Here is a 143,881-nt window from a genome sequence, read left to right on the forward strand (position 1 = left end):
CTGCATTGTGTTTTTCTGTCAACTCCTGTAAAAAACTGTATCCCACCATTTCTCGTTCCTGAATTCATCACTTCTTTTAACAAGCATTGACATTTATGAATGTTGATACTAACAGTCAAAAAGAAAAGAAAAAAATCTATCAAAGAAACTAAAACCATTACTGATGAAAGTGGATATTTTCAGTAGCATTCAGCCCTATGCTGCGGCGGGGGCAGTGCGATGGAAGCGGGGGGCTTAGAGGGCGGGTGGGGGGTTTTCCCCATGTTGCGCTCAGAGCAACATGACAGAATGACGTGATAGGTTCAGTGAAGCAGGAGAGGACCTGAGGACCTGAGGTCCTCCTCACCAGCTATCACATCGCAATCGCTTGTACCAAAAGCCAAGCAGGACTGAGACATCACTAGTCCCATAGTTCCACACCGATTAGGGCTCACCACAAAACTGCAGATTCCCTGGTTTTGCTACTGGAACTGAGTGATCAATGAACAAACTGTACTTCTCCTGCTGGCACAAGTCTCCTGATAAATAACCACAGTGATTCCGATCACCTCAGATTTTGAAACATCTTTACTGCAGTAGAAAACCAGAACAGAATCAGATGCAGTGCTCTCAAATGAAAGAACCTCCACAGGTATGTGCTTTCGTTATCTAGGTGGAGCTTTAGACAACACAAACCAATACAGAACAAGGTGGCACAAAGCCAGTCAGTGGAGCGTCACCAGTGATATAATATATTCTAAAAGCCAAACAGAAAAAAGGCAGACGTACTGTGCGGTCAGTTACGGTATCTGTAGTTATATACCGTCTTGGATATTTGGGTTTGATCGTCATCTACAGCGGAAACTCCAGTCCTAGCGGCTAAAGGCTACTGATTGTGTACGGAGGGGAGAAGTCAGTGTCTTTTATGGAGAAAATGGCTGTTTACAGTAACACATGACTACTGCTAGTGCGCTGCTGAGGGCAATGGTGTCTACCCAGGCCTCAGCGTAACTGCGGGGGGGAGAGACTTTTGCTCTGAGCGCTGAGTCCACGGGCTATGAGTCTGTACGAATGGGACGGAGGAAGTGGTTTCTGCAGTGTGGGGTGGGTGATGGTGGCAGCAGAGGGGCAAGGGTGCCCCCCATGTCCCAGGGACAGGGCGAGGAGGGGACTCTAAACCTGGCCCGTGAAGGCGTCCAGGTTGAAGGCAGTGTCCAGGAAGCGCTTCAGCTCGAGCAGGTGAGTATTTTTGTTCCCGGTGGCCGGAGCAGCAGCGGGATCACGGCCCGCATACCTGTAGACGGGGAGGGGGAGACACTGGTGAGAGAGCGCAGTGACAGGGACCTGAGCCACATGCACAGCACACAGCGCACAACACAGAGAAGGACAAAAGACAAAAGTAACCCCCACAATGAAGGAGAAATTAGGGGGGAGACGACACAGGTTACCGTCGATAGGCTTTCCATTTACGGGCCCATGCCCTCATTAGCTGAAGGTGGAGAGAGAAATTAAGGGGGAAGGAGACGAAAGGGCTGCTGAGTTTACCAGACGGGGCGTGTGCGGTCAATGGTGGTACGCATACGGGGCTTGACGTAGTCGTAGTAACCCTGGTTTTTGTGCTCCTCCTGGCACCACACCAGATCTGCCTCAGGGTACTTCTCTGTCTCGGCCTTCACCAGGTCGAAGGGGAAAGGGGACAGCTGGGGGACGCAAGTGACCGAACAGTCAGAGACGAGCATTCAGCATTTCTGAATTTCACCACTTCAGTCTGATGTTGCGTGTGTGTGTGTGTGTGTGTGTGTGTGTGTGTGTGTGTGAGCGAGCGACCGCACGCCTCCGTGTTTGGGTGTACCTGCTCGACGCGAGCGATGGCGACCGAGTCCTCCATGCCCCGGGCCTTGCGCTCGCGGGTGAGCTCGTAGTAGACCTTCCCTGTGCAGAAGATGATGCGCTTCACTCCCGCAGGGTTCTGCACAGCGGCGCCTTCGTCCGGGATCATGCGTTGGAAGTGAGTGCCTGGGTGGACGGACGGAACACATACGCGCACACACATCAGGGGCTCAGCGAACACGCACGAACCCAGCAAACAGGACAAAACCATGGGCTGTGCAGAGCGCACAACCTCACGCTCGTAAGGTAACACTCAGCCCTCTCGCCCACCGCACAGACACGCACACACACACACTCTCCTTCTCACCTGGCAGCATGTCATCAAAATTAGACTTGGCCTCAGGGTGACGCAGCAAGGACTTGGGGGTGAAAACGATGAGCTGTGGATAGAAAAGACAAGGGAGTGAAGAGACAGCAGTCAGGGAGCGAAGAGGCAACAGTCACGGGGGTGAAGAGACAACTGTCAGGGGGGTAAAGAGACAACTGTCAGGGGGGTAAAGAGACAGGCATGTTAAAAGGCCTGTGGCCCCCCTGCATGTAGGCCAGACTCACAGGCTTCCTGAAGGGCTGCAGGATTTGCCTCCTCAGCACGTGGAAGTAGTTGGCAGGCGTGGAGCAGTTCACCACGATCCAGTTGCAGTCGTAGAGCTGACGCACAGCAAAGTCATCAGTGATTTTCTACAGTGGGGGCGGGGTGGGGCAGGAGGAAGGAGAAGAGAAAGTCAATGGCAAAGGTCCTCGTTACAGAAGACTTCCACAGTTTAACTGGATGATTATCTGAATGTGAAAACCACAAGGCAAGAAAATGAAAGAAAGAAAGCAACAGATGTCTTGTTGGTAAAGCTCACACGAAGTGATGCTTAGAATGAGGGCGTGACCTACTGGGAACACATCTGGGTCATCGTTGCACATCTGCAGGAACCTCTCGGGGCGAGCGGAGGAGTGCTCTGGGCCCTGGAGCAGAGAGAGAGAAGGCTCAGCTCTTACATGTAAACACCCTTAACCTGACAGCAGGGATACCTGCCTCAGGCAAACTATTAACCCCAACTAATGACTACCTCTGTCAGTCTTTTGTGTTCAAACAAACCACAGCAATAACAACAGACAGGGAGAGAGAGGGGGGAGAAAAAGAGAGAGGGGTACCAAAGAAGAAACTGAGGCAGGATAGAGATAACAAAGAGAGTGAGATAGAGAGAGAGGGAGAGAGAATGCTCACCATGCCCTCCATGCCGTGGGGGAGCAGCAGCACGATGCCGTTCTGACGGACCCACTTGGCCTGGCCGGGACAGATGAACTGGTCGATGATGCACTGGGCCGTGTTGTGGAAGTCGCCGAATTGGGCCTCCCACAGCACCAGGGCGTTGGGGCTGGCCATGGCGAAGCCCAGCTCGAATCCTGACCACGGAGGTGGAGAGAGAACAAGACAAATAGAGACAAAGGGAAAGACCTAGCCGTGTCCAAAAAACAGGTTATAAACCCAAGGGAAAAGACTGGAGAGGAGGGATGGTGGGGGGAGGCTCTCCAGTGGAGGCCCAGGGGGAGTGGAGAGACTGACCCAGCACGCCGTACTCAGACAGGGAGCTGTTGCACACGGTGTAGGGGGCCTGGTTGGGGCCGATGTGGTTCATGGGGATGCAGATCCTCTTGTCAACGTTTTGGTCGTGCAGCACATGGTGACGATGGCTGCAGAGAGGGAGAGAGACAGAGAGAGAGGGGGGGAGAGAGAGGGAGAGAGACAGAGAGAGGGGGGGGAGAGAAAGAGAGAATCATAAAGAGATGGGAAAACAGTCATCAACAAAATAAGCCAGGGAAGAGAAATGGCTTCGCTTAAAAATTTACAGAACCATAGTGCTGTGGGAGAGGGAGTACATTTGACATAATGCACAGAATAAGTGGTAGAGAATAAAGGGGGATTCACTGAGGAATAGGATAAGGAATAGCTGAGCATAATATCAAAACATTTACATAAGATTGCAAAGGGCAGGCACATACCTAGGCAGAGTAGTATACTCTTGCTCCTCAGGGACAGGGTCAGACTTTGTTACAATTGATGCAGGCCTCACACAAACTCGGACTGTACCTGAAGGTGCCTCTCTCCACGTCCTGACCACTCAGCCGGACATGGATTCCCTCCTTCAGCAGCGAGCCGAAGGCCATGTACTCTCCCAGCGCCCAGTCCACCGTGCGGTTCTTAATCATCTCACCACGGCCCTTCAGGATACGGCTCAGACCTGAGCATGCAAACACACACACACACGGCTGCTGACTGAATTTCAGTTCACCCACACCTTGTTTCCATACTTAATAATCACAAGCGTAGTGTGTAGCAGAGGGTGGTAGCTATTGTTATGCACACAGCACACTGATATTTTGGATGATTGGTGATAATGGTGTTATCTTCAGTGCTGTTTGTTCCTGGTAAGAACCAAGTTTAACAGTGTAAAGTCCATATAGTTTGGCTTTGGTTAACTGGATAAATAAAAGCTTGAGCTGACAACTACTGTTTCAGATGGATGGTTGTTTCAACCCCCTCTAGCATTTGACCAAACACTCAGAATGATGACTTTAGAGACATTTAGCAATAAAGTGGGTTGCGTAAGTGGGCTTTATAATATCAAAAAGTACATGAGATCATCTGAATTTGACCAAGTGATAAACCTTTAATACCTTTCTCAAAGCCTATTAAATGGTCTGAGTTGTATCCTGCACGATAGCACAATATAGCAATTTTCAGTGTCTCTGAGAAACACATTAAATGTCTTTCAGCTGGTAGCATTTGGCTGCTCTCATTCGAGCAATTTGTGTGGGTGACTGCACACAGAGACGTGAGTGCGGGCGATCACGCACACGCACCTCCGTGTATGGTGAAGTCCTCGACGGGCACAGAGGAGGCCACCTGCCCAATGTGGGTCAGGTCCTCCTCATTCAGTCCGGTGGAGGGGCAGCTCATGCTCTTTGGCTGGCCGTCCAGGGTGAAGAAGCCTGAAACGCACAAGGTCATCTGTCAGTCCCCGTCAGGCGCCATCACACATTCACCCCTTTAAGCCCCTCCTTCTCAGGACGGGGCAGACACTCACCAGGCCAGGGGGAGTCCAGCCAGTGCTTGATGTGCAGGATCTTCTCGTCCTTGGAGCGCGCGTGCGCCTCCTCACAGATCTTGTCGTATTTGGCGATCTCCTCCTGAAGAGAGAGGGGGCGACAGCATTGACGGTGAGCAGCAGCAGCAGCAGCAGCAGCGACTGACTCTAGATCAGTGCGACCGCTCCCTCACCTCGTACTCCTGCCGCGTGACGGCGCCCTCGGCGATCAGCTTCTCGGCGTACTTCTGCAGCACGCCCTTCTGCTTCTTGATCTGCTTGTACATGAGCGGCTGCGTGAACATGGGCTCGTCCATCTCGTTGTGGCCGTTCCGCCGGTAGCACACCTGAAGCAGGTGCGCACGCACAGCCGCAAACAGGGGAGAGTGCAGTCAACAAAGGCCGTCTTTCCGCTTACTTTTCACCATCCTTTCTGCGCCATTTAATAAGGACAGGGCAGATTCTGCTCTCAACCGCTCTGACAAATACGTTTTAGAGGAAACTGCCTGCTTGGTGCATTGGATCATATCACTAATCTGTATTTAATCTGCGTAAGCCTGCAGACGCAATCAAGTCTTTGCTTAACCGAATCCTAGAGTAAAGAGATGACATTTCCCTTCTTTCTTATACACAGGCGCTAAGCTGCTTGATGGTAATCGCTATGCGTTTGTGCGCCCTGCATCCGGCACGCGAAGCCTACCAGGTCCACCACCACGTCCTTGTGAAAGGTGGCCCTCCACTCGGCTGCCACGTTGCACACGTACATCACGGCTTCGGGGTCGTCCGCGTTGACGTGGAAGATGGGTGCGTTAACCACCCGGGCCACGTCGGTGGGGTAAGGCGAGGAGCGGGCCACGCGGGGGTCGGTGGTGAAGCCGATCTGCGGGGAAGAAGGGAAGACGGCACGTCAGCGCGGCCGTCCGGCGACACTGTCCGGCGATGGCGTGGGCAACGTGCGGGCGGTGTGAGGTTGGCTGAGGCCGGGGCAGACCTGGTTGTTGACGACCACGTGCACGGTGCCGTGGGTGGTGTAGGAGGGCAGGTCGCTCAGGTGGAAGGTCTCGTACACGATGCCCTGGCCAGCGAACGCAGCGTCACCGTGCAGCAGGATGGACATGACCTGGAAAATGCGTGTTCAGTACATCAGACAAGACCCCTCCGCTGTAAAAGGATGACATGGGTTCAATTAATATGCATTCCTCTGACAGACAGACGGACACATATCCAGGCGGACAGAGAGGCCTCCACAGACAGACAGAAAGACTAGCAGAGGCAGGCATTCGGTCCCAGACTGGCGGACAGACAGACACACAGGCAGTCCGGCCGCACCCTGTTGCCGTCGGTGTCGCCACAGTAGAACTGCTCGGCCTTGGTCTTGCCCTGCACCACGGGGTCCACAGCCTCCAGGTGAGAGGGGTTGGCCACCAGGGACAACGTGATGTTGCGGTCAGTCACACGGTTGATCCTCCTGTGATACATCCCCAAGTGGTACTTCACATCCCCAGACCCCTGGCAAAAGAAGGGAGACAGGGAGGGATGCAGAAAGATGAGTGCCCCTCACCCATCAACATCATTCAGAAGTACTTTTGTTTCTGCAGCAAATTGCTCTTTGTTAAATTTTGTTCACTTGTCTGCGGAACAAGCATCCATTACCGAAAGCAGACGTTCATGGCCATTACTGTCCGCCCTTTAGCAAAATTGTATTTAAATGTAAAAATAAAGCCCAGCATTCAAATGAAAAACAAGAATTAATCTGAATCAGTGCAGTTCATCTCAGCAAGGGCTGTCATCTGTAATAGTCAGAGCCTTCATGAGCGTCAGAGACAACCATCATTACATGAGGAAACATGAATACATGGGAAAAACAAAGAAGCACCAATTAAACAGAGATATGGACAGACCTCATCAGCTGCCTCCAGCTTGGAGTCAAACTGGCAGAAGATCTGCTCCAACTCCTTACGGATGACATTGGCCAGGACATTCAGACGACCCCTGAGAAAGAAGGCGAGCCCTCAGATAAATGTGCGCCAAATGAAAATGTCTGTGCTTTCAGTCGGACAACTCCATCAAGAGAACCGCCCAGGTATGATAACCTGCCACTACAGCTCAGTGGAGAGAAAAAACAGCCTGCTTGCCCTGACAATTGAAGACTTAAGCTCTTGATGTCAAGGCCATATAAAAACACTCCACTACAGCCAAAAAGGTGGACCATACCATCTTTTTGTGTCAGGGGGTGCTTTCCACTCCATTTCAGCCAAGAGGTGGACCATGCCATCCGTATGTGTCAGGGGGTAGTTTCCCTTCACACTCATACGTATTTCAAACAGTTCAGAACTCTTCAACAGCAGCTGCTAGTGGTAAAACACTGTAACTGCAGAATCCAACTCAGGGGAGAGATGAGGAACAAGAGTTTTGAGGGCTCCATCCAATGCACGTGTAGCAATTGTTCCTGACGGAGTCACTAACCTGTGTGGCATGCCCATGATGACATTCTCCACGCCGTTCTCACTTGACTTGTCAATGATGGTCTTGAGGGCGGGGATCAATGATTCACAGCCCTCCAGCCCAAAGCGCTTCTCCGAGGACCACTTCCTCTGGAGGAACTCCTCAAACCTGTGGCACAAATACAAATACTACCAGTGAAGAGATATATTATATTATAAAGCTCCTCAATATGGAGACAGCCTCTCAACTCAGAATTAAGAGAGTTGGACAGGAGAGCAGTACAAAAATGCTTTCACAAAAACTGGTGAGCAATGCACTATGAATTCAGTAGGATTACATCCAATCATATCACACATTTTGTGATCCTATGCCCATCACAGTGAGCTGAATTGTACAACAAACCAGAGAGATCAATCTATTCATTCATTGTTTTAAAAGGGATAATCACATATAGTTATATGAGTTTTTTTTTTTTAAACCTCTAAAGTGAGTGAGTGTTGAGGTTAGACTTTCACCAGGACTGATCAGCGCAGCACGGGGAGCCTGACCTGGTGGAACGGACCATCCGGGCCAGCAGAGTTCTCTTCTCCTCCAGTGTGAACTGCATCACCCCGGGCTTCTCAAACTTCTGCCGTATCCACTGGCATTGATCCAGGTCATTGATGAACATGAACTCCACTCCAATATGCTGGCAGTACGCCATCTACAGAAACAGCGAGCAGGTAGGGTGAGGGTATACATAAGGTCAGACCTAAAGGCTGAAAAGAACAAGGCTGTCATGATGACATCCGAAAGGCAGCACATGTATTTATGGATACTTCCACAGGCCAATGGAAGGGTCTGAACGGAGGTTAAATCAATGACACAGGTCCACTCTGTTGGAACAGGGTTTTGTGAGAGAGAAGGGGGTGGCAGTGTAGAATGGTGGTAAGGAGCAGGACTCATAACCAAAAGGTCGCCAGTTTCATTCCTGTTGTACCCTTGGGCAAGGTACTTAACCCACAACTGCCTCAGTAAATATCCAGCTGCATAAATGGCTAACACGTAACAACAGCAACCTATGTAAGCTGCTGTGGATAAGAGCCAACAAAATGCCAATAATGTAACGTAACGAATACATATAGATTTGTGAGAGTGGAGCTTCATACAGCCGGGTGCACCCACCTCCAGACGGCGGATGATCTCCCTCAGGGGCAGGGCACTCTCGTTACCCCCGATGAAGGTGGTGGTGGGCAGGCGGAACACCTTGTCCAGGTCAGACTCATCCAGCCCGTAGAAGCCTGGTCAGCGAGGGGCGGGAGCGGTGGGGACCGCCGCCAGAGAAAGGAGGAGGGAGGAGAGGGCGGGAGGATGCGGGTGATGGGGTTGATGTGAGCGGTTGTAGGGAAAGCCAACCCAGCACAGAGAACAGAGTGTGCCAATAACCGGAGTGGGGGAGGAGGAGGAGGAGGAGGAGGAGCAAGAACACAAGCGACAAAGACAATAAGAGTGAACAGAAAAAAAGTTAGATTGACAGGAGGGACAGCAGGGGGGTTGTGATACCAAAACACAGTAAGACAAAATTACCACAAGGTTGCAGAGTATTGGTAAACAGTGTCAACACGGCAGCAGCACCGTCGTTGCCATCATGGAGGCAATGCAGTACAGCAGAACAAAACGGCACAGAGTGACAAATCAAATTGACAAGACGCAGCAGAGAATTATTGGTAAGAGATGGATAGGACAGCGCAGATGAACATGTTAGACATTGGTGGAGGGGAAAGGGGGTTATACAGCAAACAAAACAGTATGAGCATTATTTGTGGCATTAAAAAAAAAAAGTGTTAATATTTTTATGACTCGGAATTAACACGGTAATACATGTCAAATAAAAATAAAATGATTGATTTCCTTCTAACAGTCCTGTGTAAGCATTGTGAAGGTGTGTAAAGTCTAAACTTGTACAGATATATTTTGTTTTTATTATTGTATTTTTGATAAAAAAGGGAATACTGGCTCATCATCCTTCATGCTTAATGTGCCATTTTGTTGTTACAATGTGTTTTAGTAAGGAGGATAAAATAATAAATTGATGAGGTCAGACTTAAACCTAGAGATCCAAGTTTTCCTCAGCCTGACAGCACCGGTGAGCTCTGCTTTAGCTCCATAAGCCCCTTCACCTGGCACGGCTCCCTGCCTTACGGTGGAATAAGGAATCTCCTTTCACGTCACACTTCCTCCATTAATTTGAGTGAGCTAAAAAGAGTTGTCCCATCAGACTCTTGCTTATCCCCAAGGTTTCAGCTGTGTGACCCCGTGATCCACACCCTTCTTCTAGCACCCTCAGTTGACCTGGAAATCTGACACTCTTCTGGCCTGCCACCCCTCTGCACCCTGCTTTACCAGTGGCCCTCCACAAGGCATGGACCCCCCCCCCCCCCACTTCCTTCACCAATCTTCCCATGTTACCCAACACCCACACCCCCATTCCAGGCCCTAATTTCTTCCTCTCCTTCCTGCTGCTGTTTGAGACACAGTCTCATGACAGTGACATTCCGTTCCCTCAACTATCCACAGTTTTCCGGTGTAGCGTCCTGATGTGAATAATAAGTGGATAGAGGGAGGGTGCGTTCACTTTTGAGCTCATTGGAGGTCTGCCAAGGTTCAGGGCATGTGGGCCAAAGCAGAGGTGGAGGTAGTGTGGACACAGAATTGATGGTCTTCACTTAAGCTGAAGCAGATGAGTATAACAGGCTCATTAGCTTCTTAACCACATTATATAAATCAATATTGGCCTTTACACCTACTTTAATGTAACTTCTTTGGATGCCACTAGCAACGGCAGCCCTAGAAAAACTCACTCACTGAGTGAGTATTGCAGTAACAATGTTTTACCACTAGAGGGTGAAACAGCAAGCAATGTAGCTATGGAACAGCTCCCTCTTGGTTCTGGCTTCCAGTTAGCCTTTAAGATAACGACCACATTAACCTTCTGCACCACATTATACAGCTGATACACTGTTCACATCATAGTACCCATCCTCTTTGTATACTGTACAATTATACACTTCATCCCTATGTATGTTTATTACATCTGCTTTAAAGCTCCTTATATTCTTTTTGACTCAGAATTGTTGTTATGCACACTGTTAAAATCACTGTGCACATGGCACACATAAGTGTCAAAACATACCACTTAAGTGGAACAATCTTCAAGGTCACTCAGATTTGACAGATCAGGATTGTTTGTGCCAGACTTAAACACAGCCCATATCCATCTCTTGTGATAATCTTGCCGTCAGTTCGCAAAACAGAACCGATGAGAACATTTCACTGCCATTTCCAAAAAATCTCAAGCTGCAATCATAAACGCACACAACTACCAGGCAAGTGCTGAACACACTGCACATCAAACACGTGTAACGACACGCAGTAAAGCAGATGTGGAGAATGCAGCTGGTTTGTTACACAGTTACATCTGTAGGCGCTTGCTTAAGTACAAACACTGCTTTCGCAAGTGGAGAGCAAGGCAGCGTAAGTAAGATTAAAGTTATCAAAGAAAGCCACTTCTTCTCAAAAGTAACAAAAAAAATTCCCAGTGATTACACTGCTGCAAACAGCCAAACACCAACATTTCAAATTCCAATTTTTTTTTTTCCATATCCCACTTTCAAGGAATTGAGTTACTCTCCTGGCTTAGTACTGGGTTGAAGACAACGCCTCAGCAATTCAAAGTGTTTCTCTGGGAAGTTGACACATAGGCCTTCAGCACTAAAACAGCACTTTAACAGTCAATAACTGCAGGCCTATATGTGAATATGTCTCACAAGAAAAGAGTGCATGTAACTTAGAAATCTGCAAAACCTCACCATTTTCAATGCAATAATCTATATACATCCAAACATGGAAATTGATATGTAGGTGGTAGTATTTTTAGCTTTCGCTTAAGGCAGAAATTCACTCATTGAAGAAGAAGAAGAAAAAACAAAAAAAAAACACTGCAGCTGCTTAATGCGAGATCCCAGCCAGGAATTAAGACCTGAAGCTTGATCAGCCAAACTGCCAAACTCAGAGCCACACAAAGATCAGCAGGGTCAGGGAAATGGGGGACAGACAGAGAGAAAAAGGAAGATTGAGAGTGTGTGTAGGAAATGGGAACAGGGAACAGGGGGCAGGGGGGGCAGGGGAGACAGGGTCAACAGGGTCAAACGCTGAATAAGAAGAGAACAGCCACGCCCAAGTGGCCAACAAGCAGGGTTTTCTACCGAGTTTTTCAAAGATTAACAGGCACAAAACCTGCGTGTATCTTCTTCAAATGTAACTGGAAGTGCCCAACATCTGCGCGAGTTAAGCGAGCGTGCTGAAGCAGAAGAGAAGGTCTCAAGTTCCAGTTTCTTCTCCTGGGGCTAGCAGACACCTAAAGCTGGGGGGGGGCTGAAAGCTGAGCACAGCGGCCCCCCGCACCGGCACTGCAGTGACTCACTCACACTGAGCCAGCTAGCAGGGAGCGGTGTGGGGGAAGACAGGCCTGCGCCGGGAACCTATCAGTCGCTAAACTCGTTCCAAAGACGGCCCTCAACACCGGGCCTGCTTCCCATCAATACCCACTGCCTGGTTTAAGGATCACGGGGTGGATATTGCCTCAAACTGGATTAGGTTTAAAAGCGTAGTGCATTAAGGACGCTGCTTTCGGCAGTTACATAAGTGCCTGTACCGCGAGCGTCCCCGAGGTCTGCGAGGACCCTGTGATATCATTTCCGGCGCAGCTAGCAACTGGCGGGGTGAAGCCGAGTCAGCTGTCTGGGTTACGTAAAGCCGACAAACGGCGGCCGCACATCGGCACACGTGCTCACTTCATTAGCACACGCCCTAAGCAAAGACATGGGCCTTCATGTTCCCAGCAGTGCTGGCTGAGGTATGGTGCCTCAAGCCTTGCTCTCTCCACAATGCATTCGACACAGTGCCCAGGTGCATTTGCAGTACACAAGTCGATCTGCAAGCAAGTGCTGCACATGATTTTTAAAAAATTTTTTTTTTTTGGGAAGAATAAAATTCACTTATTACCACTGTCCCAGTGTTTCGCACATGTTTTAAAACATGACTTGTACTCTGACTCTGTAAAAGAAGGTGACACAAAAAGGTAAGGTTCAAATGGAGAAAAAAAAGCATGGCAGAACATGAATTCCTAGCAACCACCATCACTGGTGCTGCACGCTTCAATGGAGTTCCCAATAACTTCTCTACTATTGTGTTTCAAAGGGCACTGCTAAAGAATCCAGGTACTGCAGAGATACACCCATGTCTCCACACATTTTGACACAAATGGAACGAGTGGGATAAACCATGGAATAGCCATCCCTGTTTCCAGAGGTTAACACATGACCATATAAACAAGCTGAAAAAAGTAACACGATTACTGCCAAAAGCCACAAAGGACTGTAGCACAGATCTACTCATCTAACATTACCACAGACAAGCATCTATTCTAGTGAACAAACGACCTGGACAGAGAGACGATGGAGAGGCTCGGGGTGAAAGCTGAGTGAGACTCTAACGTACAAAGCCCCTGTATTGATGACTCAAGGACCCGCACACCCAAACTGAGGCTATCTACAGGAAACGACCCCTTGGGTTTTTAATTATCTTTCACATGGTCTCTTTGTTTCAAGGCAGCTGGCAGGCCTAGGAACGGACAAATAAATAAATAAATGGATAAATGAATAAATGGATAAACAAACAAATTTATGGGAAAATAAATAAATAAATACATCTTTGGATCCGCACTGTTTTTTGGCTTGCATTCCGCATGCTGTCAAGCAGCAGGTCCGCATAGACACACCAGCACAAATGTAGCTTTCTCAGCCACAGTGCCCCCTCTTACACAAGTGTGTTGCACAAATCAGGCTAGGTGCAGTTATGGTACACGCGTCACTGAGAGTGAAAGCATACACCTGTAACACGACGCCTGCTGTACAAGTACAACTCTGCTCATCCAGACGGCACGCCGGGGGGCTAGAACTCCAGTCTAGCTACTAGATGCGAGAAGATTAACCTCAGTTAAAATTAACTCAGTTCCTTCCAAATGGAAAAGAGCACTGTAATGTCACTTGTGCTTCAGCCTAGCCTCAACAGAGGACCTTACTACTCATATCTGTGACTTTATTTATTTATTGTTGTCCGTTCTAAGCGAGAGAAAGCGAGAGCGAATTAGACAGAGACTGAGAAGTGTGAAAGAAGAAAGAGACAGACCAAAGAGGAAAGAGGAAAGAAAGACAGGTAGAATGACAGACTGACAGGGAAATGTGCATGTCCATACCTCCGACCGTTAGAATACTGAGACGATCCTTGAAAACCGCGAGGTCTGAGGAGGCAGCAAGGGAGAGAGACCCGAAACGGTTAGTAACCCAGAGGCCCTGAAGGGCCTTAGCTACCACTACCTGAATCCATCAAGGACACAGGGACAAATGCTAACACTAGTGTTCACCAAACGCGCAAGCCCACACAAGAGCTCCTGCGTCACACACACACACGCAGCCCGCGACTACAGCCTCGCATTTTCTCCACTGAAGCCAAAAGGCCTACTTTGCAGCATCACACATTAGCTCGGCTCGCGAAAGTCTAGCCGCAGCGTCACGCTACCTGCCGTGCAGACGGCAGATAAAGCTCAATGCCTGGTACGCATCAACAAAGGCAACAGCGGGCAGCTAGCGGAACTGAGTATGGCAGGCACTACAGGCATTGTCTCAGACTCCAAGCTCACCACCTCTACACAGTGGTACCCTTTAAGCAACTGAGAATCCCACCTCCTCCTTCCTGAATTACAAAAGCCTAATCAACTTTCTCAGAGGAAAAAAATGGATTCAGCAACCACCAAGAAGCGACTGACTTGTCTGGAAAAAAATTCAAGGCGAAGGGGTCTGAAGGAATATGAAGGTGTATGTTGGGACAGAATTTCTACAATCTCCTTTTAGGCTAAATACTATCCCAACATATACATTTGCAGTGTGTAACAATCAGGGTTTTTCCGATCACTTGACGTCCTCCCTGGCACACATTGTGCAATCTGAGGAAAATGGTCTTAATTAAAAGCCCAGCTCTGTGCAGCCTGATATGCCTACAGTGAAAAGTGGAGGACAGTCAGTGGAGTGGTCTCCCACCTCTCCATAGACACATTAATGGATACTCCTTTGCACTCTGTGGAGGACACAGGGTCTTCACTCTTCTTTCATATCTACTCTAAGTGAAAACACAAGTGCAGGGAGACTAGAACAAGCCACTCGTACAGCAAGCGGAGTAGAGCTTGGGTAGCAAAATGTGTTCTTAACACATATAAGACCCTTTACAGAAGAACTGATGGAGAGCAGTGTGGCGACAGAATAAGAGCTTCACTTGCAGACAGTGTGACATTAGGAAAGTGACTGCTGCATATATATGGCCATGACAGTGTACCTAAGAGACCCTGCAGATGCACAGATGTGTTGAGAGGACTTCTCCTCATATGTAAAAATTCTGAGAGCACAAATGCACAGTTTGAGTTGATCAGGAATAGTCTAAATTTCAGACGGTACATACTGTTCTGGAAAACAGTATGTACCACCTTTTTCACCTCCTCTGAATGGTAAATGCACCTGTTATACAATAAACATGTAATCAACAAAAAGAATATGACCAGAGGTCTCCTATTAAAATATATGATCATTCCAGAACAGCAGAAAGGCAAAGTGTCATGCTGATCTCTGCTCTGTATACACATAAATGTCAAGATTAATAAAATGTTACTTTATATTTGCCCTTAAAACAGAAAAAAAACATGTAGTGAAGGCTTATGAAGTTCAAAATCTGTTAAAAGACCCATCTATATCCCTTGAAACCACCGACCTATCAAGTGCAGACGTGGCAGACTAGACTTGTCTACAGTCAAAACACAAACATCAAAGGAGTACTAGGGCAGGTCACAGCAACCTCCCTATAAACACATCAGGTAAGGCATGGTAGTTTACAGTGTGGAAACAACACCACGACATGAAGCTGGAATCACCAGACACTGCTGTCATCAATGCCTTTTCGAAAATTTTTCTCAAGGAGCTGGAACGTGGATGAACTTCTGAACTTGGATGCTTAAATGTTTTTTGGAGGGGAAGTGTTGAGGTACACCATAGCATACAATTTCAACAGCACACAACATCTGGAAAAAAAAAAACGTTGAAAAAGTACAGAATTTCTACTGCATTGAAAAATCCTGAAAAGAACAGTCTTGAGAAGGCCAGTCTCAAGCCCTGTTTAATGTAGTGGAACAGAAGGCAGCACTCTGGGAATGAACTCTGTCCACACATAGAGGAAAATGCAGACCTCTGGGCTCTGTGGAAATCATACCCCCCCCCCCCCCTAACGGCTGGGTCCACCAATGAAATTACCAATAGGCATATACAGCAATGTCAGCAGGATACTGTGGGGACTAATGTGGCCTCCGCTGCTCTTGCCCCCCAAAACATCCCATATTCCCACGCTCCTCTCAATGTGAGAATTCACTGCATTTGTTACTGGCCTGTGTTAGCTGTGAACCCCCTCGCCTGCAGTTAACGATGTGACCAACCGCAATGTAAGGGCATAGGTCTGACTGTTGCCCTCCCTGACTTCCACTAACTGCACACTACAAAACCAGCGCTAATAGAAAGAAAGACCGGAAAGCAATATTAATTTTATTACATTGTCTTAGGGTATTAAAGGCAGCAGTTAACTTGTTTTAGTAGTTGTAAACTGTCATGGCATGTGCCATACTTGCCCTAGGCGAAAACTTTGATCATAATTTCCTTTTGTACTTTGCTCTGAACTCTTGTATCTATAAAAGCAGTATAGCTTCATTTAAAGTGTTACAGGAAGTGAACTGCAGGTAGTATTATTTGCGGATTAGAATACAACTTGGCACTGTACTACAGTTTTACCTACTAATCCTACATAGGTATGTTACCCTAATGGTGAAAATAACAGTGGGTCAAGCTTTTTACAGAAACCAATCCGTTTGAAGACTTGCCAATCAGTGGCAGCAGAGAACACCTATTATCTAATCAACCACTACAAAAAGGCTCTCATACAGCCAAGAAGTTTTAGAGAGTAATGTGTGTATTTTGTGTATGTGTGCATGTTAGAGAGTGAAAGCCAAGTATTGTATTAGTCAGCAATAGTTTTAGGCGTTAGAGTAGCTCAAGGCCCAAGCCAAATAAGCTAAAGAAAAGTGTCCTAAACTGACTTCCAGAGTCAAGATTAAGGCTGGGAGTATAAGACATCAGATGGAATGTAGAGAGCAGGACACCGAGACTAAACCATGAAAGGAGGCTACATTCGGAGGATAGAGGATATTTCCAATGGGTAAATCTATGTGAAACGAACAGAGAAGTTTAGGCTGTTATCTGGGCCATCAGTTGAGATGGCATGAGCTAGCTGCACGCTATGATCCGATGCCAAGATCAGCTTTCTGTAGCGCGTGTGACCCATCCCGGACTCCCACGCATTAACAGCGCAGCCCAAAGAGGGAGGAATTTGAGTTAGCGGGAACGCCATTATCCTGGATGCCATGTAAGGAGGTGACCCATCCTTGGACTGAACTTTTTTTTTTTTTCGATGTCATTATTATTTGTACATCAGAGCCCAGTGTCAAAAGGGACACGTCGCAGTTCTTCAGCAGACTTTCCACAACTGAACCAGACTTGCAGTTTGGCTTAACAGTGAAGTCTGGCACGGTCCTTTGTACCTATGCTGTTTACCCATTGCAAAATTCCACACAAGAGGCACTGGAAGAGAACTATGCATGCGAGGGAGATGCTATGAAAGGCGTGAGAGCAGGGTGCGAGTTTTCAGCCACCAGGAGGTGGAGCTCTGACAGTCACAGTAAGAGAGAGGGAAAGAGCGAGGTGGGGGGTGGGGGCGGGGGGCGGGGGATGACCGTCACTTCGAGCGTCGGTGTCCATTCTCTCCCCCGTCCCCCTTCCCTTCCCTGGTCACCTGTCAGGCCGTCAGCAGGACTGTCCCCTCACCGAGTTTATCCGAAGACGTGATAATGTCGGTCGGGACACAAGAGTCCAGATCGGCGTCCATGATCCCCAGAGGGTCGAGCTGAGCAACATGGTGCCCGCGGATCTACAGGAACACGGGTCCAGGAGAAAGCCAACACACACGGGAAGGGGGGGGGGGTGTTGGGGTGGGGAGGGATTGTGATTGAACAAAAGCACAGACATTTTGTGCGGGAAATTGAGATAAATAACAGAAGAAGCAAAGAGAAAGAGAGAAAGAAAAAAAGAAAGAAGGAGAGGAGAGGGAGGGAAGGGGAAAAGCAACATTAACACAAACAGGTTCGTTATCAGTCTGCACAGAACAGCTAGGGAAGAACATTTCTCACCAACGTGTTGAAACGCAACAGCCACTGGGGCATCGTCAAAATTTACACAACTGATGCCCAGTGGATCGAGTTTGGCATTGTGATGCCCCATCACCTGCAAACAAGGCAACAGCAGTCACATGCTAACAGAAATGTTCAAGAAAAACTGGGAAAAAACGATTCTGAAGAGTTAAAATTATTCAAAATGTTTTATTTCATGATTACACTATAAGGAACTAAAAGGGATGCATTGTCATTCATAACTTGATCTGGAATATTTGTCATGGAAATAAAATACAAAATGTCAATGTGACTTGTGTTAAACTTACCATGAATGAAGGTCTGCACTTTATTAAAGCATAAAATGTTTACACGTATGAGACAAGACTACAAATTCGACAATGGTGTCATCTGCATTCATGATGGTAGAATGGCATGATGCTATAATCCATTACGTCAACATTTTTCAAAAACATTTTAACGTCAAAACAAAAATCAATTGTCTCATGATAAAAAAATCTACTTTTTCTTCTAAAAAGTGTCACCTAATTTAGATACTCAATTGGTTAATGTAATGCAATTTTGAATTAAATCAATAAGCATGAGTAGACACTTTACACTTAACACAGACTAACAAAATACACTATTCTACATTTACATACACTTAATGCAACTCAAAAAATTAAAGTTCAGACAAAATGAAATCAAACTTCACATAGTAAGGACAGTCAGTAAACAGAGTACCTGACCATTTCTTTAGATACCCAACCCCAGTCTGAAACATTAATGCCAGACTGTATAAATAATTCATATATGAGGGACACTTCACCCTTTGGATGTTCAGCTAGATAATCCTTTTTCTCAGCATTAAAAAACATGCAACATGAGCTACATTCTGCATGGTGCCCATCGCCCTCCTGACTGAGTGTGACGGAACCCTGGTCTAACCTGGTATGCGCGGATGAGGGACTGCACAGCCAAGTGGTCCTCCACCAGCTTCTCCACATTGGGCTGAGCTCCTACCAGGGACTGCGCCTGCGTCAGTCCGGACAGGCTCACACCCAGCGGGGGAGGGCTTTGGTAGGCTGTGCCCGGGGGGGCGCCAGCATTGGCGTTTCGGAAAAAAATGTCCCAAGACTGAAAAGAGAGGGAGGGAGGAAGGGGGGGGGGGGTTAGTTCACACTTGCACAAGACTGACTAATACCAACCTTAGCAAGACTGAAATGAAAGAATGATACAAGGGACATCACAGCTTACACTGAGGCACACAGTATAAAGGGAGACGGAGGGTTATTCACAAAAAAATAATACTGGGTGGGGCCCCCCCCTGGTGGGAAGGAAGGACTAGTTTTCATAATCTCCAATGTATCCAGTACTGGAGGAAACAACTTTTCAGAGAGGGACAGGTATCAGACCTTCAGAGGATCAAATTCTCCACAACATTCAGTCCACATCCATACATTTTACTTATAGTTTACTTTTATATGGTGTGCACACCCCCCTAACATTTCACAACTACAGCTATATGAAACAGCTAACCTCCTATTATTCCACATTTATTTTGTCCTCACAAGTGAAATCTCAATAAAGCTGCTGAGGCAAGCATAACTTACACAAACAAAAACATAAAAGGACCCGCGGGTGGGGAGGCAGAGATCGAAAAGGAAGGGAGCCACACCCCTCCGTCCAAGCAAATCTCCGTGCAACCCCCACCTCGTTCGCGCACATTCAGTTCAGGTCCTCACCGGGAGAGGGAGCCTGGGTCTCGAGGCGAGGCAAGAGAACAGACTGTCCGCAAGAACAGAGAGTACAGCTAAATGATATGCTGCTTTGGCTAAGCAGAGCCTTGCAGACAGACACTGCAATAGGTGGGTCCTCTCAAAGGAAAAAAAAAGAGGAAAACAAGGGCGGGGAGCGTGTGACGTGTGCGAGACTGAACACAATGCTTTCACCAACGACCTCGCGCGTTCACATTCTTCCCGGACCATGCGCATTTTTCTGGCACTGATCGTCAGAAGCTTGAAGAAATAAAACCTCGAAGTGTCACTTTAAACGCCGTTCTGAAAAAGCAAGCTCCGGTTATGCTCAACGCAATGAAATGGGGCGGGGCTGTGGCCTGAAACGCAGCCCAAACTGCACCACACCAGAAACGTACAATTAAAGCAAATACTGCTCTGAGCATTCCAGAACCATGAGACGATTGGAAATAATGAACCGCAAAGCGCAAACAAACAGAGGCGCTGATGGCTGTACGACAGATCTGATGGCATATCAATGACTAACCGGCACCTGCCATTTAGGATGTGGTTACTCATTCCCTTCTAAGTGTCTGCATTCAGAAGATGAATCACAAACTGCAAAAAAAATTGCTGATAATTAAAGATAAAAGATGCTTGGGCATAAGGGATGAGAAATCGGTTTCCCATCTGCTACGCACGTCGAATGATGACATTCAGCTGAATTCAAATTAGATGGCATTTTTACTACAACACTGCTGAGCCACAGCTATTTTAGGGTGGAGAGAACACTGAACAATGAGGTGAGAAATGCTTAAGAAACAGGTTTGGAATCAGTCAAGCCCTCTGACCTAACACACGGGGTTTCATAATCTGAAGTGTTCAGTTACATAACCAAGAACAAAATGGTATGACAGAGTGAGAACCTGCAGACACTGCTCAACACCTGATGCCTTCTCCCTCTCTGCACTTGGTTCTTGTTCTCTGGGATAGCTTCAAACTCCTGGCTTGCAAAGCCATGGTTAGGTCACCTCCCTGGGTCTAGCTAAGCCTCAGTCGATACCCAATGTACTGTCCCGACCTGAGAATCTTGAGCAATGAATGTTTTAAACTGCAGCAGATGGGGACGCCTTTGGCTGTCCCACTTCCATCTCCAGGGATGAGTCCAACAGCGGAGAGCATACTGTCTGTGCACACACGGCTGCATCCCATTCCACTCCCCCCCTCCACTGCACACTGTTCTTCAAAAAAGGGAGTCAGGAGCGTATTGACCTGCCATCTATACAGGATCCTCAACTTGGGAGAGCAAGTGAAAGCAGTGTTATCTGTCCTCCATGGCTTTCTACAACACAGTGCAGATACACATACACTTTTCAGAGGCTTTACAGATCCTATGGCTTTTTATGTTGTGCTAATCAGTCAGATCCAACGTGGTACAAAGATACTAACAACCTGTATTAGTAGTGTAACCACTTTTACATGATGCACTGTACCGAATGATTTAGCACAAGTACAACACAATATAAGCAACAGAAGGACAGTGCCGTTCATCACAATACCAAGACACTCCCTGAAGTAGACTCCATATACAATGGATGGGATCAGAGGCACACAACTAATTAACAATCAGAGTTTGGGACAGTGATGTGACACTATGGATGGTCTCCCACAGATTGATTGTTTTTGTTCAAAGGGGCTGAGAGACAAGGCTATGCAGGCAGACAGATAAATATCCTGCTCAGTTAACAAATGGATGACCAGCCAGTTGAGAGGGGTAAGTCTGAACGACTGACTAGACTAGCGAAACTAACGAATGCAAAAAAAAAAAGAAAAAACATTTACATTCACATGATTGCTATACTGTACAATACCTCTGCAGCGGTACAGAAATTTCCTTACATGGTATTCGAAGAATGCCACCTTGCGGTTTGCAGTAATACCGCAACCAAACCGCTGTGTTTAATTATTCATTCATTTAACGTTACTTGTCCCTTAATATGCGATATAGTGGTATTATCGCTACTATCGCTACCACTATAGGCCTAAAAGCATTGAAAAAAGAACCAACAAAGACAGGACAAACTGTTGATTGGCTTTGTTGTTTCTTGTTTTTTTAAAGCCTACAATTATTTTTGTGTTATTGTAAATAGGCTAATTCAGGCTTGAATTTTATCAAAAAAAAAAAAAAAACTAGGCTACCACCTACTTTGACTAATGAACTGTTTCACCAAATAGCTACCCATCGCAGACTTGTTCATGCCTCATTCACAATAACCAGCAAGGGATTTAATTTACCAGAATTGGGGGCACTAGGTCTATTTTAAAGTAGGCTATATAAATTACTCAGTTTTTAATTCCTTAAACTCCTTATGCTCAGCAGCTGCTGGCAATTTCAAATGTAGCCATGTAACAGAAGCAGAAAGTACCTGTATTAAACAACAAATACGCCTAACCTAAACAGTCATACAATCATTTGGTGCACAAACATCGTTTCTACTGTTTTATCGCTTTCAAAAGACAAAAATCCATCGATTCAGTTCTATACCATCGTCTAGGTTAATTGTACTAGTTTATTCATGGCATGCATTTCAAACACCATATAAAACTCTAAATATTTGGTTGATTAACGTAAAACTAAAGAAATTATTACATTTACATTTATTCATTTGGCAGACGCTTTTATCCAAAGCATTACATAGGTTACAGTTCTTTACAATGTTATCCATTCATACAGCTGGATATTTACTGAGGCAACTGTGGGTTAAGTACCTTGCCCAAGGGTACAGCAACAGTGTCCCAGAGGGGATTGAACTGGCAACCGTTCGGTTATGAGTCCTGCTCCTTAACCACTTAACCACTATGCTACACTGCCGCCCACACATTTAAAAGCATTTTATATGAGCTTTGTTACGCATTATAATTAATAAACATGGGTACAGACAGGGGTTATCATACACTATATGGCCAAAAGTATGTGGACACCTGACCATCACACCTAGCTTACTGGACATCCCATTCCAAAACCATGGGCATTAATATGGAGTTGCCCCCCCCCCTCTTGCAGCTATAACAGCCTCCACCCTTCTGGGAAGGCTTTTCACAACATTTTGGAGTGTGTCTGTGGGAATTTGTGCCCATTCAGCCAAAAGAGCACTTGTGAGGTCAGGCACTGATGTTGGACGAGAAGGCCTGGCTCGCAATCGACGTTCTAATTCATCCCAAAGGTGTTCAATGGGGTTGAGGTCAGGGCTCTGTGCAGGCCACTGGAGTTCCTCCACACCAAACTTGTCAAACCATGTCTTTATGGACGTTGCTTTGTGCACAGGGGCACAGTCATGCTGGAACAGGAAAGGGCCTTCCCCAAACTGTTGCCACAAAGTTGGAAGCATACAATTGTCTAAAATGTCTTTGTATGCTGTAGCATTAATGTTACCCTTCACTAGAACTAAGGGGCCCAGATCTAGCAGGGCAGAAATTTCACGAACTGACTTGTGGCAAAGATGGCATCCTATGACAGTGCCACGTTTAAAGTCACTGAGCTCTCTAGTACAACCCATTCTACTTCCAAGGTTTGTCTATGGAGATTGCATGGCTATGTACTTGATTTTATGCAGCTGTTAACAATCCATTTTACTCCAGAACATTATTTGTTGACAGTTGCCGTTGCTCACTAGTTTAACACCAGACTCGCAAATCTTGAATATGAACAAATGAAACTACTAATTTTTACATCAGACACAGTGGCCCTTTCAGTAATTCTTTATAATCCAGGGTATGCCAGTTTTTGGCATGTGTGAAACTAATGAACTCAATGGGAATTCTCTGTACACTTCAAGATGATGAGTTAGGAGCTTCACGCTGAAAGCTGCAGAATAAACTCTCTTCAAAGACAGATGCATGTAAACACCATTATTGATGTCAACCACTCAAAAAATGCATGAACGTATTCTGTGCAAATGAAAAACAAGTGTCATATTTTTAATAAAGTATTAACAGTAGTTTCACTTTTCTAGGACAATTTTAAATGCATTTTTGAAATTTACTTTCTCAAATCATATGCCAGGATATTTGTACAACTGAGCTCACTTGATATTCTGAGACTTCATGGCAGTAATTTGGCTGATTATGCAAATGGTATTAAATGCTAACTGTACTATAAAAGCCTCAATCAAAGTATGGGCACTAAATACAGTGGTAATTTAGCATTCCTATAATTTATAGCAGTATCACTTAAGTACACTGTGAACAGCAAACAGTACTGGACCATAAATGGACCTCTGGGGCACTTCTGAACATAAAATTTGCTAAATTTAAGGCTCTGTGATTCATTACCTCCAGTCCTCTTAAGCCTAAAGCACAGGGTTGAATTTTTTTTTAATTGTTAATAAATGTATCTGTTTTTCTGCACGCATTAAGAACAGTGCAGTCATTTTTGTTAGGGCCGATATTCCACACAACTTCTGAAACCAGTGAGCTGTAATAAAGTTCCCACTTCAAGAAACACCTACATTACTACCATGTGTATTGAAAATGATCCTACATGCCATTTTCTTGCTAGCCTATTCAGAAATTCTCTTTCCTCCTAATATACCTAATTTTCTGGTAATCACCAGTTCTACATCATGCTTATCTCACCAACAACCTCTGCATTCCTGTGGGAACACAGGGTGAGTCAAAGGCAATGTGACTTCTTCTCACGCTAAAAGTCCCACAGCATGCCAAGAAAGAGGCACTCGCTTTAGGATAGGTGCGTCCCCCTGACATCAAAGCAACTCACTGGTGCCTGAATGAGTCCCTGGGTGCTGAGACCCTTGTGATGAGTGGACCTTGGCCAACACAGCCACCCCTACCCACCAGTGGAAAGAAGCCATTTTGTTCCAATTTGGTCAGATGACATGCCTGGATTGAACCTGGGCTGTACACTGAACCTGCACTCATGCAGGAGCACCCAAGCAAGATGAATATAATCTTCTCATACACTCATACACATGGAGCCAACAGCTATTTTTCACAAGTCCCGCAGCACAATACAGGTGGACAAATGCCATTAACACAAAATCATTCCCCACTGATGTCATCTGAGGAACGTGTAGGTGCCTGATGAATCAATAGAAGATGCTAATGAAGTTGTGTGACAAGGGGAAAAGGTGGTCAATGTAACCCACACAAGCCTGGTGGAACAGGACGAATTATGCTCCGCTGCTGTGGATTCCCATAGTCAGCCAGTGCCTCAGACAAACCCAGGTTACAGGTCTCAGTATGACACTCAATCTCAAAATGGGCAAATTAACGAAATGATCCACTCAGGAGCCCCTGTATCTTAGAAATATTCTGCAAACTTTCTATAATCCATCTTTTTCTGCTCCAGCAGATCTCATAATCATAAAATATTCTACCAAATTTCTATTTAGTCACAGTTATTCCTGTTGTTTCAGGCCATGAAAAAACAAGACCTGACGTGACTTTGCATGATCTGCAATCAACAGCTGATTTGGTCATCTGAAGGTAGACGATTCCAAAAAACCCTGCAGGTCTAAAATGCTCGACTCACACAATCCGATGCGATAGCTGAGATTGCTGCATTGGATTTCCCCCCATCAGAGTTGCAAAGCTGATGCAATTCTGGGGCGAATCTGTGGGTAGGCCTGCAAAGCCACTTGGCCATCTGCTTTGGAATAGCAGACATCAGTGAATGACAAGACAGAAAATGCATAAAGGCAACAGAGGTAACAAACATGTTTACACAATTACACACAGTTACCCAGTTGCATCAACATGATTACACAGCGGTCTGGCAGTATTACAGTATTTCACATAATATGGTGACAGAACTTTATCTGACAAAAGTACTCAATTTTTTTTCCCCACTACAGTTGTAACCAGCTTGCATCCGTTACTGCCAAACCTAAACTGGAAGCGCCAGACTCGACTCAAGATCCGACTGACTTTCATCCATTTTCTTTTGTAGGTGTGTTCTCCTGTCTGATCATGAAGATCTGCCACGGACCGAAATCTCTGACAAGCCAGAAATCATCCCGATTGTCCTTTACATATTTTTCTAATGAGGTAACGAGGGACCCTGCTTGTACACCAATGCCACTCCATGCTCCCACTGTAGCATTACATCAGCCTCGTGACCGTGGTGCAGAGGCCGGGCAGGTGCAGGCATCCTGGAGGGGGAAGCTGCAGCCCTCTCTGCGCATGTGCGCCTCAGCGCTGGCGCTCTGGTAGCCGGCGCGCCACACTGACGTCAAACCCAGTCGCACATGTGACCGAGGACGCTACGCCCTTGCTTCTCCTTGATGCGTCTTTAAAGGTCGGCAACACAAGCTCTTGACTCAGGTTCCCCTTTCTTTCCTTGTCACTTTTTGACTAGTGTTTTATTGGACGTCACAAGTACTCAAGTCCAGCATTCTCGACGCCATGTTTGAAATAACACTGAAGCCGCTCTCAAACAGGGTGGTGCTTTGGTTCTCCTTTCAGAATGTGTTCAGCACCGTTTCACTTCACTCCCACCTCAGATGTCTTCGCTTACCCTGAATTAAACAAAGCCCTGGATCTTTCCAGGCAACTTTCTTCGTAATGAGCACAGTTCTTCCGATGGAAACTGGGCAAACGTGCAGTGTGTATTTTCAGTGATATGACAATAAATTAGGACTGATGTTTTGTAAATGACAGACAGACCAGCCAGAATCTTTAACGGTTCTTCCACTATTGCATCAGGTCAAATTTCCCACAAATAGGCTAGTTGCTCTTCAAATTACTCATCTACTTTGTATACTTTTGTGATCCTAGCCCTGCAACAATTTGTTTTCGTGCCGAAGGCTACAATGTGCCCGATTCTCATGCTAAAATGAGTGAATAATGAGCACACAGAAAACAAATTCACATAAAACAAGATCTTAATAGAGATAAATGTCACAACAGCTGTAAGCACTGCATGCAAGATGATAAACAGTCCCTCCAATCGGCGGAGCCCTGTTGCATTCATAAGCGGGCAAGCAGAAAAACCAAAACCGGGAGACAAACTAAACATGCTCACACTGTCTTGCCATGAAAACATGTAAACATTTTCAGTCACTTACAAAACAGAATTTCTAATAAAACAAGAGCACAGAGATAGCAAATGCTTAAGCTTGTCCTGAAAGCCGAGGTCATTAGCGACGGTCGCAGCCAAATCCTATAAGCTGAACCCCCTAATATCTCCTTTGCAGGAGCACTGTCAACTGTGCGTATTGACATAACGTCACATGACACAGCACTAATTCTCCTGCGGTCTGCCCTTGATCTTACCACCTGACTCTGCAATCTTGTTTGCGCATGCACACCTACGTCCACGCACACACACACACAGACACACAGCTCCTGCATCATCGGGTAGTTAAGGGCAGGCCTGCTGGTGGGAGTGGCAGTCATGCTCACTCACTGCAAAGTGGCCTCTGCGTTCGGCCAGACACTGGGCAATGCGCCAGCCCACCCTCTCACATCGAGACAAATGGCGGAGGGGAAAATCTTACCCTCGTTATGCTTATTTCATCCTACAAGCAGTAAAACCTCGAGGACCAAATAGCTAAAATATGACTTACAGTATAAGGTCTTACATAAGGATGTGGTAGGGACACAAACCATAATTGCACGAGGGCTTTTTAATGCGTCCACTTTGTTTCTCCTGTAGCGTGCTTTACGGTAGTACATGAGCGCTGGAGGTGCAGAAACCTAGATGGACAGATCCCTCAGCCACTGCTTGCGACTGCAGAAACTACACGCTTTAAAACATGGCATCATTCCAAAAACAATTCCCCCGCACACAGGGTTGTACAAACTCCTTTATGAACTCCCTGCAGTCCATTTACAAGGAGCAGGACCTTCGGAAAGCCCTTACGAAGTATCCAGAAGCAAGCGTTCGCACAGCCACTGCCAAATCAGGTGGTGCACGCCCACAGCCCCGGGTGGTTTCCTTCTTGCCTTGGTGCTAACATCAGCCCAGGGCATTAGCGAACACGTGAGACTAGAGATGGCCAGGCAGAGCAGCAATGTGTCTGAGCCCACCTCCAACACGCTGGCGCTTCCCCAGCTGGCAAAGCCCTTGTCAAAAGGCACTGTGGATAAATCCGTTTGCCCAGGGTAAGCCGCAAAACATTCGCTTTTCGCTTCAGCAAACCTAGGTCTCTGAACGTAACTGTGCAGCGACGCTACGTAGGAACTTTGTCGGCTGGCTTCTGCCACACTTCTGCCTCTGCCACGGCCAAATATCCATGTTGCGGTTTTAAAAATCTGGTTCTGACTTGTGCTGCAGCAGACATGGTGGCATTCCAGGGCTTTCTGCAGTCAACAGAGTGAATAAGGGTGCTGCTGGCCTCCTTTCCTCGTCGTCTCCAAGGCAGACATAGACAAGATGTTCTCTCTTCAGCACACTGGGGACACCGGGGATGCAGCAGCTCATCTATTAATTGCTCTCCTCTTCATTTCCCATGCGCTTGTAATGAAACCCTTGCCAGCCTCACCCTGCATTTTGAACCACCCTCTCTTAAGTGTAAACAGGTAGCGCCAAAAACCTAGTTGGCTCCAAACCACCTTTTCAAGCCAGCTTTGGTAACACCTTGGAGGTGGTGACGCACTGCTTGCAGAGAGAACGAATCAGGCAGAATGCTGAAGTTGTATGTGATGTGTGCACTTGGTTTCAGGCTTTAAGTATGTTTAGCCAACCACAGATCTAAACAAAACGTTCACTATCCTCCGTTTCTCTGATAACCTGTTCTGAGATCAGGTAGTTCAAAATATGTTTAGAAGCTCAATGTCAAAATAGAGAACAATTTATTTCATTATTAAAATAAGCATCATATGGATATTTCTACAATTACAAAACTTATTAGGAATACTGGTTTGAAAAATGTGCTCAATATACATGACGTGTCATATCCTGTTCAAGATATGGACAAAGTCTGCTTTGCACAATCCAATATAAAAGGCACCACCACAGTGTGGGGCTGTCTTAGTAAGTCCCTAGTATAAACGGTGACTTGAAGGTCACTTCAGCATATCTGAGCTGTCTTTAAGACAGCCTCCTACATGTGTAAGGGGAATATATATAATTTACAACATTATTATATATAAAATATGACTGTCAAATTCAATGGGATTTTACAAATATATTTTAAGATCCTTAAAATTTCGAAAATCTTCTTCAGAATGTACAATGGCAGTGTCTTTGAGTTATCACTTTATGATGACATCCATTATTTTTAATTAAAACCGTCAAACTGACTTCTTCCTCAGACTGATGATTCGGCCAAAAATGTGTGAAAAATTCTTAACCAGAGCACCAAATTTTACAATTTTAAGTACCTTTCCTAATTTTCTACCACCACTGGACCAGTTAGATACTAACAATTGGAGCAGGTATAGAATGGTAAATTACTTAATTTAAGGACACAATAAATGCAAAATAATAATTAAAAAAAAAAAAACTTTATAGCTTAAAGGAAAAAAGTACTTGATTTCAAATGCAAATTGTGAGCATACAGCATAATTACAGTTTCAATAAAACTACAAACCCGTCCATATGAAAAATACCTAGTATAAACAGGAAACAAGAAAAAGAGCTTTATACAAGCAGGCCAGCCTACAGGAGCTTTCCAGACTGGGTGTATTTGGGACAGGGGAGAGAGCCTCCATGTTATGAAACGACCCCCTTACAGCTTAGCTGGGCTCCTTCTGCTGACCTTGCCTTTCTGAGCTGGGCCCGCATTGCATGTCATCCCACCGGAGCGCACCAGGCTGGGTGCCAGCTCAGTCATGGCCCTTTGCTATAGGCCTTGCCCTGTACTGACGATCTGCACATAGGCTAAAGGCTAATAATAGAGGAAGGGCTGGGGCTTTGTGTGACCACAGATCAGGCCAGTCGTGTGACAGTCCTCGGGGCTATTAATACCCACTGGGATTCCAGCAATGTGACCTTTGCCAAGGGATCCTTCTGCAACGTTACACTGCTCCTCTCCCTTATCTTACCCTCCGTCATGTGCGTATTGCAAATACGTAGCACTCTCAAGTGACGCTGCTATAATGCATTGGGCAGCATTCTGAAGTTATTTGCAGGGGCATGATTTTTTTTTCATTAGACCAAAGGCACCGGGTGTTTGGATGATACTTATGACCCCCAGTGTTGTGAAACACTATTCCTCCATCAGAATTCACATTACATATTAGAGTGTGATGTTGTACAACAACAACACTGACTTCACGGTTACAGTGCTGATTATATTTCTAGTGTAAGATTTGCTCTTTGACTCCTGTAAAAATGGACACGAGTTATACAGTAAAATGTAAATGACTATGTTTTAGATGTAACGTTAAGTGAAGCATTAACTATTTATCAGTGTTTTCATGCCTGTTATTTGATGGCTTAGTAGGATCACATTATGCTTTTTTTTCCTGCGTTACAGATTGTAGAAAAGAAGCACTGTCCAATTAAATTGTGCAATTATTGTTACTGAAGAGATACGACTTGTGGAACACCCAGCTGGAAAGAAAAACCGCTGGCAAGCTCATAAATGTCCAGGTATGCACACTGACAATAATGACACAGTGAGTGCTGACTGTATTTGTTTGCAGAGGTAATTAACACAGGCGAATACATCACACTCTGTAAACAGTTCTGAGAGCAAGCTGCTGTAGAGGCTTCATCAACGGTATCGAATGTGGGCTGCACGCTTCTCACACAATAGCCTCAAAAAACACTGTTCCAAGTCTTAAGCTTTGTGTCGCACATGTTGGCTAGCAGGCAGTCAAGACAGACAGTTAATAGGCGTACAAAAGAAGTGCTCCGAGTTGAATACTGTGTCTTAAGGCTTAGTGACCCGTTAGTAGATCTGTGGACGTTGATGAGAGGCTTGCGGTATGCTGATTGGGCAGTAGAACTACCCAAGGCTACTCTACTGTTGTGCATGCATGATCTCGGTTTGGAGCATGGCTGTCACAAGACATGTTGTCAGGACCTACAGGACTGGTGAGCGAGGCTAGCTGGACTTACATTACACTTAATATTGCCTTTCTTTACTAGGTTTTTAGCTAATTAAAGAAAATTTAGCTGCAGCGCCCAGTACTTAGCTAAAATTCACAACAGCAAAGTTGGCTGCTATAATACCAGCACAAGCAGCACTTCACAAGGATGTACACTGTTGGCAGTGAAATGACTGACTACTGGTCAGCACCAGAGGGCAGATTTTGATGTAATCAGAACTGGAATAAAAACTCCCCATTCTAATATCAGCATACTTTTATAGATTTCGCATACACTGTTACAAATCTGGAAAATGACTTTATAAGGTTTTACTGCAGAGTTGGACCTCCAGAGGCCTTGTTATTGTATCATGGTGTGTCCCTTCTCTTCAGTTTTCCCATGTTTGTCTTACCTGATACCCATTATGGGTGAGACACGTCTACAAAGAGGGCTATACTTTAAAAAAAATAAATAAATAAACCCTTAGGAGGAGGCTGTCTCTGCAGAAGGTGCTTCCTTGGCCCACTCCTGGGCTCGGACCCTTACCTTATGAACACTCTTGGGGTTTTCCAGCCACGCGTAATACATCTCCTCCACATAATTGGAGCTTGTCCCATTGAGGAATGGCTCGGCAGCCACTGGCGCAGTGTAGCACCTCATTGGCTGAAACGTCCTTGGGGCCGCCCCCTGCCTCTGCTGTGAAAAGTTCTGAGCAGTCTGAGAGGCTGTGAGCGGCCGCAGCCGTGAAGCACAAGTCCTTAAGCGGTGCATCGCAGTCCTTTAGCACACACCTCCCACCTCAACAATTCCACAACTCGGAAGTGAAAACTCCTTTAATTTCGCAAACTTCTTTGGTCGGATTTTCCACCGGAAACTTCCTCGAACCTTCCTTTTCTGTCTTGTCCACGTTCCTAGTTTCCCTCTACCTGAAAAAGACGTTGAATTCATAAGGCATCACAGATAGTCTTACGGAGAATCAGGGCACCCAATTAAAATATTCTTCCACCCCAAACAAGCTGCAATAAAGCTGCAGAAAATTCACTGAGGAGAAAGAAAAGGAGGAAGAGCAGTGATTTTCTATGCCCTGTTGCTTAATCCATGGTAAACATGGACACTAACCGCAATGACGCATACATGAAGTGAGTAAACATGCAGTGGGATTATGCTGCACTTTCCAGCACTGCAGTACTTTACAACGTCTGTCAAATACAGTTCTACTACACACGTTTCAGTGCTTCTATGTTTCACTTCAAAGGTCTTCTTGTAACAGGAAGAGTATTTTTCTGTCAAAAGGAAGCAGACTTCAGCCGTTCCACTGTTAAGATGACTCAGTAAGAGGAGCTTCCTCCATGACGAGGGACTTGCTGACATACCCCAGGAACTGGTCCACAGCTTGAACAGGGGCCAGGGGCAAAAAAAGACAGCACAAGGCCTACATGCTGCCAACACCTTTTTATTGCTAAACCAACAAATTCAATGACAATTTAATAAACAAAAGCCTTTGTGCTGTTTAACCTACTAAATGGGCCTTGTGGGATTTGATTGTTATCAGTATTTGTCAATAAACATCAATTTCACTAAACTCCAGCAGATTAAGCTTCCCATTACATACAACAGCAAGCAAACAATGCAACAAATTTTCAGGAGATCAGCACATGGTTCCATCAGGGAGGGAATCCACACCCTAACTGATTTAAATACATATTGTGCAAGCAAACTTGTGGCAATACTTGTATAATCAAGTACTGTATCATAAAACGACAAATGTTTATTTTTGTAAATGCTGGCAATGTCTCCTGATAAACTGTTGCTTGGGAATGCCCTAACAGAGAACCCCATTAGAAACTGCAGCCTGTTGGCAGATTTATAGGCTTTTGAAGCAAACCTGGTGGCTCAGTTAGGTGGCTGGGTCACATGCATATTAACTCAAACTTTCAGCCAATAAAAGCTCGGTCATGATAAGCAGGTACTCATCCAACTGAGTAAAAAAAAAAAAAGCTATTGCATTACATTGTCTGCTAGGCAGATGCTCTTATCCAGAGCGAATTAAATAGCTTACATATGAATTTTATACAGATGGATATTTACTGAAGACATTTTTGGACTGAGGACCTTGTTCAAGGGTACAACAGCAGAGCATCTGTCTTTTGGTTACAAGCACTGCTCCTTACCAACGTGGTGTGTTTTGTACATTAGAAAAACAAATCTTTGACTTTTAGACAGACAGCCGTCACCGCCATATGGATGAGCTATGCGATGGTTGAAACATTTCTTGCATGCTTTGGGAGATGATCGCCAAGTACGCTGTAGTGTTTTGATATGACAAGTAAATGAAATGCCTTCAAAGGCACTGTCTGTGGGACATTTAGTGATTTCACTTCGCTGGAGAAGGACTTGACATAACATGTTGACAGGCACTGAACCAATGCCAAATCCATCTTTCTAATCTAATCAGCAAGGAAGAGGGTAAGCTTTGACCACTTGTTTATCTGCTGATTCGGTGGTCATTCATGTTCAAAATTTTACAGTACCCGCCTTTGTACTTAAAACACGTGTGAACGTTTTCTTATAAAAAGGGGAGGGGTTCGCTGTTGACTTGGATCAACACGGGCCAGAGGAAACGGAGGTTACAAACCAATGGAGTGCTTTTCGTAAACTTAAGTCTCTTCAGACAACATACGCAACATGCCTGAAACTTGCACAACTGACCGCCTACGTCGAAAACTGGGGAACTCTGATTCTCCGCATTAAAAAAATCTTCACTGTGATTCACGACAGAAGTGGGCTTGAATTCAACACACTGGTATCGCCTCGCGCATTGTGTCTTGCTAGCCATAAGCGCGGGTATGTGGCCGGCTAGCTAACAAGCTAGCAAACAGGTCAACGCCGAAAACGGAGCCTGTAAATAAAATATTCTGCGGCTAAATTAAAGGTTCTCTTGATTGAAAATCCCCTGTTTACTACACCGCCTTATGGCGCACAGTGAGAAACAGCTAACCTAGGAGCCTGTTTTTCGCAGTACGGCGGTGTTTTGACCTTGTGTCCTCACTATATTCTCCATTCTCCTTCAAGCCTGCCAGCCAAGCCCTAACCCGCCTATGCATACCACCATTTTGAGCTGATTGGTCACATGCAGTGGTCCCGCCTTAACGACTGTTGGGACACGGCGCCTAGTGGACCTTCGAGTCGGCAATCACAATGTCCTTTTCCAGCGCATCGGGTTTGGGGAAAATATTTTCTAGCTAGCTAGTTAGCTAGTATATTTCAAGCGCGCTAACCATGTTGCTTGCTAAACACAAATTGCTCTTCCTTCTGCCAAGAACACACTAATTACCAAGCTACCTAGCTAGATGCCCGTAATGAGATGAATATGGCCAGTCAAACGCATAGCAGCTAGCTAAGCAACTACAATGCAAGCTTGCTAACTGACGTTAGCTACGTAGATAACGTTCCCTATCGAAGTTAGGGTACACAGCATGCTAGCTAGATAACATTACGATATGTTTCTCCAGTTAATTAGCCAGGTAGCTAAATACCGTTGGCAAACCAGCTTAACTGTAGTGTACAGCTCGAGCTGGATAGGTCCTAACGGTACCTAACTTGCAATCTTGAAATTCGTAAAAATCGTTAATGTCAACAACAAACTGAGAGTACTTACTTTTAGTCTCTTTCCAGTCGTCTGGGAGGTGAAAGTATGCAGATGTTTCTATTAAACAAATTTTGCAGGTTAACAAAAAAAAAGGTTACGGCGGCTCGCACTACAGCCGCACTGCCTTCCAACTCTCCTGACTGGAAATGACAGAAAGGGCAGCAACAACTCCAAGCTGAGGCCTACTGCGTCACGACGTCCTGACGTCACTATATAGCAACAACTTGCACGCCTCAACCCCGACCTCGTGCATGGAGTGATTTATCTGTGGTGGAGGATTCTTGGATATGTCCGAGTAGAGCATTAAACAACATAGGAGTTTGCATAGGGCTATGGGTGAATGGGAAAGCAAGAAATGAAATACATACACAGAATAAAAACACAACATAGGTACCAATAGACAAGTTTAATAGAGACATAAACAGATAAATTTAAAATTGTGAATTTCTGGGAATCTGACCTCTTAACGCTATGTGGCATTTGTTAAGTGTAACTGAACTACTGGGATTGGAGACCTTCTGGGACGACCAGACAGGCTAGGGGCAATTTGCCTTTAGCTCAGCTGGCAACAACACTGGCCATAAGGGGTTGGCAGTGAGCAGTGAGAACCCAGGTTCGAAACTTGCTCGTTCGCTGACCCTACACCTATTACACTAGGTGTGGTGTTTAGGGCCCAGTAGGGGTTAGTCTCTGCTCCAGACCAAAAATAAAAAATATGGCATTTCAATGACAAGTGATATTGTGCTGCAAGAAATGCTGTCTTTCAGACAAGACACTAAACCAAGACCCTTAGTCACCACAATAATTTAAGATCTCATGGCACTTATCACAAAGGACAGGGGGTTGTCTGCTATATTGGACAAACTTTTGGTTCTTTAATTGTGGCCCTTGTATCATTCCCCAGCTTTACTCGATAAAGCTATCCCTGCACGTCCTTTTCAAATGATATGTGGTGAGTGTTATGGCACAAAATTGCTGGCTGCATGTCCCAGGTGATGACCTTGGTGACGGCTGAGATGACTCACATTGTTAACCACTTTAGGATCTGTGAAAATGAATAAAAAGTATGATATAACTGCAATCTATTATAATTTTTATTACCCTTTTACACAGCCTCAAGCTGTATTCTCCAACCACCATAAGTACCACTGTGCTGCCAAACATCTGAACATCACCTCAAAATGAAAAATGTACATAATTTATGATAGAAATTAAGCAAAATGCTTATAGTAACATTTTTACCCTTCAGTACACCCACATCTCTTGGTGTACAGAAGCTGTTATGTACCATCCTGCTTAAAAAGTAGTCCAACCAACACTTAATTTCCCTTTTTTAAGGTATCAGGTCCTAACCTTTTTCTTTGATTTGAGTGTGTTGACTGTAAAGAAGCCAGGTCAAAATGTTAATTGTAGAATTTTATACATTAGTTACTTTCCTTTAAAATTACTTGCTAATATATATATATATTATATATTATCAAGTAAATGTTAATTGTACAATTTTATACATTAGTTACTTTCCTTTAAAATTACTTGATAATATATATATATATTATATATTATCAAGTAATCATGATATAATATATCATGATATATAATTTCATAATTTGATACTCACATGCTTTCTTCAGTGATAAAATTCAAAATTTTCCCAACAAATATGGATAGAGGTAATCTGAGTACACATTGTTTGTTAAACAAAACATCATCATCCAAATATAGATAATTAGAGTGAATAATTCATAAAACATTGTTAAAGTTTATTGGCGACAGCAGGTAGTCATCAAGCTTTGTGTCGACTGGGTAAAAAAAAGACGCACGTGCTGCGCAAGGTGCTTATCTCATCCACAGTGTCATCTATCAGCCAGTGGTGCCTGTACTGATTTTGACGTGTCAGCAATTACCCACAGTGTAGGCATAACAGGTGTCATCTGAGCAAGGATAGAACCTACAAACTACATAATAAAACCTCAAACAAAAATCATGATTAGTCCATGGGGCATAAGACCCAGGTCCATTGAACAGAGACTTATCAAACTGTACAACCTCAGGGGAGGAAAGTAGAAACCTGCATAAGCTGTGCTCCTATGTGGGCAGTGTCTTCCACTTTGAATGAATTGCACTGGGAACATTGCTAGAGAGAGACGATACAAAGTAACTGCAATACAAAATAAATGGATTACAAAGGTCTGGGCAAAGATGTCAGCTCAAGCAGGTGAGAGCTTGGGGCTTTGACTTGCATTGAGTCTGAGAGAAAAGGAATAGGGTATGGTTGCTGTATTTCAGTTGTCATTTTATTGATAACATCTTAACACATTTCTTTAAGTTATAGAACACATAGCACGTTGGAGAACAGAGCAATAATCAGAAGAATTAGAGAATTATATGATGATACCTTAAATAGAAACTCCAACTGACAAAAGAAAATGAAAAGAAAAATGTGAAGGCTCAGCTTCAGGTAAATTATATATTAAGATTTTAACAAAAGGAGAGAGGGGAATAAGGAACAGAGCACACTACAAAGAGTTGTTAGCTCGGTGTTGTCAGAGCAGCAGGGAGTCACTGGACAGAAGGACACAGCAGTTTTTATGATGGAAAATATCCCTTCCACTGTTACTGACCATGTTTCATGACACATGTTTTTGGATATCCTCCTTCATTAATCAATACTGGAAAGACAATCTGACAAAATCACCTCAAGGAGGCAAAGTTCACTTAAGTAATGTCACCTTTCTTCCACTGTGTGCGTGTGTGTGTGTGCGTGTGCTGCACATTAAATAACCTGCATGCATCAGACACTTATTATACAAAGCTTAGATTCATAATGTAAATGTAGCCTCCCACACAGTCAAACTTGAAAGGAAGTCAGACTGGGTGAAAGGAAGACTGTTTAAACTCTGACTCACTCTACAGGAATTCCAGATCCAGTGTTTTAAATTTTAGGATGAGGAAAATGTCCTCTTCTGAATGCACACATCCTATTTTTAGAGCATGTTTTTAGACTCTAGTCAAGAATGCAATGAGTAATGGCCTTGTATAATGATAGTGGTGGTTGTACTACAGTGGTATTTGACCAAACAATAAAACATGTCTACAACAGTGCAACATATCAAATACTGTATTCCTATTGAATTGGTTAAAGGCAGGAATACGTAAATACAGCCGTGAAGATCTATTGAGCATGAGGTAAGATTTTTGAACTATTTTAGTTTTTACATATTAAAATGATTGATGCACTTTTTAACATCTCAGATATACTGACTTACTTGTGAATCATTTTATGCCCCCAGAAACCTCAAAAGAAATTCAATCATGATTGAAAACAGACAGATCTTCGTTTTACGTTTTTGTGCTTTTCGTGTACGATTGTGCCACCTAGTGGATTGTTCGAGGAGATGCAGATAATCTTTACGAACCTTTCCCTTTTTCCCCAAAGCGTATAGGACACAGATTAGTACAGTTGCACCTCAACTGTATTTTGAAAGTGTCTCTCTTCAGTTCAAACTTTCACCTGCATTACCCATGTTTTACATGTGCACTACCAACACTCAAGTGATTCACTCTGCTTTGACAACATTGAGCCCTATACAAAAGCATGCCATACAATCCTCATTACACAGTTATCATCTTCACCATCATCCTCATCATCAGCATCTTGAGACAAAAATAGTTTTATGCACTTACAAAGCTCAGAAAATAGATAGAGAAAGGTTTAGATTACCAGCATTCAGTAAAAAATGAACAGAAAAAAACATCAAACCTAGTGTCCCGTTGAATGTCATGCAAAGAAATGCCAACTACAATGTTACTATTTAACTGTAGTTTTGCAATACTGTATTTCTTCTTTTAAAAGTTGTTTTTTATTTTTGTAATGATTATTTCAAATGCTAAACACACCGAGAAGAACAAGAACACTGTCAACATGCTGCTTTTTCTCCTGTTACAGAAGGGGAGAGGTGTAACATGTTTTACTTGTTTGATATGCTAGTTATGAACTTATTCTTTGCTTTTCTTTTGCTGGGTGAACACATCCACATCAGGCACGGGAGGGTCCAACAAAAAATTCAAAAACATATTATTCATTTTACCCCAAAAGAAGAAAAACAGACAAAACAACAACAAAAAGAAAAAAAAGAAACACATGATTCTGTTGTGTTAAAAAGGAGTATGGTTTTGTTGCTTCATTCTCCTTTCTGTGTGCTTCCTCAGTCTTTACATTAACAGTTCAGACAGTGAGGCCCTCCATCAAACTCACGAGTCCTCATGTGCTCCTTTGACTTTTCGTCCTTACACAGAGGAGATCCCACTCAGCAGTTTTACATAAAAAAAAGAACACAGATGAGAAGCACACGATCTGTTAGATTAAAAGGATACAACTCGAGGACTAACCAATGAACCATTCACTGTAATGGCTTTAGCACCCTTTCCATTCCAGCACCTCCTGGAATACAGCTGACCCCAGAGGAACCTGCAGCACCAGAGTGTACCCGAAATCAGTCTTTTGTTCTCAGTTTACGTTCTCCTTCTATTGTTTGCCTACTTGCTGCATTGCTCTGAAAATGCACTACCAAATACTGTCTGAAAGTACAAAGGCAACCAAGTGCACCTATATGGGTATGTATATAGACATAGTACAGTAGTTATGAACATGTTTAGACCCTTTGTCCTTACACTAATCAAAAGAGACAGACATGGACTGGGTACATTTGCCTTCCAAGTACTGAGTATTTCTACATGCTTTATGCTCCTTCATTTCAACAATGGCAGGTTGTGGGGGGGGGGGGGGGGGGGGGGTCCACTTTCATAGCGTCACACTGTCAGGACCCTCCGGCACAAAAAAGACCTGGAGCCTCCGGTGCTGCTGCTGTCACACTGCTCAGCAACCCTCTACTCCCTGCCGACTGTCGATCCCAGCCCATCACAGTCACTGCATCCACCAGTGAGCCTGTCATCACCCCAGATAGCAGTACTGCAATAAAACAACATTCAGAGACGCCAACAAATCTTTCTTTTTTTTCATAAAGTTTGAAATGCTGAGCTGGAAAAAATGAGTGAGAGCTCATGTAATTTTTTTCCTCCATAAAATATATACAGTCAACCACTTGCTAAAATCCAAACCTACACTTACATAATAAATAATAGTAATAATAAGAACAACAAACTCATAATAATAATAAAAACAACTCCCTGACTGAAGGCAGAGGACTGGTTCTCTTCAAATAAAGCTGTCCTTCTGAAAACCCTTCCAAAAGCCACTGTATTTCAACAGTACACTGCTGATGTACACTGCTGTTACCACTCTGTCATCCACACCACTCTCTCTCCCTCCACCACACCCCAGATTTCCCAATACACTGACATGGAGACTGCGAGACTCCACCCCACAGCAGAGGGGATTGTGCACATACCTTACTAACACCATCACGACCACGTGGTTTGCTCCAAAATCGAACACCAGTTGTACCTGAACCAGACTGGACCTATCCAGACCATGTAACCAAAATCCCAAACCTTCGTCAGACCAAAACTACCATGTCTTCTGTCCCCTTCCACTCTTTTCACTCCCTTTCACACTCGGGGTGCACTCTCTTCCCTTCTCCTTTCACAGTAATAGGACCACACGGTCCACTTGGCTGGCGCTGCAGAGACCCGTGAGTTGAGCCACCCCGCTGTTCCGAGTGTGTGGCAGGAAGCAGGAAGTGGGAGACGTGGGTGTGGAGAGCATGTCTGCGGCGTGTCTATGGCAGAGTGGAGTGGCACGCGTGGCGGTGGAGCACCCCGCAGCGTACAGCAGGATAGCTTGTGAGAGGATAAGGCCACACGCCTGGCTAAGCTGTAGCTCTGGTGCCTGTTAGAAAGCCAGATGCAGTGAGCCCTCCTGAAGAGGCGTGCTTATCCCTGGAGGGCAAGGTAAGTGTAGGTGCTGCTGTGGACATATTACCTGAGGAGCTGGAGTGTGACTTGGAGGATGGATACGGATAGGTAATGATATGTTACACTGTAGCGCCGGGCTGCGGCGTGGTGAGAGTGTCTGCTGCAGTGCGTTCTGTGCACATGGGTGCTAACGCATTAGCAGCGGGCACAGTAGACAGCAGTGTGAGAGAGTGTGGATGACAGCAGCTTAGGCCCTCGCTGTTGGGACTGCAGGCCTTCAGCTAGCTACTAAAACAGTGGGCTCCTACAGCTGGCACATACCTACAGAAAAAAAGCAATCCTTCCCCAGAGACACATGACATGAAAAAAATAAAAAACACCAGAGACATCCAAAGAAAGAAAAACCCCCATTCCCTGATGTTCACTCCCGTCACACAATGGGGCCCTAAAAAGGATGTGATTTGAGACCGGAAGACCCAAGCGAACATATACAATCCCAGCCAATTGTGTCACAATGCTGAAATTCAGGCCAGCTGCCAAAACCTGCACTCCCTCCCCCCATCCCCTATATCCTATCTGACACACCCCTCCCAAAAATGACTCCCCTCACTTGAACACCAGGCTGCTTAGCATTATCGATAACAGACGGAAGCTTATACAAAACTGCCAAAGTAGTTTTCCTTTTTACTTAAGCACAATAAAAAACAGCCACTGTGAATACTGAAAAAAAGTCATGCTTTCTTAAAAAGAGAAAGAAAAAAGGATTTTCTGAAACTCTAGAAACCACTGGCATCAAGAATATGAATTATACAAATTACATATACAATTGCCATAGTGTAATAACATAATAATGATAACAATAGTAACAATAATAATAGTAATAATAATAATATATTTCGTTTGAAACTTTACATACTTATTTCAGAGTGCTTGTGCACTTTGACACAAAGCCAGCTGAGACTGGAGTGGGGATGGCAAGATAAAAAGCAGCAGAGGAAACCAACATTTTGAGGATTTAATACTGGAGTATTAACACCTTTTTCCCCTGATAAGATGCTAGTCACTGATGCTACTGCTGCTGTGAGTCCTGACGCAGGGGTAGGGCAACGCGTAAGAGCTGGTGAGGGCGGGGCTGGGTTGAGAAAACTCGATTTGTTGAATGCAGTAGCGAGGGCAGCCTGACAGGTGGCGGTAGTGGTACAGAGACGTGCATGCGGGTGAGGAAAGGTGCCCTGAGCGGGAGGGCCGGGTGCTGCTGGCTCAAAGCTATCCAACCCTGGACTTCTCCTCCCCTCCCTCCCTCTCTTCAGCTGGGCACTCTTGTCGGAAGTGTCCACTGCGGTTTCTCCTGGAACACAGGCATACCCAGGTGGAACATCAGAGACAGTCACACAGAAAGAGAGAGAGACACACACACACACACACACACACATAAACATGCAACTCAACACATCTGATAAATGCACTATGTTCTTGCTACAATCCTGTTCTGGGCTTCAAATAGGTCTATATATTTGCAGTTTTAAGATTACAAAATAGAGCTGCTCAAAGTTCTGTTACAAAAGATGCAGAACGAACTGCGGAAAACTGGTGTCATTTCACATGCATTTTACTGCGCAAACCTTCATTGTTACTGAGGGTAATGGCCATGTTTAGAGAGCTGTGTGCAGAGAGCATACTGTTTCAGTCCGTATGGTGGACTCAGTGGCCCGTACCCTCACTGGAGTGGCGCGGCCGGGGCGCCTGAGCAGTGGAAGTGGACGTTCTGCCACTTGGAGTCGCGGCGGTGCCACACGCGGGTCTCCTCCGATTGGCTGCTGCGTGGTCGGCCCTGCCCGTCCACGAACTGCGTGAGGCGGATGTAGGCGATGCAGGCGGCGTCCTCCCCGATCAGGTGCACGTGGGGGTTCAGGATGGTGGTGTGGATGGGCTTGCTGTTCTTGGACAGCACTGAGGAAAGGAAGAGAAGAAGGCAGGAAAGGAAAAGAGACTTGTATTACAGCAGTGAGGTAGAAGTACATGAATGTGCCATGAGTTTCACCCATCTCTACTGAACACAACTGCACCCCACCCTGTTGTCCTCTCTCAACGGTCTTACAATTCTCAAAGTAGAATCTGTGGAAGTCCATCCCCTCCACCAGGTTGCCCAAGGCCTCTGGTTCAAAGGAAGTCAGACCGGGATCACAGATCTTCCTGTTGAGAGAGACCACAGTCACCGCACTTCATGACATAACATAATGCTGCACAATGAGAGTCACATCAGGTGACACATAAAGGAGATGCGTATTATCACATAAAGGTGGCACTTGGGAACCGGGACCTCTCGGGCAAGGAGACAAAGGTTAAAAGTTGTCCTACTTGGTCCACTCCCACTCACACTATCTCTCAATCCCCCAACACTGACCCGCTATCCTGAATACTCAGTGACTCACGCGTAGGCTTCAAAGTCCCCATTGTTGACGGCTTCGATCAGCTGTTCTGTGATTTTGATGATCTCCTGTTTGCGTGCTGCCGAGGAAAAACCAAGGACAGAATCAACTCGGGCTGCCAGAGGTCAGCACACCAGAGAGGGCCACCAGCAAACACACTCACACACACACACACACACACACACACATACACACGCATGCAAACATTGTCACATATGCGCAAAACATTGTCCACATATATGTCATTGGATTAAGTGAGTGATAGGACACAAAGTCACACAGAAGGATTACACAAGTCAGACAGTGTCAGACAGACCGCAGACCGTGTGTACAAACAGTTCCTTGCAAATACTGGGACTGCAAGCAAAACATCTGGAAAAGCAATCGTGAGAAATGTGAGAAATTACATTACATTTCGTGAGAAATATAATGTCACTTTCCAATGCTCAGTGCACTGTTTTGCTCAGTTTTGTACCAGCTGTCAAACAGTGGTCGTTACAGCACCAGCGTGGTTACCTATCCTTTTATTCATACAGTACACAATGAAGCCATGGTCATCAGCCTACTGTGAAACAAATCCCATTTTGCATAAAACTCAGCATGAACCATATCCCCTGCCTTGGATTCTGCAATAGCTCAAAGGTTGAAGGTGCTTCTGCTTTTTTGTTCCACACTCTAATTAGCATAACTGGATCACCTTTTAGGCTGTGATTAATCCAGGTGAGCATATGCTCACGCTAATCAGTCACGGCCGATCCAGAGAGCCGAAAAATCTGCAGACACGCAATAACCGCGACAAATTCTCTTTGCCGTCAAAACATGTGCTTTACCCAAATAATTATGATCAAATTTTGAAATTGAAAAGAGTTATGAATGCATCCCTGTAGTATGCGCGATAACAGATATAAGCAGGCTGTTGGTGTGTTACCATGTTGCAACAATGACAATTCAAAAACCATTCCAAGAGGGCTGCCATCAATGGGCAGTGCAGCTCTGCGGATTCTAAACCAAAGTCATTAGCCGAGTGGATGGTCACCTCAAGGTCTTAAGGAGCTACTTACCTACTAACTCTACTTGCAGTCACTTTCTTTTGCATTTAACTTCTAGCATTTTTTCACTGAGCACTGACAGTGCAAGTAAGACTCCTGGGGCTATTTTGCGAGTACACATAAAATCAGCCAAAATAACACAAAAGTATAAAGACAAAGTCTGTGATTAGGTTTTACTTAAGCATATGTATACATAGCAGATAGTGGAGTTGTCTGCTGGGGTTAGAATCTAGATGGGGGGGAGTGAGACAAGAGAAGTGTGAGTTATGTTACTGTACTGTACTACTTTTCAAGAATGTGACCCTGCCCTGTTTAGCTGTCTGTAACATTCAGCGTATGTGCATAAAACAGTTCCACACAGACATTTCATCATGCACGTCTGAAACCCAGAAGAGGGTCCATTATTAGACTAGACCTTCTAATTAGCTCAATGACTACCTTTAACTGCTGCCCACACTGTAACACACCAGGGGGGAAAGTACACTGCAACACAGTGAGAAGAGACTTCTTTAGGCTTACCTGACAGCTTGTCATTCATGGTGATCAATCAAACCCTTCATTCATCCTATTTCCTATTTCTGTCAGTCTCCAGCCCTAACTTACATTCTCTTCTCGCTCTCTCCCTCCGCTCCAAACAAGCCCCACCAACCTCTGCCTGATGATCTGTCTGAGTAGGGGAGGGGTTACGAGTATGACATACCTGAAGTAAATGTCGCACAGTTTATATCTCAACTGGCATTAGAGGAGAGAAATCTACCCATGATTTCTCATGTCTTTCTCTTTCCTGTGACCCTGTTCCTAAGGGGTAACTCGCCTACCCCTGTTCATCTCTACCTTTTCCTTTCCTCTCCCATATAAACCATGTGCGGCTCGCTGACCTCAATGTTCTATTCCTGTCCCTCAGCTCAGATCAGATTTACCCCCCCCCCCCCCCCTTCCTGCTCCTCCCTCTCGCTACCGTCAAGGGCTTGGTTACTGTGAGAACTGAAGTCTCCACACCCTAATCTCTTTGCATCCTAGTCACTGTCGGGTCATCACACGCCACACTGCAGAGACACACACACATATACACACACACACACACATGCGCACATGACATCACTCTGCAGGGACACACACCACACTGAATCAGCAAATACAGAAACCACATTTGTAAGGACACACAAACAAGCCCACACTGTAGGGTCATGCATGCCCTCTGCTGACAAATCTCCCTGGCACAGTGCCTCATGCCAAGAAACTCATCCATCACTGTACATCTAGTAGGTCCTATTAATCAGCTTCCCTTCGTCTGAGCCACTGGGTCTCTGTCCATCTCCACGGCTACTGTGCCCTTCCAGCTGACCCAGTCTCACTTTAAGGAGTCTACTTTATGAGCACAACATTCTATCACCTACTAACCCTGTGCTAACCCACAGTAGCCCACACACTCTTCAGCTGTCATTCACACACCAGCTCTAGTCTTTCTGTCCTCCCAGTCCAGACCTCTTTCCTCATCCCTTTCAATGAAAAATCAACGCTAAATCCAATGCCTCAGATCAGTGAGAAAAATATCCGACAACATCAGCTGGTTTCCTTGCTAAATACTAACCACTGAAGCGCAAGACAACTGAACTTCGCACAATAACTCCACGCCAGGAGTCTTGTACACCTCACTTGACTGAAGTTTCAAATTCTGTGAGTGGCAACCTCCGGGCTATGCCTGCCCCTGTATGTGAAGCCATCTCAGCAAGCAAACACACTTTCACAGCAACTCTTTACTAATCTCACTGAGCTGAACTCTTCTGAGTATCCTGACTATATGGTATATTACAGAGGCTAGTGATTTAAGCATCCTTTAGAGTTGTGAAGTTAGTTTATCGGCTGAGTGACAGAGGTAAGCGCTGGAACACTGCTGGGAGGACACGGGGGCGGAGAGCTGGTGCTATGTGGGACACTCTTCATGTACACCCTTTATGACACTCTGCACCCCCTCCCAGTGGAGAACAGGTGGCCCCAGCCCTCACTCAGTACTCACTCTGCAGGGACAGAGAGGGGCTGGAGGGGGCCTGTGAAGGAGGGGGGGAGGAGTGGGGTGGGGGGGCAGCCGGCCGGGCAGGGGCGGGCACTGCCTCAGAGTCGGGCTGGGGGCCGGACCCCCGGCGAACACTGCTCACAATGTCAGTCAGGCGGGACACTGGATGGGGGGGGGAGGAAGCGGTGGGGGGGGGGGGGGGGGGGGGGGGCAGAAAAGGGAAAACAGAGAGATGAGAAATAAAGAAGCAAGTGACAAAAAAAAACGAAATAAGGATGTAGAGATGAAACCGAGGCAAACTCGACAGAGACACAGGCAACTGTGTGCACCTGACGCACACCCACAGGGGTAAGCCACAGCCATGTGTATGTCTACAGAAACTCCAACATCTTTTAAAATGTAGGAGGGACTATAGGTATTTCTGATGATCAATCCTACAGCCATGGATAACGACAGATCAGTTACCAGGCTTGCGGCTGCAGGGATCAAAAGCCTGCTGATATGAATGTAAGTGGGAGGAGTCAGGTGGCCTCTATCTCTCTCTGCTCTCTCTCAGTGAGTGCTGCAGTGTGGCACAGTGGGTCAAATAATGGATGGAGCAGTGTCACTGTACCCTTGAGCAAAGCATTTAACCTGAAATGATTCAGTTAATATCTAGCTCTATAATCACAGAATAAGTTAAACATAAGCTACTCAAGGGTGGATATGGCAGTCTGCAATGCAAGTCAATTATAAATAATAATAAGTATGAATTATGTTTTGTCTCTCCTTAGTGAGAGAATAGTGGATTTCTGAGCTGCGTCTTTACTCTCGTGAAGGAGAGGGCTGTTCTGGGCTGTACTTACTCTGCATTGGAACGACAGGGGTTTGGGGGGGAGAGGGGGAAGACAAGGCGGCTGGGGGGTTGCTTGCTCCCCCCTCACTGTCTGAAACGGGTCCTGAGCCCCTGCGCACACAGCCCAGGAGGTCTGTCAGCTTGGAGGCTGGGGTATGAGGGTGGGGGGATACAGGCCAATGAGGACACAGAGATCATCAGGATGGGGGTGGGAAAACCAGAGAAAGCACAACAGCACCAAGATACAAATCGGAGAGAAATTTAAAGCCCTTTGTGGAGTGTCTGAGCAAAGACTAGGGCACGGATTCATATCCAGTGGAAAATTTGGTCAAGCAAAGTTCTGTTCAATGAAATATTTTCCTCATGTTCCTTGTAGGCCTGTGTCTTGTATAGCATCTCTATCTGAGTGTAATCGCCCCTGTGTTTTGAGTTCATTCACAAATTAACAAATCTGTAATTTGCAGTTTAGACACAGTTTGATTCGTTAAAAGAAAAATAATTTTTTAAAATGAGATATGAATTATCAATAATATCTAAACCTGCACCATGTTCCCTCCTAGAGCTCAATGTTACTAGTTCTAAAGCAGAGGTATCCTGCCGCAGCCAAATTTTGTCCTACCATTTCACATATAGCCATAGGGTGGCAGAAGGGAGCTAACACAGAAACAGCATGATTAGTACTGAGATTATGCCAGCACCGTAGGTGAGTTTATGTAGAATTCACATCTGGAGAACAGTCTACGGAACCATCCAAGAGATGCAAATTTGTCACCAGGGCCTCTGACAGCTACGGCAGTCTTCTCCCTGCTGTTTGAAATGCCAACAGGTGATGTGTAGTGATCTGCTTATATGTATCCTCAACACTTCCTGCATTTATTTGAGGATCGACTATGCGGAAAATTTGTATGGTGTTTGTTTAACTGTACATTTTCTTCCATATTCTTCAAGTGTCAAGCGGGAATCAACAAACAAAATGATGCCAATTGTACTGGAATAACAGTTTTCTCTCTCTAAACTATTTTCTCAGTTGGTTTAAACACAACACCAAAGGGTTAAAGGCTGTTGCTTTGATTATTATTGAAATAAGTTAATAGAGGGAGCAACACTATTTTCAGGATTGAGTGAGAGTGGTTTATGCATGCGTATATACCCACAGAACATACAGTAATACCTTCCAGCAGTGGCCGGATTTAAGGGCGTGCACACACACTGTTGAGTGGGCGTGCCAGGGGCGTGTGAGTATGGCAGTACGGTTAGGCAGTACTGAGCATGTGCAAACACGCTCACTTACAGTAGACGGCCGGGGGCGGGGCTTGTGGTGATTGGACGGCCTCTGGCTGAGAGCTGGTGCTGGACTGGGTCTTAACTGAGCTGCTATCTAGGCTTTTCCCTGCGCAACCCCGCAGCAGGGAGAGGCCGAAGGGAGAAATGAGGGGAAAGGAAGCACAGCGTGAAAAAAAGGAAGATAAGAGAACGACGCAAAGAATGGACGGTCTGAGGAGAGGTGTGAACGGAGAGAGGGCTGGGGTGAGTGGGCGTGGTCAGGCTGGGACCGCAGCGGGGAGAGGACGGCTCTCTCTCCCTTGGGTTCATCTTACATCCTCCTTCTGCATCAAGACCAGTGCACTGTAAATATCTCCTCAATATAAATATCTTCCTGTGCAACTTTAGGAGCTGCCATGTTTGAATTTAGATATTATATTTATGTCTCAGTTACATTTTAAAACATGACCACGTATGTGTAACATTATATCCAACTGACCATTTCACAGATTGTGAGACTAAAATATGCACAAATATACATAAATATTGATGAAATTTGCTTCCGGGGTCAAAATATTTTTCATCTGGCTGTGTATCTAGGTTTGTAGTACTTTTTAATCACAGAAGTTAAGAAAATCAGACATTCATAACTGAAATAACATTATACTGAATCTTGATTTGTTGGTTTAATAATACGCTAACTATACATTATGTAAATGTCACCGAGAATTATGACCTCACCACTATTAACTGTGATGATAACTGCAGTGGGGTCAGGAAGATATTTACACATCGTTGGCACAAAAACAGCACCTTTAATTTAATTTTTCACAGGATGAAATAGCACGCGCAGAGCAGTGCCCTTACAGAACACATTTTAGCCCCAAATACACCATCCCTAAAGATGTCAACAGCGCCGCTCTAGTGAGACACAAAATTCCAGTCAAGATCATAATGAAAACCCCTGAGCACCAAACAGTACGTCATGACAGAAGAGTAAATACCAGCGTGACTGCAGAAATGACTCCACTGAGGAACAATTCATTCCCTCAGCCCAATAAACCGACACACAGCACATAAACACACACACACAGCAACACACCCGCACACACTTTCAAACAGCAGGCTGGCCCCTCACCTGTTCCTTAGCCCCTTTGCTGCATTGCACCACCAAGTTTTTTCCCACCTTTCAAAACGGTGTTATAAATATGGTTTTAACTGACTCTCGCGGTCTTGTTTCCTCACATCGCTAAAAATACACCCAAGGTGCCCTTCCAGTAATCCTGAGTCCATCTCCGTGGGGAGAGAGCCGTGTGCTCGTGTTCAGCTCTCTCAGAGTTCAGGAAATGTACAGATTCTACCAGGAATCCAGCCTGCGGACTCTCAGTACTCCAGAGAAACACTACACTTGCTTGGAAAGGTTTAACTGGAAAGAAACAGTGCAAATCAAGTAGAGTTATTAGGTGTTGGGTGTGTTGGCCCTGACCAGTGCCACCATGTGTGTGATGGAAAATCAGATCTCATATGCGTGAATGCACAGTATGTACAGTATGCATGAGTGTTACACTACATACTGCTGATGGTGCACAAAGCAGTATGTTACAGACCACACGCCAGTTTGTTGTATTTCCAAGTGATGGATGGGTTTTGCCTGGCACCTGTGCAGTGCCCTTGTTCGTGCAGGGACCAGGGAGGGCTCACCTCTCACGTCCTCATCCTCGATAGTGGTGTTGCTACTGTCTGAGGACTCCTGTCGACAGAGAAAACAAACCTGTCAGTGACAGTTAACGATGGCGCACAGCACACACACATATGCACAAACAGACATACACACTGCTGCGCAATACATAATGTGTGCACACCGGCAAAGCCCTATAGATGCCTAAACACCAAAACACACAGGGCCTTACAAAATTACCAGCTAAATGATATACAAAGAAAACAAACCACCATTGCCACCATCGGGGAGAGTGAAAGTTTATACGCTGACAGTATTCTCTCCTCTACCAGTATTTTAAGCGACAGACACACTTCACAAGGACTGGTACTAGGCTGGGCGATGGAAGCACTCATGAGCTCGAGGGGGAAGCTGGGGTGATATTAGGGTTACCACCACAACCAACCAATCAGCACAGAGATACACAGGGATTTCACGTCAGCTGGGCTACTGGAGATGCCTTTATGCAAGCACTATCCAGCCAGCAGTTCCAGCACAGTATCACACAGTGTCGTCACATTGTTTGCAGCAGTACTGCCCTGCAATGGCCCCCTCCCGTTTCTGTTTTCTCCCATATCCATTATTTCTTTCATGACTCATACAATCAGTCTATGGGAGTAATATAGCTACATTCTGCCGGAAACATTACTATTTGAAAAACTAATTTAAAATCATGTTTCCACTTCCTTATTTCAACTGTTTGTTGACGTACCCTTGCTTAAATAAATAGATATCAATATTAAATTAAGCAGAAGGAGATCAGATTTTTTTCAAACAACCATCTATTATCTTTTCAGCTGAATTCACTGGAAAGGAGTATCCTTTTCATTTAACAGCTATGTGGGCATTTTAACAATTTAACCATAAAATACCCCATTCTAAACAATAGGGGGAAAATGACAGCCATCTGTATGACCTCACTTGGACCCTGTGCAATGATAAAGCCACAGAGACGGCTACCTGTGCACTGGAGAGAACATAATGCTGCATAAAGGTCAGGTCAGCGTGTAGCAGCAAGCTTGCCCTACCAAAAATGTTTGATAGGGCAGGTTGATGCTCTATTTGGATGCTGCGGTACAATGGAGAAATCATTAGACACAACGTCCTGCCTCGTTTTTTGAAGGAGCGTACCACCCCCACACACTTTACACCATTTATCTCCCAGGCTTGGAGGTGGTCTGGCTGTCGGCACAGCTGCACCTCTGCCTTGACTGCAGCCCCTCTGTCTGGATGTTACTTTCAACAGGGAGCGAGCGGTGGGGGGTGGGGGGGGGCAGACAAAACAGAGAGAACAGCAAGCAGACAAATATCCACTCCAGTACGAGGCTGGGGGCCTCTGTGCTTGGAGCATGTGGAGATAAACAGGGATTTGGGTGGAGTTGTAAGAGAGGAAACAGAGATTGGGGGAGGGGGGGGGGTGGTCAGTGAGGAAATGATGGGGTGAATGTGTTGGGAGAGAGAGAAGAGAGATGGAGGAGAGTGGCAGAGCGGCAGACAGAGGGAGAGGTGCCCCCCACATCATTCGAGCAATCGTTTTTTGAAGGAATGAATCCTTTGAAGTAACTGCCCCACACTTCAAATCAGCAGAAACTGATGGATAGAGATATGCACACACACACACACACACTCAAACACACCAATTCACATGCATGCTGTGTAGCTCAAGGGCGTGACTGCATTTTGCCAGGAGCTGAATTACCACAGCTTTGAGCAGCTGCACATTTCCATCTGACCACATGGTGACACTGTTTTACACTGATGATCCATTGGCAGACATATCCTATCATCAAAACAAGACCCTTGAAGTTCAGCGACTGAAAAAACACTGTTCTCACTATCACTAATATTAACTGATTTCAGCTTTAAAGAGCTGGTCATAAACACAATGAACAGACGTTGTATAGGCTTCAAATGAGCAATTATCAAACCTAGTTATTGCCAAATTACTAATTTATTAAAGAACAGCAGAGGACCATAATCAGTTATGGGTGACTTGTTCAACTGAAAACAAAACAAGTCATGACTGAATCTGTGCTGAAAAGACATTCTGAACCAGAAATAGGCCTGGAGTCTTTGCAGTCATTTACACTGGTAAGCTTCAGACTAATACAACTTAAATAAAAATTTGAAAAGGTAGTTTGACTTCACACCATTTCATGTATTCCGCTAACCGGAGTTCTTATATGGCCAGTGTGGTACGTGCTTTATCAGGAACATTGAAAATCTCTTTACATCGCAGTGCCAGGAGACTGTTGAGGAGACTTCCACAAAACACTGGACTTTATTGAAAACACAAGTCTTTTCCTGACTGCAACTATATTGATACATAATAGCATAATACTAAATTGAACATCATCATTCACAGACACACACACGTGTACACGAGTGCTAACAAGCTCACACACACAGACTCATGTGCACACACACACACACACACACAATCACTGTCTGCCATGAGCTGATGGATAAACTTGGAGCAGTGCAGACAAAAGTGTGTACCTGCTAATAGACACACACATACACACACAGGCCCGTTTGATGACCCAGGCCACTGGCAGCCTCACTGAGGTGCGGGGGTGGGAGGGTAGGGGTGGTGAGCGCAGAGGGTGAGAGAGGGAGGGAAGGGAGCAGGATGTACCTTGATCCCATCCACTGGGTTATGGATAACAGTGGTCTGAGGTTCCTAGAGAGAGAGAGAGAGGAGAGAGAGAGAGAGAGAGAGAGAGAGAGAGAGAGAGAGAGAGCAAGAAAAGTGTGTGTGTGGGGTGGGGATGAGAGATGGCAAGAATGGCAGATATAAGAAAATAGATCACAGGAGAGGATCGCAGAGAGAGATGGAGAAAGAGCAAGAAGAGAGAGAGGAACAGTTACATTTGAAGGAATAGGAATAAAGATTTTCTCCAGCGGTAAGTTTAGGGAGTTGGGGTGGGGTGATTATAATATCGTGTGGACGCCTGAAAAAAAAAAAAAAAAAAACACAAGTCTGATCAGTGAAACACGGCTAAAAGGTAGTAAACCGCCGATGTGAGCCATTGTTAATAGTGCTGCCTCTTACCGCAGGAACACACACTCTATGACACACACAGCAGCAAACTACCAACACAGTCCCGCAGACCTGCGCAGAGGTTTGCATAGCATAGCGAGGTTCCACCCTGCAAAAGCTCAGGACCTCCCTGGATCCACGTGAAAGCTTCACATCACAGCACACCTCTGTTAGCATATGAAGTGAGGAAAGCTGCATACGCCCTAACAGTTTGTGCACGGAGAGACAGGCCTCCCTCACTTGGTGGGGCTCCTGGGTTTGGGTTTGCCTAAAGCGGCGACGCTAAAGATGACTACGGCTTGTTTTTCAAGGGGCAGCCCTTCTTACTCCCATGAGAGCCATCTCCAGGACTTGATGATGCGAATAAATTACAGCAGAACTTCCAGAGACACTAAGAGTTGCTTACCCCAAACAGGATCACTATCACCACACTTTGTGCTCAGTGCGGAACCCTTAGTCAGCAGAATGTCAGAGAGCATTACTCACGTGATGAGTGTGTGTGTGTGTGTGTGTGTGTGCGAGAGAGAGTGAAGTGCAATATTTATGTCTGAAACAAGCGCACCAATTATTAAGGACCCTCCCTCCAGGCTCCTGTCACTGGAACTGTTCTGCAGGCTATAAAGTGACAATAAATCTGATTCATGCAGTTTTAATGAGAACCAAGTCACTGGTGCGCTGTGTATTAATAATAGATATGTGAGGCCCTCTTCGACTGCAGGCAGCGCAGTGCTGGATATAGCCAGAGAATTGATGCTCCGGGGCCTGCTCACAGAGTGTGGAGCTACAGAGCCGGCTGCGCACGTCACAGAGCGCTGATTCACCTGGCACCTGTCCTGTAGACACACCTGAATCTCAGGCTCTAAGCTCACTCTCAATCACTGCTCTCTATTGCCTGCATGGCTTCATTCGCGAAACACCCAGCCAAGGTTCACCTCGGGGGCAGGTAAACCTGGGGCTGAATTCGAATGTGAGGGACATTCGAGAGACCTGCTCATGTTACCGGCAGGGGGGTTGGTCTCCTGTGCCTGTGGTGTGCTGACCCTACTCCCACCCCCTGTCCCAGGGTTATCTACAGAATAACGGAAAGCTGCTCCAGTGATCCCGCTATTCAGGGCACTGCCTGCACCCAGGGCCCTCAGTCTCATTACACACTAATTACTGTGACTCGGAGGATGAGACGGGGGCCGCCCACAGTTACTCATCGCTCCCCATCTTCAGAGTCAGTGAGCCGCTCAGTAATGCAGCGCTGGCTGTGAAGCCTTCTCTGATTGGTTGCCTGAGAGCCAGCGGAGGCCACAGTGGCGCTGGATCAATGCGCATCGCCAGGAACCCCACCGCCTCCCCACGCGATGATCTCACCTGCACTGCAGGAGCTATACGGCATTTCTGTGTGGTATCCTTTATTGCGTGGGTATGCTTAATCCTGCCGTTTCCTGAAAGCAACACACGCACCACCAGACCACCTCAAATGAGCCAATAACATTTTCCATCAAACCAAAGTTTCCATTTTCTTTTCAGTTTGTTTTCTCTTTTCCAGCCAATGAAGCTAACCAGACCCCCAGACAGAGTGCCATTTCTTGCATCATTTCCTGATTTTATTGGGACCCAAAGTTAATGATTTAAAAGCACCACCATGTATCTAATGCATTCTGCCAATGGCTCCGTCAGAAATGTCACTCGATACATTTCACAGCACTCCCCTGCGGTTTCACTGATCTCCCAGGAAGTAACATGCTCCAATCACCAATCGCCAGCCAGCTGTCTTTTGCATAACAGTGATATCATCACCATGACAACTATTGCCCAGGGCAACAACTACGGCTACTGACAGCAACAGTTTTCTGATGCGAGACACACCTGGGGTCTGAGGATCCAGGGAAGGATGGCAACGACAAATCTGTTCTGCATAAATGATTAAAACGTCATCTGGTAACAGCCTTCATCGATGACCCACTCCTCCACAAAGGACGTCAATTCTTCATTAGTTCATAAAGCATACTAACTGAGAGGCTTTTGTCATTGATTTTGCAAATCGTTCTCTCATTTCAGTGTGACTGGTTCTGTGACTCTTTTCCACTGGGCTGTAGGATCCTGCTGCATTCTGCAGGAAAGACAGGCCCTGGCACTGCAGTAATGCACCTGTAGGAGCCCCCCCCCGATCCCCCCGCCCCCTCCCCACCCTCTGAATCTTTCCAGCTACCTCCTGACTGAACCTATCTCACAACCCCTACCAGCACAGACAGAAGTACTGCGGAATCCACCATGCAGTCAGGGAGTGGGAAACACAGTCCACAGAACTGAATACATTACAACCACGTCATGTCTAAGCCCAGGCCAAATGACGCACCCGACTGCTTCCAGCAAATAATTACCCAGGACTCATCTGTGTTAATCTGTGTGCACTGTCGGTCTGCTGTCTGCAATTAGAGAGCAGTTGGTGGTTATCTTTAAGCCAGGCCATTCGGTACTTGCATGGTGATCTTTCTTTGGCTATGTGTATCACTCCCATGCACAGAGCAACATGGCCACCGTGATATAAATCCAGCTCAGGAGTGCTACAGCGGGGCACTCACTCACAAAGCCCCTCTGAGGCACAGATGACTAACTGACTCTAGTTAGAAGTGTTAGGCAGCAGAGTATCAGCAGGGAAACAACAGCAGATTATATTTGCACCAACCGGACGTGTTTGTCAAATGATGTCTGCCTTTGAAAGGAGACACATATAGAAGTATACACACACACGCACGCACAGACCCATACATATATCTCCACAGAGGCACACTGCAGAGTGACACAGGAGTATGAGTGTGTGTAGAGGAGTGGAGTGGGGAGGGGGGGGGGGGGGGGTTATGGGTCATATGAAAACACAGAGCACGGCCTCTTTAAATTTCCTCCTTATTCCCCCTTCAGGGGTGTGGAACTCGATCTGCTCCGCTGTGACCGGCGCGGACGCATGCACTCACGCATAGCACTGAAGGGCAACTGTGAGGGGCCCTAAAAATACGGTGATATACGGCTCCACGTGTTGCTGTGACTGTCCGTGTCCAAGTGCCTGTCATTTTTTCCTTTTCCCTGCTAACTTCCTGAAAGCTCCAAGCCCTTAACAACACCTTCACTTAAGCAAACAGAACATTTGCGCTATAGAGTAACAACCGCTGGAAGGCATTTATCACCCGAGCAACAAAAATAAAAGCAATAAACATAAAAGTAAATGCTCTAAATTCTAATACAGCTATGCATTGAAGTTCAAGAGTAAACCTTTTTATAACCTTGTGATCTAGTTGCTTGTCTACCATAATGTGTGAAAATGGAAACAATAACATCTCTTGGATGAAGACATCAAGTTAACTCCCCAGAGAGATGGTATGCTGCACACCCCTGGCAAGATGTGCACTCTTTTTGCTTTATAGCGTGTGCCTACATGTGCATAGAATTAAAAAAAAAACACAGGGATAGGAAAATTATGATGGCCTGTCACACGGAGAGCAGATGGAGCTGGCCTGACTGTGCTGACTGTACGGTGGGCTATGCTGTTAGCCAGCAGCTGTTCGGATGATTGAGTGACGCAGACAGGCAGTCTAATGACAAGTGCTCTACAAGGGAAGACACACAGACAGAGACACACAGAGAAAAAAAGAGAGAGGAGGAAAGAGAAGGAGAGAGAGAAAGAGAAAAAGAGGAACATACCAGAGGAGAATGACAGAACAAGAGAGAGATAAAGAGGTAAATACAGAGTATGAGAAGGACAGAAAGAAAGAGAGATAAAGAGGTAAATACCAGAGCAGGAGAGGGGATGTTTCCTTTGGGACTGGTGACTATGCTGTTTTTCGTGCTGTTTGACTGCGGCTGTGCAGGAAACACAACACAGTGTTAGAGTGAGTCAACTCGTACGATGGAGGGAAAGAACAGGACACATTTGGCTACGACACTTTGTGAGGAAAGGTTACATCTCTATGACTCAATCAAGGTCTGGCCAATCAGAGTCCGGGAAAAGGCTGCCAAAGTTTTAGGTGTTTAACCTCTGAAAAGAGTGATTCTTTTCTACACTTAGCAGATGTTCATATTCTGAACATGCCCCAATTTACCAATATAATTCTTTTGACAAGAAAACAAAAAAAATCACTCAATATGAAACTAGTCAGTTTAGATGCATTTATTCAACAACACAGTCCTTGATATATCAGTCAGAATAAGTAGTGACATTGCACTACTTTGTTAATTGATCAGAGCCTGTCCTATAATATTTCCAATAGCTCCCATTGACCTGATCAAGGCTATACACTTGATTGGCCTGACCAATAAGAAAAGGACCACGTCTGTGACAGTAACGGGGGTAGACAGTGCATCAGTGACATCAGACAAGGTATACAGAGGAAACCATGTAAAGGACAGGCAGAGAGAAGTCTTGGCCTAGGAAAAATAGCACTGAGGCACCTATTGCCCCCCCCCCCCCCCCCAGGACAAAATAAAACCAAAAGTTTACAGTATATAAATTACATAGTAAGAAAGAGCGAGATCAACACTAAACCAGCGATGACACATGCACAAACAGGCACAACCACATCTGCGAAGCAACGCATCACATCATCACATCTAAGAAGCCGTCACACACATACGGCACACACACACCTGCACACACACACAGAGGTCAGTTTTGTGTTTCCTCAATGATTTAGGAGAGGGGGTGATGTCCACCGTTACTGGTCCCGACTCATTTCATTCACTCTGGTACAGACAGACCTCACAAAATCTTACAGAATTAGGTAATCCAGTCTGAAGTGGAGCACACCTACACAATGACGGTTGCCTATGTAAGGACAGAGGGCAGCAAAGTGAGGTATCAGCTGCCTGAGGGTTCAAAAGGAAGCTCTGAATAACACAGATTTGTCGAATTACCTAACAGGAAATGTCTCTCTCCCTGACTCATCAGATGAGTCCATCCAGAGCAAGTACGGAGACGGCCAACGCATTAAACCTTCAGAATAAAAATCACCACACTTCCCAGTCTGACAGGACACCTCATTGGTGAGCCCAACACAGAGCCTGTTCTAATTTCATTTACTGTTCATTGGCAGTATCTGTAGCCTAGATGAATGGTTGATACATTTCACAGCAATATACAAAGACAAAATCAAATTCTGAAAGTAAACAACTGCCATTGATTGAACACTGCTCGGGCATGAATGAGTATTGAGGCATACAGGAGACTGCAATCCCATATGACTGCAACTATAAAACTGCCAATTAGAAGTGAGAATAGAATACACAGTTCAAACCACCAATGTCATCATGTTTCACCAAGGTGTAAATGTCTGCAGGGGTGATAATATTTCAGGTTTAAATTTCAAGCAGGAAATGAAGTCATATTTCTCACACATTTAAAGAGTGCCAGTACTACAATATCCTTATATCAGGAATATAAAAGCCAGTATGTGGATTGGCACATCTATTTTTCTTTTATGCTACATCACAACCAAAGAATACATTTGTGATTAATTATGATTAAGTTTAATTAAGATTAAGTATGATTAATTACTTTAACCAATTATGCAAACTGTACTGATGAAAAACAGCATAACCAGCACACAAATGTCCCTCCAGGAGATGAGTTGGACTGCCATGGCTCACATGGTTAAGATGTGATTAACCATATGGACATGTCTAGAAAGCTCCCAATGTATTCAGCTTGTAAGTGCAGCAGGCGGATCTCCCAGGTCATACAGGAAGATCAAAGTAGGCAGCTCACAGTTGGGCTGAATATAACATACTTCACTTTCACCAGAAAAATCACTACATCAAGACACTAGGTAGATCTTGGTCATCCATGATGCTTAACTCTATACATTGTCCTTCAAAGCAGAGGTCTTCAAAGCACTTGATCCCCAGGGGCCGGTGGATTGGGACTGGAAGATCTTGTATATACAGTTGGTATAAAAATGTCCAACACTGTAAAACTACCTAAACTACAAAATGGTCGCTGTTGGTTGTCTGACATCCTCATTTCAAATGGAAAGTTTTATTGATGAGGGAATGGGGTGAAGACACCAGGACACAAGGATGACTACTTAGCTTAGCTTTGCATAAAATGCACACCAGACCTTATACCCTCATAACAGACCAAGACTAATCCATTTTGTGGTAGGCCCAGCCTCAGTGGACACTTCAGACAGGCTTAAATTTGGACTTATGACTACTGACATTTGGGTGGGTTGCCAGATTTGTTTGATAAAAAACCCTGAATTCCACATTTTGATTGATTTCACTGCACAGTACAGACAAAAGTGGGGACCTGTAGAATCTCAACTGGAGAAATGCAAGGAAAAAAGAAATTTCATTTTGACAGCTCCTGTCAACACTACCAATATACTTACCCATTTCTTCCAAAGTAAAAACACCAAGACAAGTGGGGAAAAAAGAAAAGCCTAGGAAATATCAAGGCAAACCGAGGGCAGACAGAGATAAAGAGGAGAATGGCGTTCTGCATGAGTGAAACCCACAGAGGAAATGAAGAGGAGGCTGGGATTAAAATGACATGCTCACCATGTACTGAACGGTAGAGCTTGATTTCCGTTTCTGGCCCAGGCCATGGGGGATGGAGAGGGAGAGAGAATGAGACAGGTGAATGGCATGTAGAAATGTTGAAATACAAGCCTGGACTTCAGTACTTTTCCAAGTTGTGGGTAATTGGCAATACAGAGTTTTATGCTTTCTTTCTTGTGTCATAATGGGAGTCCAGGAGGACAGACACAAGCAGAGGTCTGGACAGGATGTGTTTTGGGGCTAGTATGAATGACACAGGGGTTATAAAGATGTAACAATAAACAAATTAATTTTGAAAATTTAAAAATTTAAACAGTAATAAGTGCCACTTCCCCTTGTTCAATCTGTGACCAGATTGATAACTCTAAAGTCTGGGGACTGTAGAGTGCTGGGGACTTTACTTGACAGGGATGACTAGAAAGACGCTGTGGGGATATCAGAGTGCTGATGTTGATGACAGGGATAATGATGATGATGGTATCAAAGTTTTGAGGCTGGTGATGTCAGAACGAGAACCAATCAGTCTTTATCTGATTACATCACATGATCACACACGCACACACACCAGTTTCAGTTCTATCCTTAAACAGCCTCTCCCCAAAGCAGCACACGAGGTCAAATATCTCAGCAAGGATGACGGGGCTGGCAATAATATTGATCACCTTATACTTTAAAATACTTTTCCAATTAGTACGCCAGGGCTTTCAACAAGCCTTTAGAGAGACTAATGTTAACGTCATCGCTTTTTTTTTGGCCTGGTATACACAGATGAACCGTAGTAGCACAAGAAAATGCAAAGATCACTATGTGTAAACAACCACCTGCACCTTAAAATTATATATGCGCAAGTAACTGACAAAATGGAAAACAATCAAACAGTGAGCGTAACAGTGCTGGCGTGTGTATAATGCTCAGGCATATGTACAAGTGAAGTGATCTGCAGCATAAGCCTGTGAGCTTGTGCATTATAGACATGGAAGGACAGAGAGAGAGAGAGAGAAAGAGAGCGAGATAGAGGGAGAGAGTGGAAAATAAATACAATTTTTAAAATGTCAGAATGCGGGTACGCAGGGAGCCTGTTGCTAGGCGATGAGCGAGGTGCAGTGGAAGTGTCTATTTCTGTCTCAGAGTTTCCAGGGTTCAGACTCACAGCTATTCCTGGAACTGGAGTCACATTCCCAGCTGAACTGGTACACACACACACACACACACACACACACTCACACACACACTCACAGAGTTAGGTAAGAGTTGTGTGTGTGCGCTGAAGACAGGGATGGACAGAGATACCAAAAGATTACTCTTGTGCAGATACGCAGAGGTGAAGTGGCACGGAGACAGAGAGGAAAGGGAGAGAAGAGAGTGGCAGAAAATGAGGGATGAGCAGTTGCAATGACAAAAGACAGATAGTGAAGACGTGAAACTGACAGGAAACGAGAGGAAATGAGAAGAGCGGCAAATTCACTCGAGAACAGAATATTGAAAACGTGAAAAGGAGAGCAGCTGGAATACAGTGAAGTGCCTCGTCCGGCGATGCCACTCCATGTCAATACCGTCTTCAGCCTTTGCAAGAGCTCAGATACACAGCACAGCAATTGTGCCACCTCATAAGAACAATGGATTACACCTTATATAACAACAACCTTAAAATGCATGTAATAATTATAAGCACAGATCTAAGACAATTCAGTCTTCAGGGTTTTCCGTACACTATTTACTGTACAACAAGATGTCTTCATATAATACTTATATTGTACTAATATGAGTCATTACACCGGTACATGGTTGGAAACAAGAATCCCTCTGCACAGTAGTCTGGTGCTGGCGCATGATTCAGCACCATCTCCTAATAAGACAACGCACTAATGCAGTTTGCCCGGGAGCAGTAGGATCCCAGGGCTCTGCGCTGAGACTGAACGCCCGCATCTCAATCCAGGTCAGCCTCTTCACTATGGCCCCTGCGTCTCCTACACTCAGCAGGCTCACAAAAATAAAACGCCCACATTTATTTCCGCCGCGAAAAAGACACCAGAATGTGTCGTTCTCACCGCGGAACGGTGTGGGGGCTGGTTTCAACAGACGGATCTCAGCAATATCCTCTCCTCCCTGGAAAATTTGATTGAACACTCCGTGGGGGGACGGTGGTGGTGGTGGTGGTGGTGGTGGGGGGGGGGGGTGACACAAAGGCTTGACTACACCAGCAAAAGCGACCAAGTTAAAAATACCCAAACTTTACAAACGGTCAAGGGTTTTCAACTGTGCAGCGTAATGCTGCTTCTGCTTCGCGTTCTGAAGTACTGCGTGGTGAACGATTACGCAAGGTGTGATGAATCATTTCAATGTGCAAGGCTGGAGAGGATTAATTCTCATATCATGCCATGTGATGACGAACCTGCTATAAAACAGAGCTCAGGCAACCAGCACCCTCTGATTGGGGCAATCTACACCTTCAATGAAATCTAAACCTTCAATTTAGAGCAGTCCCTGCTCTAAATTCTCCTTGAGAGACGTTATTAAATACTGCTAGTTTTCTTAGGGCTGTGCAGGCTCTCTCATTTGCCCATAACACATGCTAATAAAATGAAAAACATCAGAATATGTCCTTGATGATCTCGAGCATCTGGCTGATGTCTTTTACACTACAGGTTTTGCATGAATCTTGTAACACTCGTTAAAGTTCCTTTCGCAGCAAAATTGCCAGCACTGACATACTGCTACTGACAAACGGCTCACAGTTTTATGTAAAATAGATCTGATGCTTCAGACGTGGTGACTTTTAAACTCTTTGACATTAATGGGCATAGTGTGTACAGAAAAGCACATCTAGTTTGGAGTGGTTTGGAGATAAAGCTGAGTTAGTCAGGCAACTTTGTACAAGGTGTAATATAATCACTTATAAATGCTGGAATATCTCCACTTTCATTATCAGGACAGATACCAAGAAGCTGCCATAAAATTAGTTGAAATAAATCAATAAAAAAGCTGCTACTCCTTTAAAGTGACATAAAGATCAATGCAGTGTCTGGGAAGTGGAAAAATGAGGAAAAATACTGGAGGCAGGTGCAGTAAGAAAATCAGCTACAGTCACTGCGGGAAGCAATGTGTTTCCCCATTACTGTGGGATTTGAGATCCATATGCCATGAAGGCTCCAGATCTCCCTCCGCAGAGCCTGTACCCAGGATGCCTGCTGGCACATACGCGGCCTGAAATGCAGTTTTGCGAAAGGGAGACGTACAGAATAGTGACCAGTGCCATTCAATTAATGAGAGTCCCCAGAGCTAGAGACCAAGTTTGGAGGGTTAACAGACTCTCTGGCAATTCAGACTTCCACCTCAGCGTCCAGAATATAGCGGTGAACACACAAGTGGCCACCCCAGCCCCAGGGGGGAGGAGGCGGCAGGTGCTGTCTTGCTTTTTTGTGAACACGCAAAAGTTAGCATGCTGACTGGGGGGAGCGCATGTGCGGGCCTCTGATATCAAACGGCCTGTGAAGCCAATGTGCAGCGCAGGTCCTGCACCCCGACCATGAGAGAAGACGAGAGGACTGGCACGCACCTGCTGAAGGAGTTAATTACTAGGCCCCGGGTAGACCTCGCTCACAGTTTGCCCACATGTTGTCTTCATATCCCAATATGGCCTCCTGGTCTAAGCCTCACCGTGGATCGGCGGTGAGCGCCGTCGCACACTCACTGGCAGACGCACACATCCCATCTCACACGCACGCAGATACACAGGCACAGCAGAGCAGTAACCGGCATCAGAAAACCAGAAGCGGGTCAATCACAAGCAGACGCACAGACAGCAGACATGCACGAGAGCCAAGAGAGGAGAGGCACGGTCGCCACGGCACCGACGGCAAGAGCGTTGGCAGCTGCACACGCTAAGCCAGAAGGAGAGAGAGAGAAAGAGAGAGGGAGAGAGGGAGAGAGCGAGAGAGAGAGAGAGAGAGAGAGAGAGGGAGAAAGAGAGAGGGGGGAGGGAGAGAGAGAGAGATAACGACGAGGCAAAGAGGGCGGCTTCAGGGACGGAGAACATCAGCTCAGGTGGCCTTACCTTGACATCGGCCTTCTTGTTCAGCAAACTCTTGGCTGCTGCAAAGAGGGAGGACAGAGACACAGACTCAATGGAGAGAACAAACACTAACATTCTGACAGACACAGAAGAGAGGCCATCAGCCTGCTGTTTTAATATTGCGTTACTGAAAGCGGCGACTGAGAGTTAATGCAACTATCCCCCCGGAGACCAGCAGATAGCGGCATCGCTGCAATGAGCAGAACAGCCGACGAAAAAAGTCAGTCAGGGGAAATTTTCAACAGCAAGAGGATTACACACTTTGAAATGCATTCATTGGAACAATAAATAATGGCTGAGATTGAAAAGGAGAAGTATGTTGCATGATATGGTGTACAATAGAGAAATTGCCATTGTGCCCAATGACAAGAGGAATTAAACATTGATTACATCTGGATTCTGAGATTCCCCTACCACTATGCCTCAGAGACATGTATGCCTCAGTATGGCTAATAAATACAGGAAAACACTCAGTAAAGAGCATATACACTACACACACCCAAACACAGTATAGACTCCAATCACTGTAAACACACACACACTCCCACACCAACACATTCACTTCCATTGCTACACACACACACACACACACACACACACACACAGGCCAAGGGTGAGCGATTCCCGTGTGTGAGCTTTCTCCTGTTCATCACAGCGGCGAGGCAGCGAGGCGAGATCAGAGCTGCTTCCGGCTGCGGGACCTCGTTAACAGCGGCAGCTTAATTAGTTAATGAAGCAGAGGAGCAGCGAGCGGCGGCCGTGACCGTAGCGGGAGCCCGGGCTGTCTCCAAGCTCTGCTCACAAACCCCCGGCCCCATCGCCTCGCACACAGCCGCACTGCCGAGCCGCACATGCAGGCCGACGCGGCCTCACGTGTCAGAGCGGGCCTCATGCGAGCTCTGCTGCGCCATCAGTTCTTAGCGAACGCTGCAAGCAGCAGGAGATGCATATCCCTGGTGGGATATGTGGGATGTTCAGTTATGGAGAGGATTAATGTTGAGTCGTTACATTATTTTAAATTTTTTTTGGGATATTATGGCTAATCCCCACATTTGTGCATGGCAGTGAGTCTTGTGTTGGACACACTGGAGGGTCCCATTTACAACATGGATAGAGGCCCAGAGTAGTTACGAGCAGCAGATAAGACAAACATTTTTGAATGTTTTTTTTTTTGTTTAACAGGAATAATGTTATTATTTTCCACTCCCTGCTTTCACGTTTGCAATGACTCTGGGAGTATCAGCAATGCTGTCTTTGTCTCAGTGTCGAGCTCCATGCTCTTCAATTTCCTTCTCTACATTAGCAAAGTGTAGCTGACAAATTTCTCTCTTACAACCAATACCCTTAAAGGAAGCACCACAGCAAAATGCCCCAGAGCAGGTTTGTTTTTTGGGAGTAGGGCCCCTGCCTCTACAGCTTTCCAATCCCATCTTTAAAGCCAAAAAAGGACATGGACCAATAATACTGATATAGATCAGCGTTCTTTTTTATTCCTTCCGTCAACCAAGGTTCTACAAGGCTTGTAGAAGGCCTACTCCTCCAGCAGTGGGGTGTCAGTTTGCTGTCCTCTGGTACTTGCACCCATGAATCCACGACTGTGCATTTAATATGTGAGGAGGTGTGCCCTGCATGAACAATCCTGCATCTCTCAGCCGTCACAAGGTGATGGCAGTCGAGTTTCCCGGGGAAAGAAAACTCTGGCAGTGCGATGACCTGTCAGCTCAGAGGAGGGCGCTGTTTCCCTTTAGCACACACCCAGAGAGAGGGGCTCCTTACCTTGCCACAAATTACAGAAGCAACAGGAAAGACACAGGGGAGAACGGGAAAAAAGGAGAGATTAAGAGAAAAGGACAAACTAATTTACCTGTAAAATCTAAAAAAAAAAAAAAACCTGTAAAGAATATGATATGAGGGAGGATATGGCAAGGATAGGGGGTTCAAAGCCTGGTGAATTTAGCGTGATAAATCAGCTGCCATCAACAAATGTGTTCCCCTCCACCTGGAGAGAGATGTTACAGGTCACATAGCTGGTGGCTGCATGTTTGACAGGCCCAGACCAACATTACAGCTGGACCAGAAACCAACTCCTACAGCACCCATTAGTTGGGCTGAACTGTGAAAGGGGTCTCAACAACCAAATCTTCCACACCCCCTGCCAACCCCCCCCCCCCCCCCCCCCAACAAAATCTAGAAAAAATAGTTGTCTCAAATATTTGAGGCAGTTATATATAACTAATGACATGTTGCTGATTTTGCTTTTTTCCAAAACAAAAAGGGATCAGGTCACATGTTCTGTCCATCCTGAGTCTGGTCTATTGACCAATTTTAACTCCCAACAGATAGGAAACAATTTACCTTAGCTATCAGCTACGTAGATGAACAAAGATTTGACTATGGACCATTTAAAAACGTGCTGTAATTCTAACCTGTAGAGGACCGTGTTTAGAGAGTGTTTAGACCGTGTTTAGAGAGGGAACAGGGATTCAGGAATCATGCAACATGAACAACTGCCTGACTGAGAGCTTCCTGGCTACCACAGACTCCACTGAAGCGCAAGGAATGCTGTGTGGCAGCTCACTATAAATATTTTAATTAGGGAAATATTAAGCTTGTGAGAGCTTAGAGGGAGAACCACCACTTAAGTGTCCCATGGCTCCAGAGCACCACTGGTGGTATCAGCTTTAAGTACATCTCTAGACTCTTTAGCTTATTACGGCTATTAAATTAGTCACATTGGCTTGCTGTGGTCACGGCTACACCGCATCTGCTACTCTGCGATGGACAAAACCACAAATTAAAGGCATGACAGCTTAATCTCTCATTACAAATACTGCTTCCTAATACTGTATTTGCAGGTGATACTCACACAGAACCCCCTAACCTTACAAACAGACTTGAAACAAAGCTTCTGACATGCACCACATCCTGAACCCCCCCCCCCCAACCCCCAAACCCCAACCCCCCCACTCCCTTACAGCACATGCACCAGGCCAGTGCCCCATGCAGCATTCAGCAGACCAGCAGTAAGGATATCATCCTTGAAACAATACAGGTGGGTAGGGCAACCCCACACTCAAAAGAGGCAGAGACTAAGAGGAGCACAGAGGAGATCTGAGGAAAGGGAGGGGAAACAGGGAAGAAAATGAGAGGGAACAACAGAAATATGTAGAGACGCAGGAAGATGGTTTAAGGAGGAAGAACACAACCGCGGAGGACTGGAGAGAGAGAGAGAGATGCAGTGAGAGACAGAGCGGTAGGACAGACAGAAAGAAGAAGGAATAGAGAGGGACAGAGATGACAGAGGGGATGGGTCATGCGTGGTCCCACGGGCACTGCCTTGAGAGAATGGGGGAGATGGAAGCAGTCAGTGATGGAGGCAGTCAATGATGGAGGGCACGGAGCACATTCATGAAGAACACTGGGCACTGCAGGTGCCCGTCAGGAGAGGTTTGACCAGCGCCACCCGGGCCTGCCCCGGTGAAACGTTCGGTCTGCCGCTTGATGGAGTCAGGCCGGTTCACCATCAAGCTGCAAGGAAGCGGACATGGCGGTGAGGGTGAATCCGTGATGAGAGCCGCATGCTTTGAGCTCCATGCTGAATGGAGGCGTAGGGGAGATGGGGACTAGGGGTGGACCGAGATCACAGGAAGGTGAGAGAGGGGGGGGGGGGCGGGTGTGGAACAGGAACAGAGGAAGGGGAGGGTGCCCTCTGACGCACGCAGCTACCTTGTTCCACCAGCCCTGCTGTCGTGCCGGCCGCAGCGGCGGCGGCGGCAGCGGCGGCAGTGACAGTAGCCGGAGCCGTAGTCTGCCGACCCACTATCAGTGTCCAACGCAATAACAACAACAACCCACACAGAGGGAGGGAGAGAGAGAGGGGGAGCGGAGGGGGGAGGAGAGAAGAACAATCCGTTAGTCTGGAAAAAAAGGGGGAGTAAAAAAAAAAGAAAGAAAACAGGCAGAAAAATCACCCAATGAAAATGAGGAGAAATTTTATTTGGTGGGGACAGCACAGTTGTGAGGAGGAGTCCTAGCGAACCTCCCATTCCCGAGGCCTGGAAGAGCCTCTCCGCCGCCCTGCAGTACCATTCCCAGCTTACTGAAACAGAAGCAGCTTATTTAGCCACGCGGCTTCCATGCGAAAGCTGATGCTGCTATCAGAGTGGAACATATGGTTACATCAACCCACGGCCCTTTCTCGTCGACACGCAAAGAGGCTTCGCTCGGCGAGGGCTGCGGCATTAGGAGCTGTGAGTCTGTCCCACGTCCCGCTGAAATAAAGCCTGTGATTTCCAGGAGATCAGACCCTCAGGTGCAGAGCGGAGCGATATCAGAGGGGCTGAAGCTTTCCTGCAGGCCCCTTCCCTCTGACTCTGACTCATCCGTGGAGATGTGATCAGTGGAATGCTGGGAGCCCAGGCGGGAGAGGGAGTGGTGGGGCAGCAGGTGCAGGAGACAAGAAAACCCAGCGCACTCACACACACTGCCGCCCACTCACCTGCAGTGTGAGAGTGTGTGTGTGTGTGCGTGAGAGTGTGTGTGTATGTGAGTGAAAGTCAGGGAGTAGATCAGGTGCTCTGTCAGAGCATAACTCCACCATATACCCCACCTATCATTATTCTGGACACCTGTGGGACAGCCAGTACACCCAAGTTCATTTCCGTAGCATGCCATGTAATTTACGCAATCTGCCGCTAAAACTCTTCTTGTAAACACTGAACATGTCTGGCCAACGTATGTTGCAGTGGAAAAGGAGGAAGAATTGTTTTCATTTGATTTACAGTAGCATTGTTTATGCATGCTTGCATGCTAGCTCAAGCTCAACAAATTGACAAAACACAAGAAAAGACAAATACAGACTATCTAACATAGCCAACTAACGTAACAGACAAACCAAACAGTCTTGTAAAGATGGACTAACTAGCCAGCTAGTAAGTGACCAAGTGCTAGTTTTTTTTAGCTAGCAAGCACTGGACTGACAACTACTTTTTTACCATGGTGACAGACCTGGAGTGCAAAAGGGGGTAGTGAGACACCCAACATCCTTCCGTAGCTAACTACACTCCAAGATAATGTAAAGTCAACGTGACTGACAGAAGCAAGCCGACACGTACACTGAGTCATCTGCCTGACAAAGGACCACCAAGCATGCCAACAGTTCGCTGAGCTCCAGCTGTGACCTTATCTTCCCCACACAACAACATTCCACTGAGAGACATGCTGCCACTCTTTCAGCACAAGCATTTTGTCCCTCTGGCTTGCTGTTTTCAGTAACAAAGCCAAAAATTTATTTCATTGCAAAAATGATTACTCTTCTGAATAACCTCAGACAGTTGATTGCGTGCATAGGATATAAATTAGAGGCCAAAAATGTTCACTAATGATGACTGAGAGAGGGGAGTAAATTGCGCAAGATAATTACAAATCTTCTAAAATGCAACTGCCTCATTCCGGCGAATTATGTTGCGAACAATACTAACAAATGCACTGTAATTAGATGGCTCAGTTGCAGCCAGACAACTCTCCAGTTTCAGAACAATAGCAAACCTCTTCCTTTCTATTCCATTCAGAGCTCAGTCAGCACACACCCTGAATTAAAAAGGAAAAAAGAGCTGATTCTTGTTGCAGTGAAGGGGGTCGGGTCTCCCACTTACCAGAGAAGTTCCGTGACACCAGCATGGTGGTGAGAATGGCCCCCTGTAAGAAAGGAACACAGGTCACCCTCAGACCACAGCATCAGAGGAGTAGGGCCCCTGTCTCTACAGCTTCCCAATTCAGTCATTAAGTCATTACCATTTCACACCCGTTAACAACAAGTATGACCATCACACTGTCCAGAATCAGTTGTCATCGCTGTACGCAAACAATGTGTGTTTGATTAAGGTAATGACACACGGCCATTACTGGTACCATCCTTTACCCAGTCTTCAGAACTCTTTATGTTTTTGATACATTTGTTTACTTGGGCTGCTGGCATCATTCACGCCCTGAACTGGAACAAATCCAGCCCAACATGGACCGGAGGGCGTCAGCAGTGCACGAGCATGACTGTAACAGCTCGCAGACCTTCAGTTTCCTTCTGGCGTTGAACTTCTTCAGGCACTCCACGGTCTCCTGTCTGTGCATCATAGAGGCCACTGTAGAGCGTTGCTGTGATGGAGAGAGAGCCACAAGAAAGTGACGTGAGGCATCTGTGGCATGTGCAAGTGTGTGTGTGTGTGTGTGTGTGTGTATATGTGTGAGCGTATACATGTGCGTGCGTGCGTGTGTGTGCAGCTCCCGGAAAGGATACTCACGCAGACCCATGGGTGCTTGAGGGCCTCTTGGGCAGTGATTCTCTTGGCTGGGTTGATGGTGAGCATCTGGTTGATGAGGTTCTTGGCTTCAGGGGTGACAGTGTCCCACTCAGGGGAGGGGAACTGCAGAAGTGTGAGACATTTTGGGGTGGGGGGTTGGGGGGATGGGGGGTTAGTCAGTCACAGGTGAGGTATGGCTCACAGGTGATATATCCTGTTCCTAAAACTTATTTGTGACTATACTGAACGTTTTAGCCAAACTGAAAAGGATTTGGAGTGGGTTCATGAACTTACAGTGAATGCACACACAAGGTCAGTTTTCATTCTAGTCATTGCATAGAATCATAGGTCACACGGAAATACACCAATCACGTACTTTCTGCACAGGTAAAATATGAGAGGTTATTTGGTTACATAAGCCATGTCTAAAATAAGAAAAAGCACTACCAAAGTCATGAGAGACAGCAGCAGCGTGAGAGATGTGAGAGCCTGACAATTACACAGAGCTCAAGAGAGAGAGAGAGAGCGTGAGAGAGAGAGAGAGCGAGCGAGCGAGAGAGAGAGAGAGAGCAAGCGAGCGAGAGAGAGAGCAAGCAAGCGAGCGAGAGAGGGAGAGCGAGCGAGCGAGAGAGAGAGAGAGAGAGAGAGAGAGCGAGTGAGAGAGGGAGAGCGATTGCCCTGGCGACAGCACTCACATCATAAGCTCCTGCTTTAATTTGCTGGTACAGTTTGTGCTGGTCCTCGTCCCAGAAGGGCGGGTACCCCACCAGCAGGATGTACAGGATCACACCTGGGCCGGGGACAGATGGGGTGAAACACTGTCACCCACACAAGCTCGTATCTGTCACATTTTCACATTTTCCCCAGAACCGATTCTCAGAACTGGAGTCTAAGGGACAAACAGACAGCTGCTAGCCAGTAAAGACAACATGTGCCTGTAGTGAGCTAACAGATAATAAGCAACTTCAACAGAATGTCAACAGTATTTGAAACTAGAAGGATATTATGTACGTACAAGATGATGGGGATTACACATGCAGTATGTGTTAATGGTTGGTATGGCTGGCTGTGTGGGTGCATGTGAGTGTGTGTGTGTGTGTGTGTGTGTGTGTGTGTGTGGGGGGGGGGGGGGGGGGGGGGGGGGGGGGGTGGTGCGTATGTGTGGAGAGGTGTGCTTTCTCTCAGCTGGTGCTCACCGCAGGCCCAGATGTCCACAGGCTTGCCGTAGGCCTCCTTCCGCAGCACTTCAGGGGACAGGTACCCTGGCGTCCCTGCAAACCCTGCCACATGGTGACACACACACAAACCCCCATCACACACTGCCGTCGGCCTGCCATGCCGTCCGGCTCCTCAGCAAGCTCACACTGAATATAAATAAACAGTTCATACATTCGAGTGTTGTGACGATTACGTCGTCTTTGAGTTCATCAAGATGGTGGTGCTAAGGGTGATGCCATCAGAATCAGAGTTATATCATGATGAATAAGGACACTTTATTAACTATTTGCGTAGCAGACCCCTTATCTGGGGCAAACTGCACATGTTACTTTTCAAAAATATATTTTACATTCATACAACTGGATATTTTACTTTAGAAATTTAAGTGAAGTACAGGTACTAAGACTCAACCACACGACTTTTTCTGGTTGCAAGTCTAGTTTCGCAACTACTCCGCCAGACTGCGATCAAACAGTGTTTCTTCGTCTTCCAAGTGTGTGTGCCCTCTGTACTCTGTCAGCATTGTAGCTCAAGTTAAATAAGATGCCGCCGGTGAGTCAGTTTGTTCCTGTTGATTCTGATGCTAATTCCCATCTGCATCACCCCTGGCTGGCAGTAAAGCTGATTAAGTGAACGGTCCGCTTTGGCGGGAGTGGGGTCAGGGCCAGGGATGTGCTGGCAGCTGGCCTGCAGACAGTCTTTGATCCTGTGTTGATGGGGGAGGGGGGGGGGTGCTGTCATGGCAATTAGCATCACTGCCGCACGGTGATTACATACCAAACCAGGCTTGCTGATCCCCCTGTACCTCGATGGCCAGCCCAAAATCCGCCAGCTTGACAGCAGCATTCTTACACTTACTGGCCAGGAGCAGGTTCTCTGGCTGGGGAGGTGGGGAGAGAGGGTCACTCAGATTACCACTGTCCCACTGTACAACACACACACACACACACACACACACACACACACACACACACACACACACACGTATACACACACATATCATCCTTTTGTAGGCACACCATACATGCAGGCCCACGCACATGATAACCGACCAACCAATGCGCACATACTCACACACACGCGTACATTCACATCACAAACTAAACTGGATGTGCAGAGAATCTTCAGTATTAGCTCAGACCAGCACACAGACACACACACACACACACCCACACACACATACACTGTAATAAAGAACTAGATGGAAGCCATGGCACAATAATAGCATATTACCACAAAACGCCATTGTAAAATAAGATTATTGATGCGGTGCAACCTACACAATTATTTCGCATTCCAGCTGTTGCGGTAACTGCGCGGTTGAAGCCTTTGTTACAACTATGCCTTGCCACTCAGGTTGGGACCTGGTTCACAGCTCCCTGTGTTGCTTTGCGTCTTAGTCTGGCGTGGGTGTCAGGCTCTTCCTTGGCGTCCCAGATTAGGGGACTCTCATTAATCTCTGTCAGCAGCAGCCTCTAATTGTGCTATCCCCACTGGCGCCTACCTCACTGCAGCTTTCCTGCTGTCTCCAGCAGTCTGTTTTTTTCCTCTGCAAAGATCACGCTGGCCATTCATTTCTATCCCTGGCAATGGAGGCCGCACACGCACACACACACACACACACACACACACACGCGTGCGCACCACACCTTCTGAAAGGAAACGGGTACAATAGAGAAGCTGCATGGGGGTGTCACTAGTCTCCCTGCATTGCAGCATCTCCCATCACTGCGGTCTGTCTCCCGCTCTTCTTTCTCTCTCCTTCTCCGAGGACTCCGAATGCAGTCGCCTGCTCTTTGTAGCGCAGAGCCTGATGCCGGGACTCAAATAACAACAGCTCATATCCACCCCTTTGTCGTTCAACAGAATACCTGGGCCCTCGAAGACCGACGACCTCCGTTAGCAATTAAAGATCTAAAGAGCTGCTCAAATCACTACCGCAGGAACGTTCTTCATTCCGGGCCATCAGATATTTCATTAGCTATAGTTATTTACAACCACTCAATAATGCATGTAACAAGCCTGAGTGTTCATTATAGGCTCTCCAGAGGAGAACCATTCTCTAAAAGCTCTGTTTTGTCATGTGCACGGCTTTGGGAATAGGCAGATATGCCTGCACTTTAAGAGTAACAGCCATACTCAAAAATCTTGCAGAGCTCAGAATATGATTCCCCAAGAGTGCATTAGTGACGGTTGTTTTTCATCGTTAGGCTTCTCCTGCTTTGAGAAGATGTGGTTCCTGTTGGTCATAAACCTTTCTGAGGAAGTTCATTTAACAGGCATTTTTTCCTCTCCTTTATGCATTAGCTGATTGTTAACTGAAATCTATAAAACCTGAATCTGGACCTATCAAGCCTGTGAAGTGGCAGTGAAGGACACAATGGACCCATCCCTGTTTAAGTCACACTTTAAGTCACACAAAACTCAGAAGCTCACATGGAGCAAACACAAACGAACATCACATACAACCCATGCGCATGCGCGCACACACACACACACACACACACGCACACACACACACACATACACACACACACATATACACATCCACGTACACACACTGAAAAACACTTGGCTATGAGGTCACACTTGTAGATCTCTACTCCGTTAGCCTTCGTCCGCATTGGGCTTCACCAGGCCAGGCCCAGCCTGGTGAGTAGAGCTGCCCTCCATACATTCAGCACACACATATACACATGCTCATCCACTGCATACACAATCTCCAGGAGCCCAGCACACGCAGCACGCGGGCTTGTGCGCCACGGCGGCCATAAAGTAGGTTAGGTTCATTCCGCTCCGGCGGAAGGCAGGCTGGGTGAGAAAGTGGGTTAGAGAGGAGACGGGATCGACCCAAGCTCCCTCGCTGTTCTTCTACTTCCGAGCCCTTTCCAGAAGAACAGAGCGGGAGCTACTGTGTCCGGCCCTGCTTCGGTTCATAGTCCTCCCTGGGAAAGCCACTACGGCGCAGTCTACCGACATGCAGGCCTCCGTCGTATCAGAGCATCAGAGGTCTGATACGACTCTGTTTGAAACCGGACTTAGCTTTCGTGAGGAAAGTCAAGAATCTAAGATTAGACACCTGCGTGTTTAAGGTAGATCATTCTACGGAATTCCAGTTATTGGTGCCCAAATTTTCATAATAAATTCTCCATGGGGTCCCCAAAGCGTGAACAGCATGTTTCTTTACTTAAAAGCTACTACTGTAAGTGACTAATGTGCAGTGTCATACGTTTAGAAGATGTTAGAGAAATGAGAGATTTACGTGTGATTCAAGTGGAAGATTCATGCTGTTTTTAAGTTAACAGTTAAAAATGAAGCATTGCGTGTGCCACCACCTCTTTGTGGAACAAAAGCTGCTTGGCTTCATTTCAAGTTTTATCTCAAGTGCCACTTGATGGAAATATTTTGAGCAATACAATATAATTGTATAAGAACTGAAAAAAGCAAGTGGTAGAAGTCCGTTTAATTTCTGCACATATAGCTACTTCACCTTGTTAAAATGTCAAGGTTTACATGAAAAAAGGCATAATTCTTCTCTCACTGGAATGCATCAAAATGATTTTTTACTGAATGGATACAGGCTTCACAGAGTATCATCATGCAGAAAACAGACATTACATGCAAAATGTAAGACAGAACAGCCAGCAAGCCAATCACAGCATACTCTGCTAGTGGTTTCAGACAACAAGGTTGCTGGGCTGTAAACACTACTCTGTACAGAAATAAACTTAATCTGAGCTATAAACTTCACAAACCTCCCAAATTTCCCATATGAAAAACCAGCTGGAACATCTCCATTATTTTGTAACCCCAAAAATGTAGGGACCAATTACATCAACTCTTACCTATGAAAGCTGTTTGTCTGAAAAGCAAAATTGCTTTCAATGGCATACCAAGAGGGATAAAATCCTTCAGACATTAGTCAGTTCGAACATGCATATTCAACAAATGTACTTCACCAACAGCTTGTAAAGATTAATAAACACATAAGTTTCAGAAGCATACTATAGAGAAGTCACAGATCAAAATGTGCAGTACGATGCAATCACAGTGCACTCAAACCTGGGTTGAAGACTCGTCTGCATCAATGGACCTGCTGTCTATACTGATTCCCAATCACTCGGCATGTTCACTACATTCAGGGGGGATTTATGGGTAGCATCAGTTAGATCAGAAGGCAAAAACGGGTGTCCAGGTAATCTCTTCAGCTAAACATAGCTATGATTTTTGAAGTGACTCTTTTATCAAATGCGCTCCAGAGCATATTGCAACTAACTTTCATCTGTTTGGTTATTTCTGCACTGAAATGTGAAGACAAGGCCTTTCTGATGCCCAATTCTATACTATGCTCTGTCACCGGTCGATGACACAATCCATATAGTGAGAGTCATGTACAGACATACTCACACTCTAACATACTTTCTCTCTCTCTCACACACACACACACACACACACATACTCATACAAACACAAACAGACAAAAGCATTCGAAAAGACAACAGTATTACAACGCCTGCCACTCACCTTCAGGTCTCGGTGCACCACGCCCATTTGATGGCAGTGAAGCACCGCCTCCAGGATCTGCTGGATGCAATGACTGCATGCAAACACCAGGGGGCGTATGTTAGTCTGAGCAGCATTACAATCCCGTGCACAGGCCAAGGTGGGGAGGAGAAGGGGCGTTGGGGGCTCTCTGCAGACACACACTCCTGCTTCTCCCCAGCCCAATCCACCCCACTGCCAAACACACACACTGTTGCTCCCCTACCGATCACATATGCAAAACAGAGTCACCTCTGGGTTCACAACCCACAGAACCAAAGCTCCCCAAATCTAAACTCCTAAACTCTTATTTAACAACTATGACTGCATATTGAGGTTTTAAAACTTTTTAAAGCATCTATTTTGTGCCTGTAAGTGAGATACTTAGGACGTGGTCAGGGCCAATGAGAACATTTTTGTCTTGTTTGCTGAGTGATACTACAGATGCAGGTGTCTTCGCTGGTAGGAGTGAATTTGGCCGAATGAGAGACAGCCGTATTAATGCATTCGCGTTGTAGTTCACAAGTGTGTGCCGTCGCTAACCTCCCATTAGAAGCTCAGTGTGCAACCGCTAAGGACGCCAATCAGAGAGGCAGATTGGTGAGTGTCCTTGAAAGGGAACAGAGCATTCTACTGAATCACAGAATGGTGGAACATTCATGCGGCTACATGTTAACCAAGACCGAGAAGACTGGCCCTCTGGGCTGAGCTTGGTGCTGGAGCAGGCTGGGCTACACTGGTTCAGAGAGGCAGGGCTGTGAGCCTGATTGGTCATGGCTTAGGGGTGGGGGCAGGGCTTATTTTAAACCAATCGTTACTATTGACAACATGATTTTTCACTCTTCTCAACTGCATTATTTTGCCACAGTTACATTTACGAATAGCATGGTAAACACCTTATGGTACTCCTTAGTTGAAGCTCTCGGGTTACATTAACACACGTACGTATAAAGTGCTCGCTAGTAGGAAGGGAGAAGTAGGGGTTGATGGGAAAAGGGTTGAGAGGGTGATTTCTTGTACAGTAAAATTACAGCAGTAAAAAGTTTACCCTCTTAATAGTGTCACTACTGAATGCCCCTCCAATGTGTACATATACTGTCAGTTTACAAGCCCTGTGATCATGATGTCCAGATCAGTAAACCAGTGGGAGCTGGATAACATTGAACAGAACTGTGTTGCAAAATCTGAGTTATGCACAGCCTTGCATATATCTATGTGAGTATAGATATATAGTGAAATAACATACATGTACATATGTATGGAGGTGCATACATGTACATGATCAAGATAAAAGCGCTGTTACATGCACACATGTTGTGCCGTGTGGAGTGCGTGTCCGCATGCATGTGCGCCGCCTGTACACGGAAGCTCCCAGGTGGAGAAAAGGGCCGGTGCTGTCCGTGTCAATGGGATTTGTCAATGGGAGCCCCCCACATATGTTCACACAAACGCTTCGATACTGTCATTACGTCAAAGCAATCAAGTCATTTATACGCCATGACACCTAGCACTGAAGCTTATTTACTTATACTGTACATCATAAACGCTTGTGAGAGAGGTCGAGGGATAGAGAGAGGGCGAGGGAGAGGGAGAGAGAGAGCAGCTGTGAGATAAGGTGTCCTCACTGAGTACGCTGATTTACCCTGGCTCTGACTGGCATGGCAGTAAAGTTCAGGGCTGTAAATTAGAACCCCACGTCCTGCTTTAAAAGGTCTCCCAATGAATAAATACTGAGCGGGTCACATCCGCAGGCCGGCTGCCAACTGTGTGTGCGCGCACTTGAGTGTGTGCATGTGAGTAAGGGAGAAATAGAGAGAGAGCAACCAATGCGTAGAGGGACAAGACATATGCAAATGTACTGTCACTGGGTGTTAGCGACCTGTGTGTAAGTGTGTGCACACCCTCATTCGAAAGAGTATATAATTAGTGCAGTAAAATATGTGCTTGTATTGCACTGTGAGTGAGCGCCTGAAGGAGAGTCTCCCTCTGGAATTGTTTGGTTATTCTAGTTCATTTAAATTTGTTTTTGTTGGTTTTTTGGGCAGTGAGCCCAACAGTAGGGGCTGCGGTTTCATGGTTGTTGCTTCACATGTACCAGATTACTGTGATATGTGAATCTTCACACAAACTCCAGACAAATGCGGTAGTGCCACCAATTTTCAAATGGTATGCACACAAGCAATTTAGATCATTTCATAAATGAAGACTAATTATTATGTAAAGGGCATATTCGCTCTTGTTATCTTTAGCTCTGACCCCCAGCAACACCGTTAATGCTGCTAAAGTAAGTCAGTGAGTCTGAATGAAGAAGTGTTTAATGGAGGGGCTTTAGGGAGTCAGACTGAGTAAGCACGTGTGACTGAGACTACGCCTATGAGACTGAGGCTACTACGCGTGCCTGTGTGTGTATGACACAATGGCAGGGGGTGTGCTGAGTAAAAGTTTGTAAATTACAGCTTACGACAGTCGATGGCACTTGTAAGGCTAGAGGATCATATCTGCGTGTGCATGCGCGCGGGTGTGTCTGTGTGTGTGTGTTAATGCATGTGTCCTAAACTACTGAAATATTTGAAACGATTAACAAGTTCAGTGCTACTGTGGCCACAGTGCACTGTCCCTCCCCTCCGTCCTGTCAGCTGTTAAGCTCTCTGACCTGCAGGGTGAAAAGTCTGCCTTTGACAGGGGGTGGGGCCGAGGGGAGGGGCCAGATTGCCTGAAATGTAACTACCAGAACAGCGCTGAGTATTTCAGCAACCAGAAAGGAGAAACAATACCTCTTTGTGTTCTCTTGCTGAAGGTTCTGCAGCAAAACCCACCACAAGCGCGCTGCGTGTCAAACATCCAGGCAGGGCAGGCGAAGACACCAGCTTTGTTTGGCCCGATAGCTTTGACAGTACAGTGTGTATTAGCCCGTATGTGGCTTTGCTTGTAATCTGTCACTGAACATATGCAGTCTAATTGCCATTTGGGAAGCAGCGTTCAGGAAGAGTAATTCCAACAGCTTTCTTGAAATTATTTTCTTTTTATGACCCATAATTTTTAAATGTTCATAAATATGTATATACTGTATTAACATATCTATACACACCTATCAGTCAGTAATTACAGCCCCGTTGGTTAGGTTTTTGTTGTGATTAACTGGCACAGAGAATACAAGGTGGATGCTGACATTTTTTCCAGTGTATCCTCAGTGGAAAGAATTTGGATCATAGTAAGTTCTACACATTTCGCTTATTTTCTAATAATACAAAAAACACCAATTCTTCCAGCACCAGTCACTAGCTGATTTTGTGTCATCATAATTTCATTCTTCATAATTTTAAGGATTAAGGGCGACAGAGAGGTGTGGAGTGGCAGGGTGAGGTTTAGATAATTCCCCTGTGGGGAATTCTCAACACACCCCTCATGAAGGGAAGTGAAATCATTCTCCCAGCAGCAGTGTGCAAATACATTTCTGCATATGTATTAAACACGCTTTTTCAGAAATAAAAAAAATAAATAAATGAATAAAAGATCAAATCAAAACTGCTAAAGTCAAAGCAGAAATAAGAACGGTATTCGTGGAAACAGTGACTGTAACAGTGGGAAGGACAGTAGTGGTCAGAGGAGCAGTGTGCTTGGGGGGAGGTGGGGGGGCAGGGAGGGATTCGGGGGGGGGGGAGCCAGTGCATCAGGAGCAGCTCAGGATGCTAGAACCACAGACAAACAAACAGACAGACGGACGGACGGACAGACAGACAAAAGCAGACACAGGCAGTGGCCAGGGGCCAGGTAGCACGCTGCAGTTCTACACATACTGACCTTCAGGTCCCTGTGAACTATGTCATGTTGGTGAATGTGATTGACACTGTCTAGAATCTGATGGATACAGTGACTGTGAAGACAAAATGAAAAAAGGGGGGAAGAGGGAAAGAAAAGGGGGGTGGGAAATGAAAAGGAGGGCAGATGAGGGAGGAGTGGAGTGAAAAGCGGGGGGGGGAGTGGGCATAATTAGAGGTCATGGGGGGTGAAGGAGTACAGAAAATGGTTTAAGGGTGAAAACGAAGTTTGATGCACTCGTCAGGGAGGAGGGTGAGGGAATGTTGATTGAGGGAAGGAAAGAGCGGAAACATGGAGGGGAAGGGGAGAACAGAGGAGGAAGAGAATGAAAGATCGTTTGGGAGGGAGGAGGTATGGGTAAGAGCATGAGAGAGCAAGAGAGAGAAAGGTGGGGGGGAAGGGTATGCAGTGAGGAGTGAGGAGACAAAACCATATAAACATGATGAGACCCTGACACAATACTACCCACGACAGAACAGCCAAACAGGCTCACAACAGAGAGAGAGACATAGAGAGAGAGAGAAAGGAAAAGAGAGGGAGAGGGAGAGAGGGAGAGGGAGGGAGATGAGGTCAGAGAGAGAAGCGAACAGAATTGGGGTAAGATGGGGCGACAAAGAGAAAGAGACACTGGAGAGGGGTAGGGGAGGGGGACAGAGAGAAGCGTACGCACAGAGCAATAGGAGATAATGTGTCGGCATTGCTCTGTACTCCTTAATGGCAGCACAGTCTTTAAACGAGAATCTGCACTGCACTGCAGCAGTGAGGCACTGTGTGAGCAGTGAGCGACTCTAACAGCGAAAGCTCTCGCTGACGCCTGTGGAGGAGGCAGAGAGAGCGGCTGCTGTGTAAACGGGCCCAGTCCCCGTGCGTGCCGTGCTGAGAGGTGCAGCCACGCATGTGTGAGATGTGTGCAACGCCTGTGCCCTGAAAGGGTTAAATGTGCTGGAAATGTGACTAATAGCTGAAGCAGGGAGACAGCTTGCAGGATCCTCACCCACACACTGTCTACTGTGTGGGCAGACTGAGAGAGAGAGAGATACCGCATATGCCAACATGCACACACACATGCACGCGCACACACACACACACGCACACACACACACACATGCACGCACACACACACACACACACACGCACATGCGCACACACACACACACACGCACACACACACGCACACACACACGCACACACCCACATACACACACACACGCGCGCACGCACACACACACACACATGCACCGATGCACATGCACACACGCACACACACACGCACACACACATATACGCAAGGCTGTGTGAGGCCACTGCCGAGTTTAAACACCATGTCTAATTCACAGAGCACACCTGTATTATAAAAACAGAAAATCCTAATTAAACTCGATGAAATCTGATTAGATTGGCCCGTATTCGGGGATGATTCATCCTATGAGGTGGCTCAGCCGAAAAAGAACAAGCAGAGGCACGCACACACATACACACACACATACTGAACCACTGCAGATAAATTTCTTTCGTTGATCTAAATAAACAATAACTATGAATTAGTTTTAAATATCAAAACAACTGAGCTTCATAACTGTAGGATCAACAATTTTTCTGTACTACTTTAATAGAGCTGTTCTTTCTGGTGAAATACCACCGCAGTTTATACAAAAATACATGTAATTCACCAAATATTTTAGCCATTTTAGTGTTGACGTCTGTTCTAACTTGGCAGCACTTGCTGCTGGGTCGACAGCTGTCCATACTAAGAAGTCCATTCAAAGCCAGGCCAGCTCTAGACAAGGCAACACTGAAGAGCGCAACGTTTGGCACAACCGTTTTGAACCAGAGTGATGATCGATTTAACATCACACATGGCAGACACCCCCTTAATCCCTCACACCGTGTGTGAAGTCTGCTCTTCAGACTGTGCGGGAGGTTTTCCATCCGGCCAGCGTGTGAGGGTTTTTTTTTTTTCCGGGGCGTCACACGCACGCCGTCGGCAGAGTTGGCTGAGAGTGAAAGGAGTGAGGACATGTGTGCGGGACCCTCCACCGCAATGGCACAGTTAAGAGTCCGATTGAGTCCGTAGATAGAGAGACAATCGCAGGCACTAATTATCTGCGCTAATTAGAGCCCCACTTTGCACGGGTCTCCCAGGGAGCACGGGGCCGGCCTGGATGCGGCTAAATGAGGAGGGATGGCTGGGGCGGCCCGTGGGGCGCTAGAGACAAGCTGGTTAATGGGAGAAATATCCCCTAAATACGCGACTGCAGCACAGGAGCAGAGACTCAAACACACGATGGCCCATTAAACAACCATACGTGCACACACGCATGCACACGCACACACACACATGCAGATACACTCACACATGCGCGCACACACACACACACACACAGATACAGACACACACACACACAAAATACACACAAACACACACACACAGTCACATGGGTGTAGTAATCAACAGCCACTGCTCAACTGACATTCCATAAAGTGCACGGCAGTAGTATTATAAGGACTTCACTGTGTCCACTGTGTGTAGGGAGGGGTGGGAGGTACGACTCTGAGTTGAAGGAGGCCACTCAGTGCTATGTGCAGGAGGATGTACAAGTCTGTCAGCACTGGGAGAGTGAGGTTGGCTCTAGCCAATAGGTGATGGCAGGTTCTGGCAGTGGAGTGTGAGAGGTGTGTGTGTGCAGAGGGAACATGGGGCGGGGGGGGGGTGCAGAGACAGAGGGGGAGAGAGAGGGTGAGAGACAGAAAAGTAAAGAAAGACATGATAGCAGAACCCAGAGCATGCCACGACAGACAGGCCTGTTATGCCCTCTGTTCTCACACCTGTCGCCAGATACATGTAAGAATAATGAGGAGAGTTGATTCTAAAGCCAGCAGTCAGAGACATAAAGCATTCAGGCACCTTTACTTTGTCCTGGCTTTATCTCCCAAACCGCATGCAACATAGGAGAGCCAGAGACATATTTCCTATAGCTTTCGGAAAAGAGCCATGGACCCACTTCACCCTTTCAGCATGTCTGCTTGACACTGCAGGGTTACTCAGTCTCAACTGAAACGGTATTTAGCAACATCGCTGACACTATTTAAAATTTCAAAATGCGAAACGGCTACTGACACAAAAAGGGTCCACGTGTGAGGAAGTGAGGATCGAGGAAAAAGCCAAGGATGACGGGGTAGACAAAGGGAGCAGGAAGGGAATGAGGGAGAGAGGGACAGAGAGAGTGGGAGGAGAGGAACGGGAGAGTGGGAAGAGGGTTTACCTGGCATCGGCCTCACTGTAATACTCTCTGGCTACAATGTCTTCAAATAGCTCTCCCCCAGTCACCCTGAAAAATAGGAATACACAGGTTAAGCTTTCCGCCCATTGCAGCTACCACCCTGATACAGGCTGATACCCGCCTTCATACACACCGCGAAACGAAGGAATGTCCTGGGTGACCTGCACGAGTGCCTGAGGGTCGGTAACTTGACATTGGCTATGATCAGGAGAACGAACACATGTGTGCATATTTATATCTGTGGAGGACTGTGTGCATCACCGTGCGTGAGATTTTAAGTACAAGTGAGTGGGTAGTGTCTGTGTGTGCATGTATGATGGTGTGAGAGTACGCACTCATGCATGTCAATGTGTGTGAGGTTGGACAGGGGAGCGGGGGGAGTCATCTTAAACAGAGATCTGCCGTTTAGGTGGGGATGCCCTTACTGCAGGATTCCCGGTTGCTCAACATCCTATGATTGTTGCCATGGAAACAAGAGCATGCTCTGGAAAGTTGTCGAGAATAAAGAGGAAGTACAAAGAAGGGGAAAGAGAACGGGGACACTACAGAGCAGCAGGATACAGAGGGTGCAGGAATGAAAAGATCACGGATGTTAAAACCGCAGGGGAAGAGGAAAAAGATGGGCAAATTGGAGGGAAAACAGCTGTCGTGAGCTGTTTCAGGCAAATCAGGGAAAAACAGGCACTTACAAGTCAAAGAGGAGGTAGTGGAAGCCTTCTTCTGATATACTGTCATGGAGGCGAACTGGAAAAGAGGAGAGGAGCAGGTCACACACACAAGCTCGCTCTGAAATAAGCAGCTAGACGCTGGCAGACAGATAGACACGCTCATACAGAGGGGCACATGGCTGCCATATCGAAGCATTGTGGGTACAAAGCCAGTGTTTCCATGGTACACAGATAAGCTTCAACACACAGAGATAACAGCATCATTCAGTGATTCATTAAGTAATAATTAACACTGAATATTCATGTGTCTGTCTTTTCAACATTTACTGAACACTCTTTCAGTCTGATAAAAATAAGTCAGGTTACAAGATGATGTGTGTGTCTTTGTATGTCATAGAAACATGACATTCCCTCTCTGCTAGGATGAATATTTGATCAACTTTCTTATTATTCTTATTCAGAGCTGTAATGAGCCCACTGTGGTAACAACCTTTTGCAAAGTACACTAAGGTGTATACAGGAAGGTAAAGCTTTTATGGTACTGCAACTGTGATGAATACAATTTCAGGGTGCAAATTAACACTTAATAATAGCTTTTCTTACGCCTTAATATGTCTGCTTTAAAAAAATTAATCTCAGTAGGAGCTGACACTTCAAGCTCTGTCCCTTCACACTGTACGTTTTTTGGTGTAAAACAGTGAAACTGTGAAACGACACACCTCAAACTACTGCACAAGATCTGTTTGAATAGTTCTATAAATGTCAACAGAATTGGATAAGCACATAATGCATGGCAAACCTGTACACTAATCAACCAAACCTTTAAACGCCCCAAAAAACTTCACACGCAAACACATCTCCCTTCCACTCTCTGGCTTTTGGCACAGTTAGGAGGTTAAACAAGGCCACGAAAACTGGCTTGAGAAAAATGGCTTTGGACAAAGGCTCGGAGCAAGCGGAGCCCCTCCCTAACACTGGCACGGCTCACAGACTGGTGGATCACAAAGGTTTCAGCCCTTCTGAGCTCACGATGGACAGGATGATAACCCTCCCTGAACACCTTTTTGGGCGGAATGCCCGCACCCGTTTGCGTGGAGCGGGTAAGACGGTTAACGGATAAGGCGGAGCAGCTCTGGAAGGTACAGATCCCGAACTCGCTGTCTGAAATGCTTCAGACTCCACCTGCTAGAATAGGATGCCTACAACAGTACAGCAAGCACTTACTGAGAAAGCCCAGAGACAAGAGTATTTAGGGATCAAACAACAGTCCAAATCAACCACACCGCCTCTTGCGATTTTCCTGAGCCGTGAGGTTGGTAGAGAAAACGCGACTGGGAGAAGCTGACAGCTTCTGATAAATCCTCCCAGAATTGGCCCCGTTTACAACTGTCGTTAGCTGTGCAGATGTCCTAGCCCCGGTCCCTGCTCCTGATCCTCGAGCCCGTCTCGTACACTGTGACGAAGGTCGCACCGCCAGATGGTAACCTCACACACTGTTGTGGTAACATCACTTCCCACACATCTTCCCTGCTATTGGCTCCCTCATGGATGACGACAGTGGCATAGGAACATGCCGGGGCCTAATGCACCAACTGGGATGAGAATGTAAGTCTGGGCTGGTGCACGGGGGCTTGGCAAGACCCCGTGTCAGCTGTGCCATGTGAGCCCCCCTCAGGCCACCCAATTCCAAAAGTTCCACCACATGGGGTAATGCTGGAGCCCTCTCCAGTGACTCTGCTTCAGAATATCTATTACATCCATATACCTGTCAAGTTTTATCCATGTGTAGTGTGTAGTTACGACCGTTTATGTTTCGTTGGATACGCTTGCATATATTTAAATGACAACCACTGTGTAGCCGATCAAGGATGTTCACAGGTTATCACTGCATAATTATTTTGCAAGAACAACCACAGTCAGACACAGAAGTCATGGGTTCTTTGATGCACTGGCAAGCACACACGTAGTCACACAGTCAAGTATAGCCAGCAGTTAGCATCAATATTAGCAGGTGAGAAAAATGAACTGCCTAATATGGTTAGAGCTATGACGGACAACACACAAGTCGCTCTGGATAAGAGAGTCTGCTAAATGAATGTAATGTAACGTAATGTGTTAGATACCCGCTGAAACACTAGAAGAGGTGTATTTTACAGTTGTGGCCTCAGCCGTCATTCAGGAAGCCAGAGGGTCATCAGAGCCTATTTGCTTGACCTGGCAAGTGTATAGAACTGTGTGTGAATGTGTGTGTGTCATTAAGAAAGAAATATTTCTCCCAGAAAATTGCTTTGTAACTGTGTTCTTTGTGAGCAAGTGTGGATCTTGTGATATCTTCCTGAGAACAGATGGTGTCTGAGTGAATCCTTTACTTTCCAACCTCATGAGCTGACCTACACTTGCATTGTTTTCTTCTGTTATTTTTTACTTTTACTATTTCCCTTCATTCATTTCTCATTTTTCTACTCTCCCAAATCAGGTTTAACTTATTCAGGGTTAGACAAGCTGTCCAGCTCACACCCTAGCAATGTCTAGGAAGTTTTTAACAGTGTTCTCACTGATAGCTATAATTATGGCTTTGTTAACTTTAAGAGTTTTGTTTACCTTTAACAACCCACTGACACCAGCTGAAAACATCAGTGAAAAGCAAGATTTTCAACAAAATATTAGAAGGTGCCCTTCATAAAGACCAATAACATTTGTGTCCAGAACATTGTGATTATGATGTATATGTGAAGTAATTGATGATTATCTCTTTTCAATGGGCTCATGCTGTGTCACTTTTGGGGAGAGAGATGTTATTATGGATTCTTTACCGATTTCTCTCTCTGGACTACTTGCTCAACCAATACCTACTTGTTTCCTTGAAGTGTCCTTGAATCAACTTGCAATCAACTGCTTCTGAATAAACACTATTTCACAGTTGAACTGTCTATTGTCCTGTGTGCCTCTGTGGATCAGATGGCTTAAAACATCCACACAAAGACTTACCAATATTAGGGTGCTTGAGGAGGCGACAGATACGAGCTTCACGTTCCAGCTTCTGATGATCTGAGAAAAGACACAGAAAGAGAGAGGTATAATGACTGAACACTGGGACATAAGGAGGAAGGCAGAGAACTGAGAAGAGATACTTATAACCAGGCAGTCACCTCATAGGGATGGAGGATTCATTTTCAGACTTCAAGCATTCTTTCCTGTGTGTCTATATTCTGTAATATTTCAAGTCTTTACTTAGGACTTACTCAGTGCTGGTCACTCAATCCTAAAGCATATTTAGATCCATAAATGAGGTAAAAATATGATTGCTGGGAATACAAATTTCTTTATGCTGACTCACATGGCATATGAAAGTGTGCTGGTGGGGTATTTTTGTTGCTGAATATGCAGTAAAACAAACAAACAAACCCCTCATACACACAGCCACAGTCTCCCTAGAATCCAGGTCCTTGGGGGTGGGGTATACATAAAATCATTCATTAAATATATGAACTGGAGTATTTAAAAAAAAGAAAGTGAAGAAAATAGCATTGCTGATAAAAAACTATAGTCCTCTTTTGTGCTTGTTCAGTGTTCTATTTGTCTTTTATTTATTTTTATTGGTTTATTTGTCTTCAGGAGGTGGTCTCAATCTGCTGTCATATTTGCATTACAGATTTAAGACAGACTAATTAAAAGGTACAGTGTCTTGTCTGATGGCCCCAATCCAGAATTCAGCTACCTCTGGGCACATAAGTGGAGTGAGTTTACCCTTTACTACCCTACAAAAGACAGAGAAACTAGTGGCCAGTCATGGATAATTATTTGTTCTCTGACTGTTAAATGTGTTGCTGATGATATCTAACTAAGAGCCTATCTGTTCTCTGAATGGTAATCTGGCAGTGATGATGACTGGTCAGAAGCCTAACTGATCTCTCAGTGTTAAACCTGGCAGTGATGATTGGTCAGAAGCCTAACTGATCTCTCAGTGTTAAACCTGGCAGTGACGGTTGGTCAGAAGCCTAACTGATCTCTCAGTGTTAAACCTGGCAGTGACGGTTGGTCAGAAGCCTAACTGATCTCTCAGTGTTAAACCTGGCAGTGACGGTTGGTCAGAAGCCTAACTGATCTCTCAGTGTTAAACCCGGCAGTGACGGTTGGTCAGAAGCCTAACTGATCTCTCAGTGTTAAACCTGGCAGTGACGGTTGGTCAGACGCCTATCTGATCCTTCAGTATTAAACCTGGTGCTAATGATGGTTAGCTTGTAGTCCCCACAGGGCTGACCAGCCAATCCACTTTGAGGCAGTGCTACTCCAGTCATCAGTCTACTCAGTAATCTCAGCTACCAAACACATGGCTTAAATGCCCATATTGTGGATAAAGTGATTGCCTGTTCTGTTAGACTGAGAGACAATGTGTATGTGTATGTATAGGTTACTGTGTGTACTTACAATGTCAACATGTCTCCGGGTTGTTTGCCCAGTTGATGTGTCCGTGTGCGCTACGTGTGCACTACATGTGCACAGTGTGTGCGCTCTGTGTGTAATGTGTCTGTGTATGCCTTTGTGTCTCTAAGAATAAAGCAAGCATGTAGTGTAAGTGAGAGTATGTTGCTAAGGGAGAGTGAAGCCTGGTCAATAATTAAAGAACAGAAAAAATCTGCTCCCAGCTACAACTGAATCCTTGCCTGTCTTCTACACACACACACAGACACACATACACACACACACACTTGGTAGACAGTTGCTCCCAGATGAAAATTAAATATATTATACATTGTAATACATACAAAAATATATATATTGCAAATACATTTCAAATAAATGAATGCAAAGCAGATATATATTGCAATATACCAACATGACAGTAATTTACATATTTTCAATATATTGATTGAGCTAAAGATGTATAAAAATTAAAATCTAAAATATATTCTCAACAGATTATTTTTGTATGGGCTAACGGTAATCCCTCAGGTCATGTGAAGCCCACACATGAATACAAACACACTCATACCATGACAAGAATCCTTCCTTTACCTCTCCTGCAAAAACATTTAGATGGGAAAAAAAATACTGTTATTTCCATACCTCACTGAATTACACTGTCTCTGACATTCTAAGTATCAAGGCTTGATCTAATATCAGGCCTACAGCAACTGTTACTGGTATTCTAATGAAAACTACAGGAAACAGTATCCTACGACTTGTAGGTTTCAGAAGTATCATAACAAATAGTGTTCTGTACACAGGATTTGAGTGTAACGAGACCCGATGCACAAGAACAACCACAATTCCACGGGCCAATGTCATCTGTAAGGCTCTGCAGTTTTCGAAAAACTGAAAACACAGCATCATCGAACACATTAGTACTTCCAGGGGTTACATAATAATCTGACTCTCCGCAAAGGTCTCTATTCTCTCTCACCCGATGAATCATCAACCTTTACTCTCTCAGACAGCTCTACCAATCATGATGCGGTCATTGTGGGAGATGTGCTTCCGTGAGGTCAGAACAGGCACACACTTTCATCAGTTCCGAAACGGAAACTGATTCATAATTCATTCTCCGCCTCAGCGAAAGCTACGCTCTTACGGGAGGATGCGTTGTCTGTGCTCGTTCCGGTACTCCTGCCCGGGTACAATCTGAGAGTCCACACCACAGTGGCGACTGGCAGGAATGGCGCTGTTGTGAGGCTAGAATACGACAGGGGCTCTGTAGCAGGGAACTGCATCCTCAGAAGAGACTCCCTCTACCATCTCTCAAGAAACGGAGACACAGAGGCCTCGTCAATGCCGCGGAGTAAATAAGAGATGAACAAGATGGGAGAGCAGGGGCCCCGGGGGTGGGGGGTGGGGGCAATGTGTTCACTGAGTGTGAAAATCCATGGCTGTGACATGGCTGTGCCCAAACCCTGCTGTACGCGCTGATCTCGGTGGGGAGCGGGCCGAGGGGCGAGGGGCGAGGGGCGAAGGCTGCCGGCTCCCGCTTATGACTCATCCGCGCTGCAGGAGGAGAGGAGCGAAAAGAGAACGCGATGGCTGGAGGAGTGCAGAAATCCTCCCGTTTCTGATGCCCACGCTGTAATTTCTCCTCTCCTTGCTGTGTGCGGTTAACTCTCTCGCTCCCAAAACGCTCGTATCTCCCCCAGTTAAACCCAGGCACAGTATCTTTCAGTCACCGCGCAGCATAGCGATATCCTGGAGAGCCATGTTGGACGCTGGTCTAAATATTTGGCACTATTTAACCAAATGTCAGTCCTCTGTTGCCACTGTGGCAGCACAGCGAATTAATATGAGAGCTCTCTTCCTTCAGTTCCTCCCCTAGTGGTGTAGTGCAGGGGTCTGCAAGGGGAGGGGGGGGAGTGAGCATGAGGGGTTGGAAATGCCTAAGGGTTTTTTTTTCCCCAACAGGAGTGAGGACGAGCGTGCCAAGCTGCCAGCTTCATGAATGCATTTCCTTGCAGGCGTGTAACATACAGTGATGGTGCCGCTGCTCACAGAATCGCATTAGTCCTCCCTCTCCTGACCTTTACACAGAGATGCTTACTTGTTGGGTTCTTCCAGCCCTACGCTACTGAAATTCCCTCATGACCGCTAGCACCCCAGGCCACAGTCTGTTATGATTTCCCTCAGAAAACATGGTGAACCTGAGGGCTTCAAAAATGGACAAAACACCAGCTAGCTAACAGGTAACATAGATATTAAAAAGAGATCCAAAAGTGGATCCTCACTCTTAAGTAATTTTCCATTTTATTTTTACCTTTTCCATTTTTCAGACCTGTTCACAGATACGACTTTTTTTTCTAATTAGTATTCCGTAGCTAGCTATGTATTTTTGTTTTTGTGTTTGTGGTTGTGTAAACAGCCCACTCATTCCCGAAACATGCCCATTTACTGTGCAAACTGTGGCACATTCTGCCTTTATTCCCTGATTTTTCCCTGATTCCCAAATTTTACACTACATGGTTGATCTTATGACTGAGGATATGCATACTGATTTTAGATCTGTTGTCAGGGGCAGAGTGCATCGGAAGCCCTGTTTATACAGTGGCAAATGAGAAGAATGCTATTTTTATAAAACAGCCAGCTAGTTAGACAAATAGCAAAATCAAACAAATTATAAAATGCCAGTCTCATGTTATTACTTACTTACATACTTCATTTTATTTATTTTTTACATTTTTACATTTATTATTTATCTGAACAGATTTTATTATTTACTTCATTGATTGCCTTCAGAAAAAGACCAATGCAATAACCAGATACAATTAATTGAAAACAGAAGTGATTACAGCTGACATTTACGTGTATCAGCCCAGTGATTATGAACGGCCATGCCCTCCCATTTCTAACGAGGAGTAACACGGGTAAATCCAGGTCACCATGCAACTGCATTGCAGTTAGTGTTGAGGAATGCCCAGGACCAATCATAATATTCTCCTCTGAACTGCTGGATGTTCTCATTGGTTCTTGTACATTTCCTTCATAAAGCCTGCCTAGGGTACAGCCCTCAATTAGTAAGTCACTTAATTATTGGCTTTTCACCTACTCACACACCCCCACCTACTCACATTTGTTGCTGTTTCCACTCACAGCTGAAGGTATTAACCGTTAATCTGCTGGACGATACACTCATCCTAATTTATAATTTATTATCTGTCCAAATCACATCTATAAATGAAATAAAAGAATTGAAATGGAACAAAATATTAATAAAATACACCACTCATGCAGCTTCAATATTCATGGTAATTTCTATACTTATTTCCAAAAAAGAGCTCACATTCAAAAAATAACTTAATAAACCTTATATAATTTTATAACAAAGCAAAGTTGCAGAGTAGACATTAAAAAAGGCTAGTCAATTTCTCAAGGCACACACTGAGTATTTAAGGTAGTAGTGAGGACCGTGGACTGGAGTCCTAGTATATGACAGTAGTGTCTCAGAGGTCCCTGGCCAGGCTGTGACTGACTCTCTTTGCCCCCCCAACCCCCCCCCCCCCCCCCCCTCTCTGGGTCAGATGAGAGTCCCGTGCTCCAGGCATGCAGGTTCACAGACGCAAGGCCTGCAGCTGCCAAGTGCCTGGGCTGCCTTCACACATGCTCTCACTCTCTTTCTCTCTCTCTCTCCCTATCTATCTATAACTCTCTCTATTTCACTCTCTAACACACACACACACACACACAAACACACAAAGACTGCTAATATTTCCCATACATTCTGTTTTGCATGCATGTGCAGTTACAACGCATGGAGCTTCTACCTGTCATGGACTGAAACCCGTATGTATCTTCTCCAATGAAAAAAGGTAGTCATTTCCCCTCCCTATACCTCAAAGTGAAATATGGGAATTAATTTTTTTTCTTATATTTCCTCATTTACATAATTTTTCATATATCTGTTATATATTAAGTCTTCATATATATGTTAAGCAGGTAAAACACTGGGTTTACTGCAACAGCTGTGTATAAGAGCCAAGGCAAAGCAACACAAACAGCACCTTTTAAAAACGTTTAAAACTCCTCATTAAAAAAATATCCTTATAAAAAATGCAAAACTTCTGCCTCTCAGAAAGAAGTGGATAAATGCGACCTGTTCTCTCACCTACAGCAGAAACAGACCCACATCTATTATGTACAGTACATATCAAATGTCATGTGGACCAGTGGTATACCGCTAACCAGCATAAAGTGCAGAGTAACGCTATCAAGGTAATGGTTGCTGATAATGTTAAATCCAGGTCTACTAATCAAATAATCAAAATGAAATATCAATCAAAATGAAACATCATTCTGTTTTAAAGCACACATGCTAATCCTTCCTGGACCTCACCAGCCATCTTTACTGAAGCAAACATGCAATCTGGTGCTTTTCACTGACTACAATTAGCATTAGCCTTCCACAGCCTTATGTTGATGCAGGTTTGCTAATCTAGGGGATGCTGCTAATCTCCTTAAAGCAGTGATACACTATGATACAATTCCACTTAACGGATTCAATGCAATCAGTATTTGCCGCTGAACTTCAAGAGCAGAATGTTTGGTATCTAAAAGCCTGTAGCCCATTTTCCTTACTGATTCTTTTAAGGAAACTATTAAATGCGTCTTGACCTAAAGTGCAGTCTTAATGAGTATTAAAACACCCTGCCAAGGGTATGGAACCGTTTCCCTTCAATCTTAGATTTAATTACTGAGAGCATCACAACACATCATCACAGTCATATTCAGTCAAGCATGTAAGATCTGCTTTTAAGTTTGGAGCATTGTTCACATTAGACAAGCGAGGCTTCAGGTACAACGTAATGCACAGCATAAAATTTAATCACAGACTTCAATCGGCGTCCTAGATTTCAGTTTGGTCAATATATCATGAGTAGATCATTATAAAACAGGTCTACTGAGCTCCCTCAAAAAGAAGGTGCCCTCTTACTCTGCAATGAATCAAAGTGACCTCAGAAGGGAAAGAAGCATACCGCCCGTGACCCATAAAGCTGCATTACAGGCATACAGAGGAGAATCGCCGCATATTGACACACACAAAGATGTTCTTACAGTAGTACACACACATTAGCTGCTTTTTTGAGATCATTTCCATTTACATGGCAATGACCTCAATGTTTCAAGGGCATTTGTGCTGTGTTACTCCTATGTCTGCAGAGGCAACTGAAGGGCTCCGATTACAGAAGACATGACGAGGGTTTCTGAGATGCCACCTGCAGAGTGTTCAGTGCCTTTCTGTCATAGACTCAGTCACTTTGGGTCTTCAATTAGCATGTGTACCCCAACCTCACCCAAAGGCATTCGATGCCTCTATAAATAGTGTGTACCTACCTCTTGCAGAGAGCTTTTTGGTGTTGATTATTTTTGCGGCATACTCCTGGCCTGTGCACAGTTTGACACATCTGCGCACCACTGAAAATGCTCCCCTGGGGAAACAAAAACAAGAGGATTAAACGATTAGGAATGGTCCAGCAATCAATTCAGCCCTTTCATTTTTCCCTGTTTAGATCTATCAGTATCACTTGGAGAGAGGCTGCATCTTCAGAACTAGAACAGACATATAAAGTGACTGACATGTAAAGTGACCAAAAGTGGGATTCCATTTAGGGATGACAGATCACTTCACATCTATTACACATCTTTCATCTCTTGCACATCACGTCTCTTTGTATGTTCTCTTTGCAGAACACACATCTCTTCATTCTCTTCGTGACTGTCTTTTCTCTGCATTTCCCACAACATCACCTTTAGAAAAGGAACTGGAAGTTTCCAAAGGATGTAGCTACATTACACTGAACCAGGAAATGGGTGCACTGCGTCAGTTGTGTCCCTGCCCTTTATTCTTCTATCTTCAAGAAATCTCAGCTCTGTTATGCTCAGGGTTGTTGCTTGCTTAACAGGAAAGAGATCACAGCAGTTTTGTAAATTTGGAAATTGTGAACTGACTGTCCCATTGGGACACACTGGGACAAATCGTTAGGTCTGTCCTGTTAATTACTCAATGAGGAGACTGAAGGCACATCGAAGATAATGCAAGTAATATGTTCAGAGATGAAATTACATGTCTATCACATGATTCAGAGATGAAATTACATGTCTATCACATGATTCAGAGATGAAATTACATGTCTTTTACAAGTTGAATTACGAAAGGAAATTTGAAATAAACTTGAATTTTGTTCAGCTACTGTAATATGAATGTTTTTCCTTGTTTTCTCATTTTCCTCATCTGCTCATGTTTTTCGCAAAGCTTGCATACCTTCATCACTTGAGATGACAACAGAAGAAATTGATGTCATCCCCAATCTTGCTAATTTTAGCTTACAGCAATGAAATACACTGCATGGGGCTGTCTGCTTAATAGACTCCCTGATGACATGCTTTGCTAAATCAGCTAATTCTACAATGTGTGAGATGACAAGGGACAGAGAGCAGATCCTGCAGCATAAAATCTACTTACACACACATACTCACACACTCTCACATGAAAGCACGGACATGTGATTGTGCACACCTTTTTGGCTGCATTTGATCTTTCTGGCAAATTTAACCTTAGTCATTCATTCTGTTCATCACTACCCAACAAACTGTACTGGTTTTTGCTAAGTAATAGAAATAAAACCAAATTCTGAGGTGCATTCTTTGATGAACATAGACAAAAAGTCTCTGAGAGTGAAGAGAAACAATTTTGAAAAAAAATCTGAAAAAATGTGACACAAAGCTATTGAAAAAAGAGAGGGGCCCTCTGTGCTGCAGTCTGTTAAGACCTGGACAAAGTTAGGGCCTGCTGGTGTCAGTGGAGGTGAGGGGGACAGTGGAGCAGTGGGCCACCCCACACAGCAAGGGTTAGTCTGTATTGTTGCAGAAAGGGACCAGCTGACAGAGAGGGAGAAATGCAATGCCAATTACTGAACATTCTCGCAATGTTCCTAAAATGTCACGGCAACACTGTGGAAACTGTCCAAGCTGGATTCAGTTCATGTGTGAACAAAGTGCTTTTAATTAGTGCCTGAGCTTGCCCCCTTCTGTCTTTGAGGCGACGTTGAACTGATTTACTGCACTCCGCCTGTCAAATGATTGAGGCAGGGGCAGGGGCAGGGAGAAGGCCACACGGCCCCGCTCCATCAGACGCGCACCTCACCCCACATTGCTGGAATAGCTGGAGCTGCTGGGGAACTGGAAGGCCTTAGCGAACTACACATGCACACACTGGGGGAATGCACACACTACAGCTGTCTCTGGCAAGCCAGGCTCACACTGAGCATGCTCCCTGCACACACGGTGAGGAGCACTGCAGCTGTCTGAATGGCTACATCCACCTGAAATGGCATCACACTCTGAACGAGCAATTATCTCACACAGCATGGAATCCTGAACATGACAGTGTGCTGGTAGGGTCTTATGCAGGCTCAGTCACTTTGAAGTTCATTTAGGCATGATAAATCCTAAAGCAGGACTCACCCTTCATCACCAAAGCCCGTCTGAATAGCGTGCAATGGCCACCTTCTCCCTCAGATCACCCAGGCTCAGATGAGAGGATATGTCCCCATAATCTGAGCTACAATGGACCGGCCTATGTCGCGATCGTTATCAAGGTGTAGGCCTATCTATTTCTAAGTTGTTCTTACATTACGAGATCAATTTCTAATGCCATCAACCTTCCTAAAGTAATCTGGTACATCCTGATGTTTAAACAACAGTGCACCCATCAATCCTCTGCGTTTTCGCAACATGCAACAAAGAGAGGTCTTGATAATAAGGCATGGGCAAAAATTATGAATGAATAAAAATGTAAATATAAACGAATTTGTGCTTCATGTGTGTGCTGGTGTGTGTATTAGAAAGAGATAAGAAGAGAGAGAGAGAGAGAGAGAGAGAGAGAATGAGAGTTTATACAAAACAATATAAATTAAAATTCGTATTGCTTACTAATAAACACTTTAATTACATGTAAAGAATAGTAAACTGAACAATAATTTTGAAAAAGAACGCAGAACACCAACTTGAAAAGCATACCGTTTTCCCCGAAAGATTAAAAATGTATATATATATGTATATATATATATTTTTTTTTTTTTACTTGGCGTGGATGTTAACTTGCAACATGCTAACGACCTTAGGATTCGACACAGCCGATGCAGTTGACATACTTCGACATCACTGTTGTGTGTAAGAGAGGACCAGTGGAAAGGGATGCGAGTGCACTGTCGTAACATTAGCTGTACTAAATGCCTTCATGATGCTTCAATATAGACAACGCGCAGCCTCCTCATTTGTAGCTGGAAATCAAACTACAAAAAATCCAAAGTGAACCCGCACTAGGGCACCAAGACTTGGAAGGGTGAGAGCCATGAGGCCAGCAAAATTATCTCATTACGAAGCGACGTAAATGTTTCATTTGCTGAAAGAAAGGGGAATGACACTCAGTCATTCAGTCAACATTTAAACGCTCGTCTTAAGCACACCGAACGCGGATCAGACAGCTTAAGTGAAAAAACGAAAACTTGATAGCTATAAAGCCAGCGATCTACAGCGATATCTTTTCAGGATGTGCCGTAAACGGGCAAATAAGGGAGCTGTTTCTGTTGCCTTCTCGCGGACTGGGAGCTCCATCTTTCTACGATGTCCACCCAATAATAAGCAAGCTTGCTCTCCATCTAACCACATGACGTTTGGGTAGCGGCGCACCAGAGTTTGCTAGTCCTAGCAGCACCCACGGATACGATTGCAAATCAAAGTTTTTCATTTGTTGGAAAAAAGGGGGGGCATCTGTATATTAACAGCAGACATTCATGATAGCAGTTAGCTTATCTGGTCAAGTTATTACAACCAGCTTCGTGCTATCACTGGCAATATTAATAATTCAACAGAAAACAAGGCAATGCAGCACAGTATAAACTGAGGGGAGGGGGAGGCGAACAAAATACTCGCCTGACGTCAGGCACTAGGCATGTTCCACCACAGACACATATTACAGACACCAAACAGCCGCCTCGATTTTTGACAGCTCAAAATGTCAGTCTCCAGCTACTGTGCAGCAGTGGCACAGGACCGAACGACAGGGCTTTAAAGAGAAGGGCGTAGCTCTGCTGCTGGCTTTATTTTCGGAGAGCTTGCTTTGATAGCTGTGGCAAGCCACTGAGAATGTGTGGGTGCGAGTGCTGTCGCTAGCCTTACCCCGAGAATGGAAGCAAGCGAGCGAGCAAGCCAGCAAAAGCTACATTCACTTGCCATGTAAAATGTTCCAGTTACCCAAAACAGCAGTAGCGACAACGTGTCACCATCCCTTGCCTAAAGAAATGAACATGCATTTACACATACGCGATCTAACAACAGCCATCATTGTATGATACACGCTAAATCTATATCTAGTCGTACATAAAAGGAATAACAAAATCTTACTTTCCAAGCTCCTCGTATAGCTGATACTCGTCCGTAAATCGCGTACAGGTTGTCGTAGCCATGTCTCCGTCTTATCTCGGGTCGGGGTCGTGTCACTATTTCGGAACGTTGTCTTCCACTCTGTGTATGTGATCTGACTTCTATAGAGGTGTTCTTGGGTTTTGCTGCCGATGTTATAGCAGTCACAAGCAGCAGCAGATATGTATTCGAGTGAAGGAGAGGTTTGCTAGCGAGCTAGCTGACAGCCTGCGTCTCTCCCCCTCTATCCCTACCTACTGTGTCGTGCACTTTCCCAATGCGCTACACTGCAGCCTCTAGGTCTCCCCGCAGAACGCTTATCGTTGCCACCTATTGGGCGCTCCATGTCATTACGTGCGTGGGCACGGATTCAATGCCCAGTCGCGCTACCGGCTCGTTATTTCCTTACGGGGACTGGCTTGCGAAAAATGAGAGCACTTGTTGGGAGGGGGGTGGGGGGGTGTAATCGGAAACGAGGATAATTTGTATTATCCATAACAAACAAATAAATAAAACTACAAGACAATGTTGCAATGCTACATGACACAGCTAGAGACGACATGTCCTGTTATGAGCCGCGGCGTAGGCTTCGCAGTTGCATCCCGGCCAGAAGCGGATGCACTGACTTCTTAAATACTAAACATTTAGACGGCGGCTCTCCGCGCACAACAGCAAACCTTGCAACTCCTTGTGAGGTTATTGCAATGAACCGCAAGTTGGTTAGCGGCGCAGGCAGATTGCGAGTGTCCGCCGATTGTATTAATACCCACACTGACATAGGCTACAACAAGGAAAAGCAGGTGCATGGTCCAGACCATATCAGTCCCATCTAAAGTTGTTCATTTCCGCTATTCCATAATCCAGTGCTCATAAGCAACTGCCCTAACTTCCACATTCTAAGCCACGTTCAGAAAAGATGTACACGATCCACGCAGAAAAATGTAGACGATCCTTTGAGCACCTGTAAGATCAAAACGGCCTTTAGGAACATCAAGTAGGGCCTACGCCTTGTCAGCAGCAGAGAGTTTGTAGACATTTAATTCTTTTTGACAAATTTCTCGTCCCATGGCCTGGAAAATATCTGATGTGCGTGATTTCTGTACATCATGCTGAGCACTTTCACTGATACTACACATAAACGTACACATTACACATTAAAAGAATGGCACATGGCACCTATTGTAAGATCATAAGACGTGACAGATAAATATTTCCCAACCTTCTCTTATATGAAAATCAGGATAGTGATGCAAGGACATATTTGAAAATTAGACAAAAACCTTGCACAGTGCGGATGCTATGTTAGCATATTTGATATCTGAGCTACTCTCAAACTGACTACACTTTGTTGTGTAACATGTTAAGATCCGTGTAAATGAATTATAATTATTGCTAATCTAATACAAACCTCATTGCAAAGAAGGGAAGAACATGAATGGTACATTGCTTGCATGGCATTCAACAGAGTGCACGGCTCTACTACAGTCATCCTAGCAAACCTTACATCTAATTATTCTAATAACAATATTCTAATAATCTTATTTATTCTTTCTTGCCCCAAAACCAATCATTGAAATCCGTTCTTATCTTTTTCTGTTATCCAATTCGCAGACAGACAGCCACATAAATGTATGGAGGTTAGGACATAACCTCCTGGTTGCAGAAATAACGTGCATATATTCTTACTCTGCCGCACTTGCACAAGTCAAACCTTGCAGTGCCATCTGGTGTTTCTAAGAGATAACTGCAATGTTAATGCTGCATGACAAAAACTGTAGCCATTTGACAAAAGCGGGAATCTTCTCATTTAGCCTATAGTACAGCCTGTTTAAGGTACAAGACATACCTTCCGTAATTATGCGTGAATTAATGAGTACGTGCATGCTGCAGTCAGTATTCGCAATCACAATCATCATTTACCACAAATTGAAATGCAGGCATGATGCCATATTTAGGATAAACTGTAACCCATGGCGGAACCAGACGGCCACTGATGAACAAGAGCACTATTTCATGTTGTTTGCCTGTTACTGAGCATATCTCACATTTTTCATTAATTTATTGGGCAGACGTAGCAAGGCTGGTATTAACCTTTAGTACCATCACAAAAGACCCTTTCTAAAATCTGGTAATTGTTTTATGACATCCAATTTATTAACCCATAGGCACACAGAAAACACAGAGAAAAGTTCAAACTGACAGAAAGAAATGGGGCTAGGGGGAAGGAGTAAGGACAGAGGTATTCTGAGCCACAAAGCAAAAAAAACGAACCAGTCCATCGACACCTGCACAACAGCTAAAGCATAGACCAATTCTCACTGTAAAATGACAAAGCAAAGGATAATTGGCAGCAGAAAAACTACTGCTGCTCTCAATGCAGTTACACTTGCTCTGTAATCATATTATTCACTGTGTTGAATGTATTTGCAACAAATAATCATCTGGGGCTTAATCCATTTCCCTCATTCTCAATGGACGCATGAAACACTACAAAAATAAAGATGAATAAATACAACAAAAAAAATACATTTCAGGGTAAAATATGTAACTGCAGTTTTGAAATTTTTTGTTGATTGCCCAGCTGTGAGTACTGTACAACAATCCTCATACATCTATACACAGTTGTCAGAGGGAAGGAACATGCCACCACTATACAGGTCATTGGTGCAGTCCTCAGCATGTATCAGCTTCAATGTGTCAAAAGACCATTGAATTGCTGAGGCATAAGACCTGAAATGGAAAGACGGATAATGTCGGCTATGGCCACTGCATTCAGAACAGACAGACACTCTAGGTGCACAAACCCATTTACACATTTTAACCAAAAAAGCATTAATGAAATACAAAATTGTTTTATGTACTTACAAAGATATTCACCACAGGTTACCGATATATTCACAGGCTGTTTTCATCCATTACCAGCTAACAACTACTATGCTCTCATTCCCAGCTCCTGTCTTCATTCTTCTTGCATTTGGCATTTGTTGCAAGTGAATTACAACTGCTATGTTGATTAGCCTTCTTATGCATCAGGATGCCCTGCAGTAATGAAGCACACACAGCATGTGTGTATATGTGTATGGTGGCACATGTCTGGATATGCACAGGTCCACGTGGCAGCAAGTAGCACCAGCAGTCCACCAGCTGTTAGCCTCTCAAAACTGCACAGCACTGGCCGGGATGTCGAACATGGCTGGATCAAACTTCTGTCCTTTGAAAGGGGAGCCCTCAGCATCCCAGCCTTTCTTCAGCATCTCGTGCACCTTCTGAAAAGACACATTCCCATCAGCATTAGCAACCAGCGTACATCCACACATCAAGGGCCACACCCCTGTAATCCCACAGGACCTACAAAGGTTCCCCTCTCACCAGCTCGTGACTCTGTGGCCGGCCCTGCAGCTTCTGCCGGTAGTCAAAAGTGAGGCGGTCCAGCACAGCGTGCTCCTCCTCGTCCACGCTGGCCATGGAGCGCTCCCGGTTGATCTGGTTCACGTCAATCTCCTTCTCTCCCTTCAGCACCGCATTCCACCACACCTCTCCGGTCTTGTTGAGAGAGAGCTGAGAAGTGCAAGCCAAGCAGATACAGACTCATAAAAGTTTCTGCTCCAAATGAAAACACACCCAGATCTCTCACAGTCTGCCACTGTTCTAATTCTGACCCAAAAACTCTTTTTTGGTATTTTTCATTTCATTTTTATAGAATTTGCTCCATGGAAAAAAAAATTTACACGAGTTCACAAGACTCAAAAGAAACTAGCCCCACCTGTACTCTTAAAGACAACAGGTAAAGTAATAGTACAGTAATAGTAGCATTAACTGTATTTGCAAGGTTATGAGTAAAGGTGACTTGGGTGGAATGACTTTGTTGCAGCTATATAGTGACTTGTCATTACAATAGATGGTTTATCATCACCACAGCCAATGACCATGTCAGTTAAAAATATTGCATAAATCAAAATACATTTCACAATGCAATACTGAAGTGCACCTACTATCAGACAGCCAGAAACTGTTTTTTGTGAATACCTCACCTTACATTTTCATTGGTAGTTTACACCTCAAACAGTGCTATTTTGCAAACAAATGAAATATTTACCAAAAAAAAAAAACTCTTTTTTGTCTTAGCAATGTGTCATGTGGTACAGTGTGTTGTGTGGGGCCATGTGTGATGGAGTGACACAGTGTTAGTCTCACCAGAACACATTTTCCAGGCTCCAAGCTCCAGAGAGAATTCTCAGTGTTGATCTTGTGGCTGAGCTCTCCCTCCATCAGTACGCGCTCCGCCGGCCCCTCCCTCACGGTCACGCGCACGCTGCCCGACTGCAAACTCACCGACACCTGACACGCAACACACAAGGGGGGGATCAGGCTCATCAGCACAGGGCTGTTGTGTCTGATGTGTTTCCTCACTAAAACGCGCTCAACATTTTAATGACGAATACAGTGCTAACGCAAATGAAAAAATTATTTGGGGAGTGGTGCATTTCAAACCACAGGAAGAGTGGCTGAATTGGGTTTTGGCAGACATGAGACCACAGTATACCTGCTTGCCCTTGACGACATCAGCGGGGACGTGCACACGGATCTCCACATCAGTATAATCCTGAGACCAGCTGTAATTTTCTCTGACTGCACCATTGTAGCTGTCTGGGTTCTCCTGAAATTGTGCCTGCCCACTGCCAAAGACAAAACCAAGTGTATAATTGGAAAAGCAGAAGAATGACATTTTAAATCCGGCTAAATCTGATGTTGATGACATATGGCACAAAAACTGACCCTAAAGGTCACAAAACCCAGCTGTGTGATTAGAATGGACCGTGTGTTGGGTAGCCTTGAACTCGACATGGGCTGGACAGACTGACTACATAATGTCAACTTTTTGGCACAACACTCACAGTTTTGTAGCAGCTGTCTGGGAGCTGGGTGTTGCTTGAGCTTCTGGCGATGGCACAATGTCACTGCTGCCTGACTCTGCGCTGGGAGGTGGGGACTGCACAGCTGGTGAGGATGTTGCACCTGCAGACTCTTCCTTCTGTTCCATTGTCTCCTCCTCCTGCCGAGACTCTACCACCACCTCCTGCACAGCAGGGGGAGCCATCCTGGCCTCCCTCTCTCTCATCTCTGCCTCTCGGGCGGTCCTTTCTCTATCCTGTGCTGCTATCTGCTCAAACAGCTTGAAGGTCTGGGGGAGAGAGATGGTTAAATAAACACAACTGATTTCCATGACTTAGGACGTAAAAATAATAACTGCAGATATGCTCTTTACTCAGTTTTTTAAAAATCTGTAGAAATCATCCCCTCATAACCTAGGATTAAAATACCTTCCCATGACTCTGATTCATCTTGCACTGAAGGCTATATTCAGTGCCAGTTAAATTCACAATTGCAGCGACAGAAGATGACATGTTATATATCCTATGGTAAAGCCAATCCAGTTTGACCAGCAACACACTAAACATTTGGACTTAAGCCAAGGAGTGATCAGATAGAAATCTGTACCTTGAATTTCCTGTAAGAATCGAGGCTCCTAACGGTGCCCTGGGCATTTGCTGATTTTTCGAGTGTAAATTTTGTAACAGCAGCTAGTTGAACAGCTAAAAAACTAGCTTGCTAATACCCTACTGTTTTAGTTGTATTCTAGCTAACTACAAGGATCAACAAAAACACACACAGGCTTCACCCACTACCAAACTAAGTTACCAAGTTATGTGTCATGCAGTTTGTTCTAATTATCTTACTGGTTGGTTCTAAAATTAGCCAACTATAGCTATATACCTTAAGAACCATTTTCTCCGCAACTCCTGGGGGGAAACCCATACGATCATTGGGGCTGCTGAGCAGGCGGTAGAAATCCGTCTTTCGATACAGAAAACCAAAATAAACCTGTAGAAAATTCTGGATATTTCCGACATGCTGCAAGATGCCAAGCAGCGCGTTGTCATATAGCTCGGTCATCTGCACGGAAGACGACATTGTAGGCTCAATATTTCAGGTAAAACAACTATATACTGTACTTAGAGACTATTCTGTTTTTTGACATCTACTTTGTTGCCTAGCTGCTGTAGCTAGTTAAGTATGGATCTGTGGATCAGCTTCCTTATTTTTCGGTACTCACGTTTTAATGTCCGTATCGAAACAAAAGCCATACTTTGCCTTTCAGAAAAGTTAAAGGTAATTGAAATTACACGTAACACTAAAATTACTAATTACTACAAAAATTGCCAATTACTAATATTTACTACTCTTAAGTAACACTGATATTATCTGTAATAACCCAACAAACATTAAATAGGGATACAGCCAGCAAGTTGTGAAGAACTACTTACTTTCTCAAATTTGTAACTAGATGTCACATTTATGTAGCAATTGTTATAGTATTATAATATGTATCTGTCATATGCATTATATTTACTACAATCTTGTTTTTTATGACCAGATCAAAAATATTTTGAGGGAACTGCGAGAATCTCGAGCTGTTTGTGTAACTATATAAAATGTCCCCTACAAATAAGACGTAACGCGTGCAGAGACTGACGTGCTTTCCAAAATGGCGCTGTCCTTGAGCAGGCAGAGTTCAGCTATACTGGTAAGATGCTGCTATTACCTAGTGTATCTAGTAAAAAAGATAGTGTCATATATGTCTGTAAAACCATAGAAGACAAACAAACTGTGTCACCTGGCTAAGATGTAAATAGCAAAATAGCCACAGTACTTTCAAATGCACAGCTAGGTAGCAAGTTAGCAAATGCTGGTGATTCCGTTTCACCTAAAAGTTAACGTTATTTTAACCAATCGTGACACCGAGGTGGTGTGTTGAGTAGCAAGCTGTTGCTCGGTACTTAAGTAGTTCGCTATCCATTGGTTTGTTGAGTAGCGCTAGTTTATAGGTTACGATTTCTACAGTATTCAGAGCCATCAGTGTAGCCCTTTCAATACACAGTGATTGAAGATGTTTTTTGTCTGGGGGCATGACTTCACACAAAATAATCATTCACTTGGTTTTGGTAATTAGTGGAGTGATAAATTAAGTCTGCTGTTTTATTTCCATAGAAATCGCTGAACGCAGTTTGCTCGTTGCCCAGACAACGGACAATCCACTCAACTGCAGTTTGCTGCAAGGTATTATTTCACTGCTTACTATACATTGTACCTTGGCATGTGACAAATAAAACTTATATAGCGTATTGGTATATAGCGTATTCGCGGTTCTGCTACTTTGATTTCTTAAGATGCTGTGATGACTGATTTGTTTTAATTGGTGTTTAATTTGGTCTTTCCTACTTGCAGAACCGTGCAGCGCGAGTTCGTGTGGGGAAAGGCGACAAACCTGTGACTTACGAGCAAGCCAATCCCCCTCACTACATTGCCCATCGCAAAGGCTGGCTGTCGCATCATACTAGTGAGCTTTAGCCTCCCAGACGCATCTCCTGACTTAAATTTTTAATTGAAAACTCTGAACGTTCGAACACCTGAATTTCAGCAAAGACTAACACAGATTAGCAATTTTTCTCCAAAATATCCTCCAAACGTCTCCAATTAATGTAATATTACAATCATCTTCTTAATTTTAAACAAGCTCATTGGAACAACTGGAAAATGAGACCATTAAGTCCCCCAGTATTGTCCCCAAGTGTTTCCCCATCTGTCAAAGCAGGCTCCTGACTTCCCTGTCTCCACAGGTAATCTGGAGGGGGAGGAGGGTGCTGCAGAGAGGACAATAGAAGACGTTTTTGTGCGCCGCTTCATCTACGGCACATTCCATGGCTGCCTGGCAAATGAGGTGGTCGTCAAGCGGAGGGGCAACATGCTGGTGATCTGTGCCCTGCTCCTCCAGAAACTGCCCCCCCAGAAGTTCTACTTCCTCATCGGCTACACAGAGACTCTGCTCTCCCATTTCTACAAGTGCCCTGTCAAAATGGAAGTGCAGACCCTGGAGGAGAAAGTGGTGTACAAATACCTTTGAGTATGACCCCCCCGACCACTGTCCTCCCATTTAAAAGACTGTTGTGACACACAGAGGACTCACACTTCTCTTGGATAATACAAGGTTGCGTGGCTTCTTGTGAATTGTACATTTGAGTAATAAGTATAACATAAGTATGTTTGGGTCCATGCTCAGTATGTGCTGGTTCAAGATTGCAGGAGTGTTCTATCTGGACAACAAAAACAAAAGCGTCTGTGAGTCGTAACATCTTTTGCCCTTAGACCATATAGAGCTATTCTGTTGTCCCTTAAGATGCCCCAGATCATGTCTTGGAAATGTGCCACACTGGTTCCATTATGCAGGAGACTAGTTTATATTGGACAATGATGTCACCCCCCCCCCCTAATAAAAAGCTAAAAAAACATACAGAGCCTTTGGCCCTGATTACCTGCATTTAGCAATAATAGAATTGAAGAACTACAATTTAAAAATTCTCCCAAGAGAGCAGTTTAGCTCAATACACATTTGTGTTCACTCAAAAACTGCTCTGATCAATGCAAGACAAGATCAATACAAAAAATGTAGTGTTTTTTTTTTTTTTGGAGAAACAGATAAAGTACTTAAACATTCAGCTAAAAAGGCCAAAAAAAATACACAAAGAAAAATTTGCAGAAAAATCAAAGACCATACTGTTTATTGCTTAATATGCGTACATGCCTGTGGAGTCTTACCATGGATGGGAATAGAGCAACAGTCTAAAATCGCAGATATTTTAGGTTAGAATTGGATTCTTCCAGTTTAAGGTCAAAATGAACTCTTCCATGTTCAAAAATCTAGGGATGAGGGATGAAGAGGGATGCAGGACGAAAGGGTATAGGGGCAGAGTAACTGAATGACGGATGAGAACAGGAAAACCACCATAACAGTTCCAGAGGGACACAGTGTTACACCAAGAGACGCAGTGAGTTGACGTGCAGGTGGTAGAGAAAGTCTGCATATGATGCCCCACCATTGGGGCTTTTGTCTTCCACCAGGAGGTGATGAAGTGCTTCCTCACTGCTGTCTCCCTGTTTCACTACCTGCAGCTGAGGAGAGAGGAATCGGATGGATCAACACTCAAGATGTGTGTCATCTACCGTGTCTACTACTGCTTGTCTATTACCATTATTATAAGATAACGTGACTGAGGAACAGACAAGCATTAGTAGAGACTGCATATGATGATACCCTGGCGTTTATCCAGAATTTAAAGTTTAAACAAGACTAAGTCAGACAATTACAATATTAAATAAACAGTTTAGCAGTACAAAATGTGCTGTTAAATGGCACACCATAGTATTCTGATGTCTGCATTTGTGGCTGTTTGTGTTTGTAACACTCACCTTGAGAGTATAGGGTGCATCTGACTGCAGGTTGTCAATGATTCTCCTCACACTGATAGACAGAGGGTTCTCTAGCACAGGCAGGCATACCTACACATACATACATACATTCACATGTTTCCCAGGTCAGAGCAAAGGAAACTCGGAAAACACACTGTGTTCCAAATATCTGAACACCACTGCTCCACAGGCCTTGTTTGTTTTCTACCCATAATTCCCCTCCACATCTCAAAGATCAAAACTGCCATCTGTTCTTTCTCTTTCACCACATACCAACACAGGGTCACTCTCACCTGTCCCGAGGGCAGCAGGGAGAAGCACGTTATGCTGAAGAGTTGCAATAGGGCCTGGTGGGGGACACAGCGCCCCACCCACAACAGCAGCGTGAGGGGGGAGTAGGCCAGGTATAGGCCCCCCGGGTCCAGACTGCTGGCACTACAGCGCACTGCTTCCACCGCACTGAGCATGCTCACTGGCTCACTACACATTGGCTGGGACAACTGTACAGACAAAGAGAACGAGGAGTAAAAGGAGGGGCAAAAATCAGCACTCATCAAATATTATGTATAAATGTGACATCTTCAGAAAGCACGTAGTCACAAGTGTTACAGTGCAATTATACATATGCATCAAAAGTGTAATCAGTTTGTTGTGAAAACGCTCCTCACCAGTGGGAGAAGGAGGGGGTAGAAGTGGGTGGCGGTGTTCCTGACATCCATGCTGACAAGCTGGCTGCGCAGCAGCTGACGCTCGGTGACAGAGCTGTGCAGTCCAGGCAGCAGCACCTCACTTTTGCGCAGACTGTTCACATAGACTGGGAGAGCCTTCAGGAACTGGGGCAGCACCAGCTGAATGCAAAATATGGGTCAACAATCGGTAATGGGGTAACATTCCATTCTGCATTAGCAAAAAGCCGCCAAAGGGAGGAGGATTTTGCAAACATCCTACTACTTAAACTTTCAGTGTAATTGAACACATTACTGTACACTGGACCCGGCTCATGAGTGTGTACTGTTTGTTTGTGACCAAACTGCCAGATGAAACTAGTTATCATCTTTGTCACCTCTTTGCCTCTATGGCTCACCTGCCCTGGCGATACCGACGTGGAGCAGCAGTGCTTGCGGTAACAGGCAAGCGCTTCCGTCACTTCTGTCTGCAGCTCTTCACGCAAATCCTGCAGGGGCCGCTCCAGCACTGCACAGTACACTTACACAGAGACACAGAGCATTAGAGGAAACCGAGTTGGCAAGAGAAAGAGAGAATACACTGACATGCAGCACAGCACGTTCTCAGCACTGTCACTAAGACCACACAGCCATTTGGCCTATCAGATTTTATACTCAGACCACATTAAATGGTTCTACGTCTGTGGGGGATCTGTGCAGCTGTCACACACACCTTGCAGTTGTACTCCATCGAATGAAACTTTGTTAATCTGGCTTTACATTTTAGAAATCAGTGAGATAATTCCACCATCTCCGATGATCTTTGAGCTGACTGGCCTCAGGACAACAGAACAGAAGTAGAATCAGTCAAATTAATTTTCGGTAGCAGAGCTCTAAAGGATTTGTGTCCTGCTCAATACCCAAGGTGTTGTTCAAGGTGGACCAACCACTGAGTTCCACTTTATGGATTCATGATATCACTACATACCATGCTCATTCATTATTTTGTGTAAAGCTGGAACATTTTAATACGGCCCAATTCTAATTTGCAGGAGATAATTGCTCACTATGTGTTTATTGCTTCACAAGTCTTGTGTGCTTTTTAATTATTCTTGACCTGAAATGTGGGTGGTATTTTTTGTGTGGGCTGAATGAAATTAACATGAATCCTCCGTCCACCCACCCATGTCCACATTTTCCACTGAGTTTGATTTCACAAGGATAATCATAGGGAAATCTATAAAAGGAATCATAGGGAAAGGAATTCACAAATCCACTGAGTTTGATTTCACAAGGAATCATAGGGAAATCTATAAAGTATGCGTGTCCTTATCAATTTTTTGTTCAGCACATTCAATATTACAATTCAAACAGAAATGCTGAAATACAGGTGATCATTGTCTTGATAAATGTACTGTATTTGCACAAAACAGGGTTCATGTTAAACAGGTAACATTATATTCCACACTTATCTTAAATACACGCAGTCCAATGCTGAGTGTATTTAAGATGATAAGATGTTAAGTTCTCAAATTGGAAAAAAAATGTTAGATTACCCTTCAGTTAGATTATGGTCAAATACAATTAAAATGCAAATATACAATTTAAATTAACATAAGGCCAATGATCCAAGCTAAAATGGGGTTATGTGACCTGGACAATGCATATTTATTTTCACTTGTCATAATTGCTGAGCTTAATTTGCATTCCTTATTCCACCATGCATAACAAAATGGAGCACACATGGACAAGACCGAAAGAGCTTAAATCTAAGAGCTAACAAGAAAAGTCCAACTGTGAGTTTTACCCCACATCTAGTGTTTACTTCTGAGATGTCACCTTGACATCTTTTACCCAAGATTTATACATGAGGTCACTGGAATATGTGCAACTCATTCTAAAATGTGTTTTTCTACAGAAGAAAACCAGCATCGACACACAATCCTTACTTTTCTTGCAGTAGAAAGTGAGCAGAGTCTGGGCCTGGCAGTTGCGGAAGGTGTCCAGCAGGTGGCGTGAGCATTGTATGGACAAGCTGTGGACCCTGGTCCTCCTCTCCCCCTGAGAACTGGTGTAGGATAGGGCCACCTTTCACATGAGACAAAGACGATGATCAGGGATGTCCTGTCCTTGTATTAGAGGACCTCAGTGTGAGTCTGTTTTTTCAATCTAAATGTTGATTCAGCTAATGCATTGCCTTTACTCTGTTCCCAAAATGTTAGTAAAAATGACAGAAAACAGCTGGGTGGGGAATCCAGCCTCAGCCCACCTGTATGACCACACCCCTCTGCTCATCCAATGGGCTGCAGTGAATGAACTGTATGGCTAAGGCTGTGCGCCAGTCGAGGGCTGCCAAGGAGATGTGGGTGGGATTAGTACCAGGGTTGCATGAGCCATAGACCCCAGACACACGCAGGCCTGCAAAACAAATACACAGTGAAATGAACAGAATAGTCAGTGAACAGAAGCATGTATCAACACTGACTCATACTGGAATCAATGCTGCCTGCTCAAAGATATCCATGCATAAAATGTACACACGGGCACATCGATGTGTGTCCATATCACACTTACTGAACACAACTGAATATACTGTCTTTGTCTTGTCTCCATACCTTTGCTGACAAAGACTCTGAGTTCAGCCTTGTAGCCTGTCTCTGTCTCCACACACCTCCTCAGATCACAAGTCAACTGCTTTCTGTCCCCTTCTGACTGAAAGAGAAGAAAGAAAAAGACAGCCTCATATTTTGCTAATTTAGAGTCATGTCCCATGTCAGCTTCGGTTAATCTGGTAGGCACACCTGAAGACTCTCATAGCAGTAGAAGCCTCCACCTGTCAGGTATGGGATGTGTCCTGGCCAAGCACCTCCTACATCTTGTTGAGAAAAGAGGAAGAGGTGTACACTACAGCCTTGACTGACGCACTCCTTAGCCAATGAGATGCAAGGCTCCAATGGCTGGAAAAGGGACTAGAATGGAAAGCAAAAGAAAGAAAGGGTAATATATTACTACAGTACAATGACATTTTTTATTTCAGTTAAGCTCTGACTACATAGGCTGCCAAAACTTGGAACAATTCCATCTACAAACCTTTGGTTTGCTGGAGCCGAAGAATCCTGAGGAACTCTGCTTTAATGTTCTTTCAGTTAGGGGTGCACAGTGGAAAATAAGAAGCTTCCCTGGACATCCAACCGCCTGTGTGAAACAGAGATGTTTTTGGAGGAAGTGCTGCAGCTGCATGTATGGTCAGTGCATATGTAAGGAACGTTTGTGCGTATCACCTGAAGTATCTTGAGTCCAGCATGGATGGGGAGGTCCTGTGAGCTGGACGTGTCCTCTGATCCTGCAACCAGCTGGGGAATCTGCTGCAGCATGCTAAACACACACCGCAGGCCACGTCCATTAACACCAACAACATTTCATCCATTATATTACATTGTTGTCATTTAGCAGATGCTCTTATCCAGAGAGACTTACATAGGTTACAATTTTTACGTGTTATCCATTTATATAGCTTATATAGCATTATATATTTATATAGTGCCTTGCTCAAGGGTACAGCAGCAGTGGCCCCGCAGGGAATCAAACCAGCAACCTTTTGGCCACGAGACCTGCTCCTTCCACTATACTACACTGCCATGCCTGACAATATGCCAACCTGACTCGACAGTCATTAATCCAAGAGACATTGGATCAACACTTCAGTTATCTGTAGTTCTGAGGTGAAGGATGCCATAATAGAGGGGATATATCTATACATGTGATAATTACTTATATTCCCCAGCTCAACTCAAGAAGGTTTAAACAACACATCAAATCTTCATTTGAGCAAGCATAGTAAAAAAAAAATCAATGCATTAAAACAATGAAATAAAGCATGCTGTTACTTGTGGTTAGTAAGCAAGTCAAGTGGTACTCTATCACATTACTTGTCAATGCAGTCCTTGCAGTCTTTGAGCGGTACTAACAGCCCGTCTCGCACCGGCAGTTCAAGCTCCTCTGTGTCTGTGATGACCAGCATGTGAGGGCGGGACAAAGTGGGGCTAAGGTCATAGAGGTGGAGCCTACTGTCATAGGTCATCAATCCCACTGGTACATCTGATTGGTCAGCACCTTGTTCACTGTAACAAATCAATACTGAATCAGTTTTGAGTCATTTTTTCACCATGACTAAGTACAGCGCAACAAGAGCCTAGTTTGTATGTTTTGTAGTATTGCGTGCATTGTCTTATTATTACATTACTGTGTAGGTATAACAGAATTGTAGATGTTGTTTGTATAGGTAAGTACGTATGTCAGCATTCTTAAAATTCTTTAAAGTCCATGAAGTGCAGAAGGTGAGTGGGCTTCATTGCACCTGAGGCTTAATTAAATCACTTGTGTTATTCGATTACCTTAAACATTTTCCTTGAATTTCTTTTAAAATAGAAAGACATTTTAGTCAAAACCTACTATGGTACAGCCACTGAGGATGAGAGTTTTTGGTGATGGGACATACTTGTTCGTATGAGAGCTTACTTTTCTGTATGAGTTATGTTTTGCATACTCTGTGTGTGTATGCGTGTGTCTCACCTTGACAAAGAGGTGAGGAAGGAACGCAGGTGCTGACAGATGAGATCCAGCTGTCCCCCATTCACTGCAGGAGCAGACACATCCAAAGCCAAGAGCATCCCCGCAGCCTGGCCCTGTGCACACACCAGAGTAACTCAATCCAGAGTCCACACACACACACACACACACACACACACACACACACACACACACACACACACACACAGAGTTCGCAATGTAATAAACTTGTGTGCTTGGTATAGTTCTGACCGTGTGCATCTCCAGGATCTCATATGACCCGAGAGAGAGGTCAGGCTTGTGGTCACTGTCCACACGCCGACCCTGACGGTTAGTGGGCTGATAATATTGCCACGGCACTGAGAAGAAAAGAGGGCAGGGTGAAGAAGACACATGAAACAGTGACAGATTTTAAGAAAAAGGAAGAGAGGGAAACCAAAGAGGACTGAGGGACGTAAAGGAGAGTGGAAAATGGAAACCATGCAGGTCTTACCTTCAGCAAGTTTTCCACAGAAAGGGCAGAAGAATCTCTGTCCACAGTCCTGCCAGGCCATGAATGGACACATGTAGGCACCACATGCATTACAGCCTGGCACACACCCTTTTTCTGCAACACTGGGGCACACAGGTGGGGGGCGCTGACGAGCACAAGGAATCAAGTAAACACTTGTCAGTACCTCCTCATTTTAACATCTACCTATCTATCTATCTATCTGTCTGTCTATCCAACATAATCTTGCAGGATAATAGATTACAATACAAAAACCCAGACAACACATTGTTGAAGACTTTTTCCTGCATCTATGACAGAACTGACCTCTCCTTTCTCTAGTCTGGCAAGGGGGGTCACTATTGCCCCCAGGGGTAAGTGGCTCTGCTGAGCAGTTGTGCCCTCAGTGGGAAATGAGTAGGAGGTACAGCGGATGAAGCGCGGGCTGGCATTACCTGAGAGAGATGGAGAGACAAAGAGCCCACTTTCATTATACAGGATGTTTATCACACCAACAATTATACCATGATTTCCTGGGAAAGTAATACTTAACATATGTAAGTGTGCGTGGTGGGGAGGGGGAAGGGATGACAAGGAGACATACCTCTATCCTCCACAGTGCAGTCAGTGGTGGCCAGTGGAGGCAAAGGGGAGCCTGGCTCTGACACATACACTTTCCCCTCCCATTCCGCCCTGTCTTCCTCCATTCCCCGCACCTGCACAGAGCAGGGCAAACAAAGTGGGGGGTTTGATATGTGAAAGACAAATGACAGTAGGAGAGGGCATTCAAAACTGAGATGAGCGAGGAGGAGGAAGACTCACAGCACTAGGTAGACACTGGGGGTCCAGACCATACCGTGATTCAGAACTCGGGCTGGAGACCCTGCTGTCCTGAGAGAGTGCAAGACAAGAGGAACATTAGTGGAAAATTAACGGACATGGTTCCAGACTTGGAATCTCTGGGAAATGGCTGACCTATGCCAAACTCAATCTCACCGATTGCGAGCTGCCGCTCCCCTGTGGTGACTGTGTATTACTGCAAAAGGACACACCAGGGTTGGCCTCATACAGCACACCTGGGAAAGTGAGAGGAGCCCCAGAAGAACACATGAATTGCAATTATATACTGATAGTCAGTCATATATTTACTTTAGTCCTTGCTAAAGGGCTTGATCATACCAAGCAAAATCATAATATGGGTACAGAAAAACAAAAGGCACTCAAATAAAACCAATACCAAGTTTCCAGTAGGAACTCAAGTCAATTACTCCAATTTAATTTAAGATAAAGACAAAAACACTGTCTGTCTGGACGTAAGAAGAGCAATTTAACCACTGGGTTATTAGATATTTAAAAGAAATGAGAAGGGTTCAGTGGATTAGGTGTATGTTTCTTCGGCTTACCATTGAAGTAGTGCGGAGGAGGACCCCAGGGAGGCTGCTGCTGGAGCCAGGGGCCAGCTGACAGCGGGGGTGGGGCTGAACTGTCTGTCATGCACACTGGGGGAGGAACTCCTGAAACCATAGCGCTAGATGCACTCTGAAAATCTGAGACTGGACACTGAAACCCTGCTGGAGCACTGTTTAGCACTGCTGTTGGCTGGCTGGTCAGAGGGGTCACTGCGGGCCAGCCAGTGTAACCCTGCCAGGACTGCTCGCTCCCATAGCTGTGATTGGCTGCTGGGATGTCCATCCTCTTCCATAAATCTCAGTGACTGGGTGATTCACTCAATAAAAGGATGTCCTGACAAGGACAAAAACACATTTATCAAATCTGCTTGACACCATAAGAACAGACAAATAAAACCATAGCTGACCCTAATGTTGGTCATCTGATTGTATAGCATCATCTGAGATCTTATAATCTTATCTACACTTATCTAATCTTATCTCTACACTGTCCTTACTTTCCACTGCACTGAGGGAAATTCACAAATGATTGAATTGCCATGTAAAATTACCATACAAAACATGAAAAACATTAACTTGCAATATTATAAACCAGAAACATGGGGTTTTGACAGACACAGGCTGTCAAAAACACTGGCCACATCTGTATGCCTTGGCAGTATGCAGTGCACAGCTATAGTCCTGTTCTTGACAACTGAACACTGTCTGTGAATTTTTCAGAGGTGGGGCGTATGATGTTGTGAGCAATTTTACATACCAGACAAGCATCTCAAAGATGTCTAAAATGATCAAAGCCCACTAAGATAAAATTTTAACCACACTGCAGTTGTTATTGTTGTTTTGTTCTTCAAATAAATTTTTTCATGTTTGTTTTTAAAGGGAGTGAAGTGGTTCTCTTGAACTTTACCAGCTTGTGGTAAGAAAAAAAAATCAAAATCAATATAAACTTTTAAATACGTACCGCTTCATTCTGTTTCATAGTGAAACACCTCGCAATAATTTTAGCTCTTTGACAATTTGGCACTTTGATAATTCATGGTTACTTACACAGCTTGGTGACTGGTTTCGTATACAAACACCAACCACTGTGCATCATCTACATACAATCTGATATCAGCACCAGAACTCACCAGTGGCAGATATGCATAAATAAATTAAATATAGGCCCCAGAACTGACCCCTACATTTGATAATACGATAAACGTGTTTATTACAGTAACCACCCCCTGCAGATACATGTTACCTTATCATGACGGATATCTCTTTTTAAGCCATTCGTTACTACAATAATGTACATCGTAGTTGGCGAACTAGTTAGCCACCTTAAATACAAATCTATAGACCTCACGTTATTCCTCTGGCTCACGGCTAACTGATCTGTGACATGTCAGCATTTCATTTCATTCGTTCTGCTAGATAAAGATTATCTAGGACAGCTCTGTTCACAGTTCTGGAAAACATTAGTGTAATTGAGGGATTTTTGGGCGGCCACATCGAGATCATCAAACGTACCTAGGTAACATCACAATAACGCTGTGCAGCGAACTAGGACAGAGACGATGCATACCTTGCACATCGTAAGAACACGCGTATCCTCGCCAGAAGCTCGCACAATCTTGAGAACCACTTCCAAGAACACCTTCATTACTGTCATGAACGCCACATTCATCGCCGTTGGCTAAAGTGTTCTCTGTGACCGCCCATAGAGAGTGTATTAGGTTGCAATAACGTCAAGCTCTGTGCAAAAAAAAGCAACATACACATACAAACATTGTGTTTTCCCAGAACACGCCAGAAACCCTGTTTCGAGATTGAAATGTATGTAGTAAAATGACGAAGTCCCTCCCCCCACTGCCCATTTCCGCCGGCGACGTCAAGTGTTTTACGCAATGGTACAACAAGCAATGGTTGCCGTAACGGTCCAGATAATTACTTCAACATTCGTTCTACTTTACTTCAAACTAATGATTTATGTGTAATATCACGACGAACAAAAGCGATAAGAATAGGATTCACATGTAAAGTAAGATTCCTCAAAGCCATGATTACTGTAAGGAGCAAACGTTACATTGCAGCTACTGCAGCACGTGCGCATGCTCAGTTTGACCAGTCAAGAAATTGACAGCCTCACAAATTAAACGTATCGATAGAATCCTTTTGACAATGTACATTTTATTGATCAAAATACAGTTAGCTTCATAAAAACAGAAGAAAGATAAAATCCAGTGCTTATATCAATTATTTATGTGGGCTGTGGCTTTGAATCATTGCATTTTCTAGGATTCTATTTTTAGTCTGTTAAAGGATATTAACATACTAAATAATAAAAAATATTGAAAAGTATTTAAAATCAAGTTATGTTATATATGCCTCAGTAATAGCCCTGGTACTTAATTTTCATATTAAAGAATAATTTAAATTTCATTGTTGAAAATAAAAGAACATGAAAGACAAGTGTATATCAACAAGCCCATGAACAGATGTATCACAATCACTATTCTTCATCAAACGGAATGTATTATCTAGTATCAATCACTGAAAAATCATTTTGAGGCTAAATTCCTTTATGATGTGATTAAATACTTACACTGAAATACACTGACATTGTGACATTACTGAAATTATGTCAATCATCCTTTTGCATTACTTCCTTACATAGGGAAGAAAAAATGTAAAAAAAAAAAAAAAATCATGACAGAATTTAAGTCAATGAATCTTTCACTTCCATAAAAAAGCCTATTCTATGATTTTTCCACAAACTGATGCATCCAAACTAAAATTAATTAGAATATCAAAATATGGTGTTAAAAAACATTTTCACCAAATCAGGAATGTGCAAACAACTGCAATAGAAAGCAACAGCAGCAATAATTATTTGTCCCTAAAATTGGCCACTTTTTGAAACATGCACCAAATTCACTGTCATTTTACTTCACTGTGTATGTGAGAACCTGGATAGCTAAAGAAATTGTTAATTTCATATGTATTTAATTAATTCTTTCTCTCCTTTTGCTTTTTTTTTTAAACCAAAATGCCATTCCATAGTGATAAAAACAAACCTTTGTTATGAGACAGGCGATTGAACCACTGACAACAGTACTCTGAACATATCATTGTACTCGACATATATCACATCATCCATGTCCAGATGGGCCAATATTTTGTGGCTAATATTTGGTGTTCCAGCAGGTGCTTCCCTCACATGACTGCAGCTTGATCAGCCTTTGGTTCATAGTCTGCAGGAGGGTAGGATCAACCTTCTTCAATATGTTTTCCATTTGATGCGGGTCAGAGGTCAGATCATAGACTTCCACAAAGGACTGTGAGAAAGTAACAAATTGGTGTGTGAGATCGATGCAGAAGTGTTTTTTTTTTTCAGACACAAATGCACTACAAATTATATGAAAACTACTTCTATTTCTCATCTAGTTAAGATCTACATGGATAGCTCCACCACTGCTCCTGTCTTCACAGACGTCATGCCTTATTCAATGTAGGTAGACCTAAACCACCTTTATCATATAATATACTGTATACACATTCACTCATTCATATATACATTCTTATAACAGTTACAAAGTAAACACCCAGAACTACAATTTTTATGTTGATGTTGAATTCTGCAGTTCACATTTCTTAGGCACAGAGGGCTCACCTCACTGTCTGCAAATTCACAGTACTGCAAGTTCTTGTCAGTCAGCATACGCACACAGGCATATGTGTTATTAAAGGCATCTTCACAAATGCAGTCTGGGAAGCAGTGCTGCAGAGTGATCAAGGGAGAGAGGCAACAATGGAAAGAGAATATTAAAAGCATGATGCTAAGCTTTTGTCCATGGCCAAGAGTGCAGTGGAGTTGGAAGTTCTCACATTTCTGTACTGCACTGTGCTAAAATAGGCATTTTGACTTAACACTACAAAAATTTGGATTTTTTTGGATCATTATTATTTTTTTTTTTTTACAAATGCAGCCCTTAAAAATTCAAGCAAACTATTACCCTTCCTTGGTTGGCACAGTTCAGTTATTCAGATATTTTCAGTTGAATCCAAATAAATATTTGTTACTTTAGAGCAATATACAACTGTCAGAGGGCTGATATACATGGAAGCAAGCAATTAAGGGGAAACTGAACTCACAGACAGGCCTGGGCCCAATTTAGGACAAGCTGGATCGGAATCGGAGTGTCCCTCCCCTGTGTGTTCCACCAGAAAATACGGACGAGTTGTACCATTGCGCAGAGAAGGGGCCTGTGAGTAAAACATAAAGGTGTACTCACAAGATACTTCACAAATTCACATTTGCCCTCAGGCACATATGCACAGACTGTTGGACCCCTCCAATCCAGACAACTCACCATATGGTGCAGGAAAGACTGTCCATCCATGTTCACTGTGGACAGATTGAACCCAGCGATATCCAGGAAGGTGGGAGCCAGGTCAATATTCAATACAGGAGCCTGGCAGACGGTGTTATAATCATGGTTATAATCTCAGTTGTGACATGAGGGCGGCAGCTGAAATGCACAGTAAAAGCAATGAAGGATCTTAATCTTGAGTCATCAGCACTTCCATGTTAGGTGTGAAGCGACAAGGTTTTCGTGTACAGAACAGAAGTGTGACGTTGCCTTGATAAGATAAGGAAGCCTCTTTAAGGCTGTACAGTGGGTCATCACTACCAGGCTCTGCACAGGCCTCTGTCTCTCACCCGCAGGGTCTGGTTGGGTTTGATCCCTGGCCCGCGCACCATGAGTGGGACACGAATGTCACACTCGTACAGATGCCTCTTGCCAATGGGGAGGGAGAACTGGCCTGCAATGAGGGAAGAATCTTTTGCCATCAGTAAATCAGGAACCTTTATTAATTATTCACAATGAAATACTCAAACAAATATAGGTCACACTATTTTGGGATCCTGTTTACAGTGATGGTAAAACAGTGAATATATAAATGATAATTATTAAGAATGATGGTTTAATACTCATAGACAAATTGTAAGCAAACACTGGAAGTGTGACAAAATGCCAAATTATTAACTTAAAATGATTTGGTGATGATAAATGGATTGGTTTTACAAATGCATATATATTTATCTTTGGATAAATTATTCTCATGGTTGCAATAATCATATTAACAGGCATTTTAAAATAGCCACATTTTCATGAAGCTGATTAAACACAGTATCTTCATAAACAGTTAAGAATCACAGCAGCAAACCCCAAATATCTCAAACACCAAGACAGATAAAAACACGAGATACACGACAAAACAATCTTGATGTAAATTAGAAATGAGAAGTTGAAATGAGAACACAGTTAACATACCAGTATGGTAGCCATGGTCAGAGGTGTAGAAGATATATGTGTTGTTCAGCACTTGCAGGTCCATCAGTTTCTTCACCACCTTCTCCACCAAATCATCCACAGATAGCAGAGTCTGCCACCTGCAGGTTGGGTGAATAACTGCAGTCAGCGACAGAAGTCATACTTACATGATTTGCTCAACTACCTCTCACAGCGTCAGCACTACAGTAACCTTTCCACATTCTGAACAACCAACACAGGCCTCCTTACACATCATACCTCTTGCGAAAAGCATCGTCCAGGAACTTGATGGAATTAGGTGACATGGGGTTGAGGGGCTGCCGCAGAAGCCAGTGTTTATCCTGTAAAGACAAATGGTAGCACAAGGGAAGGGCTTCTTCATTGCACATGCTTTTCACCTTATATCACACAGCAACACAGCCTGTAATAGACCAGCCTTCCCTCTAGATGGCACTGATGATGAAGAAATAAGACATTCCATCAACTTTACATTTTATCACTTAGCAGACGTTCTTATACAGTGTGGCGTACCAAACAATGTGTAGGGATGGCAACACACCGCTACCAAACCTACAATAAAGATTCACTTTGCCAAATGAAATGCATTTATTGACTTCAATGAATTTTCAATCTGAAGAAGTAGCCCCACTAACTGACAGACTGTTTATCATCTCACCACCTTACAGCCTGCTGTGCCTCAGTGCTCTGAATAGAATTTGCCCTGCATGTCCCCTTTAGCTTATTTGATGCAAATGACCAGGCTGAAAGCAGAAATATAGCTGTCACAGCCATTGCCTTGTGCAGGTTTGTAAGGCTGGCTATATGAGGCAGGCTTGACGTGTAGCTTGTAAGTGAGGTTATCACAGACACATCCCCCGACCTCCCTAGGACAGAGTGGTCAGGTTACCTTGCCTGGCTTATTGAAGCTACCATCACGGGGAGCTGTTGTGTTATTGAAGGCACCCTCATATTCAGGAGCTGCTGTCCAGGGTGAATGGGCCGCAGGGGGAGCCAGCATGACAAAAAATGGGCGCTGGGGGCTCCGTTTGTCCAGGAACTCCAAAGATCTGTTTGCCTGGGAGGGGGAACAAGGGACAGGAAAGGGGTAGAAATGTTTCCCCAGTAATTTCAAGCCACACAAATATTTGAAAGATGGCACGTTCCCTTGTTTGAACAGGTTTTGAAGCAGCTTTTGTTCATGACTACAGAGAAATGAAAAAATAAAAGGAGCCAGGGTGTGAAAATTGCTGTGCATGAGGCTGAGACCTCTCAAATATGCAGGAGGCAGCCCCTGTAAAAAACCTTCTGAGTTCATCTTAATTTAATAGTTCATCTATGAAAGAGCAGCCCTTGCAAAAAAATGCAAGAGAATGTATACACATGACCTGTGGTATGTACAGGACAAAGAGTCACATCCAGTCAGTATTCATTTTCTGACTCGCTGTAGCAAATTAACCAGACAGTCCATATGACTGAAACATTTTCCAGCCTTGGTGATACAGGTTTACATTCACTAAGCAACGACCCTACAATGCCTGACTCCACAAATACATCACTACAACACACAGACATCTGGTACACAAACTGCCCGGTAGAGCCTAATTGAAACTGATTTTATATTTACATAAATCACTGGCTTGAACCTTTGACCATTCAGATTAACTAAGTCTTAATAATCAACCAAACCAATGAAGTGTTTGTATAGGCATAAATGTTAAAGCAGCATAAAGGGGCGGGTCAATCACAGCATAACAATAAGGCCACAGTCTCTTCTTGAACTTATGTCAAAATGTGTAATAATAATAATTTTAGGCTATGAAGTCACAGAACCCTGATTAGTGCCCATGCTGCCTGTCCCTTGTGATTCTGGCATAGGGAACCCACAATGAGATCTGTCAGGTAGTCCTGGTCATGGCGATCACCATGTTGCTCTTCCTTGCCATTCACTGACAGGCTGTAGTTGTAATACTTGGAGTCCCCCACCTGCAGACATGACAGTAATCAATGTTTTACAACTGACTTTTTATAAGCCATTTACATGAAGACAGACAAGCACATGTCCTACAACCAGGAACAGTATGTTCACCAACTGTACTGGCAAATGACAGTTATCACGAAGCTACTCATCCACAGCATGAGATAGGAGGAGAAAGGTGTCCCAGACCAGGAAGAGGCCCTTATATGTACGCCCCAACCAAGCTCTCAAGACTTCTGTCATGCAGAGCCTACTTAATTCATATGTATTTGAAAATACACTCTGACTGAATTTGGCACTATACTGCTGCCTGTATATTGTGACTGTCTAAGTGCCTTAAATTTGTATCTGTGGTAATTTTTACTGGTTTACTTTAGATCATTATACCTTTTGCATTCAATAGCATATGAAAGGAGTAAGTGCTGGTGGCAAAAATGCAGATGTGGCAGTAAGACCTTGACCAAAGGGTTGACTCACCAACGCATGCCACTGGTCCCAGCCAGGAGGGATGTAGCTCACCTCTCCTGCCTCTTTCTTTCCATACTGAGGAGAGAGGGGGAGAATAAGTGAGAGCTTGTCACTGTGCCAGGGGAATGAGCTATGTATGCACTGCGCAATTACTGAAGTTATCAGCCATGCCACTGAAGCATATCAAAAATAAACTGGACTCAAATGGCCACTCAGAACCTAAAGAGGTGCAAATTTTGAGCTGTAGACTGAGGGACTGCCCTCATTGTATGAGGCAAGGTATAGATAATCAGTCCAGTGTAAAAAAAAGAATCCTTAGGGATATCCAATCAACAAAATCAAAGCGTTTTTTTCCTCATGAGCCATGCTGCAGTGTGCATAAGATGCTTTGCCGATGCACATGTGAGCCATCTGTCCATCAGGAGGACTGTGATGCCCAGCTGTATAGTGGGATGCTGAGCTGACCTGGTTGAGGTATTTCCCCCCATAGAATGTCTGGTACAGTTGCTTGTTGAGGTAGACAGGAAAGGCCAGGCTCTCTGGGCCCTTCTGCCAGGCCGGGCTGCTGCAGTTGCCTGTCAGGGAGTTGTTACGGACCCCGTGGTTGTGGGGGTACCTTCCGGTGAGGATGCTGCTCCGACTCGGACAGCACAGGGGTGCCACTGTGAACTAAGGAGGAGGGAGTGTGAGCCAGAGACAGAAAACATGGAGTCGCTCAGGAAAGAGGGAGGGAGAAGAGGGGAACCAGAGACTGAACCAGGAACACTGAGAGGATGAGCGTGAAGTGGAGACAGCATGGGGGGGAAATTAGTAAAGACACAACATGTGTGAACTGAGATTGAGAAAAACTGGTAAAGAGTCACTGAAAGATCACACACTCATTGATCAAAAATTAGAAATGTGGAAAGTGATTCAGAAATGGCTCCTGAAAGACAGACAGAATCAACAATTACAGGTAGGTATCTAAATGGAAATCACCTGGAAACTGGTTCAGACAGTACATACTGTATGCGCAAAAGAAAACATCCCTGGTTCAGAATGAATTTGCTTTGTCAAGACTCGGAAAAAAAAAAAAAAAAAACTCACCGCATTGGTGAAGTAAGCACCAGCATCACCTATCAGGGATCTGGCCTTCTTCATCGGGGTCTGAAGCAGCAAGGACAGACAGGAGAAAATCCGGGGGACAGGGTTAAGGAGGGTGTAGGGAGAACAGATTGGAGAGGAAACCAAGGACAAAAATGGAACCAAACGGAAGAGCACACAGCTGCTCCTTTTGCTCCCACGCACCTTTGCTCAGTGGGCCGTGTCTATTTAAAGCGCATCGGAGAGAGCGCCTCACTTTCACACCAGCAGGTTCAAGAGCCCGGTTCAAATAGGCTTCTTACACCCCCACTGTCTGATATATTATCAGAAACACCTCACTGCAAACAGAGGTAGCAGAGCAGCATGGCGTTACGGAATACGGCTTGTAACCCAGGGCTGCCTGTTTGATTTTTGAACTTGTCTTTTGTATCCTTGTGCAAGGAGCTAAGCTGAACTGGCTCTGTAAATACCCAGCTGGATAACATGTCAAGCTATGAAAGTTGCTCTGGATAAGAGCATTTGCTCAGCAAATACAATGCAATGTAACAAGTTCTCATGCAACAATCAGGGCAGGTAACCTGTCTTCGACTTGATTATACCAGTTCCCATTGCTCATGTTTTCTGTGGTTAGCAGTGCATTTCACAGTATCTCTGGGTGCTCCATCCATGATGAGTATCAGCTTGCTTCTGTAACATTCACAATTGCACACTTGAAATGAGTGTATCTTCGTGAAACTCATCCTGGTTCTTGATGTTTGGCCATACGCAAACATCAAGAATGTACAGCTGCAGCATGTACTATGGAGTTAAATATGGAGCAAAAGACAGGAAGCTTAGATGGTAATAGGAACTAAAGTCACACGCATAAACTGGGTGTAGAAGAAAGGTCAGAATAAACACAGCAGCCAATTGTATTTTCACAACTTAAACTGCGAATAAACTACATCGAGTAAAGCTATGCAACTCAAACAATGGTCAACATAAAAGTGTTATAACCAGCCCATTCTAGAATTTAGAGCGCCTTGTAGGCTATGTCAAAACAAATATTTCCATTCATGTGCTCTGGCTCAGTATTGTATGTGTATATGTACATATATATTTTGTTGGGGTTGTTGTTGTTGTTGTTTGTCTAGATTGCCAGGCTCTCACCATTCCCCCAAGCTCCACGTCCTGGTCGTCGGTGAGAATGACCACGATGTTACTCGGATTATCGCCCTCAGCGCACCTGAGCACGCAGAGAAGCAGCGTGAACAACACCGCGCCACACATGTCCCGTCTCTGTCGTCCTTTCCTCCGTGTGTCTCTCACCCCTGAGCTTGCCATGGGCAAGCCCCGTCTCGCTGCCTGTGCTGTGTTTACACTCTCTTGAACAGAAACTGACAAGACTAGAAATGCGAGGGGTAAAAGAACAAAGAACGCAAAAGCCTTCACATAGGAGGGTCTGACGAACTGAGGAAGTAACTACCGCATATGTTCGCACATGGTCATATGACACGCTTATTTCTCTCGAAAAAGGGACTTTAACCTGATGTCTCATATTCTTAAAGTATAGCTAGTTGGGATAAGTATTATTTGCACACGTAGGTATATATGGCATGATTAAAACATAGCCAAGAAGAAATTTGGCTTAAGCAATTATATGGTATTTAGAAGGGTAGGTATTTACCAAGCAGTTTTGCGCGACTTATTTTATAAATTCCGATCTACGGTATTCTTACTAGAGAGTATTGTCTAGATTTTTGCTTCGTCAGAGTGCCTAACCACTTTGTTTTCCCGACATCATTGGCTGTACGTTTTGTACTCGAATTTGTAGCAATATTTGTATTTACTTGTGCTATGCATTGCGTGTCACATCATTACTTTGAGTATTGTCTTATACTTTTGAATTAGGCTTTATTGAGCATTTCATTATACTACATCAGCAACCTAGATGGCCGCTAAGAAGGAAAATAGTACTCAAAATAAGCAACGTAAATTAAATGGAAAAACAATGAACGTCCAGCATTTGACATGCCAGTTACTGCTGACATTACGTAAGTGGCAGTAGGGTTGGGTCACTAAGACAGTCGAAAATTTGAAACTGCCGATGGTGCATTTCTAGTAGAAGAGGGATCAGATCTGACTGTGCACTCTGATGACCCAAAGAAGAAAAAACAGACATGGGCATGACATTAGCAAGTTCTCAAAACAAATCGAGATGGAACAGTATCACTGACAGGTGAAAGAAGCCACTGTTCATGGCAAAAGTGCATACATTGGAGTGTAATGTTCCCATGTGATTTGAGCTTGGCTGTTAAAGTTCAGTCAAGTCATGTGTTCATGGTGCTCTAAAGATTTTATGTCAAGCAAATCTGTCCCTCCTGTATGGCTCTGTCTGGGCCCATTACCTTGCAATTGGTAAGTTCACAGACAGTTCACAGTGTCCCTGCCTCCTGATGACAGGCTCTTAGTTCATCATGAGGTAGCAAATCAGGCGTAACCAATGGCATTCGAGATGAAAAACCTGCACAATTTGTGATCAACATTTCTCTCTCAGACACCGTTGGTGATGAGGTTTACTTATCCAACAGGGTACAACATACCAGTATGTAGGATTAGCCATTTCTTTAGGCGAGTTCTTGTTCCAGGAAGGTATTTTGGCATATAAAGACAGGTAAACATAACTTCACTGGGTGTCCCAGCAGACATCATGTCTGCTTCAGGGGACTCAACAGCTTGGATGTCTCTCAACCTCTGAATGGTTCCTATCTGCATGTACTTTGTGGATGAAGGAACAAAATGCAGTCTAGTGGTCTGGAAGGGGCTTCTCTACACTTACCAGCACTGGATATAAGCTGTCTCAATGTACAGCATGCAGGGACATTCCTCTGCCTATTCACTGCATCATTAGTATGTGTGTAGTATGTACGTGTCTGACCCAGACCAACTCTTCTCTTGGTGAGGTTTTTTTGTTCTGGAAAGGAGACATTTTGTGTAAGGGATGGTCCCAGACACAGGCATAAGGAGCAAGGTTTATTCAATACATAGTGTAATAAAGAACGCTTCAAATAAAAGAGTAATATTCTGCCATCTGGTCTAAGAAACCAGTTCCAGACTAGAGGTAGAGGTGCTTTGGCCTTCTTGACTGTCCAACAAACTTAGTAGTCCAGACACATATATCAGAAGACATTAGTGAAAAATGAAAAAATGAAGTAATAAAAATGATTACATTCAGAAGTTATAGCAGTCATAATATGAAATCAAATGCAATTCACTGTTTTCCACAAAGGGTGGACACAGTCAATGAATAAAAGGTTAGGTGCCAAAGAAGCCAGCACTGAATGAAACAATTCACAGAATATTGAAACTTGCAGAATTAAGCACTACTTAGTGGATATACTGCTGTTTTTTTTCTATAAAACCATTTTTGGATTACAGTCATAACCTGCAGAGATTTGAAATGCTCATAACAACCTTCAATTTGGGAAAATCGTGTCTGAGAATGAAATATAAGCTGCCTAGCTGTTTCCCGATATAAACAGCAGACACAAGCACTTTATGAAATAAGCTTATTTTATTACCCACCACTGGCATTTTATCCAAACTCTGTGGTGACCAGACTGCACTCTCAGTTCTTTCCGATTGACTCCCCCCCCCCCAAGAAGAACTGTCAGCACAGCTGCAGCCCTGACAATAAGTCAGATTGTAAAGATTGTGTGGTTCATGTACTGCTTACAGCTGTCACGGAGATCAGACTCACTTGAAGATTCAGGAGCTGAAAAGGGCTCTTGACTGAAGCCGTGAAGCATGCATTCCAAATTGAGATGAAGACTGGCTGGAGAGGCCTGTGCCAAGAAGTTATTCCTGTGCCTGCATCTCATCCCCCCCGACCCCTCCAACTCTCACTGTGGACTTCCTCATTGCATATCGTGAAGAAGGGAGGGAGCATTGTAGTTAGAAGTAATCCGTAAGATGAGGGCTTTCACTTCTCCAATGCTACAAGTTTCTTTAGAACACAAAGCACCCAAAGGAACTTGAATGCTTCTCACCACCTTTGTCATTGGTGTGATAATGTTTTTACTTTCCTGCTTTGGCTTTCTATGTCACCACAAGTCAGAAGTGAAAATTTTGATGAATAGATGGGTCTACGCACGCTTCAGATCCTTAAAGTTGTCTCAAGAGAGGTACAACTAATGAGGTAGTCAAGGAGAAATGTCACATGCTGGGAATGGTGTATGAGGTAGTTCCTGGTTGGAATGCATTTAGTGTTGATTTCATCACCTGGTCACAGGCATCTTTTAAACACTAGAGTTTATTCTTTATGCTTCTGCAATACACTCTGTGCCCACACAGAAGCATGTAAGTGAGTTGATTGCAATCCTTTGATTTATTTGTACACAGCCAACAGGTATTTATTATACTACAAGTACCGCAGTTCACCACAGAAAAGCGAATGCTGATTGTATAATTGGTGCATCTCCATTTATGTCATTCAAGTCACTCTCTGATGCCCCACAAACCACTAGTGGGTGTCATAGCGGTGAAACAAGCAGACCCTGGCCAACAACACCCACCATACCCCAGTGGAACAAACTGTGCTCCACCGTTATGGACTCTTGGTTATTGTTTGCCATTGACATAGCACAGACTTGTACGCGGCACTGAATTGTAGGACATCTTGAAGCATCCTGACAAGAAGAAAGTCACTGAGAACAGCTGTTGGTGTGCAGGTGAGCAAGGAGCAGGAGTGACTAGTGATTGGCAGTGATTGAACGGTGTCAGGCTCAGAGCGCCTGTGTTCACCAACCTCACAGACCGCCTATCAGGTGTCATACACCTGCTAGGGTCAGGTGCTAATTACTTAATTAACAGTCTGCTTTGGATAATTAGCAAACTGTGTTTCGGTCACCGATTTTGGCCCTTTGTGGGTCTGCATCCTCTTCCCTGCCTGTCTCCACTGTTCTCTCTCAGCTGGCCTCTGCCTTCCTTTCCCTCTCTGTCTGTCCCCCTCTCTCTCTCTCTTTCTCTGATTCTGTTCTTCTGTGTAATATTAAGGCTCAGGTCAAGATATCCCTTCATCTTTTCTTCTCTTTAGATCTCCCCTTATCTTTTCTTCTTTACCTCCCAGCTGGTAACACCAACATTCTCCTTTCAGACCAAACTCAGCCTTCCTCCTCTCCTGCCCTTTCTTTCCTTGGATCTCTCTCTCTCTCTCTCTCTCTCTCTCTCTCTCTCTCCTTCCCTCTCTCTCTGCAGTACTGTGAAAGGGAGCTGTGGCACCAGGCCTGGCAGAATAAAAACATGGCTCAATACCTGAATGACAAGAACCAGGTAGGGGCTGATGTCAGACACACATTCATTCACACACAGGTCTCTCCTATTTTGTGGATACTTTAATTGGTGCGCTACTTTAATAAATTCATTTCACACTCCCCTCTTTGTCGCAGAGGCGGTAGCAGCCTCTATGGTGGCTCAGGTCTTCCGCCACCCATGCCTTGACCTCATTTTACTGAAAAAGTGGAATGATTGACCCAACAGTTCTGCTTCTGGTACTGCCCATGCTGAACCTTACTGAGTAAGGGCTGGGTCATACTGTGATCCCCCATAGATCGCACTCTTTTTATATATTCAGTTACATCTTTATGATTTTACTTTGCGTCAAAAGCTTTCACCACAGGTATTAATTGCGCTGAAGAAAGATTGTTGTTTTGGTACACAGAATATTCAAAATGGTGTACAAAATTATAAAACCGCTAGTGCTTCAGGAATAGCTATTCCTTCAAAACATGCACATCAGCTATTGAGGACATAGATATTGCTCTGGCAGGCATGGTGGGGGCTGCTTTCCACTGATATTTTACTGTACAGCTTTCACAGTTCATAATGATCTGGGGGTTTAGCCAGCAGGTGGCACTCTTCAATCCTTGGTGCCCTTGGTGTAGTGTGGGAAGGTGGGGAAGATGCTGCACCTATGAAAATGGTGAAATGCCTGAAGCACAGATCTTTTAAAAAGAGACTCAAAATCCATTGACGGCCTCTCTTCTCTGCATTGTGTCTCATTGTTTGCTGCAGAATTCCACTGAGACTCACTCAAGGTGACTGGAAGCACTTCAGACATTCTTCTGACAAAGGCCCAATTGTTAATGTTCACAGTGGCACTTTATGCATGCTTTGGCGCTGTTCAATGAGCGTCATGTACCGTCTCAGTCCTTGGTGTTGATCCTTGCCACTGCCCCTTTGTGCTGTGAAACACCCTAATCACAGCAACAGAATAAAATGACAGCTGAGGCTGGGACGTGGCCCTAAACCACACAAACACAGCTACACCTCTTACCTTAAGTCTCACGTCCTGTGGAGTTAGGAGTTAGGAGTTAGGAGTTTCATGCACAGAGCCTCCACTCGGTGCTATGGGTCTCTTATGGGGTTTTGGGCCCTACCGTGGGTCCATTTTCATCTCCCCTGGCTCCTATTGTGGCCTCCATAAAGGCAGTTTTGACAGTCCTGTAGTTTTGGATTATGTTTACCTATGAGCCCTTCACACCGCAGGTCAATGATGCCGACAGGCTAAAGGTCCAGTTCATTAATGGCCTCACACAGATATCCAATCATACGCACATACACACTCATACACGCACACACACACACACACACACACACACACACACACACGTACCTCCCTGTAAAACTGCATAAAGCGGTGGCCATTTGCTGTATACATTTTCTTCTTTCAGGAATGAGGAGAGGCAGAAACAAGAATGGAGGTAAGAGGGGGCTGTGATAAATATTTGATCTGCTCCTCTCCATGCCCTCGCCCTGTGTACTGTAATATTGATGGAGTCCAGGGCCCAGTGGCGGGGCTCTCAGCTCAGCCCATTAACACAGGCTGCCTGACGCCGCAACCCCCCCAGCCACCTCCGCCCCTCTGTCCCCCCTCTCCGTTCCGCCGGCTTGCCTTGGTCCCTCTCCCTGACTCTGATTGCTGTCAGGCCAGAATTGCCAAGGTCTGCAGCCAGCATTTTCATTTTATTACAGTACTTAACCCCTCATATGAGGCAGAGACCCGGTGAGTGTGCTTTTATTGACTGCTTTTATTCCCATCCTCAGCACTTTGAAACATATAGAGTGAGGTTGGTTGGGAGGGGTTGGGCGTAATGTTCTTGTCCTAGAATGTTACACAATAGATTACTGTTGTAAAAAAAAAAATCCACCTACATCCGGTTTATGAAAGGGTCATAAATCGTTTTTTGACATTTATCATCCATCCCTGAACCCCTGATATTATGCCTAATCCAGTGCATTGGAGGGACCTCCAATGTCAGAGTGGTTGACCTTAGGAAAGCCATACATGTGTGGTTTCAGAATTGATTGATGTTTCAAATATGGTAGACTGTTTAGGAATCTCAGCACCCACGGAACATTAGCTGTTAACTGGCTGTTATTTCAGGAGAAGATGAATCTCCAAGTCTCCTAAAGGAAAAAGCTTTAGAGAGTTAGGCACTGAGGGACATGGGCACATTGAAATTCATCACTTTGAGTTGAGGTTTGAGGATGGAAATGGAAGGATCTGAAAAACATGGTGAACGACCCACTATTTTCAAAGTATCATTACACACACTACAGTATGTAATATAAATGTTTTAATCTAACCAGTAAATGATACCAGTGCAACTGTTATCATCAGGCATGGTACTGCAAAATCAGATCCATTTGTGCTAACATAAAATACCTCTCTATACCCACATGTTCACCAGTACCAGTGTTTTCTGAATAACTTGAAATACAATGTCCCAAATGCCACTGTACTGTCCTCTGACTGAACAGTGGATGTGACAAAGCCCCTTATTGACATGCCTGTACTCTCAATGCGGAGCTGTATCCGAAAAGGTTACCAAGTGGGGGCTAATTAAACGACACACCGGGCAAAGAAACAAAGAATCTCGACACATGAGACCAAGACTAGAAGGAGGTGTTCTACTGCGGTCCTCTGGGGGAAACCTTCAGCGGTCATGGCTCTTTCAGATTTTTCTTCTCTTTGGTGAGAGTGATGATGTATCACAGGGGAAGAGAGACGAGGACAGACTGGGAGAAGGGGGGGGGGATAGCTTGAGGCAGACGGGGTTCTCCAGGGGTACTGAGAAAGCTAGGTCATGTTCATGGTGGATCATGGCTAATTTTTGAGATGCGGCTGAATTATTCAATAGCCTTTACTTGAGAGTTTTTTCTGGCAGCAGAGAGAACCTTAAACAAAGGCCACCCGCTGTGCGGCCCTTCAGCAGAGCTTGGGGACCGTCACAAAGCACGCGGGCTCAGATCGACATGGGACACACTGTCACTCTGCACACACCGTCGAAGCTCTCCTTCATTTTATTCTCTCACACACATACACACATGCACACACACTACCTCCCTCTGGATGCACTTATTCTGTAAACAAGTACGAGCACAAGCTCATGCTGTTTGTTAAACTCTGGTATAGCCTAGCTTTAATGGTCACAGTAAACTTAAAGTGAACAGTCAGAGTGAACACCCAGCAGTTGGGATAATATTTTTAAGCTGTGGAGATTGCATAGATGTGGCATCATGTCAACTGCAACGTTTGTTTTTTTTTCCACCTCAAAAAACAGAATTACTTGTGTTTGCATAAACCCATTAAGTCAATCTCATTACACAAATTAAGAAAACATTTTTAACCTATGGGAATTCCCAAGGCTTCCCAAATAGGAGGAAAAGCCAGTGACAAAAGGCATGCAGCATTTGTCTGTGGGAGTGCAAGCACAAGCAACCAGATTTGTGAAATGAACAAGTTCTCTGTCATGAGGGATCAAGTCACTGTGGAAAAGGCAACCTACCTGACAATGTGGATGCTCTGATCTGGAAAAGGCACCTCTTCAAAACTCTGACTCTTAGTCTCCAAGGTGGTTTGTTATTAGGGAGCGAATAAAAGGAAAAAGGACATTTTGCCCACAGGGATTTCGCCTTGCATTTGAGACCCTCCCTCCTCTGCCCAACCCTCCTAGACAACACATCGACGGCACTCGCACACCTACAGTGCTACCGTTGTGGAGAGGACAATCTAATAACTCGACACGAGAGCAGGGAAGCCCCACTGGAACTGCTGCCGAACAACAAGGCAGAAAGCATTCCCATCCGGCCACAGTTGGTAATCAGGCACACACTGAGCACAATCATCATCATCATCATCATCATCATCATTACCATCAGTGCAGGAGACAATGTGGTGTCACAGCTGACGCTCCAGCCTGCGCGGGCGGGAAACAGCCGTTTTTCATCAGAGCTCTCGGATGGACTCGGTCCAAAACTTCTGACCAGCTGTCAATTGCCATTATAGGTCCAGATTCTGGCTCACGTGAAATGGCAGCCCTTTTCTGTCGCATACACGGGCTGGTCTGTTTCTCAGTGGGAAATGAGATTTTCATCTTGGCCCATTACATTGACAACAAAGGAATGGGAACCGGTTCAGTTTCAGCAGATTGGACCCACATGGACAATGAAATCTGGACAGGTTGTACAGCCATCATCCCATCAGTCCTGTAAATCACATATTAATGTGTGCATGCCAGCTCAGATTTGGCTGTTTCTAAGTGTGGTTGGTTGCTTTCGTGCTGTTTCATATTTCCTACAGGTATATCTTAGCCTGAGCCAGGACTAAAACTCCTTCACAACACTGCATTTGCAAGCGGTACATATTTACCGTAAGTAGCTGCTCTGCTGTGTGGCCTGCAGACAGATAATTGAGCCATAGACACAGAGCACAGCTGAAGGCTAAGCAAGGCATTGTGTGCATTCTCATATGGCCAGGGAAACTTCATTCATTAAAATGTGAGCATAGCTCATTACCATTAATTAACATTAAGCCCCTGACTTCTTCAAATAAGCAGACTTAAACTTGTGCAGTTCTTATTATTGTGATATATAAAGTATATTTCTGATTATACATTTTTCAACATATACTGCATATGTGGGCCACGTATCTAATAAAAAGTTGCACTTATGTATTTAAAAAGTGTGTCAGGGATTGAGTGTCCCAAGTGGCAGTGGGTGATGATCTCCCTTTGAACACATGCTCTGGGAGCAGTGGGCTGTTCTGTAGAAAGGGAGTCTCTTTGACTGCAGACTGACCTCTAATACTCTAATACATTTTGGAGCAAAGGATTCAAGCATGAAATATGTGATTACAGAGTGATCGGGCTGAGTCGCTGTGAACTGCTTGGATCAACAGGTTGGAAGACACTGGGATACAACGACAGCTGTTGTAATAGAGAGTGACCACAGTCTAAACTCACAGAGATTCATATGAATTTACAGCAGGTTTTACAAAGCTTGTCTTCACTTGTTTTATCTACAAATGAGACATAATAACAAGTTTCCTATGATTACATTTACGTTCTGCTCAGCATTTCTCATATCTTTGAATGTAGCTGCTAGAGACCCCATGGATCCTAACAGCTATTTTCAAAGCTACAGTGTATATGGTGGCTTTGTAAGGCGTGCTACAGTGGTCTAGTGTTGTGAAAATCTATCGAATTGAAGCCTTGACCCAGCTGGACTTCACAAATCATCACCCAACACCTCATGAGTGATGTGTTTCATAAGTAGTAAATTCACGTAAACTGCCATGGGGGACATGTTTGTGATTCATACTTTGTAGGTCACAATCTTTAATTCAGTCTATTCTAGGCCAAGGACGAACCTATTGTTCTCAGATGTGCAACATATCAGACCGTGTTCACAATCAGGCTTTACTGACTATAGAGTATGGAATGAGACCACATACTTTTCACCAAAGGGCTTGCATATGAGATGTGCTGCATTCAAATTATTAAACCAGATAATGAGAGTGACACATATGCCTGTAGAATTTGTATGCAAAATGGCTTGATTGTGACATGCTTTAGATGCGGAAATATGCCAGGACCGGCTGTTCATCTCACCCATGTCTGTGGGAGAGCAACCAAGCCCCATGTGAACATCACCATGGTGCCCGCAGAGGCCCAGAGCTCCAGACACAACACACCCAGAGCACCACAGCAGAGCTGACCTGGGTCTGCTGGGGAGGGGCATGTGTATGTGTGTGTGTGCACATAGGTGTATTTCTGTGTGTATGTGTATACGTGTATGTTTTTGTTGGTGTCAGTGTGCATCTGTGTGTGGGTGAATGTGCATGCAGGTGTATGGGTGTGACTCTGTGTGTATGTGTGTTTATATGCCTGTGTGTACGTGTTTATGTGGTGCGTTTACAGTCTGTCAGTGTGCATCTATGTAAGATCCTGAAAGGCGTTGAGCTCTGAGATAGAAAGGATCTTTCATGGGTACTTTTTAGCTTTTATTTTAGCTTATCTTCTTTCATGAGAGCAGCTGTGTAGATCACAATTTTACCCTTTAATTGAAAATTCACCCTGCAAAATGATTCCCTTTCATGTGAATATTTGCTTGTGTCTTCCAAAAAATGATGCCCCTACCCCTTCACCCCTCCATCCTATCCTTCTGAGTATCTTAGCGGGAGGGAATATCTTGGCAGCGAGTGATTGGGAACGGCAGGCCCATAACACTCTACCCTGGAAGATTAGCACACAAAGCCCTGTGTTAAGCAGTGCAGTCGTTTATAATTAAGCCATGAAGCGAGAACCTGAACTATAATCTGAACTGATAGTGTGACGGTCTGTGGTTTAGAGCAGTGCAATACCTTGCACGTCCATTGTGACATCTGGGTCCCCTTTGTTTTTGTCTTTGTGCTTATTATTGTCTCTATTATTTTCATTTATGCTTTATCAGTGTCTTATCGTTTTGGTTTAGTGAATACATTATTTCCCAAACAAAATACTTTTCTAATCTTCTCAGTTTTCACCCGATTTTGGGGTTTTTACCGAAATAAGTATAAATCTCGCAGGGATTGTTGTAATTCTGTGCCTCTTTCAAAGATACCAGTGCAGACAATGGTTCGTTGTGTTTATATATATTGCCATTTCGCTCTGGTAGCCAGTGAACTAGTCTGCTGGGAGCATTGTGGCTGATAGAATAGCTTGTGCTGTGTTTGAGAACAGAACAGGACTGGTGCTGGTTGTGGGTCTTCCGGGTCACTCTGGTCGATGGGGCGACTGTATGGATTCTGTAATTGTTGGATGGACCTGCGGCGGCCCCATCATCCCCCCTGACAGACAAGGAGCAAACGGACGCGTCCTGCCCAAATTGCTTTTTGCCGCCCGAGGAGCAGGCCGGGACACTCTCGCATGGCATGTAATTAGTCTGGCTGTGTGAGCAGCGCTGCCCAGGTGGACTGCATTACCCCCCTCCCTCTGCTCACGCCCTGCTCACGCCCCCTTACTGTCACCCTTAACTCTGCTCCCAGCGCCTGGCCGCACGCCACACAGGCGAGCGTGCCCAAAATAACTCCCTCATCGAACACACTGTGGTCCCTCAGGTCCACCAGACATGTTCTGAAGGTTTATGTCATTCTGCTTTCTGCTCTTTTAAGCCGTGTTGCTTTCTATGAAAAGTGGTATTCTGTTAAAATGACAATAATATAAATGATGCACGTCAAATAGTTGGCGACACCCTTGCGAATGAGATGTGTGCTCTTGCGCCACTGGATTCAGTGTCCTCTGCTGTGTTGATATGAAAACCCCACTGGGAGCAGATGAAACATAATCCTTCACACAGGGATGGCTGATTGAGATATCTCTGCCCAGTATCTGCTTTTATTCTTATCATGACCATTCTAATTCAGAGCCAGCCTTCCTTGAAAAGACATCTGATCTGGAAGCTTTGGGAAAGGATTAAATCAGACCTTTAAGAAAACCTTCAAAACAACCTCTCGTCATAAAAGGTTGGCTGGTGACAGGCTGGTGAGGCATACCTGTTATGTAATTCAATCCAACCTGTGATATTTTCGAGTGCCACACTCTCAGCGAGTGCTATAATGGCAGGCTGTTGCAGAAACTATGCAGGGTCCCCAGAAGTCATCATTAGCTGCGGCATTGGCAGACCTGTCACCCTCAGTTGACAAAGACAAAAAATCTCCCATTTCCATTATGCTTTCTCCTTTCTCTGCCCCCTGCTATTCGGGAGGGACGGTGAGTTGATTTTTTCCTCTGAGCTCTCTGTGCACACAAGTGAACGTCTCAACTAAAGATGGTTTACTACGCATCCTATAAAATCATAATGTAAAATTATAAAATGTACAATTATTAATTGAAACCTGCATTGGTGTCATTTAGTTTGGTTATGTCATTTCTAGCTGTTGGCAGAAAAGACCTGCTCTGGAAAAATAAAGCCGCACATCAGTGGCCTAAACCATATTAATGCAACATTGCACTAAGCTCTGCTGGGATCCTTCAACGGTGGAACAAACACTTACCATTGGCAAGATTAAGGAACACAGAAGCGGCGCTATGTTGAAAACAATTACACAAGCAACCTGAACTTTGCTGCACCAGCTGGCAGTTGATCATTAATTAAGCACTGCTGCAGCTTGGCTCATTCTGACTGCTTGATGCATTAATGGATAATGAAGTTGCTTCAGCCGCCTCCAAGTCCTATAGAAAAGGACCACATGGGGCTCCTGACTGTCTCAGTCAGTAAAAGCGTTTGTTTCAAGTGCAGGCTGAACCCAATGGCCTGAGTCCGATCCTAGCCGTCTCATTTGCCAACAATGACTGGGAAACCACAGTAGCAGACTAACTTGGCTTCATTCTGACGGGGCTATAGGGGTGGGTAGGTTGGCCAGGGGTTTGCCCGCTCCGTTGCTCACCAACGATCCCCGCTTGTAAATTGGGTGCCCAGAGATCTGCCTGTATAAAATTGCACACGAAATTTCTTCCTCTGATTCATATCTGCACAAGCTTGGTGTTGAGACTGCAGTATGTAAGAAGCATGGAAGTTTGTCTTGACCTCCCAGACTGACAGGAGGGGTTGCAGTGGTACGTCTGTGATACAACTGGACATTCCAAATTGGGAGAAAATGGGGGAAAAGTATTAGACATTTCAAATTAAAAAAGAGAGAAAGGACCATATACTGTACAAAGCATTGAAGATTGTGAAAAAAGAAGATTGTGTCAGAAGCAAGACTGTTCCAAACAAAAGTGGCCCAGTCCTCACCTGAGTGTACGCACTGCTCTGCTTGATTATTTTTGACATTGCTGTCACAGTATATTTTGGATTTGATGACAGAAATTTTACATCAAGCCAGTATTTCACCCTTTCAAATGAGGTGTACCATCACATTATGTAGGTGGAAAGTGTCTTATTAAGAGGAATCATTACTTTTGCCATTCAGAAATAATTAAATGTCATTTCTTTCTTGTGTGCTTCCCTCTGTGCATTTTTCCTCAAAAAGATTCCAAGTTATCAGCAACTTTGCTAATCAACCACTAATGTTTGATCCCCAGGTTGAAATAAAAGAGTAATTTGGAGTGACCTCAAAAGCCACTGGATAGGCTGGAGACTATAGCGCTGCAGACAATATTCCCCAGTAGATCTGAACTCTAACATTTCATCTCTCACTGAAGACTCTTTCTCCTGCCATTTCTCCTGAACCCCACTCTGCCTTGCTTGCCAGGTAGAGCTGTGGTGGGTCGGAGCCCAGCGCTGTGTTGTTGGGGGCAGTTTCCTGTCCTGCATTATTAATTCCTGATGTTCACAGCTGACCTGCCTTTCACACTCCTGCACAGTCTGCTCTCCGAGGTGCAGTGGGAGACAGAAAGAGAGAGTGAGGGGAGAAAGAGAAAGAGGCTGACACAACGCACTGATAGGAATCTTTGTTGTACATGCTGCACTACTGTACATGGCAATCTTTGTCTTTGTCTTGCAGACATGAAGTCACTGTACCCACAATGTTACCTTGTGTTACTGCAACATTATTGGCTCTGAGCTGTCTTACCCAGCCTTAGAGGATACCCTCCTTTTGTTTACATTATAATATCAATATTCTGTTTACTTCACTCCTATTTTTTTCCTGGAAGGTAAACTGAGAACTCCTTTCTCTTTTGCAGTGAGGAGTGGGTGAATCAAGGGCAGTAGGGAATTCAAGGAATTTCATAGCCAATCAGCTGTGAGGGGCAGTGATTAGGTAGCTTGATGTGGAAAACCAGTCTGAAACCATGACAAGCACACTAGGGTTGACACCTGTTCGCTTCCGATAAGTGCCCTGGGATGTTTAATGACTACAGTGAGTCAGGGTCTCAGTTTCCCATCTCATCTGAAGCACGTCACTACTTACAGGACAGTAGCCTCATCACTGCACTGGGGCATTAGATTTACTTGACCATTGCTGTCTCACCACCACTACCTCTAGCAGCAGCCTCATTTTCCTATATGGGGGCTGCCAGCTGTACTAAGTACAAACTCAAACCTCCCTAACCCTATGTTGTTAATGAATGAAATCCACATGATGGTATTACCACTGGCCATACTCTATGAATTATTTTAGAATAATTTACCAAAATTATGTCATTAAATACCTGAAAAACCTTTTTAATCAAAGAAAAATAGTTGCAGGTCAAAGCTGTTGGTGATTCATTAACATAGTGACTGCATCAATCAATGGGGCACTACATTTGTAATACATCAAACCAATTTATTTCATGGCTTTTCACTGCAGATGGAACTTACACACATTATCCTTCAGTGCTTTGAGAATGTAGAGACAGTTCTGTGAGAGGGACAGGTTGTTGGCAGCTAACACTGAGCAATAAAACTGGAGGCTGTAATTGACAAGAAAATTACATCATCTCTCTCCAGATCTCAGCCGTTTCATGCACCTTAATCCTCAGCAGGTGAACCTCAGAAAACCTTAGATAATAATAACAGCGCAGAGGAAAATTGCTACTTCTGTGTTTGTCTTTTACATGAACTATTCATGGTTCTGTCATGCCGGATTCCCCTCTTCATATAAAACACCTTCTGGGGTTTGCTTCTCCAAGTCTTCTAGCAAAATCTTCTTGAGGCTCACATGAAAGACTATTTAGCACAGAAGAAAGGGGACAGAGGACGAGGAAGATAAGCTGAGTGTTTGAGAGGGAGAGTGGGAAAGAGAGGGAAAGTTTGGCCCTCGCTTGAAGCTCTAATCGCAGTGTGGGTAAACAAGAGAGGCTGTGTGAGGATGCAGAGTGCTGGTAAAGGAAGGGATCAGTAAGAGGAAGGAGTGGAGGGGTGTGTGTGTGTTGGGGGGGATCCGGGGGGGGCCTGAGCTGATCCAAAGTGTTTTTGAAGGAGCAGGAGATGGCGAGGCAAGCGCACCCCCCACAGTGCTACGCGGTAGGGAACGTCTTTTTCTTTGAAGAAAAAAAAGGTCTTTTTCTTCCTCCGTAAAGTGAGAGCGGTGGTGCAGTAATCCAAACGTTAGGGGAGGGTCAAATGACAGGAAGTAAGGGGGGGGGGGGGGGTCTTTAGATGTTACAATAACAGGGTCCCACTATACACACCACCTCACAAAACCTCTGTTATTACTATATTGTTCATCTGGGTGCAACAGATTACCAAAATAAGGCTGTGATCTTTGTCCAGGATCTACATCTACAATTGAGCTACTTGGTGCAGTCAGTGAGAGGCCCAGTTACACAGCAGCTGGTTGTAAGGGCTGTCCATACCCACAATCCTTTGCTAATCCATCCAAAGGCTTCTTCCCACTTAATAGCAGGTAAATCATGGAATTAACTACCATGCACAAAGACACACACACACACACAGATCTGGAACAAAGCTCAGTCTTCTCGCTTCTATGTCAATGTAGTCACTGAAGAAGGAATGAACCTGTGAAAAATAATGTGTTTATTTATTAATAATTTTTGCCTGTATTTACAAGATAAGACAGGCCAAAGCATCCAGCATTTTTACATTTCTGAAAGGACCTTTTGTCCAGGCAAGTGCTTATTTATACAAGGGACTGTTCTAATAAGATGGGAAAAAATGAAAAACTGAACAATAAAAGGGATGAAATGCAAGGAGGCGGAGGTGGGGAGTCCCAATTAGTATGGCGGGAGCACAGCGAAATGATAGGACATATGTGGCAGAGAGAAACAACGAAAGAGACCGAAAGAAAAAAAACAAGGGCCAGGGCTGGCAGGAGAGAATGAAAAAGGAGGAGGGGAAAGAAAGTCAGTGAATGAGTAACAGAAATGGGGGAGAGGGAGGGAGGGATTGAGGGAGGGGTGGGACGAAAGTCCCCGTGGAAAGATGTGTTTGTGCTCGGTTTGCTCACTCGTTTGCCTGCTTGCTCACTCACTCGCTCACTAGTTTAAACCCGCTGAGCGGAATGGCACACAACTAACACACTCTTACTCTCTGTCACTCTCTCTCTCTCGCTCTCTCTCTCTCAGTCTCTCTCTCACTCTCAGTCTCTCAGTCTCTCTCTCTCCCAGTCTCTCAGTCTCTCTCTCTCTCTCTCCCTCTCTCAGTCTCTCAGTCTCTCTCTCTCTCTCTCTCTCTCTCTCACACTCTCTCTCTCTCACCTTCTGAGTTGAAGCCAGAGACCCACGCTGCTTCTCCACACAAGCCCTCAGCAGGGCAGGCAGCAGAGGACATAGGGCTCACAGAGAAGAGGGCGAGAGCAGAGAAGCAGAGAGAGAGAAAAGCAAGAAAGGCTTCCTACAGTAAGAATCCAAACACACCACAGTGATTCAGAGGCTTTGTGAATAGGGGAAAAGGTCCTGGAGAAGACCCTCTCCGCCTCAGACAAGGGGAGGCAAGCATAGACCGGCAGACCCACACACCAGCACGTAGGCACAGGTAAGTCTTTTTTCTCTCCTTCCCTCACTCTGTTCACCTGGAGCAGAGCCCACAGCTGTTCTACAACTCTGGGGGGTTACAGCTGTCTGTGTTCCCCTCTATTGCAGAGTAAAAACATCAGTTCAGCCTATTCTGTGTGTCTCCTGCTACACGTGGGAAGTAGCTGTCAGTGGACTGTGGTGCCGTTAGCTAGGTAGTGTGTGTGTTAAAAGTCACCGGTCAGCAGTAAGACTGGGTATTGTGAATTCCCAGCAGAGGCAGGATAAGAGGGGTTGGAAATCCGCTAAGAGATTCCACAGTGCTAGGAGAGTACTCAGGCCATAGGGGAAAGTTTGTGAAATTTCTGCTTACAGTTGGATGCTGTGGAGCCCAGTCGCATGTTTCAGTGCTGGGAGATGCAGCTTAAGATAAGCTCATCACATCATCTCCGACATAAGCGCTCTCATACTGATTGATTCTGCTGTCTGGTTATAAATGTGTGAGAGACACTCAGTTAAATTACCAGCATATTGGATCAGACTGACATCTGAGCTGAAAGGGGCAGTTAACCATTCTTACTTCTTTTATGTTGTAGTTGAATTGAGGTACAGTTATTTAATCCAGTCATTTAGGTCAGCTGGTCTTGGTAGTTGTATTCAGTGTGAGCGTGGACGTCAAAGAATGAATCACAGCCTGGAGATGAATAGGACTGTGAAGGAAAAACAATGGCGTGAAGAACATTAGCGCACAAAGCCAACAATGGAAAAGAGAAAAGTTTATTCCGTCTGTAGCAAAGCTATCGGCACAGAAAACAGCTTAAGGCTCGGTATCAACAGCATAAGAAAGCATACCAGCTTGGCAACAGTACTAGGCTCTTTTTCACTTGATTTTTTGGTAGGCTGTGGTAGGTTGCCTTTCATTGATGTAGCAAAAAACAATTTTGTAAATGGCTTTATGTCCAATGAAAGTGGGGATTCATAGTCTGATGTCAGATGAAAAAAGTATGTTACAGTCTCTATGTCCCTGCTTCATTTCTTGTTTTTGCCCTATCTCTAAATGAGATCAGCTAGATTTATGAAATTCCTCTTTGGTTTCCCTTGGTTACTAAAAAGCAAAGGATAGATTTTTTGAAAGGCGCAAATATTAACAACCACACATATTTGGTCTGACACTGATTATATTGCATTATTTAAGAGTTAATGGAGGTCTTTTTACATGTATAAAATGAAGAGTTAATGTATAGTCCTGACAACAGGAAATGAATACTATCTGGGTTGCTATTGTTTTTGTGACCCTTTGAATGTTTGGAGAGGGGGAAGATCTTGGTAGAGATATTCCATCAGCAAAATTAGTGGAGCTCACATCTCTTTTTTAGAGAGAAACCAGATGAAGGAGGACACTTCAGACAGCTCTGATACTTTCTGATACAGAGAGATCTGCTGAAATCTCTGCCTGTTATAAAAGAGGAGATTCAAAGCTTTGCCAAGTTGAGAGTCTCGGTGAGTGGAGATGAGCAGCTCAGTCTCACTGGGTTTGGTCTGTGGCACACTCGCTGAATTTAATTCATCTACAGAAACCCAGCCTGAAATGTAGCAGGCAGCTCCATTCAAAGGGTTCTGCATAGTGATTGGGGTTTGTGCCGACCTGTACACGCCTGACCTTTATTCCCACATATTGCTTAGTGGTGACAGCACACAAAATCCCTCGCCTGAAAAGATGAGGCTGTAGTTTGCTGGATGTTCACTGTGCGTTAAGGAACGTCTGCTGACTGATACGAGCTGACAAAACTGAATGCTCACATTAAAAGAGGGGGTGGGGGGCGTTGGCGCCGGGCAGAGGGAGGCAGGTCGGTAAAAGCCAGCTGTCTCCCCTTCCTCGGCTCCACACAATTGCAGGGATTCCAGCACCTCCCCTGAAACAGTGCATTATGGGGATTTAAGCACATTATGGGGCACTAAGACGGTGAGCCGTGAATAATGCATGCGATTATTTATGAACGAAGTGCGTCTTCTCTGGAGTGTGATGAAGCTGGTGCTGGAAGAAGCACTGCTTCAGCCCTGTTTCGGTGGCACAGAGGACCTTACTGAATGTGTGTCCACACACACTGATAGCATAGTTTCAGATACACCACTGACCCACAAACGGCACTGACACAATCACAGATAACCTATTCCTATGGAATGCTATTCCTCGAAGTAAATCAGTGATTACCCCCGAATAAGCAGTGAATTCTCTGAATAAAACTTTTATTGTTCTGAGTGAAGTGCATTGGCTTTGAAGCAGCTTACAGTACATTACACTAATGTAATAATGTAATTCTTTAATATTTAATATTTTCAGAGGAGCAAGGTTGCCCTGGTTACTCTTAATTTGGTCAGCTAAACATAAGGGTATCATTCCTTTTGAAAAATGTTGAATTCTACTTCATTGATAATGGATCTGATAGCATACAAATCCCCTTGTCAGCACAACATATTGAAAAGTAAAAATGAATCTGCCTAAGAGTACTTCGCAACCATAAAATAACAGATCGATTTCCAAAACCGTGTCAGGATATATACCTGGGGTTAAAAAAAGAACTAATAAAAAAATTCAGGCACCATTGCTGCTCAGTGCTGAATCATTTAAGAGCCAGACAGCTCTCCATTCTACTCAGAAGTTGGTTGTTTGTCAGTGGCCAGCGAAACCTAATGTGTGTTTAATGTATTTGAAAATGTGTCATGAACCCAGCACTGACTCATGACTGTAAATCATCAAAGCTCTCCTTCTTTCCAATGTCGTGCTGCATGCTGTGCCCCAAGGTCATTATAGTCAGCCTGAGGAAAATGTGGAAATAGTGCCCACAGCGAACAGCGAGAGGCAGAAGAGAAACGGCATGTCTTTTTGTAAAGGCGAATGATAAGCAATAAATGGATGGCGTTGGAAAGCATCCACGCCAGTACTTCAGTACTTTCGCGGTGGATTGGTCTGCAGGTCAGACAGACAACCAGGGCAGGCAGGCAGAGAAGCAGGGAGTCTGTACCCCAGATGTTTATGGTGAGCCCTGGATCAATGGGGCCCCCTTGGGCAGTGTCTGACCAGCGGGACAGTGACCTCCGCTCCGTGATCAGCAAAGGGGGCTGTTGCCAGAGTGACGTCACACCGGCGCTACGCTGGAGCCGAGGGGTGACCTTGGAGAGGAGAGGCGAGGGTTACCCACAGCTGTTTTTGTGGCTCTCCGTAATTCATTTAGGTGGAGGAGCGAGGAATGGGTGGGCCGCGAGGTAATTAAGAAATCATAAATGCTTATTCAGTCAGACCCCCCACCAGGCTCCTAATGCACCAGCTTTCTGTCAGATGGCTAATTATGAGTCTGCAGCCATTCTGAATTGATGGGGAGGCATTGCACAGAGGCTCAGAGGCTATTAGTTGTGTGACAGGCGCTGTGCATGTGGAGGTCTGCGCAGTGACACTAAGACAAGTTTGGGGACAGCAGAGAACACTGTGTCCAGAGACTCACTCTCAGACAGACGGTCAGGAGAAGATGCTCATGGTGCCTGGCAGACACAGGGCTGGTGATGGGGAAAAAAAACTATGCATCTGTTTTGAAGAGAGGAGTCCCCCAGCTGCTGCTAGTACCCAAGGCAATTGGCAAGGTCTCAGAACCCCACCCTGCTGACACCATTGCCCTGCTCACTGTGACACACAGTACCTGAACCCCCTTGAGCCATCACCTGCCCACACACCCACACACACACACATGCATACAGACACCTGTATGTTCATTGGCCCTGTCCTCACCTCAGGGGACCCAACAGGTTTCAACAGTGCTGACACCCACTGTGACCTGAGGGGTTTGTGCGTCCTGAGGACTCATTACGTCAGTCTCCCGTCGTTCTCAGTCACTCCTCATGTGAACATTCACCCACAGCAGTAATTCTAGGTGCATTATTACACTCATCATTACACAATCCGCGTCTGTACTGGTCCCTCAGTGGTGGAATCAACTCCCCACATAGGTTCGGACAGTGGAATCACTAGCCGTCTTCCGACACAGACTGAAGACCCACCTCTTCAGACTGCATCTTGTTTCAACCTCAGTTCCTGCCCCCTAACACCTGATACCTCTGGTATTTGATGCTTATTTTATGTGTAGTATAGTGATGTATTTTAGATTCAGTGTTCTACTAACTGATGTATGGTAGTATTCTTGGCTTGCATTGCTTAGTCA

The 143,881-nt window shown here is 44.8% G+C and overlaps 7 protein-coding genes across 29 annotated transcripts in view; 2 read left to right on the forward strand and 5 right to left on the reverse strand.

Moving 5' to 3' along the window:
- Positions 1-549: 549 nt before the first annotated feature.
- LOC118775961 (2-oxoglutarate dehydrogenase, mitochondrial) lies at positions 550-34,259 on the reverse strand. Of its 4 annotated transcripts, XM_036525955.1 has the most exons (25): positions 34,136-34,259; positions 31,024-31,403; positions 18,691-18,879; positions 17,402-17,504; positions 13,687-13,731; positions 12,435-12,485; positions 8,556-8,671; positions 7,940-8,094; positions 7,413-7,559; positions 6,848-6,938; positions 6,276-6,455; positions 5,938-6,066; positions 5,647-5,826; positions 5,141-5,293; positions 4,947-5,049; positions 4,723-4,851; positions 3,950-4,100; positions 3,425-3,552; positions 3,086-3,264; positions 2,752-2,823; positions 2,422-2,547; positions 2,177-2,249; positions 1,832-1,995; positions 1,525-1,679; positions 550-1,273 (listed from the first exon to the last, which is right to left on the reverse strand). In XM_036525955.1, the coding sequence occupies exons 2-25, from the start codon at positions 31,246-31,248 to the stop codon at positions 1,153-1,155; spliced, it is 3,165 nt and encodes a 1,054-aa protein (XP_036381848.1). In that variant the 5' UTR covers positions 31,249-31,403; positions 34,136-34,259; the 3' UTR covers positions 550-1,152. The 4 variants fall into 4 exon arrangements, with proteins under 4 accessions (XP_036381848.1, XP_036381849.1, XP_036381850.1 ...); XM_036525956.1 differs by lacking the exon at positions 12,435-12,485; XM_036525957.1 differs by lacking the exons at positions 12,435-12,485; positions 13,687-13,731.
- A 6,682-nt stretch (positions 34,260-40,941) lies between these two features.
- Positions 40,942-96,976, reverse strand: LOC118776347 (calcium/calmodulin-dependent protein kinase type II subunit beta-like). Of its 20 annotated transcripts, none has more exons than XM_036526637.1 (24): positions 96,668-96,976; positions 92,597-92,691; positions 85,775-85,834; positions 82,808-82,862; positions 82,101-82,166; positions 75,001-75,073; positions 71,254-71,356; positions 70,455-70,538; positions 69,954-70,048; positions 69,259-69,381; positions 69,029-69,112; positions 68,617-68,659; positions 66,689-66,781; positions 62,945-62,982; positions 56,128-56,196; positions 51,946-51,990; positions 49,292-49,340; positions 47,619-47,717; positions 46,338-46,475; positions 45,496-45,654; positions 42,433-42,508; positions 42,099-42,193; positions 41,716-41,950; positions 40,942-41,348 (listed from the first exon to the last, which is right to left on the reverse strand). In XM_036526637.1, the coding sequence occupies exons 1-23, from the start codon at positions 96,727-96,729 to the stop codon at positions 41,718-41,720; spliced, it is 2,037 nt and encodes a 678-aa protein (XP_036382530.1). In that variant the 5' UTR covers positions 96,730-96,976; the 3' UTR covers positions 40,942-41,348; positions 41,716-41,717. The 20 variants fall into 20 exon arrangements, with proteins under 20 accessions (XP_036382530.1, XP_036382532.1, XP_036382529.1 ...); XM_036526639.1 differs by lacking the exon at positions 75,001-75,073 and adding an exon at positions 78,820-78,892 and having other exon boundaries at positions 62,945-62,979; XM_036526636.1 differs by lacking the exon at positions 75,001-75,073 and adding an exon at positions 78,820-78,892.
- A 2,229-nt stretch (positions 96,977-99,205) lies between these two features.
- LOC118776995 (nudC domain-containing protein 3-like) lies at positions 99,206-102,787 on the reverse strand. The gene is made up of 6 exons (XM_036527676.1): positions 102,461-102,787; positions 101,581-101,867; positions 101,229-101,361; positions 100,880-101,023; positions 100,055-100,243; positions 99,206-99,951 (listed from the first exon to the last, which is right to left on the reverse strand). Exons 1-6 carry the CDS (start codon positions 102,656-102,658, stop codon positions 99,841-99,843), a joined length of 1,062 nt encoding a protein of 353 aa, XP_036383569.1. The 5' UTR covers positions 102,659-102,787; the 3' UTR covers positions 99,206-99,840.
- A 434-nt stretch (positions 102,788-103,221) lies between these two features.
- On the forward strand, positions 103,222-105,006 carry mrps24 (mitochondrial ribosomal protein S24). Its single transcript, XM_036527866.1, has 4 exons — positions 103,222-103,271; positions 103,736-103,804; positions 103,973-104,084; positions 104,365-105,006. The coding sequence occupies exons 1-4, from the start codon at positions 103,233-103,235 to the stop codon at positions 104,646-104,648; spliced, it is 504 nt and encodes a 167-aa protein (XP_036383759.1). The 5' UTR covers positions 103,222-103,232; the 3' UTR covers positions 104,649-105,006.
- A 287-nt stretch (positions 105,007-105,293) lies between these two features.
- si:dkey-13n15.2 (protein transport protein Sec24C) lies at positions 105,294-114,936 on the reverse strand. Its single transcript, XM_036527415.1, has 21 exons — positions 114,692-114,936; positions 113,119-113,458; positions 112,712-112,791; positions 112,538-112,606; positions 112,320-112,431; positions 112,043-112,170; positions 111,719-111,863; positions 111,478-111,584; positions 111,229-111,341; positions 110,586-110,777; positions 109,938-110,031; positions 109,747-109,851; positions 109,458-109,625; positions 109,272-109,368; positions 108,926-109,074; positions 108,606-108,744; positions 107,076-107,197; positions 106,660-106,839; positions 106,285-106,491; positions 105,992-106,081; positions 105,294-105,694 (listed from the first exon to the last, which is right to left on the reverse strand). The coding sequence occupies exons 2-21, from the start codon at positions 113,405-113,407 to the stop codon at positions 105,554-105,556; spliced, it is 2,727 nt and encodes a 908-aa protein (XP_036383308.1). The 5' UTR covers positions 113,408-113,458; positions 114,692-114,936; the 3' UTR covers positions 105,294-105,553.
- A 996-nt stretch (positions 114,937-115,932) lies between these two features.
- LOC118776851 (N-acetylglucosamine-6-sulfatase-like) lies at positions 115,933-123,419 on the reverse strand. Its single transcript, XM_036527449.1, has 13 exons — positions 123,121-123,419; positions 121,975-122,034; positions 121,354-121,557; positions 120,898-120,963; positions 120,330-120,428; positions 119,353-119,520; positions 118,704-118,786; positions 118,446-118,564; positions 117,830-117,933; positions 117,480-117,581; positions 117,262-117,372; positions 116,780-116,887; positions 115,933-116,444 (listed from the first exon to the last, which is right to left on the reverse strand). Exons 1-13 carry the CDS (start codon positions 123,292-123,294, stop codon positions 116,292-116,294), a joined length of 1,551 nt encoding a protein of 516 aa, XP_036383342.1. The 5' UTR covers positions 123,295-123,419; the 3' UTR covers positions 115,933-116,291.
- Positions 123,420-139,367: 15,948 nt separating this feature from the next.
- Positions 139,368-143,881, forward strand: part of hs3st1l2 (heparan sulfate (glucosamine) 3-O-sulfotransferase 1-like 2) — a 15,121-nt gene continuing 10,607 nt past the window's right edge. Inside the window, exon 1 of the mRNA XM_036525993.1 lies at positions 139,368-139,692. The gene's annotated coding sequence lies outside the window, so the exon portion shown is untranslated. The remainder of the gene's footprint in view (positions 139,693-143,881) is intronic.

Source organism: Megalops cyprinoides, chromosome 4 (genome assembly GCF_013368585.1).
Source record: "Megalops cyprinoides isolate fMegCyp1 chromosome 4, fMegCyp1.pri, whole genome shotgun sequence".
Lineage (NCBI taxonomy): Eukaryota > Metazoa > Chordata > Actinopteri > Elopiformes > Megalopidae > Megalops > Megalops cyprinoides.

Coding starts and splice junctions, on each gene's coding strand:
- si:dkey-13n15.2 (XM_036527415.1), bottom strand. CDS start 113,407: ATGGACATCCCAGCAGCCAATCACAGCTATGGGAGCGAGCAGTCCTGG. Junction 111,864..112,042: donor CCAGACTAGAGAAAGGAGAG/GTCAGTTCTGTC, acceptor TGTGCTCGTCAG/CGCCCCCCACCTGTGTGCCC. Junction 110,032..110,585: donor TGCAAGGACTGCATTGACAA/GTAATGTGATAG, acceptor GTGTGTGTTTAG/CATGCTGCAGCAGATTCCCC.
- LOC118776995 (XM_036527676.1), bottom strand. CDS start 102,658: ATGTCGTCTTCCGTGCAGATGACCGAGCTATATGACAACGCGCTGCTT. Junction 101,362..101,580: donor CAGACAGCTGCTACAAAACT/GTGAGTGTTGTG, acceptor TGTCTTTGGCAG/TGGGCAGGCACAATTTCAGG. Junction 99,952..100,054: donor GGCCACAGAGTCACGAGCTG/GTGAGAGGGGAA, acceptor GTGTCTTTTCAG/AAGGTGCACGAGATGCTGAA.
- LOC118775961 (XM_036525955.1), bottom strand. CDS start 31,248: ATGCACCGCTTAAGGACTTGTGCTTCACGGCTGCGGCCGCTCACAGCC. Junction 8,672..12,434: donor TGCGAAACACTGGGACAGTG/GTAATAAGTGAA, acceptor CTCGCTGACCAG/GCTTCTACGGGCTGGATGAG. Junction 2,824..3,085: donor CCCACGGCATGGAGGGCATG/GTGAGCATTCTC, acceptor TCTCTGCTCCAG/GGCCCAGAGCACTCCTCCGC.
- LOC118776347 (XM_036526637.1), bottom strand. CDS start 96,729: ATGGCTACGACAACCTGTACGCGATTTACGGACGAGTATCAGCTATAC. Junction 56,197..62,944: donor ACAAGAAGGCCGATGTCAAG/GTAAGGCCACCT, acceptor TTTCCTGCACAG/CCGCAGTCAAACAGCACGAA. Junction 47,718..49,291: donor CGAGGATGAGGACGTGAGAG/GTGAGCCCTCCC, acceptor GGGGTTGCGCAG/GGAAAAGCCTAGATAGCAGC.
- mrps24 (XM_036527866.1), top strand. CDS start 103,233: ATGGCGCTGTCCTTGAGCAGGCAGAGTTCAGCTATACTG. Junction 103,272..103,735: donor GGCAGAGTTCAGCTATACTG/GTAAGATGCTGC, acceptor TTATTTCCATAG/AAATCGCTGAACGCAGTTTG. Junction 104,085..104,364: donor CTGGCTGTCGCATCATACTA/GTGAGCTTTAGC, acceptor CTGTCTCCACAG/GTAATCTGGAGGGGGAGGAG.
- LOC118776851 (XM_036527449.1), bottom strand. CDS start 123,294: ATGGCAAGCTCAGGGGTGAGAGACACACGGAGGAAAGGACGACAGAGA. Junction 122,035..123,120: donor ACGTGGAGCTTGGGGGAATG/GTGAGAGCCTGG, acceptor TTGCTGCTTCAG/ACCCCGATGAAGAAGGCCAG. Junction 119,521..120,329: donor ACTACCTGACAGATCTCATT/GTGGGTTCCCTA, acceptor TCCCCCTCCCAG/GCAAACAGATCTTTGGAGTT.